At 40.1% G+C, this 143,927-nt stretch overlaps 1 protein-coding gene across 2 annotated transcripts; it reads right to left on the reverse strand.

Moving 5' to 3' along the window:
- Positions 1-6,144: 6,144 nt before the first annotated feature.
- dlc1 (DLC1 Rho GTPase activating protein) lies at positions 6,145-118,940 on the reverse strand. 2 transcript variants are annotated; one of them, XM_031895414.1, is made up of 14 exons: positions 118,669-118,940; positions 34,255-34,326; positions 26,485-26,566; positions 22,689-22,752; positions 19,268-20,688; positions 18,464-18,640; positions 15,139-15,298; positions 14,840-15,038; positions 12,834-13,047; positions 11,848-11,962; positions 11,278-11,496; positions 10,539-10,756; positions 10,152-10,325; positions 6,145-9,131 (listed from the first exon to the last, which is right to left on the reverse strand). In XM_031895414.1, the coding sequence occupies exons 1-14, from the start codon at positions 118,781-118,783 to the stop codon at positions 9,011-9,013; spliced, it is 3,351 nt and encodes a 1,116-aa protein (XP_031751274.1). In that variant the 5' UTR covers positions 118,784-118,940; the 3' UTR covers positions 6,145-9,010. The 2 variants fall into 2 exon arrangements, with proteins under 2 accessions (XP_031751274.1, XP_031751275.1); XM_031895415.1 differs by lacking the exon at positions 118,669-118,940 and adding an exon at positions 48,961-49,467.
- Positions 118,941-143,927: the final 24,987 nt, after the last annotated feature.

Genomic DNA, 143,927 nt, shown 5'->3' on the forward strand with positions numbered 1-143,927 from the left:
AGATTACGGAAGTATTTTTTTAAATGGAATTATGGTCAAGAGACAGGTAAGTAGGTAAGGCTGCAACATAAGGGCTCTGGCACACGAGGGAGTTTAGTCGCCTGTGACAAATCTCCCTTGTTGCGGGCGACTAAACTCCCCGATATGATATCCCACCGGCAAAAATGTAAATCGCCAGTGGGATGGCAAACGCGGCGGCGAGATCTCCTCTCAAGGCAACTTCAGGGATTTCCGCAAAACGCAGCGCCGCGTAAGGTCCAACTAACTCACCACACCAGCCGGCTGTCAGTTCTGTGCTACTTTGTATTGTTAAATGTATTAGTAGAAAAAGGTTAAAAATGGTTAAACTTTTATACCAGAATGAAGTTGAAATGTGGCAGTCTTTTAACATTCTGTGATGAACAGGGAAATGTATGTAACTGTAATGTTGGCATAGGCCTTTACCTCAAAGCTACTACCACATGTGGTGGATTCATGCCAAGAATCTGCCCCTATACGCCTAAAATCTTAAAGGTGTGCCTGTACCTGGAGCCACTGCATTTCGGTCTGGGCTGGGTGTCAAAATAGGCCCTGGCATTCCAAGTACACAGAGACAACAGCCCCCCAGCAGCCCAATAAATAGTGTCTATGGCATCTTACAGCAGCCCCTCTGGCATTTGCCAGGACTCACAGATTGCCAGCCCAGGCCTGATTGCTTCGGTCTGGGTGACTGGGTGTGTGGAACTGCATACTCAAGAAGAAAAAATGTTGCATTATGGGAAACATAAACATGGCGATTGTACTTGTGGATGTTAATGAGCCCTTTGATCTGGAAATTATCTTCAACAGGTATTGTAGACAGTGATTATAACTGATTAGGAAGTGCGACAAGGAGCAGCTCTTTCTGAGACCTGGGTGATGAAATAGGTTGAGTTAGATATTGGGCCTCATGTCAGAAGAAGAAGAACAAAATTACAGCTAAAGGGCAAGCCCTTTGCAGAAGCAGATATAGGAGAGAAATAGAGTGTTGAATGTTTAGGATCTGTGGCCAATGAACATATAAGAACATGAAAACATCTGGCACTAAGTAGAGAAACATCAGAAGAGATAAATGGCACCACATCTGCCATGACATCTTCAAACGGCAGAACAGCATGAGATGATTGGATGTTCGTGCGGTAAAGTCCAGTCTGTTCCACATTCCTTGCTCTGACTTTACTCTGATGCGTCACTTTGCTCAATTTTCTATGGCAGTTTTCTGCTGACTGCACCCTTTTACTGATTTGTAAGTGTCACTGCTGTATCAGTCTGAAAGTCACAGCTTTTCCTGACAAGTGTGGTTCCTGCTATGGAACCAGCTGTTGGGGTTGCTTATATCCTTAAAAAAACAATGGTATTTTCAGTGGCATCAATTCATTCTAGAGGCCCACAAAACTTTGTGAAACATCCTCTCTATGCTTGTCTAAAAGGAATAGTTCTTTTTCTTGAAGTTCCTGCACACAAAGTATATGAAAGTTATCGGAATCCAGCACCCACTGTGGGTGCATGTTGCATTTGTTCTGCATCATCCCACTGTGAATGTGGAAATAATAAAAACAGAGCATGTGTAAGATCCTGGTGTGGAGAAGTGTACATGCCCCATGCACAGGGCTTGGGTGGGGGCAGAATGAAATGGAAGGGTGCTGAAGTCACCCAGTGCTAAAGTTGCGGACACAAGAAATGATTATATATTGGAGAAAGACAATGGACCTGAATGGCCAAGTGAGTTAGTGTGATATATAGTATAGAGCCCTATCATATTGAAATCTGCCGTTTAAACTGAGCATAACCCACATAGAACTCTAAATTTTTGTCTTCATCATGTCGTGGTTTGGTCGGAAATTCAAATAGACGCTGAATAGATGCTGAAGGCCCAGGTTCAATGCCTGAATATAGGTCTTACATTATAAGTTCTAGGGTGCATCTAAATTACTTTTCTGACCTGATCATCTGGTTCCTGACTTCTCTGCTTAATCCTTATTGTGCTGATTGCTGCCTGCCCTGACCTTTTGCCTGAATACCACTTTGAGCCATCTTAACCTTTTGGATACTGCATATTGGACCAGACTATCATTCCATTAAGGGTCATTGGGCCTTAAAACAGGGCCCGTTGCCCTTATCATGATGCGCCTGAATATTCTAACCGTGTGGATCTGGCACTATTTTTAGCATTTGGCTCAAGCCAGGTAATGTAATAAAAGTCTTGTAAATAACAGCAACCAATCAGATATTTGCTTTTAAAGTGATGCTCATTGCAGTGGTTAACTACTTTGCTCTGGCCAACCCCCCCCCCCAATAAAATCTTTTGAGGGGCCCAGTGCAGAGTAGCAAACCCTATCCAGCCCCCTTAACCCTTTCCACTCGCATCACCTACCCCCTTGTTTATAAATCCCCCCCCCAACTCCCCTGCATGCGTGCCAGCGAGAAGCTGCAATTTATATGCAACAATGGTCACGGGGTCTTCTTTCTCTATTGCTATGCCTCTGGCTTACGGGTTGTTGTGGGTTACTAGACCCAATGCAAACTATGCCACATGTATAACAGTAACTCATATCTGGGTGCCATTGCCTCTGCTGTTCTAATTGATATCTGCATCAATTCCTCAATCTTACTATTTCCACAGTTATTTTAAGTGCAACATACAGCATTTTGAAGACTCCTTGGGCCTGATTCACTAAAGTCCGAAATAAGGAGTGCTATTTATAGCATGCGTTAAAAATCTTATCACTTCTTATTTTTCGCTCGATTCACTAAAAGGACACTTGTCATAATTAAGAAGCGATGTTCTTGGCGTTATTTATCTTACGATGACATATTTTAATGAAAAAAACTATGCGATAAGCGTTATAGGGGCCGATTCACTAAAGGTCAATAACGCTTATCGCATAGTTTTTTTCATTAAAAAGCATGCGATAATTAAGTACCGATTCATCAAAGTCATTTCGCATGTGTTAATCCGCATATCGCATGCACAAAAAAAAACTATTGCGTTAATTAGCGAATAGAAATAGTACTAACGCATGATTCACAAACACATATGAAGCGTTTAACGTGCAAAATATCGTGTTAATCTGTGTGAATATTAACCCTACTTGGGGCAGGCGGTACTTAAAGAAAATTGCGGTCGGTGAGCTATTGGCAACACAACATGGAGTTTGCAGTCGTATTTTTTCAAGTATGTGTTGGCCCTAGAGTGATGCAGCCTCCAGTTTTCAGGGAAATGGTGGTTTTCAGAAAGTAATGGTTACGTGCGTAATATATTGCGCTCTGCGTAATATATTGCGCTCTGCATAAAATATCGCGCTGCGTAATATCTTGTGCGCTGCGTAATATATTGCTTGAAAATATGTCATCGTAAGATAAATAACGCCAAGAACATCGCTTCTTAATTATGACAAGTGTCCTTTTAGTGAATCGAGTGAAAAATAAGAAGTGATAAGATTTTTAACGCATGCTATAAATAGCACTCCTTATTTCGGACTTTAGTGAATCGGGCCCCATGTGTTTTACAAATGTAATAGTTCCAGAAAGCAGCCTAGGCAGTTAGGGTCACACGTCTTTCCCCTCAGCGCAGAGCCCAATTAGAGTCCGGATGGGGACCCTGCTTTATTTAAGGACTCTCGTGTCTCTTGTGACACAGCCCCTAGCTTAAAAGCCCAGTAATAAACATTTAGTAACTTTAAGCTCTTGTAGGAAACTTCTTCAAAGACAAAAAAGTTACTGTGGTATTTAGAACAGACCAAACTTCAATAGTTTCCAGATTCTAAAATGAGCAATAAAACTGAATGTGAATGCAGTAGTCACAGAGCTTCCCTGAAGCCCCTGGGAATGTGTCTGGCTGGGAGCTGACAAAGCTCACACTGGTAACAGAGGATCTTCAGTCACTTTATTCCCTCTTGAATATAAAAATCTCTTCTGCAACTTTCATTGATTTCTTAGTTTATAAAGTGGGATAAAATGATATGAGGGGCAATATAACGTTACTGTTATATGCATATTAGAAGGCAGCCAGGAGTTCCATGACTTTATAGTACATGTATGAGTTAAGCAAAGTTAGTATACAAAGTGGTATGTGATATGTAAAACTGTACAAAGCAACACAAGTGAATGGTAGCCTTTGGGTCTCAGAATGCTTCTATCATGTTCTTAACATGTTCTCCATCATATATATTTTTTGGCGGCCTATGTCAATTTTTGTATTTTGATAATGTGCATTAAAATGTTTTTTTACTTGAATTGAGTTACTTTACATTGACATTTATTGACCTGTTTATTATTGCCCAAAATGCTGACCTTCACCTTTATGTGTGATAATGTCAAGTACAGAACTGATGCTTCCCCCTGATGACAGCAACAAGTGGGCTTATCAAGCAGTGGATGTTATTCTATATTTTAGGAATCACCAAAAGGGCCTGGGTACGGAAGGCTTATCAATACATCCCTACAGAGAGCACTCATCCTGCCTAGCTGTCCATATGTGCTTAGTAAATAGGCAGAGCTTACTAATATTATAGTTGAATGGCACCTAGAATAAATTGATTAGGAAAGGCAAAATGTAACTAAACACATGGGGCTACTGCCTGTTTACACAGCTCAAATACATTGCTAAAGGTGCACATTTCTATGATTTTTTACCTGTCATCATGGCAGTTACATTAGTGTGCTGATGTTTATCAACGGCATAGGAAACCAATGGTCCTCTTTTGTTGAACTACATTTTCCCAGAAGCCCCTGACATGGCCTAGTTGCAGTTCATTGTCCAGCAGCTAATCAACTGGAGGATGGTGAATCCTTTAACCATATCTGAACACCTAACATGAGCAAACTTTAAAGAGCCTTTACTACTTCACTATTTAGAGCTATGTAGTTTAGGCAATTTTTTATATAGGATCTATTAGCCACTGCTACCCAATCATCACAGGCTTGTATGTGAGAGTTGATCTTGCACGTGACTTTGCTTTGGATAACTGTCTTTTTGACTACAAATGTTGCCAGCATAGTTCTTAAGTGCAAGCAACATGGGGGAGGCATACCTCTTAGTTGTACCCATTTAGGCATAATATTCCCAACTGACAGCCCCCAAAAAGATGGATGGATTGCCAAAAATTTAGACAGGGTTACAGGTGAACTGGACACATGTCTGGCTGTGACTTGTCATGGTCAGGATGGAAAGGAGGCATAGCCTAGAGCAGTTCAGTCCACCTTATTACATGTAGTGGGTCAAGTATCTCTTATATAGCAAAGTTGAGGGCTGGGTTAAATTAAAATGTTGTCATACAGTGAAGTCTATGGAGCTTTTGACCAGGCTGGGGGCTATAAAATTCTGTAAAGGTCCACATTCAGCCCATGGGCCTCCATTTCAACAGTGCTAGTTCACATTCAAGAACGTATGTGGTATGGGGTGATGATGGAAATAATATTAAAGGATTGATGCTGTCATGGATTCTGCTGAGAATATAGAAGGAACATTGTTTCCACATTTGATTTGATGATTTTCATTGACCCCTAAACATAGTTTCTCAGTAGCAGCCCACAGCACACTGAGCATGTGCAGTGTCACTGACACCCAAAAGATGGTCTAAAAGATTTAACATGAGGTGATGTGGACAGCATTGTATGCATTGGTCATTACTGTTATAGGGCTTCTCTCTGGGCTGGAACACAGGGTCTGAAATAGGATTAGGCAACTGCAGTTGGCGAAGGACCCGGGTAGGGAAGGGGGATGGGGTTGCATTTTAAAGCTTGGTGGCAGCAGTGGCAAAAAAAAAAAAACCCGGCAGCGGACATCTGGGGACTAAGTTTGCTTAGGGTCACATTGAGCACCCAAATCTCTCTGCCTCGCTTTGCTTGAACAGGAAGATCACTATGTAAAGCAACTATGTATTTCTAGCCATATACTTTTATAACTTTTAGTTATCCTTTATAAAAACAATGGAGGTGATACTACAGTGGGTTTCACTTCAGCAAGATGTAGAGAACAATCCAGTTCATGATAGGTCATTAAGTCATCTTATTTGATTATAGGAGTCCTCCAACCTTCACTTACAGGCTCCTTACAAGTCAGTTGGCCACAAATAAACGCCCCACAAATGCATATAAACCAAAGAACAATAAAGCCAGAGTGAGTAATTTCATTTGACACATTTAATAGTGCACTTGACTATACTTTGTAGACATATACAGACGTTATAAATCTATGTACTATGCTCTTTTTAATGAATATAACATGTAGCATATTAAAAAAAAAAATTATGAGGGAATGCATCCAGATATAAAAAAAATATCTGAGGTATAAATACATGTATATTTTAAATAATGACTTTTGACATGCTTTCTCTATGTAGAACAATACACATAATAAGTTTACATTAAAGTGGTATATACAGAAAAGCATTTGTACAGTCGAGGAATAAACTGAATATACAATGATAATATATATATATATATATATATTTAACAATATATATGGAAACACTGATAATGAAACACTATATTTTTACTTATTACAAAAGAAAAATCTTCATGAAAATGCATTTCAAATAATACTGACAACGGTAACATAAAAATAACTTTTATAAACTCTCATTCACAAATGATTCGCTTGCAGTCTGCATACAGTTAATTTACTTACAGAAAGCCCCATACTTGCCCTTTGCTTGAGCCAAAAGTACTCTACACCTAAAATAACTGCTTAGTTTTTCCTGCACTTTAATGGTTTCTGAATGGCAGCTCCCAGAATTCCCAAGGGCCAAAGCTTAATAAGGGTCTGGAATGCTGCAGGCTGGGCCTTTATGTTGCTGCAGCCTTTGGACTAGATTGGGACACAGCTATAAAGTACACTCTCCCTCAGCATGGCCTCCTCCCTTTGCACCTATCATGTATAGTAGAAAACAAATGGACAGGGAAAGACTAGCCTGGCAGGATAACGGAGGATCTCCTGATTGGCCCCAGACAAGATTTCCCATCAGAACTTTTTTATTTTTACCATAGGTCTGTATGACGCCTATTTAATTTAGAACTGCAAGAGTCCGGTTATATGGTTGCCCCTAGAGGGCTAGGCATGACAAGTGGACACATACTAGCTGATAATACATGGGGTATATGCTCTACACCTGAAGCCTTTTTTGCCACTATAATGGAAACTGCCTCTCACAAGCAGTCTCTACCAATAACAGGCGATTTCCAGTAAAACCAATCACAGGTGGTAATGGCACCTTTGGATGGATTTTCCCAAATTCACCCATCAGCCTAAGGTCATAATCCAAAATGCTCTACAAAAAGACTATGAACTATTTTTCATTGAATGATGCCAGTATAGATCTCAGCATTGGCTTTAGCTTAAATACATGATTGTCAGTAGCTAGGCTTAACTTGACTAAGCTAGGCTCAGCTTGAGAAGCAGGAAAAGCTGCTTTTTAAACCAGTTGTTAACAATGTAAACACTTATTTATTAACGTTGCCTCTTGAGGCACCTTGTCCCCCCTGTGAGTTTCCCAGCCCTATACTATATTAACACTACGGTAAATATTTATGTTCGGCTAATGAATAGGTATCGGATTGTCATTCAATGGATACTATCCTCGCATAAATGTACTATTGTTTTGTTTATCCTATTTAAAATTGTATCTAGGATTAAATACAGTTCCATGTAGTTTCTTTTACAGAGAATTTAAAAAAAATAAACTAAAGTTATATAATTTCAGCATGCTCTGGGTTTGCTGGCTCTGCTTTTGTGGCTTCAACCAGCCCTTTTATGCAAGTGTTCACCTATCCATATAACACTGCAGCGAATAAAAGCATTCCTCTGCTGTCAGGCTGTTGAGTTTGCTGTGTCTCAGGCTGGAATCTCAGTCATAAAACATGACCAGGCTGCTGGTTTTATGGACAGGAAGGAAGTAGATAAAGCTAAATACCAAGAAGAGGGTTCTTCTCTGTGTATGCTGTAAAAGGGATCAGAAGAAAACAAATGCAAAAGAAAAATAAAACCAGAAGGGTAAATATGCTTAACGATGCCTACAGAATGATGGCCTCTCCACATAGCCATAATATGAACGTAAGAAGGCATGTGGCCAAGATACAGAAAATGTACATTTGGGGGTCAGAACTGCTGCAGGAATAAATGCTCAGGGAACTGAGGATATATTTAATGGAGACGGGGGAGGATCAATGTGCTATTTTTCTCCTTCTGGGCAATGGGTGCTGAGCTCCGCACAGTGCAGTTAGGCAAGTACACACAGTACTGGTGTCACAGGTGACAAATGTTTACATGAACATTTTGCATTTGGTGACAATTTAGCAGCATTTGGATCCGACAGTCACCTGTTCTAATTCAACTGAAGGCCACCCAGATACTGTTGGACTAATACTTTCCTAGATAGAAAGTTGTACTTCCGCAGCATTTGGAGGACAGCAGTTGCCCACGGCTGTAGCCAATTCAGCCTTTCTCCTCAGCAAAGATGGACCCATTAGCAAAGTCTGACAAATTAACAACATGAACCTGAGATTAAAACCAGTACAGCTGTCTATCAGTGTACCAGACACTGAGACTGACTTCATTCATTAGAACAACACACATTCACACATTTTCTCTGTGCAAATCTTTCTTTTCGGCATAAAAACAAATAACAACAATAAGTAGAAGTACCAATTATTCCAGTGGATACACCAGTCCCGTGATATAATGGCATGCAAAAAGGGAAGGTGATGGTATTGTACGGTTTGCACAACGGAGGTTTCTGACAGTCAGTTTGCTTCTCAGAAGCAGCGCGAATCCGTATGCAAGAAACATACAGCTTGTTGTGCACGGACAGGTCCTGGGGAATAGAACAGGCACAAGAGCCAGGAAGCAGCTTTATATAAAGATACAGTCAGCGCCCAAACAACTTGCTAAGTCCAACAACTGGGGGTCCACTGTGTCTCCCAGGACACGTGATGAATGGCCATCAGGATCACTTCCACTTTCTCAGACCTTATTGTACTGCAGGCTGGCACGTCACCTGGACTTTCCATCTTTGCTTTCTGATTGTTGGTTCATAAAAGAGTCTCTGATCCTTACAACTTCAGCTGCGCACACGTGCCCAAAAACCTTATTGTACCACTCTGGCATATGGCCCCTAAAAGAACAGAACAAAAAGACAATATTAAAAATGATCTTTATTTGAGAAAAATGCGCCTGTCTTTAGTCGTTCCAAAACGAAGGTGGAAGTAGGAAGCGCATCACTGCAGGTACCCTGGGCTGGTGCTGTTTTCTCCTAACAGGGGCACCAGCCTGGGGTACAAGGTAAGCGATTAAAGTCACTTGGGGGTGCCTAACATTTTGGCACCCCCAAGTGACTTTGCCTTTCCTTGTCCTTTAATTATTAGAATATAAACATAAAAAATGTTTTTGCTGCTGCTGGCAAAGTTGTGCATGGACTGAGTGGATCTTGAGACCTCAATGTAGCTTTTTGCAGGATTTAAATTCCACAGCTAATAAATTTACATTACATTTACATTTTATCTTCTAGGGCAGTGCTGTCCAACTTATTACATGTAGCGGGCCAATAATATCTCATACAGTATGCTGAGGGGGGGGGGGGCAAATTCATTTGAAATGATGTCATACAGTGAAGTTAATGGAGCCTCTGAGCAGACTGAGGGCCAAAAGAATCCTTTGGAGGGTCACATCCAGCCCACAGGCCTTCAGCTGGACAGCCGTCCTGATTTAGGGTACTGAGGAGACCACTGTTTTCCTTGGATGCCCCATTTTTGTACCCAGCTGGATCAATAAGCCCCAATCAGATATCGTTCAGGGAGCATATCATCACTTGAATTGGCAGCTTGGCCCAAAATTCTTCTCTGCCAGAAATGTATCTGCTCATACACAAGCATGCAGGAGCTCCTTTTGGAGGCTACATCTGGCCTGAAGGCCTTACGCTGGAAAACCATATGTTATGTAATACAAAGAGTTACATTTAAAAAGGAGCAAAAGTTACACCAAGACTAATAATACAATGTGACCATTACAACATGTAGTTATTTATTATTCACCAATTTTAAAGCAAATATTTTATTGGTTGCTATGGGTTCTTAGATCTGGTGCAAAATTTGCACTGAACATACTAAAAGTGTTTTGCTTCTTTCCTGGTTATTACCTCAAATCAGCTCTGCACAGGTATGTGAGCTTGGATTTTCCCGAACTGCCTGGTTCAATGAGGTATCTGGACATGAGAACATTTACTCTGACGCCGAGCTGAGGAGCACGATCGTGATCCACTGAAGTGCACGAAAGAACACAAGCGCCTTTCGCTAAGTTGGTTCTCCATGTTCTGTGGGGAAATAGAGTTTTAAGGTTGAAGCACTGAAAAGAAGAATTTTGCAAGTAGTAAAGATAAAATTTTAAAAAAAAGTCTAACAGTGGGGTAGTGAAGAACAACAACAATATTACAAACTGCGTTTACATTAGAAAATATATTGGATTTAACATGGACAACACTTTCTCTACATGTTCTTCCACACTGGTTTGGTTTAGGAATACGCACCTTAATACAACAAAGTCCCTGGCTGGATGGGGCGCCATGTAATTTTGCACATATTGATAAATATCAGTCTGGTCATCCAAACTCTCAATAACTTTGGAATCCAGGAGATCTTCATCCCACAGGTGCTGCTCTCTCAGCAAGCGGTGAAGAACATCTTCTGGCTGAGCAGGGATGTCAACGGTGGCTTTCCACAATCGAAGAGGAGGGCCTTCGCACACCTGGAATATAATATATGGTTGGCAATGAGAATTCATTTTTTCTTCCAGCAACCTAATGCCCCATGTAGCTTAGTAAGAGCATTAGAAGGTTCTTAAATGCAAAGCTTCCTCTGTGCCTGCCAAGGGCCTTATCAGTGTTATTGGGCCCCAAAAAAGCTAGGTGATCCAGTCAAAGCACAATACATTTTTTTTCTAGCTTCTGAAGTGCAATATGCTGTGAGATTAAAGAGCCATAAAAGGATGGATGATTACCCAGCCTGCTGTCTCATTTGGTCTTAATGCATATTTACTTGGGGTTAAAAAGTAACAAGAGAAAAGGACTTATTTATACAACAATCCGGATAAATTCATCTACATCAGAGATGTCCAACTTGCAGACCCCAAGCTGCAATGGGATGGGGGAGAATGGGAACTCATTGTGACAGGTTTACAACAGTCTGAGGACTGCAATTTCATTCTACATTGCCATGGTTTCCCCTGTCATGTAACTACAGCCCTGTGGCTTCCAAACATCAATTCACCTTTTTGTAAGAGAGATCTGCTTGCTCTGATGTCGAACAGTTGACCCAGCCTTTGAATTTGTCTTTAGCATCCTTGAGCAAGACGTCAATGTTCTCTTGAAGGTACGACTGATAGTCACACAGCCCCTCTGCATTGCCATTAACAAGCTCCTCCAGGCACACGGGTCTCAGGTCGTGCTCCATGTATGAATTACGGCACTTGCTCATTTCTTCAGGAATCTAGGGAATGAAAAAAAGAGCAAAATGTGAGATTTCAGATGAACAATAAACCAGTTGTTTTAGCGATTTACTGTATTTATAGCAAAGAATGGGTATTAACCGTTATGCGACATTGTTATTATTAGCAGTAAATCCAAATTAATTGACCGTGTCAATGCTGGGGAAATATGCAACATATGCTAGAACGAGCCTAATCCTGGAGGTTTAAACCATTACATAACTGGTGCTGGTACCATGAAAGGACTAAGACTTACAAGAAGTAATAAAATACGGAATAGCCCAGAGGCTGAGATCTAGGAAACATCGCAAAGCGCTTACACAAATGAGTGAACCACGTTAACACAATCTGACCTTGAAAAGTTTCTTGCACTCGGCAATCATGTGAGCCAAACCCTGAGTGGCAGCAAGGTTTTCATTCAGGTCCTTCTGATCAGGCTTTCCTAGACTCTGCTTTCTGTGCATAACCCTGGAGTAAAATGAGAACATAAGCAAAGGTTACACCGTGCAGGCCATGGCAGGTCTTATTCCTCGAACAAGCCAAATGCTACTTGGAAGTTATTCTATGGTAGGTGGGAGGTTCTTAAATGGCAGTTCATTTTGGGATTAACTTTTAGCCAATCTGGAAATGTTTGTATTTGTTCTTTTTTAAATGGTTGCTGGATCAGCTTAACGAGATCCAAATGTGATATCTTAAACTGAAATACTTTCTTATGGAAAGAGAATGAAAATATTGGATGAGGCATATGTCACTGCCACTCTCTGTTGAGTAGGATGGTCAACACCGTTTTATATGGATAACAGACTGCTTAAAGTGTTGGGTTTAACAGCTTTGAATCTGGATCTGGATAACAGACAAATATTCATTTATATTCCATGAGCTTCTTATGCTCCTTATTAGGGAGTATTTCAATGGCCTATGGAGTGCATAGTAGGGATGCACCGAATTAGGATTCGGTTTGGGTTTTGGCCTTTTTTAGCAGGATTCGGTCGAACCCATGCCCTTGACTGAACCTAATCCTTAAAATCATGTGACTTTTTGTTATATCACAGAAGTTGACATTTTTTCACCGCACGGCAAGTGTACGGTTCTCTTTAACCCTTCCTTTTTCTAATGTGCATAAGCAAATTAAGATTTGGATTTGGTTCTGTATTTGGCTGAATATTTCACAAAGGATTCAGGGTTTGTCTGGATCCTAAAATAGTGAATTCAGTGCACCCTAGTTCTGAACATGTAGAATATGGTAAATCAGACTACAGCAGATTGAACACTGACCAGCATTGATCTTTATTTACTGTTCTACAGTTCAAGCTCAGCATGCTACAACATGTCTAAGTACCTGGGAGAGGAGTTCTCTCTTTTCAAGGTGTTAAGGTGGAACAAGGAAGGAGCCAAGCAGACAGCGAGGTTGGTGGGGGTCATCTGGTTCTCATCTACAGCTGCTGCAACATCACTCAGGAAGTATAAAAGGGTTTGCAGGACTTCCCTGTTTTCATCAGGCAACAGCATAATGGCCGCCTTGATTGCCTGCAGGCGCTGCTCCTTGGGGACATCTGCGCAGAACAACAGACACCAGTCAGGAAACAAAAAAAATTAACAGTATAAAGTGTACACCAGTTCTCAGTGCAGGAATACCAAATTCTAAGATTTTTACTGTTGTGAATTCTTTGAGCCAGCCGAGGATGGTGAGAGTTTCACAGGTGGAAGACCACAGGCTTGATGTCCCCACTGGCCCTAATAAGTGCTTGTTGTGCCATACTACCTTGTCTACAGGGGCTGAGCTGCTCCTACTGTTTTAGTGTGTAAAAAAGTTTTTTTTTGATTCTTATCAAGAACCAAGTTTGTCATAATAAAGACCGATTGGGGGCCCAGGGCTATAGAAGATCCAAAAATGTTTTTAAGGGTTGCAAACCCTTCTACTTTGATCCGGAGAAGAAACGGAGAGGTAGGTATCGTACAAAAAATGCTTAAAGGGGTAGTTCACCTTAAATTAACTTTTATAATGATGTAGACGTTGATATTCGGAGGCAATTTGCAATTGGTCTTCATTTTTTATTTCTGATGGTTTTTCAGTTATTTAGCTTTTTGTTCAGCAGCTCTCCATTTGGTATTTTAGCAGCTATCTGGGTGCTAGGGTCTTATTTAACCTAGCACCCAGGCAGTGGTTTAAACAAGTGATGGGAATATGAATAGTAAAGGGCCTGCATAGAAAGATAAGTAATGCAAAGTAACAATAATAATAAAGTTGTAGAGCCCCATTTGCAAGCTGGGAAGAGGCAGAAGAGAAAGGCAAATAATTTAAAAACTATAAAAAAAATAAAATAATGAAAATCAATTGCAAAGTTGCTGGATGTCGGGCATTCTATACCATACTAGAAATTAACTTAAAAGGCAAACCACCCCTTTACTGTAAGTGGCTCATTAAAAATGATAGAATAAGCTCTTTACATTGCCCATACTGTTCAAATAGAGGTACAGTACCCCATTTAACATATACAAATAGAAGGGAACCATGGGAAGACAGATGGAAAAAAGTAAGAGAGGAAAGATCTTTGGCATTAAGGCCATCAGTCACAGGAGCTAAAGAGATTAACTGGAGAGCAAAGGAGAAAGCTCTGCTTCCCATACTTCACGTCTGTAAAGTAACTAATAGGCTTACTAATGCAAATACGTTCTTCTCTAAAGCATGAATAAGAATAAAATCATGGAAAAACGCCGGCCTCTGACAAATGCACGTGGAAACCTGAATCACTAGCTCTATGGTTACAGAGCACAACAGACACCTCTGGTTTCCATAAGCCTCAACATGGACATTGACCAGAACACTTCTGTTTTCAATAAGGGCTTTCAAGCCAATACTTTCAGGCCAAACAGCTTTAACAATAAACACTCTGTATCAATCAATAGCCAAAAATGTTTCAAGCACAAATTACATGATCCAGTGAAGCGCAATGACAAAAATAAGCACAGAGGGGAAAAAAAAAAAAAAAAAAAATAGATGGAGTACCAAGAGAGTTGAGAAGTATACTGTCAAACCAGTAATCCTGGACTTGAATGGCCCCCAATTAATGGAAGGCTGCAATACTACAGATCACCAGCTGTCTCGGCGACCATCACTTTCACAGGGCTGGTGATACCAATGATCTGGAACACTAACACCTTGTCTGTGGTAAATCATTTCCAGGCAAAATCTAACTGGGCTTTAGTCTCCTTATAAAAAACAGAATCTTAAGCATGTAGTTTAGCTAGTCTAAGCAAGGGGCTTAGGGGGGACAGAGCAGCTCTTCTGCATTCCTCTTACAAATCCCGGCTCTCTAAACCCTTTAAAGGAGAATATGAACTTACACTGGTAGATTTGCAGGAAAGTTTCGGAAAGCTTGCTGGTTAAAAGTGGCTCTGGCAGGTCTCTGAAATACTGCTTTAACATGTCCGCCACATCATATGCAGACTGTCCCTCGTAGGTCAAGCTGTCGTTGTTATTTTCACTTATCTCCCGCAAAGCCAGGATTCTGGACTTGACGCCTGATTTTCTGAAAAGCCCCACCTTTATAATGCGAGAGGAAAGTAAAAAAATAAAAAGTTAAGTACGGAGTGCAACACACGCAGAAAGATAAGTGTGCGGCACTGCGAGTGAGAATACCAACCTGATCCAAGCACTGACTACGTAGGTAACGCATGGCCAGCTGGATGCTTTGTGGCAATGGCTGACCAGTGCGCTGTACATTTATTGCAAGAGGAACGCCAAACACGTTTCGGTCCTTGTAGTCTGGAACTTTCACGCGTTTCATAAATTTTGGCACGGCCCTATTCGAATAAAAAACATGAAAAATAATCAATAATTAGTGTAATATAAAATATTAAATAGGAATTGTAACAAATAAGCCTTAAGCTGGCCATACACGCACCAATACTATCGTACGAAACCTCATTTCGTACGATATTCGGTGCGTGTATGGCATGTCGGCGAGTCGACGGATATCGCAGGAAGCTGCTGATATCGGACGACTCGCCGATCGGCCAGGTTAGAAAATTTTGATCGGGCGCCATAGAAGGCGCCTGACCAAAATCTGCCGTCAGGGCTGAATCGGCAGAAGGAGGTAGAAATCCTATTGTTTCTACCTCCTTATCTGCTGTTTCAGCCCTGACTGTGTGTGGCGGATCTGACGATGTTTCGTGCGACCGATGGTCGCACGAAACATCGTCAGATCGCCACGTGTATGGCCAGCTTTACGGTTCCACCACTAGAATCCCCTTGAGAGTGAGAGACTACTGTAAGCTCCTCCGATTCCTTAAATAGATATAGAATACAAGAGTCATCTCCATAGGAATCAATAGAACAGCAAACCTAGTGGCCAAAATAGTGGAATAAATTATAATTTTTAGAGAAGAAATGCGATACCCCCATATGTAATAAAAGTTTACCTAGGTACAGCAACCAATAAGATGTTTGTATTTAAACAGGTGAACTGTAAGTGCTTCCTGCTGATTGGTTGCTATGGGTTACTACACCTGGGCTAATGCAATTTAACCCCTAAGTGTACAATCAGCTTTGCCCTGATAGGTTGCTGTTTTTGTTTTGTTTTTGTTAAGGGAAAATAAATTGTTACAATGGTGGTGTATTTCCCATTGACTCTCAGAATGTTTTATATATACTGTACAGGGACTTGTGCCAACAAAATAAACAGAACCCAATATTGGCCTATTAACAAATTTACTGAGCGGAATAATTAAGCCTTTGCCAGAACAGAAAAGAAAGTCAATAAATTGTGTAGGTGGTGACCCCCTAATAGTGTGACTTTTTACCCTGTTCTCTTTATCTAGAATAAAGTAGCTGGGATTACAAAGGAGGTTTTGTGCAGGGAGATGTGTTGCTAACAAAGGGCCAAAGGAAGATCTGCCAGCCAGCAGTATGCGCACCAGCAGGGATCTCATGTAAAGCACTGAATGCCGCCGGCCAGAAACACCACATCTACAAATGACTGATTTAAAAGTGAAAGGCAGATGGAAGCGAGTGAGGAAACAAAATCCACAAAGGAACAATTCTGTAGAACTGACTTCTAAACAAGGAGAAAAGTCACATATTCATCTAAAGGATTCAGAATTGGGCAAATACAAAATCTCAACTTAATAGGAAAGGATATTTTTTACCCACATCAGCCAACTATCACACTGCAGAACTGCATATACCAACCAGTGCTTAGGCATTGTATCCACTCAAACCCAGATATTCTACTGGCTCTTTCTAGGTAAGAATACAATGCATGAAATCTCAAATCTATAAACAAGCAAACAGCTAATGTTATAGTGAGACAGCTTGATTAGCTCTACGGGGCAGGGACCTTCATCCTCTTGTGTCTTTGACTCTTATCTTATTGTAACTATATCTTTTATTTATTTGTGTTTATTGTAATACTTTGTATTTTTCTATTATCTTAATAACCCCCTGTTTGTTTAGTGTATTCTACTGTACAGCGCTGCGTACATAAGTAGCGCTTTATAAATAAATATATACATACATACACCCAGAAATCCACTTCTGTTGCTACAAACACAGAAATACATTGAAATAAACAGCATCAGGAGGGATCAGGCTGCTTACCCCTAATATTGTTTTCATGCTGGTGCTGGGGGAAAGTAGGCGATAGGTATTTGTCACGTTGAAAGCTGTGTGTTACAACACTGAACCCCTACTATAAATACTATAGTAATATAAGGATATAAGAAGTCATGTGGAAGATCCATGTCCTTTGCAAAGGCACTAAGCCAGCAGCTCTGTGCCCTTATACATTTATAGATCTCTTTATGACTTTTAATATCCTTATATTATAAAGTAGGGGCTCAGTTTATCTGTATATATTATATGGGCGCTGCGACAAATGTGTGAACATTTGAACTCTCTTTATTGGACATCACAGTCAAGTATGAAAGACATACATGGATTGGGCGCATACCAAGTATGATGTGTGGCCTTCCATCTGTCACTAACTACAGCTCACTGCACTTTAAGACTGTCATTGGTTGACAAACCATGCTGAAAGTTGTAGTTCACCAAAAGTGAAGGGACAAATGTTTAACACAGCTTTAGAAGATGAAATATGGACTCTTTACAGATATAAGTCCATCTGAACTATGGTCATGCACAGGGAGAAGCAAGAGCAGAAAATGATGACAAAATCCATAGAGAATGTGAAGCATTCAGGCGTGATCAGTCAGCACCCGTTCCAGTGTTTACAACAAACAACATACACATTTTCCAGAACAGAGATAATAGCTGCTTTGAATTGGGAGGCTTTGATGCTGTGTGTTCGGGGATTCTTGTGGTGAGGATGAATATGGAGATGATATATACTTGTAATGTGCATTGTTTATGTACATCTGAGCAAACTATAGCAGCTGGCAACAAAACAAATCTGCAATTATGTGCATGAACGACTATGCAAGTCTTGTTGGTTATATTTACAGATCAGCCCAAAGCAAAGCTATGAATAATATACAACCAGTCTACACAGCTTGTATTAGAACTATATCTTTCCTCCAATCAAAGCTATGCAAATTCAATAAACATTTCTTTCTTTTATAAAGTTTCTGGTAGCCGCCCTCAGTTCAGTTATATTTATCAGAGCATTTATATATACATATTTGCCCCTGGTTCATAGAGCTTACATTCTAAGTGTTATTATGTGTGTGTTTATCTGTTCTGATGTTTGTAGACAATTTTTTAATCTTTTGCCTAAAATAAGCATATATTATCAGTAGTAATTTATAAATCAAGGGCACAAAAGCAGTATAGTCTGGGATTGGCCTACTTTTGGAGTGCAGTACTTGCTGATTATCTCCAACCAGCCCTCAAACTGGGACATCAAAAAGGGTTACAAATACTAGTATGAAAATAAAAAACAGCACCATTTATAGAGTCTAACAAGCTCTACACCAGGAAGTTGACCCAAATATAGATTTCTGGTGACTTACCAGCTGAACCCGTGCTTGTTGGAAGGGGTATATTTTTCCAGGAGAGCCGTTAGCTTTAAGAGGGAATACTTCTGAAGCAAGTTGATCTGAGTCACGGACTGGCAGTTCATCTGCAATGAAGCAGAACTTAAACTGGGACGGTGGGAGCTCTGGAAGCTGTGCCATCTGAACCGGTGTCTGTGTATAATAGAAAGAAAAATGCTCACCAACTGCACACAAATAAATGTGTTAAACTCTACCTCCCCTTCAATGGAGGCAACTTCTCTACAAGACATAATACAATTAACCAATGTATTAATTATATCATTGTACAGCACTTTTCCTCCTTACTTACTCAATGACCAAACTGCTCAAGCATATGCATAAGGTTACAAGGCAATAATTAAAACCAAATTAATATATATTTTGAGTAAAATGAATGGGTGTGGCTACAAGACACGTGTATAAGGGAGTGAGCTCTTCCAGGGAAGCAGAAGAGTCTTGGGTGCAACTACAAGACACATCTTTAACAGAAAGTGAGCTTTTCTAGTCAAGCACAAAAAATGATGTGGGTGGGGCTGATAAGACACATACTCAGCAGGAAGTGAGCTCTTCCAAGCAAGTTGAAACCACATTTCTCTGACAATTTTACCATCATTACCTCACCAAAAGTAACAGTTGCTACCATATCAATTCTCAGTGGTTTATTGAAAGTTAAAGCAGACAGTATATGGTACCATGTTATTCAGCTAATGCAGATATGTGGTCATATCTGTGCTAAATTACTGATCCAAAGCAAAAGGACTAAAAAATAAAAGTACAGACCTGTTAGTTCGCGTCAGAGAAGCGCCAACTCCGGAGTCTCTCCTCGCCTGGATTACGGTTGCTTCTTCACAATCATTAAATGAATTTCCTGTGCTATCGAGATCACTAAGAGCATTGCAGTCGTTGTCAATATCCAAGTGTATCTGCTTGGGGGAGGAAGGGCAGGGAGATACAGAATCTAAAGCAGAATCAGAATCTCCCTCATCATAAAATTTCTCTGACCACTGATTCACAATCCTTTGCATCCCCTTCACATGGTATAATATATCATCAAGTTCTGGAAAGATGTCTTCGTTTTCCAGATCAGCTAGGTCGCTGTTACTGGAATACAGAAGAGTTCCTGGTACATTGTCATAAATACTTAAGCGGCTTCCTTCAGAACAACAAGAATTCCGTCTCTGGCTGCTAACCGAACTTTTGCAGCTGCTGATGCTGTTTTCCCTTCTAAAGCTAAGGTTGTCATGTCCATGGAAACTCCCAGTTCTCCAGGTGACAGAGGGGCTACTGTCAGAAGGAGACAAATTGCCATTTGAAAGTGCCTTGGGAAAGGTGCCAGGTTTGTGGTCTTCAGGAATAAAAAACACAGCATCCTCACCAAAAGTCCTCTGGTTTTTATAGTTCTGTTCGAGGACATCACTAAATGTTGACTGATTGAAAGGGTCAAAGCCCTCTAAATACATACCTACTCTTTTATGGCAGGCACTTAAACTCCTTGTCCTTGTTACAGGACTGGGAGTGCTTACGGCACTGCTAGTGTCTGATTGGCTACTACTGCTACTTGTTTGAGTTGAGTTTGATGTGCTCCTTTTCCGCACCTTGGGTGCGTTGATATGGTTGCCATTAAGGGAGGAAATTTCTACGCAGTTAAGTTGCTTTAGCTTATCATCATCCACCGCTTCTTGGAGGATAGGTTCACTAATAATCAGACCCAGTTTGGAATGTGACTTCTTTTTACTGTTAGAGCTTTTGATTTTCAGACTTTCCATCCTCTTAAGGAGGCTCTTTGTTCTAGACTTTGAGTTCTTTTGGTTAGCCTTTGAGGTGAAATTGAAAGTGGAAAGCTCTGTTGGCGATGGAAGGCTCCCAAATGAGTCATCGTTTGCAATAAAATTTCCAGATGAACAAATGCTGGTGACAGAATTTGTTCTTGTAGTGCTGGCATCACTGGGAAGGTGTGCTCTGGGACTTTCGCTGCTGGTACTGGTAATTGATACTACATCTTGGTGCTCACTAAGGTCAGTAAGAATACTGTCCTGGCTGATTGCATTTCCCAGCTGGTGTGCGTCTGACAGTAGAGCTTTTGGTCCTTGAGTAAGAGGAAAGACTTCAAATTCTTCCAGTCGAGACCACCTCTTGCTGTCCCTTTGAAATGTCCATTTACCACTGATTGCACATGGTTCATCTTCATCAGACTCTTCACTCTACAGATTACAGAATATATACATTGAAAACAATATTTGGACACAACCAATATAGTTTTTTTTTTAATTTCTTGGTATTGTGGTATACAAGCTACTTAAAGGAAAATACCACTAACAGTGGATACTCAAACCTGCTAATAAACATTAAGGTGGCCATACACATCGTGAGGTCGCCAAAAGAGCGGATCTTCACCGATATGCCCATCTTGAGGTGGGCAATACTGGTTTGATCCGATTGTTTAGCCCGAGGGCTAAATGATCGAATCATGTTTACCGGATACAGGCCCTTGGGACATAAGGTCCCCATACACGGTGAGATTCGCTCGCTTGGCGAGATCTCCAAGCGAGCGGATCTTCACCCGATATTCCCACCTATCGGTGGGCGATATCGGGGAGCGTGTAGGTAAAAAAAAATAATAATTCAATTCGATTCCCTTGGACCGATTCGGCAGCTTATCGGCCCATGTAGGGGCAGAAACGAGGGGCCTGGCCGAGCAATATCTGGCTTGAAATTGGCCAGATATCAATTGGCCAGATATCAATTGGCCAGGTTAGAAAATCCAGTCGGATCGGGGACCGCATTAGCTCGATATTGGCAGCTACAATCGGCCTGTGTATGGGGACCTATACACTGCGGACTTAGCCGTTTTTATCAGCCTGTGTATGGCCACTTTCTGATAAAAACAAAAAACTGAAGAATTTGCCATTAAAGCTGGATGAACTTCTATATGGCACGTGCCATATGTGATGTCAACATTTAAGCTATTTTAATTTTTACATTTTTTTTTTTTTAAAACACAGTTGTAAAAAGTAGTTGAAAATGTGATTTTTGTTGCAAACTTGTTTTTTCCACTAATTCACCCAACTGAGTTTTCCTGTAAACAGGCAAGCTTTGGAGAAATAAATGTAATAGTTTTAAATGTTGGGGGTTTTTATGCAATCAAATTTCGGAAAACCTGATACAAAAATTGATCAGTTGAATCAGTTTCCCTGTATTATTTATACCAAGTAAGTTAATTAAAGCCAATAAAACCGTAGTTAAGCTTCCTATTTTAATATTATAATTAGTTATAATTTAATTATAAGGGATTAAAAAAAAAACAAAAGAACACACAAAACTTTAAAAGACACAATGAACAGAGAATTGGATTAATGGCCATGCATTGGTGTTTGCAAACTATTTCCCCTTAAGGGATACTGGATTTGAAAACAATGCTTAACCACAACTTTTACCCCCCATCCCCCCCATTTACTAAGTCAAATCATTAACTATAAAAGCACCAGGGGTACAAGAGATTTGCAGTGTTTAGCTATGCACAGCTACGCAATGCTTTTACAAATACACATGAAAAATACAAATGTTACTGAACTCTAGCCATTAAGCGATTCCAAACACTATCTGAAACTTTCATTTAACTATATGTCAAGATTAAAACATTTATATTGCCTTTCTTTTAAGTAATTGTAACTAATTTCTTCTGTGTAATTAGACTTTCTTTGTTTGACCCCTCATTCCTAAATAATAACACACATTACCTTATCTATATAGGAGCTCATTAAGATTCTTAGGGAAATCATGGAATGCAGTTTAGAACGGGTCAAATAATTTAGTGCACATTTCATATAAATTCAATAACTTTTTTTCCAAACCATTATATTTAATGGAAAGAATATCATATTATATCTAATAAGGGAAAGGTAGAACTAAACACAAGTTCATATCACAAAGATGTAATTGCCATTAGGGGGAAAAACTAGTAAGGAGTTTAGCTCTGAGAAAAAAAGGACATGATATTTTCTCTCTAGATGATATATTACCCCGCGCTCCCTTCCATTTCTTGGGTTAATTAGTTAGCCCCCATGCAGCTGTATGGAATCCATTTACAAAAGTAAAGCCAGGCCACTCCAACTCTGCCTAACATAAATCTAACCTATTAAATAAGACTCATTATTTATTAGGCCACAGTCAAGAAATTTAAGAAGCAGTCAAATACACTTACCCTTTTCCTATTTGGGCTAATTTCTAATTTCATCACAGCACACTTGTTTAAAGTATTCAGTCGCCTACAGGAGAAAAAGAAATGTATGTTGAATCACAAGAATATGATTGTGGCACCAGTTCCGGCAGCTGTAGTGTTAGGAACCTTATCTACATATAAAAGGACACAAACACATGAGTTAGCACTTGGATGTCAATGAAAGACCTCTATGGACAAGGTCGGCCGACTTTAGCAGATCATTACATACGTCTTTCGGGTTCTGCGTCATTTCTTATCAAGAAATTAAACATGAACTACATGGTCATGAACTACAGTTCAACACAATATAGAAGCACCGTTGTTCAGAACATAGGCAATGTATGCTAGTTATTCTATGCCTAACAAATTCTCTCTTGGTGTAACTAAAATGTAATTTTTTTGGAAATGTAATATAGGGTTTGTAAAAAGTATAACTGCAACAAAACTTGCGCGACTTTTCTTCTCGAATGCTAGCTTATTTAAAAGAGAAAGAAAGGTATAATCACTGGAGGTACCAAAATGTTAGGCACCCCCAGTGATTGTAGTCACTTACCTGATACCACGGGTCAGTGCCCCTTTTAGCAGAAAACTGCACCAGCCCGGGGTACCTGTGAGCGAATGATCCTCTTCCTTTTTCTGTCTTAGCACAACTTGTCAATGCACAATACAATTAAAAGCCAAACTTTTACAAAAAAAGTGGACTTTTTCACAGTACTTTGCATGCATGGGCCCCAGGATCATCAAGAAAGAAGACAGGAGGAAGAGGATCAATGGCACTTAGGTACCCCAAGCTGGAGCAATTTTCTGCTGACAGGAGCACTGGCCTATGGTATCTGGTAAGGGATTACAATCACTGGGGGGAGCCTTACCTTTTGGCACCAAACCCCACCCCCAGTGATTATACCTTCCCTTCTCCTTTAAAGAAAGATATGAGTCAGAATATTACCATGTGCGTTTTGTCTCAGAAAAAAGTTGCATGCTGGCAAGAATCACATTATTCCATTCATTTTCAATGAGGCACATTTTTTATTAACAGGAAAATAAAGTTGTTAGAGACAATTCTCATTGACTTTTATTGAACCACGCCAGCTTTTACTTGCAGAGTTTATTCTGTCAACTTTTCAAGAATTGTTGTTTTATTACATACGTTGTGGTTCTCAATAATATTCTCGAGTATATTTGCATCCGTGAATATATATTTTTATAAATCGCCCCCTAAATGTCCAAATAAGAACATGCTTCTAACCACTAAAAACAAAATGACTGTATTCCATTCATTTTCCTTCAAATACTTTCCTCTGTAGTCAAAGCCTATGCTGGTAAGGTTGTTTGTGTAACATGGCAGTCTGGAAAGTCCCAGTTAAATGAGCCCTGTCTGTATTTAAGGGAGAACCCCCCCTCACCAAGTCAAACTTAGTACAGTTCAGCGCAGAAAAATGCTATGAACTCTCATGCCAGTAATATAGATTAGCACTTTATAAATAATGGCACAACATTACTGGTGTATGGGCCATACTATTCATAGCAATATTGTAGGTGTTCCTTCCTAATGGAAACATTGGAAGCTCTGAAGATGTAAGGCTCTCCCGTATCCAGACATTCCAAAGCATGTTTGTACAGCCAAAGACCAATCTCCAGCCTCAAGAAACTGCATAGTAGATAATGAACAGCTCTAAACTAGGCCGTTCTATTTAACACTATTGAACAGCACCAAGGCATTTGTTTTTTTACAAACAGCGTTGAACAAACAGATGGGTCAAACAGTAAGCAAACGTCTGTCCTCTTTGTATATGCAAAACATTACTCCAGGGTAAGGGTGTCACCTTTTGCTCCACAAATGGATTCTGATCAGCACACGCCTTCTGGGTTGGTTATAGATTATAGGGTTTCTACAGACATTAAGCATTCTGAAGCAAGATGTGACATTCCTACGCAGGATTAACACTTTACATGATAATTTTGATGTGACAATCAAGACCAAGATGTAATTGTTATCAAGATGTGAGCTGTAACAATTATATAGCTTGAGAACACCTCTATATTAAGGATACAAATATTCTGATATACAGTAAGCTTTAATGATGTAGCTTTTTCCCAAGAAAAAAATGGCTGATAAACTATTGGGCATCTGTTTTCTGGCTAAGGAAGGGCTGCTAGGCTAGTTTATCAGCTCCCATCCAGTTACAGAAAGCTGCCTTCCCCACCTTGTCTAATGACTCTGATCTGCAAAAAGGATCTTCAGTAGGGTTGTGACCTGTCTGTTTTTGCATGGGGCAGTCCGGATTTGGCAAGTGCTGTCCAGTTTTGGAGAGACTGTCTGGCTTTCAAAAGTCTGAAAACATTTGCCCCTGCAGCTGCAAACAGATACAGAAGAGTCTGCTTTTAGATAGATAAATGTTCACTTTCTATGCTAAATGTTCATAAGTGTTGCCTCAGTAGTCAGTGTCGGTGGGCCAACAACCTCAGCATTTACGTGTACTATTACAGGGCTTATTTATTAAGTATGGACATCCTTTATGATCATCTTCATTCATGTGATTTTGGCCATCCGGATAGCCATTGGATGAGATGTGGATGCTAAAGCTTGCCTAGGAAGCCAAACAAGCAAATTTTTCCCCAATATGGCGCCCTGAGGTGGGCGATACCAGAATAACCCAATCATTTGGCCCTCCGGATACAGGCTGTTGGGACAAGGACAAGGAATTTTTTAACTTGCCTGATCAACATCTGGCGAATTTTCAGCCAGATATGCCCATCTTTGAGCCCCATACACAGGCCAATAAACTGCTGACGTACCATTGGCAGTCTTTATCAGCCTGTGTATGGCCACCTTTAAGCAACAGTTTATCTATAACGGAGGACAGATTTTATTATCTGTGGATTTGCAGCTGTAAATGCAATATTATGGGCAATGGAATCCATGGTGAAGATCTATAGGGAAGAATTGAGACATCTGGTTATCTGCCACAACTATTCCTGGTGCTAACCCAATCAATCAAAAAGGCAGAGGTATTTAATGGTACTTTTAAAAAGCCAGAAGTTGTTGAAAAGTGCCGGTGCTAACCCATCCAGCAAAAGGGAGTGATTATCTGGCACCTCTTGCAGGTATAAATTCCGGCACCTAGATACCTTACTGCAATCATAAATAACCCCCCAACTAAATCCAAAATTCCAACTGCAGATGTGGACACATCAGAATATGAAGTCATCTTTGTTGGTTCACTGATCCCTTATGTGAACCTTCTAATCAAAGTCTTTAGAAGAATGAGCAGCAGGGTTCTGCAGGCTACATCCCTTGTTATCACTTGTGGATGTGCAATGTGCGTAAGCCGGAGTGGTGACCTAGGTGCTATTGCTGTCCCCTTGCACTGGCTTCAAAAGAAGGGCTAAAAGTAAATACTAAGGAATTACAGCTAATGATGGTAATTAATTAGGTAAGAACTAAAGCCAGACACTTCTGTATGCTTCCCTGTGACAGGGGTCAGTGAGTTTCAATATGGGACAACTAAATTCCTATTCAAGCATTCTTGGAAGAGTTTACACACAGAGTACAACTTAAAACACATGACTGAGTTCATTTTTGTAGTCATTAGGCAATGAAAGTGGCCTTTTTTAACCCCTACCTCAAGCTTCCGGTTAAACTAATGCATGCGTGTCACAAACAAAGTGCTTTTTACAACCATCTTTCTTTTTATCATAACACCTTTCAGCCATGTGCAAAATTAGCAAGTAAGAATCCTCCTGGCCCAAAAATTACAGATTTAGATTGGGCACTGACCTGCAGAGCGCCTCGATTGCATCCCTGTCCAAGAAGTCATGGTCCTTCTTTACGGAAGAGATGTCAATAGGAAAAAGAAGATCTGTTTGGATAAACAAAGAAAAATACAGTTAGAGGAGTGGGGGCATATTTACAAATATGTGCAAAATAAAAATTGATGTAAAATAAATGAAGATTTTGAAAGAGAGAGGAATAGATGAATAGAGGAGGCCCTAAATAGAAAGATAAGAAACAAAAAGTAACAATAGCAATAAAATTGTAGCTTTAAAGGGCAATAGGTCTTTGGCTGCTGGGGTCAGTGACCCCCATATGAAAGCTGAAAAGAGTCAAAAGAGGAAGGAAAATAATTCAAAAACTATTAAAAACAATAAATGAATAAAAAAGAAGACTAACTGAAAAGTTGCTAAGAATAGTCCATTCTATAACATACTAAAAGTTAACCTGAAGTTGAACTACCCCTGTAATGGCATTCTAACGCAAAGGCAAAGCCATTAATTCAAATTACAGTACAGTACATTACCTGGTGTGAGGATATTGAATTCAATAGGATAAAATGGGGTAGGGGGACCTACAAACTTATTACTACCTAAGTCCTGTAATAGCAATTACAGGTTCTTGGTCTGAAGGCAGCTCTGAAGAGCAACTGACTGGGAATGCTGAGAGTTTTTAAAGCAAACGGCTAGAGGGCAACAACTTTTACATCCCTGATTAAAGTCTTTGAACTCAGTTGAACATTGTTTAGTTGACAGTTTGGATTGCTCTGAAGTCCTTTTTACCACTTCGGACATGACACTGTGATCCAAATTATATCTTACTCAGAAGTAGTGTTTATAATCCATTCAGCTGAAATTACATTGTATTCTGCGCACAGAGCTTTCTTTCATTACTGTGTGTATATATGTGAGTAGGAAGTACAGCTGTACTGCTACGGAATAGGTATAGGTATGGGACCTATTATCCAAATGCTTAGGACCAGGGGCTTTCTGGATAGTGATGCCTGGGTCAAGAAAACCTTGATCCGCACCCGACCCTAACCTGCCTGCTCCCAACCTGAACCCTACCCGTCCCAGATTCTCCCCTCTATTTATAGACCTGCGCCTTCCCCGCAATGACATCACAAAAGGGGCAGAGTGTGTCAGGCGCACGCCTATAAATCGGAAGTCCAATCCGGCAGTGTTAGGTTGCAGGCAGAGAGGGTGAGTGGAAGAGCTTAACCCGAACCTGCCTGCGACTCACAAGTGATGTGCCAAGGTTGGCCCAAATCTGGCCAACCCGCAGGTCCCGTGGGTATTGGCCATCACTATTTCTGGATAAGGGATCTTTCCATAATTTGGATCTCCATACCTCAAGTCTACTAAAAAAATCATTTAAACCCAATAAGATTGTTTTGCCCAAAAAATAATTCTACTTGATACACTCTCATTAATAAAACAAGGCTTTAACTTGAACTATTTCCAACACATCACAAAGCAAAAATCCTAAAGGACTTTTTCAACAGGAAACAAAAGGGACGATTTCTACTAAGTTCATTTTTGGAAACCAAAGCTTTTGTGAAATTTTCTTCTTCTTCAATGGAGAAGGAGGAGGAGGAGGCAGATGCTAAATGTGTTGGGCTTCTAACAGTTACAGGAACCAGATGTTTCCTTGTCTGTCCTCTGAAAACCAAGCAAAAATCCTCCAAGATAAATTATGCCTGGTGCCATCTCAAATACCACAGTCATGCTTCTTTCACATGCTGGAGCCTCTGCGCGCAGCCTTGATAGTATTCACATGGGACACACGCACAAGAGGTCACATAAGATGGGCAAAGGGAAGATAAAAGCAGAGGCAAAGAGCTAGCAAGTTGAATATAAACCATCTGCAGCAGATCAAAGCTCCAAATAATTTGGAGTATCCTATTTGAAGATAAATATTTGCCCTATCTGGTTCTCCAAGGTTATATAAACATACATATAAAGATTAGCAGAGAGAGTGGCCGCTACATTGCCAATACTGACAACATTTTAGTATTTTTCCAGAAATAAGTGGATATGAAACGTGAGAACCAAAGGAAAGTTACAGCCGAACTCTGATGATGGTGAACGTTAAGGTGGCCATACACAGCACGATTTGCTTGTTTGGCGAGGTGACTCTGTCCCCCCATATGCCCACCTTGGGGTGCTAATGCGATAGTTTGGCCCTAGGGCTACAATACAAAAAGCGAGGACCACATCAATGAGCGCACAAGGAAAATCAAGGCTGCTCAATCTGTACAATTTTTGGGAAGATATCAGACAAGGAGGCCTGTTAGGGCTGTGACACATGGGAAATTAGTCGCTGCGCAACCAATCTCCCTTGTCACAGGCGAATAATCCCTCCAAAATGCCATCCCACAGACTAGAATGTAAATCGCCGGTGAGATGGCATACTCGGCGCCGCGATTTGCCGAATTCACGGACGTTGACTTCGGCAAATTGCGGCGCCGCGTATGCCATCTCACCGGCAATTTGCATTCTAGCTGGTGGGATGGCATTTCGGGGAGACTAATCTCCCCGAGTGTCACAGCCCTTAGGTTTTTGTGTGTTTTTAGGGTGAAGACAAACTGAGCTACTTTTACCACTTAAAGCAACCCCCCCAACAATTAATTGGTCTCCTCCAATAACATCTTCATCAAAATAGAATGGAGTACTCAGCAGCCTTTAATAGAAAAGTACTGCAAAGAACACTGGTGATGGTGTTGCTATTTAATTATATAAGCATGAGATTAAGCTCTCAGGGCACATTACAGTCACGGTATCCCCTATATATTCTGAAATATTTTGTGCTGAATATGGCATTAAAGAATCTGTACATCTGCACATCTGCCATGGGATAATGAGAGGGCCTCATCCTTTTGGTGTGGGTCTTGGCAATAACTGAAGGTTTGAACAGCTGGTTTATGCTTAGCATGTCAGAAGTAAATTTAAGAGGCTAAAATATTTGAAAAAGATCTATCCATAGCAATTCCAATAAAACGCAGCAGAAATTCCAGCCCTTAAAGCTTATCCATATTGCAAATTATTTCAGCACAAGTTTTCCTTCAACAAAATACTTCTTTACTCAAGAAATACAGTCTTGCCGTTGTACAAATGCATTTAGGTCCACTTTTTCCTGAAACTGATGACTCCATCATGGGCAGTTTGTCCAGTGTTTGTTTAACAATTTAAAATGTAGTTTAAAAAAATCAACTAGGGTCCTATGGACTAGTGGTACTTGCTGACCACAGCACAGATGCTCTGTTCAATTAGATTCAGTTTCAACATGGCATTAGGATTCCAAATATATATAATATAATATAATATATATTTCAGGATGTTTATTTCTGTGGTTTTTGTAACATTTTTTTTCAACATATGACCACCTGAATGAGCTAATTTTTTTTAAAAAATGGAGGTATATTTTCCCTTTAAAAGTGTGGAAGAAATGTATGAATTGCTAACTTCATGGTAAAACTTGGGATGCAGTGCAATAGCCATGCAAAGACAAGGCAATTGAAAACACAGCAGGGAACTAAAAGACAAGGTATCACAAGTAAGAAGGCCAAATGAAAATGATTTTCCTTGGAACAGAGCTTTTCTTTCAGATACTCTAGTGCATGTTCTCACAGGAGGGTTCAGTTTGTAATTAGTACCTCTCCTATGCCTGTGCAACTACAAATTTCATACAAGATACCTAACACAAATTACTAATAGGCAATAGGGGATTTGGCTGAAAAAATATGTTTCTTATGAATAGGGTTAACTGGACAAACAAAGGGTGTATTCACTAAACAGATGTAAATCTGACTCTGCGGTAGTAACCCACAACCCACAACTAATCAGAATTTTGTTTAGACTAGTTTTACTACAGCAGACCAACAGAGCCAACAGCTGATTGGATTCTACATCGGTTCTGTGCCCACCCTCCCCCACTCCAAAAGAGTGAACCCTTTGTAGTTGGTAAAGGTAAATTTCAGGAAGGGCAAGACATGGGAATTCTATAGAGATGGCTGCATGTTCTGTCCATACCAGCAATTACTTGGATTTACCTGAAACATACTCCTTTTTGTATAAAGGTTTAAAAGGTCTATACTAAAGAGAATGGGCCAGTAAGACATTTTGAATCTGTTGGTGTATTTCAGCCAGCAAAAAACAGATACCTCTTGGTACCACCTATAATTCAAAAGGCTGGAAATAGTCCATTACAAGTGCTTACAGGTAGTTTTGGGCCTGAAACTCCATGGTTCCTTTTGATTCATGTAAACAGGGCGGCTTAAATATGGAGTGTTCTTGTGCAGGCTGAAATATGCTCTACATGCAACATCAACCTTTGAGGGCTGTCTAGTCTTCTGGTTTGTTATTCCTTTTGAAGTTGACTTCCCGTAATCAATTTCTTTCTAATGTTGTTAGCCCTCTCCCTAATGTTAGTGGAGCAGCACATTCCCAGCATGCTTTGGGACAGCTCTAGGTGCATAAGCTCTTTTGGGCAGGGCCCTCTTCACCTCTTGTATCGGTTATTGATTGCTTTATATGTTACTCTGTATGTCCAATGTATGTAACCCACTTATTGTACAGCGCTGCGGAATATGTTGGCGCTTTATAAATAAATGTTAATGTAATGTAAATACTGAGCATGCTCAAGTGAAGAACACTCAGTGCATACCTGGTAACACCAAGATGGGGACCAACAATGACTCCATAAAGGTTTGTAAATTCCTGGCTGAATTATGCAGATATAAACCTTTGCTGTGAGATGGCTTGTGCAGCCCTATATTAGGCTAGCAGCCCTATGCATAAGTTACATGCTGTTTGTAGCCTAATCATTTGGATGGCTTTCCCTGTGAATATCAATATTTTATCCTGTTGCACCCTTTTAAAATACTCTAATGTCTGTTGGAAAGTAAGTTTGTTGCAAGTCGCCATGATATTTTCTTAAAGCTTCCACTTGCATCTCTTCAGTGTATCTGTAAACAGATGGAGCAGGCACTGTACAATATATTTTTGTTTAAGTGAAAAAGCTTCTGAGTAATCAAGCCCTACACAGTTTGACTCTATTCAGTGTGAACAAGATGCACTAGACACAAGAACTAAATTTACTGAACGGTGTGAAATTTGAGAGGCCACAGTTATATACCAGCACAGCTAAAGCTTAGGTGACCAATATACCCCCTTCCCAGCTTGATATCATGAAAAGGAATTGATTTTCTTTTATAACTGCTGAATAGCAAATGAAAATAACTACTATGGAACCTTTCATAGCAAATGGCATTCAGTGGCCAAAATCTGGAAGAGGAGCCACTCTGTGTGTTGTTTTTGGCACCCTGTAGCCTGCTAAACTCTTCTCAGCATGGAATGTCTCCTGAACATGATTGCAAGCCCCAGTCTTCCTCCTTTCTCAGAAAAGCTCTCTCATTCTTGGGAATCATTCTATATAACTGCATCACAGACACACTTTTTTTTGTAGAAAAATGTAGGAGCAACTTATACAATTTAAACATTATTATTATGCTTTATTAAAATAGTGCTGACACATTTAAATACACATCATTCACATCAGAATCTGTATGCTTATAATCTAAAACCCTATAACAATTATATATATATATATATATATATATATATATATATATATATATATATATACACACTCTGGAATGGATTATCAGGAGCCCATGTGCCTATGTGTTTAGAGTTAGGGAGGAAACCAGAGTACTCGGGAAAAAAGCTTGCTAAGCTCGGGAGAATGTACAAGATCTCCTGGACCTGGCTGGAATGGAGCTGGGGCCCGACTGCAGCACAGTAAAGGTCGCTGTACATGCACCTATAGCATCATATTAAACAAAGTTTCTTGCGATAATCAGTGCGTGTATGGTGAAAGATGAGGCTACAGATATTGATAAAAGCCTTGGATATCAGTTATATCAGTCGGTCAATCGGCCAAGACTGAAAATTTTGATTGGGTGCTTTTGAAGGTGCCCGAACATCGTACTGTTAATGCTGAATCATCAGAGAGGTGTAAAGGATTCCTTTGTTTTTACCTTCATATCTAATGATTTAGCTCTTAATGTTGGTATAGTGGGCAACTGATCTTTCCTACAACCAACAGTCATGGGAAAGATTGTAATTGTAGCGTGTATGGCCAACTTAACTATTGCCTCATTATGCAATCAAAATGGCCGAAGCCATAAAGGCATTTGGAGGTAAAGTAATAAAAATCCCAAAGCTTGCACCAGATAGCAACCAATCAACTGCATGCCTTCAAATAGATGACCAGTAAATATTATTTGCAGATTCTCCAAACCTCTGACTTTTAGATTTTGCACAGTTTGAAATGTTTTTGTTTGGCAAAAACTGATAGGAATCTTGTTTCCGCAATCTACTGAGAAAGAAACCAGGTTCTAGGATTCTCACTCATCCTATCTAAGAAAGAGGAAAACAGTAGCAATGAGAAACGTCTGCCTGGAGACTTGAAAGCAGATAAAAGTTTTATCTATGCTGCCATGTGCAAGCAGTTTCAGAGAGCCAATGGGAATTGTATGGCTTACAACCTAACAACCTGCTTTTGAAGAACAAAAAAAAAAAAAAAATGTTATATATATAAGAGCCCCTTCACAAACTGCACAACCCATGCTAACCAGTATAGCCCTGCTAACCCATACTAAGTAATAAAAAGCCGAGTAAGTGATGTGACCGATGCCCCTAGTTGTGTGGTGGTGATGGCAAACAAGGAGCATGCTTGGGTGAAGCCAATCTGTTTGTGACCAAGGGGCATATTTACTAAAACTCCCTAATTTCTATTTTTTTTTTTCTTATTTTCAAATTTGACTGAATTCGTTTTTCCGAATGTCTGATATTTAGTAAAAAAAAAAAAAAAAAAAAAGGGGGGGGGGGGGGGGCAAAGAAAAATTTGCACCGAGATAAATTGTAAAAAAAAAAAATTGACTTTTTCAAAATTGTCACCGCAAAAATCCTGACTTTACTGAATTGTCACTGTGACAGTTCAAAAAAGACGTGATTTTCTGACACAACCCAGCAAAATTTCCAAAGTTTTGAGACAAAAGAAAGAGCTTCAAGGAAAGGGAAGGGACTTTTGCCATTGGCTTCTACACAAACTCGGCAAGTTTAACCTGGCGAATTGTCGAATACAGATTTTTAGCCGTTTAAAACGCATAAAAAAGTTGTAGTGCTTTTTTCTCTGAGACTTTTTTAAAAAAAATCTAAGTGAGTTTAAAATTTAAATATCGATGGTTAGTAAATGAGCTTCTAAAACTGCGCACGCACTGGACAGCTAAGGGCAGAACGTCAAGGAGCCAGACATGGTGGCTGCCGGCCCCACTGTGCAATTCTGCATTTCATTACCAGCTATGGGGGTGCGGGAGAATAATGTTGAATGGTGCAGTTCAGGAGGGGTGAAGTATTATACAATCCTCTGCAAACAATGCAAGTTATCCATAAAACTAATAGAAGGTAATGCAAATGCAGCCTTGCAAAAAGTTTGCCATTGGGGGTACTGCATAACAAACTGCACGCTTCCATTCTTACAAACAACTACCAATAAATGAACTTCTCTGCACAGAATACATTTGAGGGGGTGGGGGGCTGCAATTAAGGGGAATTAAACCCTACTTTTTGAAGCCATCATGTAATCTAACTTTTTGAAATAAACTATATAACTATGAACAGAAGATTATTTAGCAATTAATAATTTAATCAAAATCTAAAATATCCTCCCCCCCCATACAGAATATTTATTTTTAAAAAAAGTTTGACCTACCTTCGTAGAGCTGCGCATACTGTGGGAATCCCGCTGCCCGTAGCCAGTCACATGCTTCCTTGGCCTCTATTTCTACAAACAAGAAAAGGCAGAGACACCCCGCGGTTAGTGATTTGCAGAGCAAGAAGTTCTCCCCGTCACCATGGAAACAGAATTACCATGTAAATATTCGACATGGGATATGCAGCCTCCCCACTTGTCATTCAGAGCGGTTCCTTTTGAAATAAAGAATTACTTTCTTCCATTTCCTCTTGATTGTTATTTAATCACAATTAATACACATGGCGGAGCCATTACTACATGCATGCTAAGTTGTTCCTGAATGAAGTGCTGAATAATGCGCCACTAACTATGAAAAGGCTTTACTCCAAAGCAGGATTCATTAAAACAAATGCTGTAATCACTTGGCATAAGTGCCCTCTGCAGAGTAAATGGCTGGGAAGGATCCGATTACCCTAGGGCTGCACTTTGTGCCTATGGCCCACTATACACTGACTTAATACAAGGAGCAACCAATTTCCAATACCGTAAATATTTAATTCTGAAACAACTCCCTTTGATGTGCCATTTTTTTTCCAGAAAAAAATGCTTATTAAGCAAAAATGTGCTTTTACTACTAGGCCCCTAAATGTATCACCAATATGTTTACCTAATTTATTTTGACAGTTTACACCACTCATCTATTCCTCTGAAAGAGCGTTTATATGTGGAAATGGGACACGAGAGGACTTCAGAAAAGGAGCACTGATCCCCCTGCCTATACATGCTACTTATGGAACTCCCTCTTTTTTCCTCAGATATATTCTTTACATCCCACTGAAACATTTCCTGCTCACTCGGAGGAAGCACCAGAGTCGATGCACGTTCACTAAAGAGAACAATATATAATGTTAAATGGCCGCTGAGCAGAAATAAGTACAGGATGCATTCCTATGCCAGAATTTACATCCAAACGGAAGAGGCCCCAAGGAAGCAGGATTCAGGGATGGCTGAGCTGGATTCCTGTTTTAGCTACCTCAGATAGTAGGTATTTCCTGTTCCTTAAAAAAATGAAAATTAGATTGCAAGCTCCATGGCCACACCGTGCTTAAAAATGTTCAGCACTACATATAACTACTGGGGCTCATTTATAAAGACTAGGCAAATCTGCAACGATTGCACCAACCAGTGGTTAGATTTTTCCAGCCAGCTGCAGGTTAAACTCTGACTGGTCGCCATAAGTTACTGTACAGGAGCAAATTTGCCCAGTCTTTTTAAAATTACCCGTTTTTGAACTGTATTGATGGGAAAAAGTAAACACAAACATGTGGCACAGGCTTGGAGGAAAGCTCTCTTCTGAAAGTAGCTGGCTCAGTTGCACCATGACCTTTTGGTCATGAGGGGGGGATTAAAAATATCCTTCCTAGTGTCCAACTTTCAACATTTACTTATTTGCATCACCTACCAATACAACTCAACTCATAGCCCTTATGCCCTTGTCAGCAGCGTGAATATGTACTATAATATCTCACTGGGCCAAACAACAATGCAGCAATGTAGTCTAAAGCCGATTAAATACCCAATTGTAGAATTCACATTGGGTATTGTAAAAAGGCCAACATTTGCACGGGTGTAGGAACCCACAACCAAATGGATTTGGTTTTTAATAGCTGACCAGTAAGAAACTGTTGTGCAAGAGTTGTCCTGGTGTAGTTACCCATGGCACTTTTATTAAATTACACCTATTAAGTTGCATACACCAGTAATTCATGTTTCAAAGGTGATTGCGTCTAACCTGAACAAAATGGTCCAGGTAGAGTTGGGCAAGATGGCAACAGTAACAGCTATAGACTGTTGTGGGTAATTGGTAGTTGTACTTTAACAACAGCTGTAGGGCTACTGGCTGGCTGTATACTCCTACTTCATATGAATAATGGGGACCCAGCAGCCACAATTAGAAACACTTCAGTCTCCCAGTCTGGGCAAAAGAAATTGAAACTACTTCTAATGCATGTAAAAGGAAGAAAACAAGGCCAGTATAAATGGTGTATTATCTCCATAGTAATCATTGTGCCACTGAGTGTCCGAGTACGTAGGATTAGTGTAAGCAATTGAGAAGGCCCACTCTGATATCTCTAGAGAAAGGCAAGGCTTTGCTATTCACTAAAATGCACTCTATTAAAGGAAACGCTCCCTGACTCTTTCAGATTTTGCTTAATCGAGCAGACAGGTGGTGAGCAATCAAATTCTCAATGTTTATCCAGCCTTGACTGCATTCAACCTTCTTGATGGGCCAGAACAAAAAGGCTTCATTAGGCACAATTGACTGGACAATTTTACCACCTACCCAGACTAGATACTATTGCTACCCACTTTACTAGGCCCAGTCATGTATTCTTTGAGCTAGCAAGTTAGAGCACACAGGCCCTCTAACATCTGACCCTGTGAATTGAACTCTTAGAATATTTAATAAAGGCTGGGTCAAGGGCGCCCAACTTGCATGTCTTTAGAATCCTACAAAAGGTCCTAATCTGGAATGTTGACACTCTTAACCCCACAAGTCTAATTAGTGAAATCTTGCAGGATGGAAAAATGTTAAAATTTTACAGTGCCTTTCGCAAGCGCTCGGCATTAATCTCGCCGACTGTGGCATCAATAATTTACACGTTGATAATGTAATTGGGAAAACAAGGGGGGAGTGTGTGTGTGAAAGACCCCATTGAATGACAAGTGTTTATAGAATAGGCCCTCTGGTGTTTACTCCTCCTAAGGTCATAGTGCCACATGGAAACCAGCACGTAGGACATGCAAAATACTCCTTGGAAAAGTAATGGCCCTATTCTATATTCTAATGAAACACAAAAATACCAGACTCTGGAATTTAATTTAGGCCATTTCCAGTGCACATGAAAAGACCCATTAAAACAAAAATCACAACACAACAGGAAAGATAAGTCTAAAGAATGGCTTTGTGGAGTGCGGCCAAAGGCCTAGAGAAAGAAAGCCTCTCCGGTTACTTCTGAACAAATAGGGAAATGCCGCTCACATTTTAACTAGTACCGTCTGCTAGAGAAAACAGCATTTTAATAAAGTCCGAGCTATACAGCTACATGAGAAATTTCCCATACAGATTAGGAGCTTTTATATTTGATACAGTTTCCAATTTTCTTTTCATCCAGGTCTGGAAAATCAATTAAAAAACGAAATCCATATCACGTTCTGCTGTGATTCCGACTCAATATTATGCCCTGGGGCAGGAAGTGAAAAAAACGGCTTCTTCCAGCCTGTTGATTATCAACCTATAATGAACTATTTCTCTCATTCTAGAGCATCACAATTACTGAACCCAAGTTACACAAATCTATAAGTTCAGTGTGAGGTTATTTCACAAGAATAACAATGGCATTTGCCTCTAGCCACGTGGCTAACAACCTTAAAAGACCAACACCGCTCACTAGCAATCATTAGCCATATCAAACTAAGACCAGTCTTTAAGGGCTCCTACCCACAAGTGTTTCTTTCTGCGCTTCCCTGTGGTGGCGTTCTCCTGCGCTCCACCTGCGTTTGGCACCTGTGTTAATACAGCCCTTGAAAAAGCATGGAATGCGTTTCTTCCAGCGCTCCCCTGTGGTGGAAGGAAGGAGAACACCACTTCAGGGCTGCGCAGGAAGAAACGCTCGTCAGTACGAGCCCTAACAATGGCAACATATAAATAGACAACCAAAATATATACTAAATACCCAACAATAGACCCTGTGAATATTGACACCACTGGTACCTTTCACAACCTGCACCATCATAAAGGAATTTCAAATTATATACATTGTGGGTTTATATATTATTACCATGTATTTATAAAACGTCAACATATTAAAAAGCGCAACAATTGGTTACATACGTCAAACATACAGATTTACAGACAAAGAAACCAATAACCGATACAAGAAGGTAAAGACGCAAAAAGAAAATCTAACCCAAGCCCAACAGAACACAATTCCAAAAAAGAAAAGTTCCATTTGTCTATGCCTGTATTCAGCCAGAGCAACAAGAGCCAACACACCATCAAGCAGATGGCCTCCCACCTTTCAGATCTCAGACACCCTCATAGTCATCTTGGCTCCTTGTAACAGCAGGGGCAGCTCTGCTTATCAGTCTCGCTGGCTCAGGCCAGGATGCTTGCTTTGCCAGCTGCTTTGAAGATGAACAGAACCACTGCTGTTTAATATCAACTAAGCTCCCCAGGTGCTTGAACTCTACTGCTAAAACTCTCACCAGAAGAATACACCAGCCTCTCACATCAACTGAAGAATAATGAAAGCAGCAATTAAGTCCCCATTAGGTAGCCCTGCAGTAGGAACAGATACTGGGGCACATATTACAATCAATGGGGAAACGTACAAGATATCATAGTGCATGTCCCTGCCCCGGTGGAGCTTACAATCTAAGGTCCCTATCACATTCTCACACACTAGGGCCAAGTTTATCAGGAGCCAGAATGTTTTTGGAGTGAGGTGGATATTTCCTATTTTCTGTTGATTTAAGGATGCTAACTACAAATTATAAAGGAATTATCTGTGACTTTTTCCAAAGTCACGCTGCATGAATTTTAGAATGAAGCTGCTGTACAGTGGATTTGCATATGGCAGTCATCATTTAGTAAATGATCTCCAGTCTTTAATAAAATATCCCCCTTGGGCATGACTGGCTGACAGATGCTACTTTCTCCTAGTGCAGGTGGCTCTCTCTCTATCAAGGATCAGGCTACCGCACTGGTGCCTAGGGCACATTTTACAGTTTGGTAAACAATTGATGCAGTGTGTTTCAGTGTTCGTATTTGGTGGCTAGACTAAGACCAGAGTTCCAAATATTATTCATGGAAACCTTATTTCAAGTATCTTGGCTGAAGTTCAAGTAGAAAAAAGGGGCTTCCTACGGGACAAGGGCAAGGTGGTCAAACACATACAGATATGGTCATCAAATATGAGTTTTTACACAACAATCTGCACATTGCATTGTATCAGTTGTTAGGATGACAGTATCTCTACCTACATGGCCAGCCTTGTGATAATATGAGTCGCCATCCTTGCGTGCATGCCTTGTTTAACAGTTCCTAATGCTTTGTCTTCACTTTAAAGGGAAAGTGTACCTTTTAATGACATTCTAGTATGATGCAGAAACATTCCCAACTGTTTTTGTTTTTTGCATTTTTTTTTTTTTACACGACTATCTGCTTGCTAGGGTCCACTCCAACTTACCCAAGGCAGTGGTTATGTATGGGAGATCCAGTGTGCTTCTACAGGTTATGGAGTACCTCTGAGATCACTACTATATGGCAAATACAGGGATACAGTACATAATATGGATATTAGAAGAGCGGGCCATAATGAGAAACACAAATATAAGCAGAATGCCACATTGCAGGTAATGCTCAGTGTCAGGAGGAAAGCGTTTCCATGCTATTCCGGTTGGACATGTCAGCCACAGCTCAAGACAATGAAGAAGAAGAGCCCTAGAAGGACAAAGCATGCGGTTTTACCCTAGCTCCATGACAGCTGAGAAATAACTTCATGTGCATCACTGACTCCAGCTATACACCAAACCGACATTCCCAGATTTACACAGGCATGTCAAGCTCTCCAGCAAGACTCTACGTGTAGAGTGGAAACTAAAGGCAGCGTCATGCTACATACCTACAGACCTCTGGAAATTCACATACCATACGCTAGAACAGCAGTTTTGCTCAATGAACAGTGACAGATACATCTTAAAGCAGGGGTCCCCAACCCTTTTTATCTGTGAGCCACATTCAAATATAAACAGAAAGAGTGGGGGAGCAACACAAACATGAAAAAAAAATCCTGAGTGCCAAATAAGGGTTATGATTGGTTATTTGGAAACCCTTATGTTGGACTGGCATTTTATGCAACCAAAATTCGACTCCAAGCCAGGAAGTCAAAAATAAGCACTTGCTTTGAGAGATTGATGAGCAATACAAACCACTGGTTGGGGATTACTGTCATAAAGCAACATTAGGTCCCATTTCTACTATATAAACTTGCCGAGATATGTTTAAAGCTTAACTAAACTACAGTTAGGGAGTGGAGCTGGATAGGGTTGGGAGCAATTAGAGAAGTAATTGCATGGGATATATGTTGAATAATTAGCAGGTTTCTGATGGAACTGGCTATTATGAATATGAGCATATGGTTTCTGCAACTTTTCCCATGGAACAGTTAGAGAAGTCCCTGTGTTTTGGTACACACAGGTGATTACTTTCTCACAACAGGACATAGGAATTTTTAAGAACTAATCAGCTACATGTGTCATTGCTGTGCCAATTCTCATAGGATAGACAGGGTTGTATAAATAATGGATAATAAACCAGCAAGTCTATTGCAGTGGGGAGACACATGGCTGTGGTATGTATTACATTCATTTATACTACCATCCTGTTTTGACTTATTCATTGTCTAGGCTTGTTATAACCCCATCAAGCAATATACAATGTATTAACCACTGCCACTACAACCCTGACCTCTGCCAAATTGCCCACCAATGAGTCACAGTTTTCAGCTGTCTTTCCATGATCTAAGTAGGTAGATGACGTGCAACCCTTTTTATAAAGAAATCTAGGATACTGCTATTTATTTACATGTGGAAGCATAAAAAAGAAGCCAGTAAAACAGTAAACATCAGGCAGTGTTTGTATTACACACCAATGAAAAGCCAGCGTATGAACAGTATAACAAGGCTGCATTCATCAAACAACTCTTTTGTTGGTGAAAGCTGGAAGTCATTCATTTGTAACGTAGATGTCTGTGCCGGCTATGAATGATACGAGTGTGAGGTACATAAATATAATTATTCAGCCATAATCTGCCTTCAGTCCCACATGGTCTGTCCCTGTTGATGCTAAGTGACTGCCCAGACAGAGAGGAGCCAGGTGTTAGGGCCCCTGTGCTTCCTGATGGGGGACCAGCGCTTCCAGCTAATGACTAAACTTGAATTAATGACTGAGATAAGCAGCAGAAGTCATATAGTTAATGAGTGCCTGGACTGTGTGAATTCAAGTCTATAATAAATCTTTTCTTAAATCTTAAACGCGAACATTCCACAAATATCACCAAACTATTCTTTATGAAAAGGAATATTTACACCAAAAAACATTTACTTGTAATCTCTGTTAAAACACTGCCATGCATAACTGCAGTACAGTTTAAAGGGGTTGTTCACTCCCCTTTAGCTTTATGTCCAGCAACAATGCAGTTTGGAATTTCAGCAGAGTTCTCATTGTTAGGGTCCAAATTACCCTAGCAACCAGGCAGCAGTTTCAATTAGAAACTGGAATATGAATTGGAGAGGCCTGGATAGAAAGCTAAGTAATAACAAGTAACAGTAGCCATAATATTTGAGCCTCAGAGCAATAGTTTATTGGCTACTGGGGTCATTCTACTTTTACAGGAGTCATAGGTATTTACATTATTAATACAAGTGGGAGCTGCCACGTAACTTGCTCTGCAGGTAAAAATAGATACCTTCTGTAATGCCAACCACCCCATAGGCTAAATAAATAAGAACTAGGTGAAATTCTTCTTTGGGTCTGTTCAGTAACAGCTATGGTAGGAAACATTTTCCAGAGACTCTTTACTGTACTTAGCAAGGAATGCCATATACAAATATGTTTTTGTCATTGGCAGTAAAAACTAAACTGTTTTCCTTGCAAATGCAAAACAGACCCCCTTTTTAACTACTGGGGTGTGTAACGGCATGTATCTGCCAAGGTAAACGCCCAATAATAAACATAATTTAAATACAGAAAGGGAATGTTCTGTATATAGTAAGCCTTGCTTATTAATAAGGTGTATCTGCCCATTAATGTCATAGAAGAAAAAACCCTTGAGCTATAGAAAAAAAACTGAACAGAAACAAGGTATTTTGTTATGGGTGAATGCACGCATGAAGGAAAACATGGCTCCCTACCAAAGGACATCAGTCAAGTTGCTTACTCACGTAGAGTCCATTGAAAATCTCTGACTTAACATTCTTCCACATACGTCAAGCCAGTGGTCAAACATAATAAACAGAAAGACAGGACAATCCCAACATCCTGCACCCCACACACAGTTATTTACACTCCAGCCATGCTCTCAGCCTGCTCATGTTTAAGAACAAGTCAGAAATGTTTGGAATGGTTAGCTACCAGGATTATTTAGGTAGAAATCCCAACACCCCCCCAACACACACACAGAGTTCATAGTGATGCATTTTGGGTAGTTATAGCATGTGGGGGACAGTGCTAAAAGTTCTTATACTGTTTCCTATGTTTTACCACTTTTGAGGACTAAAGGCTGCCCCAATAGGCAATTACCTACCAAACTGGCCTGATTTTGATCTCATATTTCAGTGGCAGGACTGTAAATATAGATTGCTTGTGCGATTTGGGTCCAATACGGATGTCTGGATCTGGCCCTTTGCAGTGGTAAGCCAAATAGGCCAACATTCTACATATTAATCTACTGGGTTGAATGGTTGGGTGTTACTATTTGTAGCAGAACACACTGGGTTTCTATAACTGACTTCTGAATACATGGAAATGAACACAGTGGAACTGTGCGTTCCATATAGCAAGCCAGAAAGTACTTCATATAAGGCAGTGGGGGCTCAGCCTGAAGGCCAGTTAGGGTAAGATTTGGGGACATTGGCCTATGAGCTTAGCGTGACAGTTAGATGAAGTGGAAATAACAGGCCTCTCTTGCTAGGACTATGGCTGACTAGATATAGGGGTGGCCATTTATCAACACTGGGCAAATTTGCCCATGGGCAGTAACCAACAGCAGCCAATTGTATTCAATGTTCTACCTGCAGCTGGCAGAAAAAGCCAATCACTGATTGGTTGTTATAGGTTACTTCCCATGGGCAAATTCGCCCAGCGTTGATAAATGAGCCCCAAAGTTTTCTTATATCTGTAGCCTTGTTATGAGCTAAGGGGAACCCTAACCAAAACTTCAACTTCCAAGGGTGCTCAAATTGTTCTTTTACTTTTAGGAATCTTTCCCAATTTACTGATTCTGTTAAGTCATACAACGCATTTACATATCCTGACTAGCAAGGGGACAGATATTCCTTAGATAAGGGCTCTGGTACACGGGGAGATTAGTCGCCCGCGAGCAGGGAGTTTTGCCGCGGGCGACTAATCTCCCCGTGTACCAGAGCCCTAAAGCAATGTAGAACTGGCAACCTTAAGCCTACAGGGCTACAACCAATAAGTGTGTAACATTTAGAGGTGCAGTGCTTAAAAGCAAATTGGTTGCTATAGTTTAGAAAACCTAGACATTTTCCTACCTGCTATTACATTCTGCCCATTAACCTTTAAAATTAGGCTTATACTGCAATGTGATCCCCTGAGGCAAACACTTGTTCTCATGCTCGGGACCAGCATAGTATCAGGAAGAAGGAAATGAGGCAATGAGCTGGGCTCCTGAAGGCTGCAGACAATGCAAGGCCCACCCAAACATGCAACCTATATGACAAAAGAAATTCTAAACATAATTCAGATGCTTCCTCTTCGTACTGCTGTACAGCAACATGAAATAAATTTATCTTTGCTCTGCACAAAACCATTGTGGAAAAAAAATACAGTTTTTTCAGGTTTCTATTTGGCCTTTAGTATTTATCAGTATTAAATATAAGTAGTAACCCTCCTTTGGGGGTAAGAAAAAAAGCTCAACTATGGAAATTTATTAAACACGGAAAGTGTTACATGTCGCTCGTGATACTTGGGCAAGGCACACAAAGCAATGCCAGTTTGCTACCTGTAAATGCCTAGGAAGAAGAGACACTTGCTGGGAAGTGACAGTATCCACTCTCTGCCAATACTCACACTATACTGATCAGCTGGCTGTCATACTCCCTACCGCGGCCAACTGCCTTCAGCCTGCCCGTAACTCTAGCAGTCACATACTAGGGGAATGGCTGCTATCCACACTCCTTTAAACAGTAACTGAAGCTATTTCACATCACTATGGCTTCACCTACATTTTTCATGACTACATTTCCCAGCACACTCCACCATATTAAAACAGACTGAAATTAGGCTGAGACCTGTAGTCGAGAAACATCAAGACAGTATTATTACAGGGACAAAGCTTGATGCAGGAATATTCCTCCTGTTTCCTCTAACTCCTTGTTCTTTGTTTATTATCCCCAGGGTATTTAAGATATTACTTGTGACCCACACACCTTCATATCCACTATCCACTCTTCCAATGCTTTGTTATAGCATAATAGCGGCAAGCAAAGACTGCATGGCAATAGAAGCAAGATGACTGATGTAGCACCAACATGAAACATGAAACTTCGGGCAACTGCGATACATTGCAGCGACGCGTATGCCATCCCACCGGCGATTTACATTCTAGCTGGTGGGATGGCATCGCGGGGAGATTAGTACCCCTGCCCTAAAGGTGGCCATACATGGGCAGATTTAAGATGCTAATTTAGGTACTTCAGACCAATTCAGCATCTTATCTGCCCGCGTATGGGGCCCTTTAACAGGCCTACCCGACTGATATTTGGCCATAAATTGTCCAGATGTCACTCTGACAGGTTTGATGGCTCATAGTCCTGGCGCTGTAAATTGATCTTTGGCACTAGGGCCAGACAATTGAATTAGCCCGTTATCGCCTAATGTATTTGGGCATATTGGAAGAAAGATCCTCTCATTTAGCGACCTTGCCAAATGAGCGATATTTAAAGCATATGGCCAGCTTTAGTATAGGATGCCTAATCTGGAGAGCCCCTAGGGGACAACAGTTGGGGAACTTTTAGAGAAGGCTTATGTTTCCTTTAAAAACTGGCACAGTCCAACATACTGCATCTCAAAAACTGCTGGGATAAAGGCAAATGTTTAACTCAAAACTGTAGCTCTGGATTAAGAACGATTTTGAGCTTTCACTGTGTACAAAGGCATAGCAATTAATGACCCCTATAGTTTTCAATTACTGCTGTTCCTTTGACAGCAAGCACAACGTACCGTAAAAACTCCACATACCCTGAAATGGCCTTTCAGAAGCAACAGTTGTGATTTGGAAAATGCTAAACTACAACTCAGGTGTACTTCAGATCAACAGCCACAGAGTGATCTTGGAAGGACTCCTTTAGAAACAGACAGTAGCTTCTCAGAAACCAGTGCAGACTGCTAATCAGGCCTGCAGCATGTGGAATTCATACGGTTTCCAGTTTTAAAGGGGTGAGGTGTCAACTCTAGCTTAAGCCAATGATTGATGGATGTAGTTGAAAGAGTTAGCAGAGAGAGGTATACTTTAGTCCAGCAAGCTGAAGAGCACAAAGCAAAGGAAGAGGTTTCCTGGTCTGTCTGCTTCTCATTTTCCACCCATTCCTCCAGCGAGACCTGTCATTGACTCCTTCACAGAAGCAGGCCAGGTGTCATGAAAGATACTGCCACCATCTGCCATAGGGAGGCTGACAGTGAAACGGAACAAAGACGGCAAGCTGAAGACATCACCTAACAGAAATTAGTTACGCCGTGGGCCTGCAGAAGCCTTTGGGCCAGATGGGCGCTAAATTACATAACCTTCCGTGAGCTGCTGACAGATTTAAACTCTGAAGTTGTTCAGCAATCTGCTCTGCTATTATTTTTCCTTTGGTTCAGCTAACTCACTCAGCGAGGATGTGACAAGCTCTACCTCCAGCTCTGTTCCCTATTATGTGAGCGGGGAACATAGAATCCCACACGGATGGATTCCAACACCATTATTGCTTAACCACGCTGCAAAGCTGCCACCTGCCTTCTGTAAGGCGCATTCTATTTTGGGTGCCCAAGGACAATAAATAGATGGTGCAAGATAAGAAGAACAGCCTCTTCTTCCAAGGCCAAGGCTCTCCCTTCAAGGGCTAATTCTAAATAAACACAATGGTCATGCACCAAAGCAAAGAAACAACAATTCTAAACTAATTCCTAAGCAATCACAGCAGGCACTGATATGAAATGACTAGAGAATAAATAAATACCAGTTCATTTTATCACACTGATGCAAAACACCAATTTTATAAAGCTGCCCAAGGTGGGCGATGTACAGCTAATGCTTTCTTTATGTAAACTGCCCAGATTTCAATCCACTGCCCACACACACATACATACATACATATCACTGACTGGCCTGTGGCAGTGACCCCAACCACTGGCTATGAGCAACATGTTTCTAGCCATCCCCTTTTGTTGCTGTCTGTGACCATGTTACCCCACAGGGGCTCTTACAAATACACAACCAAAGTCAGGAAAAGTGCAGGACATATCTTATTCCATATAGTTGGCTGATTATCTAATTTACAGAATGTTCATGGGACAAAATATAGCATCATTTTAATGTCATCTAATAGAATTCATGAGCAGGTAAGGAGACAATGGGATGTCATACCTAGGCCAAGGCTTCCAGTTGGATAACCCACGTCTGCAATCTACTGGCTGTGTACGGCCCATTGGGACAGGAAAAAAACCTTATAGCGGCATATAGGATTTTCGAGGCCCCCAAGTGATTCAACACTTAACCTGAGGGCTGAATTATCCATCAGGTTTATTTGTTCACCACTTGAGATCTGCTTGTCTGGCAGCCTTTACTCTTTCCAAGCATTCTACTACTGGCCATGCATGGCAAGGGTGATTGTATGAGTTACAGACACCCCACAACAATTAAAATGAACAAGCTGCTAAAACTTGCATTCCAAGATGAACTGAAACTTTTTAAAATCAGTTTGAAGCTCTGTAAATCCATTTTAAAATCCAAACAAATCTGACTGGAGAGCTCTTAACTAGACCAAAGTTCTCCTAAAATGATAAGTGCTAAAATACCCTTTCTATTACTAATACATGTGTATTTTAGGTACTTTTCACCCCCAGTCTCTTTCACACTGTACAAGTCCTAGCACAGGAAGAATTGAGCAAGAATTTCCAGGTTAATCCATTCAATTGAATTAGCACAAGCAAACAGAGCGCCTGCAGATGCTTGCCTTGAATATTTTAGCACCAGCAGACCCATATGTTTGGCTTGGAGGGCAGTAAATAGGCACGGCAGTCTGACAACACAGGGTGAATGTGTTTTCTGTTTGTGCAAGATATATATGGGATTTTTACTGCCAGCAGGAGGTGTTGCTTTAAGGGAGGGATCAAAAGCCCCACTTCTGACATCATGGGCACCACAACACAAGAGGGGTCATTTGCTTTCTTAAAAAGCCATCAGACTAATTACAGAGAACTTCAAAAGCCAACATTTTCCTAGGTCACTGCCATCATATCCACTGCTGCCTTATAAATCACCCCCACTCCCCATAAAACTGGATTTTATGCATTCTGAAATACTGTATATAAACATTCCAAGAAGCCTTAAGGAAGTCTGTAAAATATAGAAATATTTTCCACTCACAATTTTAGCAGTGGCGAGAACAAAACCGCTCCTTATCCCAAATGGCGCACTTTGTACACATCTGTCACTAGTTAAACACCTGTAACTGGCACGGGTCCTTAACTCCCAAGCAATACAAAGCAATGTTACAAATGCAGTAGTTACACATATTTAGTACTTTATGCATCTATTATGAGTAATCCCCTTAGTATTTGCAGTACAGTAACCAAGCGACACATCTGTACACATCTGTATTAGCAATGAATGAGACATGTGGGGCTGCGCTGTTATACACAGCATAGGATTGCAATGAGTCAGGCTAAGTATTAGTGACAAAGATGTGAGAGGGAGACTGCAGCCTGAGAAAGTTTACCGATGTACAGCTTGAGTAGCTTGGTGTAAAAAAGTGCCATACAAGCTAAAGCATTGGATTATTTGAATGAAGAATAGGTCAGAATTAGGGGCTAAGTGCTGGGAAGGGCTAAGAACAGTAGAGGCAGAAAAAGTATAGACTAGAATAGGGGGTTATGGGTTCTGATAAGAAAAGGGGAAACAGAAGAAATATAGAGTGGAATTAAGGGTTAAGTACTGTGTAAGGGAAAGAGCAGTGGAGGCAGAAGTATAGTCTAGCAATGGGGGTTAAGTTCTGTGGCAGGGGTAAGAGCAGTAGGGGCAGAAAGGTATAGTTGCCTAGTGAAGCACTTGAAGGAGGCTGCTATTGGGGACAGAGCAGGCTGGCATTGAGGGATACAGGAGGCTGGCATTGGGCATAGAGCAGGCTGGCATTGGGGACAAAGGAGGCTGGCATTGGGGGATACAGGAGGCTGGCATTGGGGGATACAGGAGGCTGGCATTGGGGGATACAGGAGGCTGGCATTGGGGGATACAGGAGGCTGGCATTGGGGGGCACAGGAGGCTGGCATTGGGGGACACAGGAGGCTGGCATTGGGGGACACAGGAGGCTGGCATTGGGGGACACAGGAGGCTGGCATTGGGGGACACAGGAGGCTGGCATTGGGGGACACAAGAGACAGGGTTTCTCAGACCCCCACACCAGGTATTTGCTCCAGTTCCAGGCGCACAGAGCCGGCAGACAATCCCAGAGAGGCTGCCCCAGGCGGATGAAAGGCAGCGACTCTGCTAATGAACTTAGCGCTGCTTATTACATGTGCCTTATTCCCACGCCTGGGAGCCCACAGCCCGGCCCATGGAAGGGAGGGAGCCGGGGTACAAGCGGCTCATTAGTAGGCATAGAGGGCATTAGCACCTAGGTAGCAGGCAGAGCAGCTAAAAGGCAAGTGGTGCTTACGTGTGAGGATCATTCTGTCCAGCTTCTCGTTGCACATAGGCGAATCCAGAGCGGAGACAAAACAAGCGAAATCAGTCAGATCCCCCCGGTGATTCTCTCTCCCCGCAGTGATGGAGCCAAAGATCCGAGCACCCGGGAACCGACCATCGCCAAGTATGAGGGTGTGCAGCCCCAGCTCCCAGGTAAGTATCCAGCGCTTAGCAGCCAGGTAATATCCAAGGAGTCTCCCCCGGGCAGTACGGTGCCATGGTCCCGTCTCCTCCGCTCACTTCCCTTCCCTTTGCCCTGAGCGAACAACGCAACAGCCGGCGGCTCCACATACAGTGATTAGCAGACTGCCGCTCAGCGAGCGATTCAGTGCGATACAGCTCCCAGCCTCTTACTCCCACAGCCCGAGTAATAGATCCTTCCCTCTCCCACCGCTAGGCGTGCCCAACAACTCCCACCCCCCTCTAGCTCCAAGGGACACTGGGACGCCTGCGAACTGATCAGCCGCCTACAGCAGCGCCACCTGCAGGCTGACACACGCATCCGCACTGTGTTATACACTGAAACGCCCGAGAGGTTGGACCTTGGGGCTACATTTTTCTGCAGTCGCCACATTTGAAGGGGATTTTCACTCCAAAACTGACTTTTGTCCAATGACCTTTAAAACATTGTAGCAGAATGCAACAAACTGGCTTCTGCTACTTTGTTTTTTAGAGCCATAACCAGAGAACACAAGAGGGATAGACAAGCACTGCATTTACAAATAACTTGTTGAATGTATTTAATCAATGCGTATTGGAAAGTTGCTTAGAATTACTCTTTCTACTGATTTACTGCTGGGAGGCCTCATTCTAGATCACAATAAGCCTATGGAACATGTGCCTTCTCCCTGCCTTACATGGGAACAACAATATTACTAAAAAGCCAAAACAGAGTATATTATTGGTGATAGATATTTTTAATAGCCACTTTAGCTTCCATTCCTCCAGCCGGCCTTAAACTACATCTCCCAGCATGCTTTACCTGTATAATCCTGCTGCACTCTTATTGCCAGTTACATTTTCCCCCCTATATGTAAAAATGTATTTCTTTGAAGCAAAAGTCTTGATTTTCATTCACTGAATCAGAATCGCACAAATGGCCAACCCTGACCATTGCAACCTGGGGTCTGTCGCATTAGTTACTGCAGCTCCTGAGGGTGGGGGACAGTGACCTGATGGGGTTAGAGTTTCTCAGAGGTGTTTGCCCACGTTAACAAGGAGTCCGCAATCATTTATCCGCTGAGTGCTAATAACCTGCCTGAATGGGTGTTACATGGCCACTGGCTACTCTGTGTATTTGTACTGTTGTTGGTTCAAACATAACATTAGTTCCTTTAGGGCTCTGGCACACGAGGAGATTTGTTGCCTGCGTTTTTTCCCCCTGGCGCTTTTGCGACAAGTCGCCACGACAATACCCACAAAGAGATTTCATGCGAGTTGAGCTCCAGGCGATCTGCTACCCATGGTACACTCAACAGTTAACCCCCCCTCATGTTTACTCAAGTCGCTCAGAAAAGGGTCTGTATGCGATTTGAAACAGCAAGCGTTATGAAGTAGCCTCGTATGTTTTGACGCTGGCGATTTCCATTGATTTAGCATTGGCGTCTTGTCGCTCGTCTTGTTGCCAAATCGCTCTTTTAAAAATCGCCGGCGACAAATCTCCTCGTGTGCTAGAGCCCTTAGAAAACAACCAAGTTTGGGCACTTGGGCCCTCTATCATTAATCTAAGTTACTGGCATATCCAGTCTTTAACAACTGATACAACATCAATTCTACAGTGTTCTTCCCCCTTTAAATTAAATATCCCACTGTGGGAAAGGATCTAATTTGTATTTCTACTGGGAAGGCTCCTCCCTCTCCTTATCATCCAATCAATTTTCATTCTGTACTTTTGCATCCTAAGTGATCTCAACAGTGAAAAGGGCAGAGAAGTCTTTGTGATGCAAAGCAGTCTGGCGGCCAGGATACTCTTGCTTTGTTTTGGGGATTTGAACATTTACAGGAAGCTCTTATTAGAAATTAGCATTTCTTACTTATTAAACACCTTTGTGGCCATGGCCGTGCCTGCTAGTTAGGTGTTTAGGGGTTTTGGCTGTATCACAGCAACATTAGCTATATGATTTTGAATGTAGTGATCAAAGTATAAGGTTTAAAATGCTTTTAGGGTGGGCTAAGACGCCAATTAACCTTGGCCCCATGTATCAATGGGGTCCCTATGGAAAAAAGTAGATAAACAACAGCTATTTTATCTTTATACATCAGGGATGCCCAGCTGCCACCTTATAGGACATTCAACTCCCAGCATCCCACAGCAGTCCTCAGTACCCCCCCCCCCACCCAGATAATGGCCTTAGCCTTCCTGCATTGCTCTTAAATAACTTCTCTTCTGTGTCAGCTCCATGTATAAGTCCAGGCACTGTAATAGTGGCAAGTCTATTGTCCTTAGTCATATAATTTTTATTAAATAATACATTAGTAAATAGCAGCATGTATACTGCTCTCAGCTAAACACATTTATGACCATACTCAGTGATCTTCTAGGTGGCCCCCCAAAAGACTGATATGGCAGAATGACCCCTGGCGCTGTCACAGTTGTACAAAAATTGATTAGATAAACAGGACAGACTGATGGACTATGACAGGTTATTGGTCAGTCCAGAAATGCCTAGGCCCATTCCAAGAGACCTGACCTGTTAACCAGCTGGCCAAGGCATTGAATCTGTGCTATTTGGCCGTTCCTGGTTCATATTGCCCTGATATCCAATAGTTGGTATGAGTGGCTGAATATTCTGCTAATGCACCCATCCACAAGCAGTTTACCATAACCTTAAACTTGCTACTTGGTAACAACTGCTTGGCTGTAGCATTGAGATTCGTAACATAGTAAAGACTTTGTATTGTCCAGCTTGGGTCTGCTTAGCTTTTAGCACAACTGGTTCAAAACATGCATGGAGAAGAATGTGTGATCCATGCGTTACACTTGGAATAATACAAGAAGGAAATGTTGCACAAAAGGAAGACAGACGACTTTGCACTTCCTGCTGGTCCCTATATACAGTAGAAGAAGAATGCCGACTATGCCCTGTCATTATCAGTGTAAGGCTAAGCTTTTGTCATGCAAAGGGATCACTTTGCATCAATGTCGTTATAAAGGTTGATACCGATTGTGCAAGCAACACCTTCACCTATTCAAGTCAGTTGTTACTCAAGGGCACCCTTGTGTCTGTGTACCCTGTACTTTGCACCTTGCATAAAATAATACATCAAGGCAGGCTGAAGTGGCATAGGCCTTACACTCTGGCATTTTTAATTTTTGATTACAGTGATATGTATATTAGAGGTTTCTGTGTTGTGTGGGACTCTTTACCAAATTTACATTTGGAAGCTGAGTTCCCATTTAATCAGGCCCGGATTTGTGGCAAAGGCCCGGGCCTAGGGCAGCACAAACTTAGGGGACCTCTCCCCACTGCTCCGTATGGGAGTTTTAACGTTGGCGCTTGCGAGGGGGGTGGGGCGCAGAATGGGGTAGAAATCCGGCGCTGCATTTAATGTTTCATCTGTGTTCAGCATTTCAGTTAGCTACCATTGATATAGTCCCTATACAGAGAAGAATGGTTCAGTTCACTACTGCATTGCCATGTGGTAAATGCCATGACATAGGAATGCAATTAAAAATCCTCATTTAAGAGCCTTTTTTTGCCACTAAGTGCAAGCTGCAAGGAACATGTATACGTGTAAGCACCTTTATATGAGAAGTGGGGTAATTATTACAGAACAGACTCTAATCATGGGAAGGCAGGGGACAAGGGAGCTAGGGTCCTGTGGTCTGCTCTATGTTAGTCCCCCTGTTCCAACACTTTGTTGCCCTTTCCCTCGCTGTTGTTGGCCCTTGGCAAGCAGCCAGAGGTTGTTGCACTTGCCTTCATAAATGAGACCTTATGAAAATAAGTACATTTTCATTCTTTGGTATAACTGACCCTTTAAAACCTATCAAGTAGTCTCTTCATCTTCAACTACTGGAGCAATTGTTTCTTTTTTTGTGTAACAACTCCCATAGGTCTGTGTGAGATTTCGGATCTATGAGGCATTTGTATGTTTGTCTGTGTACATTACAGTAAATCATATCATTTTCCAAACAAGTCAAGATGAATGATTTACACCCACAAACAAGGGATGGCCTTCCTAGTCGGCCCCAGGGCACAGATACATGGAATCAGAGGGAACTCCGAGTGATTCGGCTCGGCTGTCATGTGCTGAATTTAGCTGCCCTCTCATCAGAGCAAAACAAAATGTGCTGTATTCTCTTGGTGACCTTTAAATGAATTCCAGTGCCTTTAAACTGGAGGACAAGCTCTCACTTATTTCTTCTACAAGGCTGATTTTAGGGCAGGGCAAAGAATGCATTTGTCCAGGCCTTCAACCTCAGAGAAAAGCCTTGACTGGACATTGCCCTTGTTAAAGGGACAAATAACACATAATTGCACTTAATAATAGATTTTGGTTATTTATCATATTTATATCAGCTCCACAGCCATTGTTGAACTACAACTTCCAGCACCCCACTGACAGCCTTTTGAGTCTTCTCAGTGCTGTCCCATCAACCTCTACACTGCCCTGGGTGAGTGCATGTTGGGTAAAGAAATTCTGATCTCTGTACTGTGCATATGCGAGAGCAGAGCATGTGTTGGAGCGCTGGAAGCTTATGACAGTTCCACACTTGAAAAAAGTACCCTTGGTCTGAGTAGGCGATTAGAATTACTAATAACTTGGCACCCCCCAAATAATTCTACCATTATTTGTCCATTAAATGTTGATTAAAAAAAAAAAAAAGTAATCTTATTCCTACAATTTAGGAAGGTCCTAAACACATCAACTCACAACTCTATCAAGAGTCACCCTATCTTAGCCTCCCTCACCCAGGCATTCACAGTATTAGCCCAGTCGCCTGTTCCTCATAATTTGTACTAGTTAACCCCTCAAATTGAAATGTATATGCACAGGCCCAGACTGGGATTCAAAATAGGCCCTGGCATTTCAAGTGCACAGTGGCCCAAACAGCCCCCTACCAGCCCAAACTAATAAATAGTGAGTGTCTATGGCAGGGGTGCCACATTTTTTTATTAATATACTTCGTAAGATTCTCAAGGGTATATTTATCACAATGTGTAAAAAGTGGAGTAAGACATAACCGGTGATGTTGCTCATAGCAGCCAATAGATGCTTTGCTACTGCTGAAATCTGATTACTGATTGGATGCCTTGGGCAACATTACTGGTAATGCTTCACTCCACACAGCATGATAAATATACCCCTTAAGGTGGCCATACACGCACCGATATTATCGTACGAAACCTCGTTTCGTACGATAATCGGTGCGTGTATGGCATGTCGGCGAGTCGACCGATATCGCAGGAAGCTGCCGATATCGGACGACTCGCCGATCGGACAAGTTTGAAAATTTTGATCGGGCGCCATAGAAGGCGCCTGACCAAAATTCTCCCTTCAGAGCTGAATCGGCAGAAGGAGGTAGAAATCCTATTGTTTCTACCTCCTTACCTGCCGATTCAGCCCTGAATGGTGTGTGGCGGATCTTACGATGTTTCGTGCGACCGATGGTCGTACGAAACATCGTTGGATCGCCACGTGTATGGCCACCTTTAGTCTTAGTTACTATGTGAGGAAAATGGAAATTGATCAGGCTGGATGGTCAGACACACTCACCAAGGGCCACATAAAACAGCCAGGGGGCCGGATTTGGCCCCCCTGGCCTTGTGTTTGACATATATGGTCTATGGTATCTTGCAGCAGCCCCTCTGGCATTTGCCAGAATAGACAGATTGCCAGTCCAAGCTTGGAAATGCACTAGCACCCTACTTGTACCAGCCATCTTTATCAAAGATGTCACAAGGGTGAAGTCTTCCATGTGCCTTTATTTATTAAGCACTAGTTCTGCAATTCCATATTTTCTCCCTTTCCATACTACTAAGTTCTGAGCATGACATATCCGCCAAGCTGCATATTCAAGTGGGTAGTGACTTGCTGAGTTTTGGAGAGATCTGTATGAACAAAGTGGGAGAAGGAATTAGGGAGAGAGACCGACAGGCTGAGGCCTAGTAAGAAGCACTATTGAGAAAGATGTTTGACTACAGAAAGAATAGTATGAACAGACTGGGCCCCTTAAGCTTCCAGACCCTCTATGCTTCATCCCTTGCTGTTCTAGTGGATACACTATTGTACCGGATGAAACAATCACAGCACTCAGTGGGCTGCCCTGGTATCCCTAGTCTATAGCATAAGCCTATTTGTTCGTTATATTATTGACCACAAGTGTTTCCCTTTTGTAGGACTTTATATATACTGTATATAGATCTATTCAGCCTGTTTGCAGAAGGATTGCGTTCTTGGTTCTTCCACATTTTCATTGCATATCATATTTTATTTTATTTAAAAAGCACCCACTTGCTCCCTTTGTGTTGTTTACAGAGGCTGCCAGGAAGTACCACTTTATATAAGTGCACTGGGAAAATCTTTGGGGATTTTTGTTTCTTTTTCATTTTTGTTTTCAAGGGACTTCCCAGATACTCCTATAATTTACATATATGACATAACTAGGCATCTTTTTTCCAATTATCCATCATACTGTATTTAGAATTATTGAGACACAGTGGACCCCAACTTTGTTTTCTATTCATGTTTTGGTGCCAGAATATCAGGAAGATTAAAGCTTCCAGTTACAAGTACTTTATAGTACATTATTCATATTAGACCCCGTTATCCACAAAGCTAATAATGGGAAGTCATCTCCCACTGACTCAATTTTAATCAAATTATTTACACTTTTAAAATGATTCCCTTTTTCTCTGTAATATTAAAACAGTAACTTGTTCTTGATCCCAAATAAGATATAATTAATCATTATTGGAGGTGAAATATTAATGTTAAAATTATTTTTTAGTAGACTTGGCGGTATGGAGATCCAAATCCAGAAAACCTCAGGTCCTGAGCATTCTGGATAACAGGTCTGTATATGGTATTTTTCCTTTATAGTAGCATAATAATAGTAGATTTGAATGGCAGAATAAGGGATGAATTATAAAACCCCTATATAGCCTAATAATAATAATAACAATAAGAAAATAGCAATAGTAATTCCTTTTTTCCCTTTTGCCCTTACTGTGGTCCCCAGCTTTCTCAAGGGCTCCACAAAGGTCTTTGTTTTTACATCATGGTTTAAATATAATTAAACTTACAAATATGTAGTAAAAAAATTAGTTATTTTAATTTGTTTGCTCCCTTATTTTTTAGTCTGGAATAATTATCATAGGCTTTAATTAATATTATGGACCCTATTATGTAAAAGAGAGGAGGGTGTTGTAGGGCTATAGGAAAAGGGAAACAAGCTTTTTTGAATGAGGAAGAGGAATAGGAATTATTTGTTATGACGTCCTTCTCAAACTGCATTGGGCTGGGGAAAGGTCATAGAGACCAGATACGTATCTGTATCTATAAACCCCTAAGAAGGGGCCAATACTTAACTGCGGCTGTATTGGAATGTTTGATCCTCTTTCTACCCAAAATGCCAGAGCCGATTTTGAATACCTGGTGGAGGGGGTCTTCCTCAGGGGAGTATAATAAGGCCACCCATATCTGTGACAAGATTATATAATATTGCTTGGCCCAGAGAAAAATCAATCAGCCTTAAAATCTCTCAGTGTCACACTTGGATACCAAAGCCTCAGAACATTTTTACTTTTTTATCACATACAATATATTTCAGGCAAGGTAAATTAAAAGGGACATTTTTAACACCTCACCAAATTGCCAAGTAAATGAAAAATACCATATATTGTAAAAAAATACAGAATGTAATTAAATTGGTCAGACAGATTATGGTCTTCAGTGGATTAGCTGCCCTGTCTCCACTAAATCTTTGAATAAACACAATATAGTTAACTGTAAAGGTCATGCAAACCTGAAAGATCAAAAGCTTTTTTGAAAGATAATCTATTAAGTAAATATGGATTGTATTTTTATAACCCGGCTTTAAGTCTCAGGGGTGCCTTTACCTCATCTGACTTTCTTTCTTGGTTTATAATGAAGGTACCTGATTTGTGCATATGGAAAATAATAGTGTTTTTGTTGGGTACCCTCACTTGATGTTGACATTTAGTTCTTGTTCACGGATGAGGCTCAGAAACCATAAGATAAAGGTGTTAAAGCTAAGCACAGGGCTGTCCTAGTAAGAAGCTTAGCAAGGTCTTAGTGATCACAATCCCTTTAGCAGATTCAGAGTATACCTTGCTAATCACAACCAAAGGGATAGTACATCTTCACCCTGCGGGAAACCAGAGGTGTGGCTCCTGATGGTACAGGTCCTGGACCTAAAGAAACCTATTAGACATAAAAATAACTCTTTTTTGGAAAGAAATGGAAAAATGTGACCAAGCAACCAATCCCACATGTAGGGTTTTAAATTGATCCTGTGTCCACGTTGTAATATATATCTACCTAATGGACACTCATTATGGTAAGGGGGTGTGTGTGACAAGAGCCCTATATGAAACTTTGCTGTAAAGAGTGTAAGCTACATTTAATGTATACCCCCATTTATTGTACAACACTGCAGAATATGTTGGCATTTTAAATATACATGTTAATAGGGATGCATTTGGCAATGTAATTGCTGGTAAATTTGTAATAGCCTATAAATCCCTCCCTTTCCTTATTCTCTCCGCTGCTGGATTTTTTCTTGTAAGGATTGTCCTACCTATGCCCCACCCATTTCCCCACCCACTATGCCTATTTCCCTGCGCCCATGTGACATCACCTCCTATTCCCCCACCCAACGACCAGTATTTAATTACAAAAAGGTGGCAATCCTAGGTAAGGGTTGAAAGTCATCCTAAAGGGGGATTGGGATTTGTACAGGTAAAGGTGGCCATACACCTTCCGAACTGTTCGCTTGTTACCAAGTGAGCGGATCTTCTCCCGATATCCCCCACCTACGGGTGGGTGATATTGGACGAATCCAGGCTAATTTGGTCGTTTGGCCCTGGGGCCAAACGATCGAATTAGAATGACGGGTATAGGAGAAGTCGGATCGGGGCCCGCATCAATGAGCCAATGCGGTCTTCTATCCGACGAATTTTTTAACCTGTCCGATCGATATCTGCCCGGTTTCAGGCCAGATATTGGTCTGGCAGGCCCGTCGTTGTGCCCCTACACGGGCTGATTAGCTGCTGAATCGGTCTAAGGGACCGATATCGGCAGTTAGGATCGCCCCGTGTATGGCCACCTTTACATGGCCTCCTTCTAATCTGTGAAATTAGGTTTGTGCAGAAAAAATACATTTAATTTATTTCTGCTAGTTCTGATAGTGTTAAATCACCTTTTCTACATAATCCCAAGGAAATGAGCTCACGTCAAAAAGTAAAAAACATTTTCATTAATTATTTGCCTTATATGAACACACCATGGCCCAAATTCAAGACATCTTAAACAATGACTAGATATTTTTATACTAACACCAGAACACTTATTTGTAGAATTTTCGATTTCATCATCATTTGGCCCGGGTGAAAGTTCACTTAAGTTTTATTTTAGGTTATTGCTTCTGTCAGCTCTTCTCAGCCACAAGGCTAAAACCACAAAACAATTATGGGCAACGATTAATCATTAATTCTTCTTGCTCAAGTTTCATACAATTCCTTTACTGGCACTAGTTTTTTTCCCATTTTTAAAAATAATGTTTAAATTCTTCATAAATGTTACATCAGTACATTTGCATTTATGTGACAGAATCTCCAGTTTAAATGGGGACATATTTACTAGCTGATATTCATAGAGATGTGCAAAGAAGTTTTAGCTCTTCCTTAAAAATGCCACAGTGTTCTCAACTATATGACACTTGAATCACATACTTGAATTACAATTGGTCTGCAAATGGCAGTAACATTGACCCCACCAATGTTAGGTGGTAATTAGCAGTGTCAGAATGAGGTAGTTTGGCCACCTGGGAACCCAAACTCTAGGGCCCCGACCACCACAGATCCACCATATGACAAAAAACCCCAGCCCCACTGGTGGCTACCAGAACCCATGGACACAGATCACAGGATTACTGGAGAGGGCCTGGGGGGAGAGGCCAGGGTCCAGTAGGACCAGGGCCTTTTGGGATATTTCACAGCATCCTGGTGGGCCAGTTCCACCCTGGGGATTGCATGGGAATACGAAATCCAACATTCCCAAGGATTTCCCCTGACAGATCCAGGGTCTCCCATAGGCAGCGGGTTTCCATTAATTTAAGTGGGAAGCAACAGCAGGCAGAGATGGACCACTGTTGCTCTCCCACACACTGTAGTTATTAAAATACTTGCCCAGTTCCACATAGGAGGGGTCATTTGGTCATCTGGATGCAGATTTCCCAGGGGTGACAAATCTGTTTGATTGCCATTAGCCTTATAGGTGATCATAAGTCAAATTCACTAATTCATGGACATAATGTCTTGGACTTTTGTTGCTTCTGCCTTTATTTACAATATCTTGGTTATTTAATTTGTTTACTTGGAGTGACCCTTTTCCTCACCAAATGCAAATGGCATCAGTTACTCCCCAATGTCATTGCCTTCATACGGTATAAGGTGTTATATTCTGCCAGCAATAGCGTCACCATAGCTAAAAACATCGTGATCAGGCATCAGCAGATTCACCCATGAAAGATCATTGTGCAGTTTGCAAATAAACATTTACTTTAGATTTGCTTGTGCTGTTATTTTTTACAAGAGGCTATTCAATGCAAATGGAATGTTCATTTCTACAAAGGTTTATTGTAATTTCAAAAGTTCCCCAGTAAATGGATAGAAACTAAACCAAAAAAGCTTTAAACACTATACTTCCTTTGCTTAATATTGGCAATGCATAGGCAAAACGTAGTTTTACGTCTCTTTACATGCTAGGATCAAACAAAGGATTTTTTTGTCTGAGTGGCCCTCTCATGCTTTATAAATGTGGTTTTAATTATCTCTATAACACACCATTTGTTAGAAAAGTAATTATGTATCAGCAACACAGGTTTCTGTTGTTTATGTTGCTGTAAAGGCATGAAATGGCAAATGGAGTATTTCAGTTACGTTTGAGGGGAACTGTGATCAGTGAGGTCAGAGTTATGGTGCAATAGCACTATATGCCTAAATTATCTTTCAAGAATGCAGAGAACAATCTCAGGCAATACCAAGTTGCACAATGATATCCTATTCAGCAAAATGGAAAGTTGTTGCCTACTAAGAAGGGAGAAGACCAAGCAGATAAAAACATACAAGGGCTCATTCACTGACACACTGTCATCTGTGGGCACAGATCCGAAAGCTCCAAAATGGGGACCCTAGGATCTACACTGCATAGGCTTATGCGTCTGTTTAAGATATATAGAGTGTGCTGGCTTCCTTTGTGTGTTTTGCAAGCCCATGGGTTGACTGGAAATCATATTCTGATGGCTGGATCTTTCAGATGAAGACGAAGTTCTGCTGAGAAATGAAGCGATAATGGGAGCACGCTAAAACTATATGAATGCAGATAAAAGCTGTGCAATTTTATAATGTTTTCTGCGTCAGTGAACAGATGAGACTGGGGTCAATTAACTACTATATTTCTGTGTTGTGAAATACACCACTGAACCACATTTTCAAAATGTCTTTGTGAAGGGCCCTAAAGAGAATGTAACTCTTTCCAGAAAGGGTATGTTCAGACCAGCATTAAGGTTATAGCATTCGCTGCTAACTGATATTACTGAATTAAGATTTATGCCCAGTGCCCCACCGCCACCATTGCACCATAAACACGTGCCTCTCATACCTCTAGTTACGACCCTGAGTGCAATATAATAAATATTTGTCTCACACTCCAAATCCTAAATATCTGATCTGTGCAGTCTGATTCAAGCACTAAAGCAAAAGTTTCGGCAATCTGACATTCTAATGCTGATTTCATTTGTGGCTACATGAAAACATATATAGGTGTGTGCGCAGGTCTGAAATACAAATAACTACTTGTCTTTTTTTTCTTACAGCAAGCTGGAGCTAGACGTTTACCTTTCCTCCTTCCTGTTTCCTGTCCTACACAGACTCCTGAGGCATAGAACAAGCAGTGCTATAGGCCACCCACAGATATTAGGGGATATATACAAAGAAAGTGGCAAGGGCTGGAGAGTCCATACTAAATATTGCTGATAGTTACACGAGTAAGAAGAATTTGGTATCTGTGAGACCTTTGGTTTAAAAATAATTTATTGGTGAAATACCATACAATCAACATGAGTTACTGTACTGCAAGTGATAATAAATACGTATGAAGTTCCAACATATTCTGAAATGCTGTACAATAGATGGGTGGATCCATCAAACATACAAATTATATACAAAAACTGATACAGAGGTAAATAGGGCCCTGCTCGATAGGGCATAACTTCCTTTGAACACTATTGACATCAATTTGCAGGGTGCAAAGTACTATGTATTTTTCACCCTACCCGCTTGTACCCTACCCTCCATTCTGCCCCACATGTACAGGTCCTTGCAGTCCCCCCATGAATAAGCACTGAGGGGCAGGGCAGTTTTCCATCCTGCACCCTTCCCACCCTTAACTTGCACTGTCTATGGTAGATAGTCAGGACAGGGCTGTGTTATGCCCACTTCACTGCACTTCATGCTAGATTATTTGTATCCCTTAGTGCTCTGATACTTGTTTCTGGGGCTTTTATATGTACATTGTACTTTTATGCTGCCACATTTTATATAATGTCTTCTGACAGTTGAGGGCTTTCAGGGAGGTCTGTAAAACATAGTCAAGCAGAAGTGGCAAAGCTACTCACTAGATTTTTTTTGGGCAAAAAACAGGAATTAACAAGATAAAACTTTCTCTGAAACTAAGGTGGAGTTAAGAAAGCAATATTAAAAGGAAGCAAAAAGGGAAGGAATTGTGCTTTGTACTGAGCATTGTATCTTCCCCTTGCCTGGAAGGTCTGTGGGATTGGTATGCTTTAAAGTGATTTCCTTCAGCGGAAATAGACATTTCAACCACCTGGGCCGGCCGACCAATTGCATAAAAGATTTCTTTAGATTAAGCCCCAAGGTGCCTACACAACAGAGGAAATCTTTTTAAACCAGTTACCTAATAAACCATGATATGTATTCAATGTACTACCTTTAGCTAATTCACTCAGATCCACTCCTTGGAACTCTGATCTATCCCACAGGAGCCAAAGCATACGTTCTTCTCTAGCATATAGACCAGTAACAGATTAGGTACAAATGTACACAAGGTAAATAAGCTGTCAGTATATTACAGTCCTTAGGGCTGTGACAGACGGGGAGATTAGTCGGCGCACAACAAATCTCTCTTGTCGAAGGCGACTAATCTCTCCGCTATATGCTATCCCACCATCAAGAATGTAAATTGCCGGTGGGATGGCATACGCGGCGCCGAAATCACCGAAGTTTTCTCTCAAGGCAACTTTGGCGATTTCGTCAAATCGCTGCACCGAGTATGAAATCCCACCGGCGATTTACATTCTAGCCTGTGGGATGGCATATCGGGGAGATTAGTTGCCCGCAACAAGGGAGATTTGTCGCACAGCGACTAATCTCCCCGTCTGTTGCAGCCCTTATTCTAAGCAACTTTTGAATAAACAAAGACTATAATATAATTTATGTTATAACAATTCAAAAATTACAGTTCTTTGATTTGTTTGGTTGCAGATTCTGTCTTGCATATGAGAGGTCTTGCTCTCCTTTATACCCCTTCTAATCGCGTATCGAACTAAAACCTGTGTGGTCATCCAGTGTTAGGGGTGATATAGAGGGGGAGACGTGCCCTTATACACAAATTATTACAGTACTAGGACCTCAGTAAATTTACACACACATGCAAAATGCTGGGTATGACTCTGGAAAACATTTAAAGAGATGCCATGCATAACACAGGCATGAAATACAGAGAAACCAATGAGCAAACAGGAACTAAAACTGAGACATCTCATTATTCATTGTCCTTTTGAGTTTGGGCTTGAGATTTGCATTTATTTCCTCCTATTTCAAGCTTGTACCTTTCCTCCATTCTACTGCCGTTGCCATATCCCACTTTGTTGAAGGTGCTGCTGAAAATATCAAAGAGCAGAACCTGGTACTATTTCAAATATAATCCCAGCCATTTAAGCCACCGTGTCAAAAAATAAAAGGATTTCTAATTAGTCTTGGCATTCTTTCTAAGATTGCTTTTCCAGTTAAGGCAGCTTTTTTGGGGGACGTTGAATGAAACCCTTTGATTCCCACACACATGTCTGGGGTTCATCTCTGCATTACCTACAAATTCTACAATATTCTAATTACCATGGCAAAATCACTTTGAAATGACTTTAGACAAATGGGAACTGTTTCTGTTTCATACATACAGAAAACAAAAAAATGTGTTTATTTTGGTCATCCGCCAGTTCATTGTTTGGTGTCTTTGGAAAGGAAGGCTCATTGGTTTATTTTTAATCATTTTTTTGCCTTAGCCAACAATGCTATTCTATTTTAATTGTTCCTGTTATGTAAGAAGAAAATTGACACACTCTGAACAATTAATAATTACTTGCTCTGTAGCTGTGTCTGTGCAAGGGCTGCTGCCAATAAAGGAAGGGTGAGGTGAAGTGTATTTGGGGGTGGGGGCACAGAAACACAGACAAAGGTACCTCAAAGGAAGATGCGAGACAGTGCGCCTTTTGTTTTTTGTTCCAAGATGGAAATAACTGTCTCCAGTTCTGATAAGCTGTCCTTTTGATCTCCCTTTCTCATAATTAGTGATATACACTAGGCCATTTTTGCAGCTGTTTTGACTCAACCAACAAGTTCTACCAAGCCAAGCAGTATGCTTATTGTTTGAAAGCATTATTGTTCACAGCTTACTGTCACTGGATTTTGGCAAATAGCTTGGTGTTGTAGCTTTGCTTGCAATGACAGAGATGACTGACCTTTGGTCCTTTCCGATGTTATTGAGCTACAATTTCTATCTTCCCACTGATGGGGGGTATTTGTAGCTCATATATATCTAGAGGCTGCTCATATTTATGCCATTGGCTACAGTATTGACATTTTCTCATGCCATTCCTAGTCAGCTCAGTGCTGTTTGATAGACCAATGGAAAGGCCTTTTACCCTGATCACTACAATTGTGGATCTGTAATTCCAGTGGTGGATATATAGCATGTAGCACTGAGCTCCACCGAGAACCTCAACAAATCTAGCAAATTACCTGAATTTCAGTACCAATACCTTGTTGCCCTCTTCACATCATACTGTCCCCTTGTGTCAGCAAAGTACTGCAGTGGTCAGAGGCTTTCTGCTGTCAGCATCTGCCCCTCTGTAGTTATAAAGGGTGGGTAAGATACAGGTTGAAGATGCTTGTTGTATTGCCAAAGAGCATCACAAATTCCATGCTGATTTCCAAGGTTGTACTCAGTGAAAATATACACTTAAAGTGGCTTCCATATTGGTGGCATTTCTTATACTGTCTTCAGCAGCTTCAAAATAATTTCAAGTAATTGGTAACAAATCTGGGATCCAGATTTTGCCTTGTGTTGTATGCCTCTGCTTACAAGAAAATCACCCCCTAATTAGAGAACGTGTTCATGGCTTCACAGACCCTGAGACACCATTAAAATCCAAATTCTAAGGGGCACATTCATGAAAACGCGAGTTCAAATCCCGAATGGGATAAATTCGGATTGGATACGATAATTTCTTAAGATCGCAAATATCACGAATATGCTTACGAAAAAATCATATTAGTCATGATAATATCGTATTGGCAATCCGAAAGTCACGAAAATTTTTGTATCTGAACGATCGTAAAATGCAGGAAAACCTTTCTGACTTTGATCCTTCTGTGCATGATTTTGGAAGCCTCCCATAGGACTCAATGGCACTCTGCAGCTCCAACCCGGCCCAAGGAAAGTCTCCCATAGGACTCAATGGCACTCTGCAGCTCCAACCCGGCCCAAGGAAAGTCTCCCATAGGGTTCAATGGCACTCTGCAGCTCCAACCCGGCCCAAGGAAAGTCTCCCATAGGGCTCAATGGCACTCTGCAGCTCCAACCCGGCCCAAGGAAAGTCTCCCATAGGGCTCAATGGCACTGTGCAGCTCCAACCTGGCCCAAGGAAAGTCTCCCATAGGGCTCAATGGCACTCTGCAGCTCCAACCTGGCCCAAGGAAAGTCTCCCATAGGGCTCAATGGCACTGTGCAGCTCCAACCTGGCCCAAGGAAAGTCACGATACCGAAGCTTGAATGAATCCGAAACTTCCATACTGGGCGCGACAATACGATTTTGTCGCAAAGTACAAAAAAGTCGAAAGTACACCGATCGAACGCTCGTGGCATTCGTGGATTAGTAAATGTGCCCCTAGGAGTCAATCAGGTGGCAGAGGGGTGACTTTTCAGTTAAACTAAGAATAACATCATTCCACCTGTCATGTGGCACAAAACTCAATTCTACTCACTGTTCTCATTGTGCAATGAAGATTGTAAAGTAGAGAGTAATATTCTGACACAATTTGCAATTGGTCTTCATTTAAAGAGGCTCCAAATTGCACCTATTTAGCTAATACTATAGGTATGCTCAGGGAAGTCATATTCCGAGACCCAGATTAACTGAACCTACGTCAGAAATATTTGAAAGGTGATGCAGGCCCCTGAACTGAGAAGCAAATGCTTTCAGTGTGATGATTGGCAGCGGTACAGATGCAGTTTAAGGCAGAAGCTGTTCTCCTCATGAATGGGCTAAAGAAAAGCACATTTAACATTCACCAGAGTTACCAAATATTTTCCACATATAGCTGGAGCCTGTGCTTATTTTATTTGACTATCCACCTACTGAAAGCATAATAAAGGTTTTTACTTATAATCAGTCTCCACCTCTCTCTTGGTATTTAAAAACATGTAAAATTTATTGCACATTTATTTAAAATCAGGTTTAGACATCGGCATTGAGCTGTGGTTTTGGGGCTGCATTTCTGTGGAACCTCCAAATGTTTCTTTGGAAAAGTGAAGTTTTATGTGATCCTGACACTATTTTAATCAAATTTATGAGCAAATCCAAGGAATCTGAGCTGGACTGTAGATTTGCTATGACTGATCCCTCCCTTTTCTATAGCAACTGATTATTCAGGGTTCACTAGGAATTCAAAATTTATTTAAAGATGAAAAGGAATAATATGCCAATTTATAATTAAGATTTAGTTCTACTTTATGCACACACACACTGTTGTTTTTTGAAGGCAGAGCCCAGTGTCAGACCCCATCATATTTAAGGAACACATTACATTAAATGTGCAAAATACTGAACTTGTGGTGAATAAGCCTCATCTCCCTCCACTTATGAATCCCATGTTATGTTATAAATCTCATGTTGTCTCATGTTTGCTATAGATGATTTCATACTAAATGCAGCATCTAGAATCTTGGAAAGGCTTGGTCTATGCCAGAAAAAATATTAATGTCCCGAATAGACCCAAAAGGCCCATTAGTCAAGAAATAGTGAGTGTTTGCCTAGCTCCCCCTGTTTAAACATACATATAAGAAGAGTGAGTATGGGCCCCTGGATACACACCGCTGAGGGAAGCAGCTTTTTATGTAACCATGTCCCTGTCAGTGACCTGTCAATCATTGCACTGGCTGGGTGGCATGGGTGCTGCTGAAGGTGTTAAAGTACAGGTATTGGACCCCTTATCCGGAAACCCATTATCCAGAAAGTTCCGAATTACAGAAAGGCCATCTCCCATAGACTCCATTGTAATCAAATAATTCACATTTTTAAAAATGGTTTCCTTCTTCTCTGTAATATTAAAACTGTACATTGTACTTGATCCCAACTAAGATATAATTAACCCTTATTGGAGACAAAATGATCCTATTGGGTTTAAATAATTTTTTTTAGTAGACTTAAGGTAGGAGATTCAAATTACAGAAAGATCCCTTATCCGGAAAACACCAGGTCCCGAGCATTCTGAATAACGGGTCCCATACCTGTACTGCTCTGGGCTCAAAGATGCTGCACTGTCTGACCACAACCCAGCATAGTGCCATGACAGCTGGGGCAGGGTTACCTGAGCAGGATATTTCTGATTGGACAGGATTCATGCATTTTAAAATCTTTTTATTTTTTTACTAAGCAAAATACTTATTTAAAAATAGCAAGAGGGCATTATGCATATTTATTTAGAGTACTTAGGTCCCCTTTAAAATTACTGCCCCTGTCTAGCATCTTCAGTGCATGCAGTGCCAGAAATAATATTTAACCCTATGGAACCTAGATGCCAATGGAACCTAGGAGCTTATTTACTGTATATACACGTTATTATGAATATAAAGATTTATTATACTGATTTATGAACAAAGGTACTAAACTGCAGTGCACAAGTGCAGTTACAGATTAGCAATTAATTTCATACAATCAGCAACAAGTTGTTTATATGAAGAGAAGGGATAGTGCATTATATAATACAGATGCATATAAAAACCTTTCATTCCTTGGTGTTGTTTGCCCATTGAAAGTGAAAATAAGTGTAGCCCATAAACAGGGAGACATTTTTACATGCAAAGTAAAAGGTTGCTTTGTGTACAGATAATAAACAAGTAATATATTTTGTTTATGTTTTACGGTTGCTCTTTTATAGCATGCATACCTTTAGCCATGAGAACAACAGTTTAAAATGAGGATGTCTCAATAATTGCAAGATATACATTTTGCTGCTTGAGGCGGGATATTAGCTTAGCTTTATGGCAGGACCACCCTTGCACTTACTGAAAAACACCCTCATTTATCAGCCAATTTTCTTTCCCTAAACAATGACATCATAGAGTATGTGCAGGGCTGTCATGCTAGGCTGCGCCTGTGACTTCTACAGGGCTCTTGCTACTTCAGCTGGGTTTTTTCTCAGATTTTTGTTTTGGGTCCAGTTCTCCTCAGCCAACTCCCTCCCCCATCCTGTGCGTTGTACATGTTTCAGTTCAGTTTGATCCATGCATGAAGTAACTTCCCATCCAAACTCAGTAGATCCCTAATCTACTTTTCAGAAAAATATAAGCAAATCTTATTCAGAAAACAGTTTTATTTCTCCAACATACTTCCATAAAAAATAGTTGGTCAATAAGACTGAGAATCTGGCTGGCTAGTGACTGGCACTAAATGTGGTCATTGGTTGAGCTGAAGTGGCGCCTGTACCATTCCTCCCCAGCACCCGTCCCTTTCAATATAGTGGTTTAGTCCAGGCAGAATGAACTGATAATTGCAACTGCACTACGCCAGCTACAAATCTCACCAAACTGCACATGAGCAGACTGCAAGCTAATTTATCAAAACGTTAGTTTAAAGCTTAATACATAAAAACTCACCCACATTCTATTTATTCCTATGGAATTTTTAGAATTTATCAGTGGGTGAAAGTTAGAAGTCACCATTTGATAAATGCACTTCTAAAAATCCCATAGCAATAACCAGAACATGAGTGAGCTTTTAAGTATTAAGCTCTAAACTTACATTTTGATAAATCTGCCCCTTAGCCTTGTTTGAGGCACTGTTCCTTTTCTGGCAGGGTGGTGGCAAGTTCCAAGAACCTCTCATATTCATTATATTGTGTTACAATACTATTCGACCCACACTAAGCACAATTCTGCAGGACTCATTTCAAATTTAGCTTAGTGCTAGGTTACTTACCACGTTGTGGGAAAAATCTAGATCAAGCTAAAAAATCTAAATGCAGCTAAAAAGACTTAACTGACTGCTTTTAACTCATTTTCCAAATGATCTGAAAACCTTACAGTAGTTGTTCTTTAATGTGGAATTTCTTTCCTGGACACCCAGTGCTACTTTGACCCTAAAAACCCATATAAACATGTAGCATGTATAACGGGGGTGTGATGCATCAGATTATTATCAAGCACTGTACAATGCACTCCACCAGTGGATTTTGCAGAATGTTCTTTTTTTCTACATAGCCATCTGTCTGCTGCCCCCTGAAGTTGCTACCATAGGGATTGGCTTCAAAAGCTTTACTGAAAATATGACCCTGCTAGTGTTTCAGCAACAATTGGGGTTTGCATGTAGGACTATTCAAAGCACATATTAAATAGATACTGTCATCAGTACTTTGCATGGAAACAATGTAATATTAGTGTAATATTACACTAAGGGGCTGATTTACTTACCCACGAACGGGTCGAATGGAGTCCGATTGCGTTTTTTTTGTAATGATCGGTATTTTGCGATTTTTTCATATGTTTTGCGATTTTTTCGGATTCTTTACGAATTTTTCGTTACCAATACGATTTTTGCGTAAAAACGCGAGTTTTCCTATCCATTACGAAAGTTGCGTAAAAAGTTGCGCATTTTTCGTAGCGTTAAAACTTACGCGAAAAGTTGCGCATTTTTCGCGTAAGTTTTAACGCTACGAAAAATGCGCAACTTTTTACGCAACTTTCGTAATGGATACGAAAAACTCGCGTTTTTACGCCAAAATTGTATTGGTAACGCAAAATTCGTACAGAATCCGAAAAAATCGCAAAACATACGAAAAAGTCGCAAAATGTTCGTTTTCAAGTCGGAACTTTTCCAATTCGGGTCGGATTCGTGGGTTAGTAAATCAGCCCCTAATAGTAATGTAAATTGTAATACAGGAAAAATGTTTTACTTTACTGCTTGGAAATTAAAATGTTTGTTTTTTTCACCATGAATGGTGAAATCCATTTTCTATAACTATGTGACTCTTTCTTACCCCTTTTGGCATTTACAGAAGTCTTGTCATGCTTTATGGCAGGGACTCCCAATATACCCTTAAGCTGGCCATACACTATAAAATCCACTCTTTTGTTAAGGTTGCAAAATGAACAGCTTTTATCCACAATATACCCATCTACGGTGGACTATATTAGGCTATTTCCTTCTTTTAGTCCTATGGCCAAATGGTTGATTACAATCACATAAATATGAGCTGTCAGAGTTGGACTGTATCAATGAGCCATTGCAGTCCATAATCCTACAGAAAAATCAAACCTGCTTGACCAAAATATTTTGGCAAGATATCAATCAAGTAAGCCTCTCGGAGGGCCCCATAAACAGGCAGATAAGCTGCTGAATTGTTCTGAAGGGCCCAAATCAGCAGCTTAAATATGCCCATGTAAAGCCACCATCAGTTTCAGAGGTAGTGTCACAGAAGACAGAGTATTAACAATACTCCTTTATTGATACATTGATGCATACATGGTTGCTGTGGGGGAGCTCAGGGGACAGGGGGGCAGAGATCTCAGTTTAAAAACATGGAGCTCCTAATTTAATTCTAGATTTCCACATTGAGTTTAATTAAGTTTTCAGTTGAAAGTAGAAAGTGATTAACATTTGTAGGTCCAAGGCACCATGTGATGGTGGGGCCGCTAGTATCCTTACTCCCCTACACTAAATATGGCCTAGGCTGAGTGTGAGGCAGAGTAACAGAAATCCACATGACAGATATTAGGCAGTGAAAGTCACACAGTGTGACAGCTGGACAAGTGATATGTTGATTTAAAGTTCTGGTAATGAGTTGTAATCCACAGTAAAATGGCTAAGGTGTAGGCACTGGTATGTGCAGGGATAATTGCCTGCATGCAACTAGAGGATCCCACATATTTTTCTTACTGACACATCGCGAAAAAAGCTGTTTGCAAAATAGTGTAATCTAATAACGTCAGATGCCTTCATTTTATAGGCCTACAAGTTACCACAGGAGACGCTGAGAACAGTTTTGTTGTGTTTCAGAATCTCTGCCGCCCGGCTCACATCTGGAGAAGGGCGTTAGCCTGGGCCGGCAATGATGTCACCGAGACTCGTGTTTGGAGAGCTGGACTATTTCTCCTTCTTTTACCTTGGGGAGATTCATTCTTTCCCTCAACATTTTCCTCTGGATTTAATATTTACCCCCCAACTTTGGTAGGACTTTAATTTCCAGGTGGCAGTGGTGTATGTTTCACAGTGTGTCCTTTCCTGAATGTGTGTTTAAAATTAAAAGTCATGTTCACCTTAAAATAAAGTTGAAGTGACTGTTATTGGGTTGCTAGGATCCAAATTATCCCAGCAAGCGGGCAGCTGTTAGAATGACAGACTGGAAAATGAATTCTACAGGGCTACATAGAAATTTACATAAAGAATAAAAATAGCAATAATAAAACTGGCAAGCACGTAGCATTTTACATTTTAGGTCACAGGGCGAAATGCGTTGTTATATTTTTCTTATATTAAATAAGGAAAGAAATCTATAGTGAAACCTAAAACATTGATATATATATATATATATATACTATAAATAAAAACCAGGTAAAACTAATTCTGGGTGCTGAAGGAATACTCTCTTTCTATCCAATTATACAGAAGGTAACTAATACTAAGGGGGCCCCATTTATTAACACATATCTTTTTCATTTTTTTTTTTTTTTTTTCATTTTTAGCGCTAAAATTGTGGATTTTACTAATTACATGAAGACTCGGAAAATTCATGGTTTATTAAGTAAAAAAAAAAATCATAGACTTAAGTCCTCCATCTAAAAGCTGTCAATGTCATGTAGAAGTCAGTGGTCCCAGGCATATTGTAACAAGCTTTATTTAATTTGTGGTGTTACAGGTTTTTGGGCTTTTTTGTTTGGAAGTGCACAAAAATTCTTATAAAAATGAAAGATTTGAGGTTTTCGTGTTCATTTCATTTTCATTCCGCATTTTAATTAGTGCGTGCTTTTTTATGTATGTATGTATAACTTTATTTATAAAGCGCCACAAGGGTATGCAGCACTGTACAATCTTACAATATACACAATTACACACAAGGAGGACAAGTGTTATAATAAATAAATACAATAAATATACAGTATATAAATGCACAGGAAATAAGTGCCATGTGGTATGAGACACAGTAGGGAGGAAGTCCCTGCCCCATAGAGCTTACAATCTAAGTGGTTAGGTAACATACCCAACCACTTATATTCGGATCTTTTAATAAATGAGTGGAAAATTGTGCTTTTAGTGGAATTGAGTTTATTGATGGTTTCTTAAAACTCTTAAATCGCAATGTTAATAAATGTGCCACTAAATCTACACTCATGTTTATGGAGGTTGCTAAATGAGCAGCTCTTAACCTGATTTAGCCATTAATATGCAGTGTCCAATGGGTACTAACCTACAGAGACCCACTGGGAGAGGACTTGTCTATAAGACAACTTTTGCCAACTCTCCTTCAGTCTCTTCCTCAGCCCCTATCTCCCCAGCCACCACTGCTGCCCCTCCATTCCCTGACTGGCAACTAAGTGCAATGCTGGAGTTGGGGGCAACAGAGGTATGTGCCTAGGGTCCCAGCTCCCTCTCCCCCCGCCATCGTACTGTAGATACATGCCTCTTCTACCCATAGTTCCGGCCCTGCTAAAAGGTATCTGACCAATTTTTAGTCAGGCAGTTGTAAGGGCTCTATACGTGGGCCCACATCTTAACGCCTATGTTTAACTGGGCGTTGTTGTAACTACTATATTCTTCTGTTTCTGCTGCAGAAAAATGGACTTCCCAGCATGCAATCACTTCCCCCAAAAATAAATAGGTAAACTGAAGTGTATAGTAGAAGCAGGTACTTTCAGGCAGAAGTTGCTAGAGATGCAAATGGTCTGCAGTAGACAGTGGCAGCATCTGGATAAGGCAGCGTGTTTCCTATTCATATAAAGGCTGAGATGGATATTGGATATTGGACCATTGCATTCTCTCTGGAAAGACCACAGTGATCACAATGCTTAGACTTGGTTAGCATCACCAAGATTCTATTTATTAGAAGCATGTAATCATAGGCATCTTCTTCATACACAACCATCACCTTTACAATAATTTTACATTTACAATGTAACAGAATTAGTTCTCCTCCGTGTCTGTTAATTAGCTGGCTACTTCTACACTGTTTCAGGAGTCAGAACTAGGAGAGAAGAGAATATAAACAACCAGTCAGATGCTGCTTTTAGTGGCAGTTACATTTACAAATATCTTTCAAACTATTGAAAATATGTAATGAATTTATACTGGAAAGTTGACATTTTGTTTCATTACACAAAGAAAAGTTTAGAATGCCCTTTATGGTATGCAACCATGAAAATGTGTCTTATGTAGTAATGCAGTTCTAACTTTCCTGCTTTCTGACCTGCCAGGCAGTAGTGTAACTAGAACTTACTGGGACCCACAGCAATATCATTTATGGTTCCCTAAACTTTGGGAATAAGACATTTTTTTCCTACTGGTCCCCCCAGAGGTCACAGGATCTCCTTACACTATAAGCCCCTACTGCCAGCAGTGATGTACCGGTAGATATTCTTGTCTGTCTTTAGAATGTCTATATGTCTGTGTGTAGCAGGTCAATAATAATTTTGGGCACTGTCAAAAGCCATAACTGTGAATGTTATTAGTCTGTTTCTCTGAAGTTCCCCTGAACTCTAGCAATAGTAATAACAAAAATGACATAAGCATTTTAGCCTCATAAAGTGGAATGAAACTGTTATTATCTGAGAAACACCAGATTATTACATAGCTTTCAGCACATCTTGTTAAAACCTGGTCTCAGTCAGGCTATAGGGATACAGTCTGTCTATGAACCAGTCATAATATTAATGTGTTGCAGACACTTGATAATCCAACAATCACTGATTTGGAGATTATACAGATAATGAGCTTTTATGGTGTTTTACTATCCTGCCAGTGCCTGAGCAATCCTAATCACTGCTACTGTCAGTATGAAACGCTCTTCAGAAAGTCGGTATTGTTTATGAATCACGTATTAATGCCTTTTGCTATTAATCTTCAAAGAGAAACTGTCCTTCACTGAAAGTAATATTCTTTCACATTCTTTCTTGTGTACTTTATGAGCCGCAATAGTAATCTATATATTGTGGAGTGTTGCAAAATGCACAAACATTCCCTTTTGGATTTTGGATCTCCAGCCTTTGGTAAGGAACTAAAATTAGTTAAAAGCATCAAAGTGCACCCATACCCTCCCCATCTCCATCAGGGCATACATGGTAGCCATATGCAGCTGGGCTACAGTTGCCAAACTGGAAGAAGGTGTAAATAAATGATTTGATTTAACAAATGTCCTTGGTGAGGGCTCTTGGAACCACTATATTACCTTTAGGTGGGATTAACACTAAACTACACCATGGCCAAAAGTGGCATGAATATATAGTTACAAGAATAAAATCAGGAAAAGATGTCTGTAATTTATGTGTTATAAAATAACTGAGCTTTCCTTTCAAATCCGGGGGAGAAAATATTTATTTATTTAACAGTTCAAGACTCAGGAAAGCTAGAAATATATTTAATCTAGAGATACCAAAACCTGGCTTTTACATTCTCATTTCCCATTGCCCAGGAACCATTCACTGTTTTAAAAATTCTAATATTTTCTATATTCTACTGAAGGCCTGACATGAAATTTCCAAGCACAAATGATGCATGGCCATCCCAGTACAATATCAGTTAAGTGGATCAGTGTTGTGTTAGTAGCTGATTAGTATTGATTCTATCAAAAGAAAGATCATACAGGTGAATCTGTGCAGGTCTTGGACAGGCTGTTGACCATTAACATCTCTTGTAGAACCACATTCATCCCCTGAGTCTCCAGTTGGACAGCCCCACATTGGATATTAGAGAATCACCATTATTCTGTGGTTTGTAACACACATGTGCAAATGACATCTCTATATTTCAGTGAAATTATTCATGAGTTCAGGAAAATATTTTCTGACTTTTCCATGACCTATCTTCTGACACGCTCATCCTGTTCTTAAACTTATTAATGCTTTCCATTTGCCTTTATGGGGCCATGGGGTAGTCATTTTATGACCACAGAAAGCATGAAAACATTTTTGTTTTGGGATGTAGTTCAGGCTGTGGGAAAGAGGATCATTATGCTGGGTAGATATTTCTGTGCTTGACATTCACTATACAATGCTTCTTTTCATAGCATTAAAGATAAGTACATGCTAACTTTGTAGAGGAAAATGTACGTCCCAAACAAGCAAAGGACATTTTAATAGCATCAGCTTAGGGACAGTAAAATGACCAATACTCTTTGGAAGAAATCTCTGTTTGTTGTGTTGTCAAAAGGGCCTTGTAATTCCTTCCCAAGGCAGCAATAGGAACACATTCCAAGCAGCGTTTTGAAACTGCGGAAGGGAAAATATGTGTGTTTCACTGAGGGATTCTTTTAAGGAACCTCTGTTGTGCTGTAGATGGACTCATACATGATGTGTAATTACTCAGTTATGTGTCTGCAACATTCTATAAAATGTTGACGACTACAGAGCTATTTTATTGCACACATTAATCCGAAAGAACAACCTATAAAACCAAGATAAAGAAGTCAAAATCTTTTAAGTAACACTTTAGGCAGGGGTGTCATATGTAAAACCAGAGACTGGATATAACGTGAAGAGTGAAATCATCCAGCTTGTGTGGTGGGTGTGGAAGCACTGGCAGTATTCTGTTTAATTTACCTTTTCAGAGCCTCAAAACTGAAACTCTGTGTGAAATCAAATGCATGTATAACAGCACTAACTGGATTGCTCTCAGCGCTCTGTATGTTCCCCATGGTTGTGTTTCCTCTGGGATCTCAAGATTCCTCCCATACCCCTAAGACATACTCCCAAGTGACCATAGCATGCGTGTGAATATGCTGACCCTATAGAAATAAAGGAGCTGTATTGGTGCTGCACCACTTTTTAATCGTTTATTTGGATCTAACTACTCCCAACCTGATTACCCCCTCGACTGATTACCCCATCCAGCAAAGGGGGTCCAAAAAAACCCTGAACACATTATGATCCCCCATTTTAAAGACTGGAGACAACTGGCAATAAGGCAAAGGAACCCTATAACCTGTAAAGGGAAACAGCCCCTTCCTTCCAATTATGAACAGGCTCAACAATTGGCTGGCTTAACCATTCTAGGGATTACTTAAAGTGAAAGTTAGACAAAAGAATTACCCTTCTACAGTAATAACAATCATGATTATCTAGTAACCTAAACTAGTTGTGGTGTAAGCCAAATTGCCTTGGTTCTTGTCCAAGTTCTTGTCTTGTACAGAGGTTCTGTCCATCTGCCTGGCCCAGCTTTTCATTTATGGCAGCGATTCTTTTGGTGAAACGCCTCATGGGACGCCACCATGGTCTCCTAAAAAACTTTAATAAATCTTGTATATTTTCCGTAAATTATTTTGTACTGAATTAATCTATTTAATGAAAAACAAGTGTGTGATTCATATAGTCCAATTCACGTGTCAATGAAATCACCAATTTACTGGCCAGAAGTTTAGAAGATTTACCAAGATTCCTAAACCAGATTGGGATTCCAGGGGCCAACCAGAAAACCCTTGATCATAGGCTCAATCTCCAAACTATTCATCCTGTTTCTACACATAAATTATATATTGGTTAATTTTATTTCAGAACGTATATTTCTCTTTTAATGCTGGAACCTATCTGGCTGCTAACAACAAACCCATCAATGCCCATTATCACATCACATTTCTGCACAGCAGCGAGAAGTGATTGCGCATGAAACAGTTTTATTGCCAAGCTTGTATTTTTATCTCACAATAAATCTATAAGATTTTGCTGAAGATATAATCCTACATACTGTATATATGTCAGCATTCCAATGTGAGCCTCTAACACAAATCACATGTTGCAGCCTTCAAGCCAAAGGATAGAAACTGAACACTTTCTGTGTCTGGTCTTAATGTGCTGAAAATATGGCAGCTGGCCCTGAGAAGCATTGCTAATGTGTTTCTTTTATTTAAGCAAATCATCTAGTAACTCTAACACTCAGATTTGGGATCATAAAGTGTAAAACTTCCCCTTGCTAAGGATGAAAGATTTTCTTTTATTTTTAAATCTGATTTGAAACTTAAAAACTAAACAAAAGCTCCAATTTATGTGAAAAAGCTGCAGGTTTGATGTATACATTTTGTTTTCTGGCACAAAGAGTCCTGGCTCTATAAACAATACTGTATAAATTTTGTTGCCTGAAGCACAAGGAGATTTGAGGTGACTTTCCCAAGGTTATACAAGGTGAAACAACAATGAAACTAATGGCTGTGAGATTCCAGTATTATTTACCCTGAGCCACATTTTAGATGTGTGGTTTTGGAATAACTGTATTTCTGCCTGGCGCCGCCCATTGCACCTCTAACTGCCCTCCCACCCCTGTTAGCTTACTGCACCAATCACAAGAGAAAGAAGATTCCTCCCATTCCCCTACTGCCAGATTTTGCTACATGTGTCTGGTGATGGCTGGGAGGAATTTTTTTTAAAGCATTTTTAATTATATATCTGTAGAATCACCTAAGGGCCACCCCCCTAAAGATGCCACCCTAGACACAGGCCCACTTCCACAAAACATACATTTTTGCACCACAATCTGCTCTTTGTGTGGGTTGATCCCATGCCATATTAGTGCTGACTTTTTTTCTCTGCCATATTAATAACCCATGATGCCAAACAATCACCCCTTCCATGATGGCAATGAACAAACCATTTATCCCCTTCCCATTACAGCGTGATCTACAGTAACTCACCTTATAGTCTAGGGTTTGGCACCTTGTACAGAAGAACAGGAACAGCACCTCTTGTCTTTGATAAAAGGTCTTATGTGACCTGAAACGTTGCTGCTGTTGTTGTTTGCCCCAAAAAACTTTGCAATAAAGGCATTTTAATCTACAAAGACAAGAGGTGCTGTTCCTGTTCTTCTGTACCTGGATGTGCCGATGGAAAGTGGCCATTGGGGAACCTGCACTACTTCTAACTAATCACAAGGCTTGGTGCTGACTACTACTCTCCAAATAGGGTTTGGCACCTTGCAATAGAGTCCCTAAGGGCTATGATCTACTTGTTTTATTATACGTTAAATACATAATAACCATCACTGCATCTCAAGTGTTACTACATCTTACTGGTTGCAAAGTACCACATGGTCTGCAGAAATGCCTATTACAGGTAATAACCAAAAAATGCCCAAGTGGGTTCAAAGTTAAGAAAGACTAAGATATATTTACTCCCAACAAACTTGTACATCCTACACAAATAAAACATTAAATCAGAAGCTAAGAAAAGTCAAAGAATGGCAGCAGGGCTGGGGTAAAGCTGGCTATATATGGAGAGATTTGCTTGTTTGGCAAAGTCATATGTTGCTGTAAGATGCTGAGAGCTGTAGTCCAACACAGCTGAATGACCACAGGTTAGGCATCCGTAAGATTAAATTGAAGCCAACAGGTCTGAAACAAATCAACATCAAAACCAGCCTGTGTGGCCAGCTTCAGATTAAATTTTTTCATTAACTTTAAAAATAGAAAATACAAAAATAAAGAAAAGTCAAAATAAAAACCAAATGCAAAGCTGCTTTTCTCTCTCTGACTTTCCTCCGTAACATGCTGAAGTTAAGGTAAAGCTGACCTTCCCCCTAAGGCCTGATGTGGAGCTGTGCAGAAATAGAGAAATCATCCATGTGAGCAATGGAAATTGCTGAAGCTTTCAGGGTAGAAGATAACTTCATACAACTGGCAGGTTAGCTGCAGGAAAATGTTACGGACTGCCTGGAATTAGTTTAGAGGAAGAAGCACAGATCCCATTATAGATAGAACAGGCGGCACAACTGGGTCAGGTCTTAATCATGAGTGCTTTTATTACCCACAAATGGGACGGTGCATTTGAACTGCCAACACATCAAAGGGACATTTCTGCTTTTGCTACATGAGCATTTCCTGTCTCTATAAAAGAAGCTGCAGCCAGAATTAAATGTAATATGAGAGCTTGTGAACTCAGGGGCACCCTGAAAGAACGAACCATAACATAATCAGATTTTATGTAAATTAAACAAAGCACTGCATTTTTGAAAAAATAACTTTATTGCAATACATAGAATGGACTGACTCCTTCAAAAAACTGTTATTTAAGGCCGAGTCTCTCACTGGACTAAACAGGTGGCCGCAGGGTTCTGTATATTTGCAGCATTTTTTATTTTGATGCAATTTTGTGCACAATGTTCGACCAATCTATAAACCATAGCAATCAATGATAAGTCTGTTTTTGGACAGTTTAACATTAATGTTACACGTTGAGGATGCTATGGATAACTAGACTAAACATTGCACCTTTTATTACATTAGCCCCCAGATGAGAGTTAAATATATCTTTGAAGCAGTAAATATCGGCATATGGGGATATTGGAATTTTGTCCACAGTAATTGTGGTGCAAGTCAGGCACTGAGGCAGAAGGTAGAACTTAGGAGCAGATTTATCAAAATGGGAAATTACAACCCACTACAGGAAAAAACTCACCCACTTTCTTTTCATTCCTATGCCTATTCCAATGTTTAGAGGCGTATTTATCAATGGGTAAAATGGGTGAGCTTTATACACTTTAATACCCTTAGGAACAAATTTATCAAATATTCAGTTGGGGAATCCCCATTTATCAAAACCTTTTCAATGAATTCACACATATATCAAAGATGAGTCAATTAATCAGAAATGGTTCAACTGTTTTGACCAAATGAACATCCTACTTTTTCATGGCATGTTATTAAGGGGGTGCTGCAGCCTTACTATTAACCTTTGAACAGTTAAAGATTTTGAAGAGGCTGTTCATGGAAAACATTTTTTTGTGTAGAGGGTTTACAAGTCCTTTAAACTGAAGCAAAATGTTGGGGTCAAGGCAATTACAGATGCTGTTTCCCTGAATTCAGTTTCCAGGTCCATCTATATTATTCCTACATTGACCATCTGCACTATATCTTCTTTTTGCATATGGGATTTTCAGTTGTCCTGCCAAGATAATGCAGTCATTGTTTTCCTGTCTCATTTCCCTTTGCAGGGCTTTAATGTCTCATTTCCAGCTAATATTATGTTTTTGCAGTTAGTATTGCTCTTGCTAGAATAGCTTTACTTTCAAACTTAGGCTTCCCTCACCGAGCCTATTCTCTGCAGGTCGGAGGAGGAGGTAAAAGCAAAGAACCTGTATACCCTAACCTGGGAATACAGTCTGTCACTTGTTTTAATAGTGAAGAATATTCCCTATGTGCCATGATGAGCCAAAAAGCTGAAGGCAGTTACATTCTCTCCTCAAACTATGGCACTTCAGGAGAGAGTGAGTGTATTAGGAGACACATACCAGACATATTAAGGTATGGGGTTTAGCTCACAAGTCACAGACCAAAACATTTTTCATCTAAAAACGCACCTTTTATAAAAGATCTGTATTACTATACAGGATGTGTTCAGGTTTCAGTTTCAAGCGCTATTGCAAACATGATCAAAACAGATTACTATAACATGTGCGACTGTAAAAACTAAAATACAGTAATAATCTTTTCCTTGTTACTGTTAAACTCCTCTTTACATGTGCAGCCTTTTATGGAAAAGGGCTCAGCATTTTTCAGTATCTCCTGCAGCTCAGCCTAAACACACTGGCTTCAAGCCACTTTGAATGATATAATTTTATGGAGAAGAGTAAAAGTCTTAGCTGGGAGAATATTAGAAAGCCAAACAGTTACCCTGTCTTGCTCAGACAGTTGCCTGGATTGTATTTATTTTATATATTGGAGATTAGATTAAAAGACAACTTAGAAAAAAAGCATATTTCTTTTGTTTCACATGAACTACGATTAAAATATGCCATCATTTATATCATGTGTTTGGACGAGAGCAGAAAAATGCATCTGGATTTGTTTTATTCATTCCTTTCTTTCATGAAGACAATTGAATGATGTGTCCTGCAGTGGTTATGGGACAGACAGAGACCTTAATTGCTCGGGTCACTGTGAGACACAGCGGCCCAGGTGGCCAGAGAATGTCTGAAAGGATGTCCAGATGCAGGGGTGTTCCGGGTCATTCTACCCTCAGGTTACAGAGCCTGATATCTTCATGCTGCCCCAGTGTCCTAGGGTTTCATATTTATCCAGACACTCTCTTCCATCTTATCCAGATTTTAATTGGCTGAGGATCAAGAAGGGGAATGGTATTGCAATTGAGGAGCATTCGAAATAGGAGATTTGATTCTTTAATGTGTTTTTTATTGGCTGTGAAGGAATGTCCCATGAGAAGAGGTCATCATTTTCCCTTAAGAATGACTATGTTGGTGGGATTATTATCATCATCCATTGTATAGTGCAAACATATTGTGCATGGGTTTACATAAGTTGTCAATCATCCTTACTCTCTCTATCCCCACTGGGCTTGCTGTCTAATTTTCCTATTACACTTGCACAGCACTCACACAGACACCGAGGCTATATTTATTAGGGCACAATTAACATGTCTAAAGTTAAAGGATGCTGAGGTTTGTGACATTTTTGTTATATCAAGCTTATGGCTTTAGGCTTTCTTCATTCACCAAAATGCCCTTTCCCTCTGCCTACAGCTCTGAATGAATTCCGATTTCTGGAATAATATCACTGAAAATCTAGCTATAAGTGTCCAACTAATTATATGATATATATGGAAGATCTATGAGGTTTCTCATAGAATATTTATGAATTATTTTTATAGAATAATATAATTATTTTTAAATTTAAGATGGAATAACAGATGCAGTAACATATACAGGTATTATTCAGAAACCCATTATCAATTACATTAGGGGAGGTTCACCTTTACAAGACACCCTGTTAAACAATAAATTGCTTCATTTAAAACATGTTTACAATTAATTGTCATTAAAAAATATGCATAGTTGTTATGCTAGATACCTCGTTACATTGCATTTTTACAAACCCACAGAAGCCTGCACTCTGCACCCTGGCTAATTCAGCGATTCTGCTTCCTGTGCATTACGTATAACGCTGAAGAGGCTGCTGCCCAATCCTGCAGTGTTGTGCATGACCCTTTCTCTTCATGTTCATTTGCATGTCCTTGATCTGCTTGGCTGCTGACATTAGACACAAATTAGCCAATCAAATGTCTATGAAGAGAAATTGCATGCGGACTTTTGTTAAATTGCAATTTTAAGAATTTAGGAGAAAGTATTACGACCAGTAGGGCTACGATTCACTAGGTAGCTAGCTCCTTCCTCCCTTCCTTCCTTCTTCCCTCCCTTCCTATCTTGAATTTCCTAACTTTTAATTACTGAATGGCTGCTACTGATAACTGCACTATAGCTTTTCCCATTTTTTTTTCTTTCCTCAACTTCTCAGTTCTGCCTTTCTTTTCTATTTCCTCATTTCTACTATTTTCTCTTGCAGGGGAACTAACCAGAATACAGGAAAAGAAAGAGTAAAATCATTCTTGGGTGATTAACGTTAGGTCCAGACATAATGTCCCATATAAGACCCATATTACTTAGCATACACACAGTTCCTACCACATACAGCACAATTATTTTTAAACCATATGGTGGTTGCAGAATTAAGTGAATTATACACTAATCAGTTTGTTTAGTAGTTAATTATCTCATGAGCCTTATTATTCAAACAAATCAATCAGCCCTTGGGCCAGTGGGACCAATTTCCAGGTTAACTGGACATTTTAAGTAATTCAGAAAGATCTATATTTGTTTTTACTATCAACTTCCCTTCCATTGAGTATTAATTTTCCTGTGCTTTTGGAACGCAATTTAGATTGTAAGCTCTATGGAGTCAAAGATGATCAAAGATCACCATGTGTAAAAAGGTCTCTGTGCCGTGTAGAACAGTAGCGGTACAGTATTATTATTTCCATCGCTGCTTATATAAGGTATCACTCCAAGCTGAGTTTAATTAATCATTCATAGCAAATATTGGTACAATTCTAATGTCATTATTGTTTAAGGTAAAAAGTAAAACCTTTTGTGAACAAAGTGTGTAACCTCCCAACAGGAAGGTGAGTGTCCTGATGTGTGTCCCCTACCCAAGGCTCTTCTGCAAATTATTTTAACCACAGACCAAAGCAACAGGCACCAGTTTGCTTTTCCAGAAGCTGCTGGTAAATAGTGCCCTATAGACATAACAGAGAGTGGTCAAAGGGAGAGGCAATGGCACAAGGCTTTGAAGGTGCTGGGGAAATAGAATGACGGTTAAAACAAACAGATGTACAAGCACCACAGTCCTTGGGGAAAGCCTTTGATCCCTCCCTTGTTATCAGCTACTTGTTGGCCACTGGTAACTTTGTTGCCTTTGCTAATGAAGCTGTTAAAGGCCTTCTGCCCACTGATTCATATACAGGGCTAAATGAGTTAAAATACTGCTTACTTAGGACTCCCTTTGATCACTAATGCTTATTGATGTATTTTCTGACTCTGGTAAAGCAGAGGTTATAAGGCAGGCTATGATGTGTCCTATATACTGTTTTCTATAACAGGTAAAGAGACTAAAAACTATTATTGTTTTATTTATCCTTTATTTATCAAGCACTGACCTATTCCACAGTTCTGTATAACAGATAAGCAGACTCCTAACTCAACAAATAAAACTACTTACAAGCTGACTGATCAGTTTCATTAAGCAACATGGTGGCACACAAATATTACAAAGATCCTGGGGCAGATTGCTTTTATCACTGTGGGGGACTTGTCAAGCCAAGCTGGTCCGACGGGTAATGTCACCCACAAGCACCTCGCACTAGGCTGGAGGCTTAACCTGGAGATGGGACAGGAAGCACAGCAGTGGAGAGAGGCTGGAAGGCCGAACAGCGAAGTACCAGAGGAGTAAACAGAAGGGTAGTCAAACGGATCCGGGTCAAGGGCAGGCTGCAGAGGTTCAAGACGAGGTAACAGGCGTAAGGTCAAATTCACAGAAAAGTTCAGAAGTAACAACGCTAGGCACACCGAAATGATAACCGAGCACTGATGGGCTGTTGCAAGGGCTATTTAAGGGGTCCCGCGACGTGACGCGGCGTCATGACGCCGGCGCGCGCGCGTAGCGACGCGGGCGTCAAATCGCGCGCACGTTGCGTTAGTCGCGCGCGCGTAATGACGCGGGCGTCAAACCGCGCGCGCTCCGCGCACGCCGCTTGCGTGAGTGCGTCAAACACGGCGCCGTTGCGCGCCGGGACGCAAGGCGGCTCGTGCGCTCCCGCCGTACGCTAGAACCCGGGACTCGGCGCTGGTGAGTAACCTTACATGGCCCCCCTCCTAGGAGCGGTCTCCGGACGCGAACTCTAGCTTTAGGAACATCTTTCCGGTGAAACTCTTTTAAGAGTTTAGGTGCATGGATGTTACAAGCTGGCTCCCAGGAATTTTCTTCTGGACCGTAACCTCTCCATTTGACTAAATACTGGCGTTGTTTCCCTCTTAGTCTGTGGTCAAGGATTCTCTCGACTTCAAATTCCTCCTGGCCGTCAACCTGGATGGGTGAGGGTGGAATCGGAACTCGCCCAACAAAAGGGTTAACAGTCACAGGTTTCAATAAGGCAGAGTGAAAAACTGAATGAATTCGCCAGGAGTCAGGGAGTCTTAACTGGAAAGCTACAGGATTTACCTGTTTGGTAATTTCAAAAGGCCCAAGGAAGCGATGACCAAGCTTTCGTGTAGGACAAGACAATTTAAGGTTTGCTGATGAAAGCCACACCTTGTCACCCACCTTGAACTCGGGATCTTTACGTCTCCTTTTATCCGCATACGTCTTGAAGTTCTGCTGAGCTTTCTTAATAGATTCTTCAAGAAACTTATAATTCTCCTTTAAAAACAATAAACGATCCTTCACAGCAGGAACAGAAATTTCTTTGAGAGAAGAAGGAAAAATAGCAGGATGCATCCCGTAGTTGGCAAAAAAAGGAGATTGCTGGATGGAGTTGTGAAAATTATTGTTATAGGCAAACTCTGCAAGAGGTAATAAGGAAACCCAATCATCTTGTCGATAAGAGGTAAAGCATCTTAGATATTGCTCCAGGGTTTGATTGGTCCTCTCAGTCTGTCCGTTAGATTGAGGATGAAAAGCGGAGGAGAGAGACACCTTGATTTGTAATGCTCTGCATAACGATCTCCAGAACTGTGAAGTAAATTGGGTTCCTCTATCAGAAACAACATCGTCAGGAACCCCGTGTAATCTCACGACCTCTTTTATAAAGTATTCAGCGGTGGAAGCGGCAGAAGGGAGTTTAGGAAGTGGTATGAAGTGGGCCATCTTAGTTAGTCGATCCACTATAACAAAAATGGCAGTTTGTCCGGAAGACGGAGGTAGGTCTGAAATGAAATCCATAGAGATGGAACCCCATGGTCTAGAGGGAACTGGAAGCGGAAGAAGGAAGCCTAAAGGCTTGGTACGGGAGTCCTTGGACCTAGCACAGACATCACAGGACCTGGTATAATTGACACAATCAGTAGTCATTTTCGGCCACCAAAAAAGTCTTTTGGCTAATATAATTGTCTTTTTAATGCCAGGGTGGCCAGCTAACTTAGAGTCATGTATGGTACGAAGGACTTCCAGGCGCAGGCTTTCGGGTACGAAGATCTTGTCTTTAAAAAAGAAAAGTCCATCTCTAGACGTTAGCTCCCAACCAGAGGGAGTGGAAACTGAAGCTTGTTTAATTTGGTCCATCAAGGAGCACTGGATGGACAAAAAATTTTGTGGCAAAAGAACAGTCTCTGGTAAGGTAGGAGTGACTTCTTGAGGAGAGTGGATCCTGGATAGTGCGTCTGCTTTAACATTCTTAGAGCCGGGACGGTAGGTTAGATGAAAGTTAAATCTCATAAAGAAAAGCGCCCAACGAGCTTGACGAGGTTTAAGTCTCTTAGCGACACGAAGGTATTCTAAGTTTTTATGATCAGTATAGATCAGGATAGGGTTAGAACCTCCTTCCAAGAGGTATCGCCACTCTTCTAAAGCAAGTTTGATGGCTAGGAGTTCTCTATCTGCCACGTCATAATTCTGTTCAGATTTGTTCATCTTTCGGGAAAAATAGGCCACTGGATGGAGAGCGCCAGATGTGGAAATCCTCTGGGAAAGTACAGCTCCAACTGCAGATTCGGAGGCATCCACTTCTAAAATAAAAGGTTTTGTAGGGTCAGGGTGTTGAAGAATAGGCGCTGTGGTAAAAAGAGTTTTTAAAGTTTCAAAAGCTGTCTGAGCTTGGGAAGTCCAAATGAACTTGGAATTTAAACTGGTTAGCTGAGTGAGGGGAAGAATGATCTGTGAAAATCCCTTAATAAATTTCCTGTAGAAATTTGCGAAACCGATGAAACGTTGGACATCTTTTCTGGAGACAGGGACTGGCCAGTTCAGGATGGCTGAGACCTTACTTTGGTCCATTTGGACTCCATTGGCAGAGATAATAAAGCCTAAAAATTCAATAGAGGTTTTATCGAACTCACATTTTTCAAATTTGACGAATAGTTGGTGTGAACGGAGTCGAGAAAATATTTTCTTCATATGGAGCCGGTGTTCAGCCAGGGATTTGGAAAAAATTAGGATGTCGTCTAAGTAAATAATAACGAAAATGTCCAAATAATCTCTGAAGACATCATTGACAAAATGTTGAAAAGTTGCAGGTGCGTTACATAGGCCGAAAGGCATGACCAGGTATTCGAAATGTCCATATCTGGTACGAAACGCAGTCTTCCATTCATCCCCCTCCCTTATTCTGACCAAATTGTAGGCCCCCCTAAGGTCGAGCTTTGAGAAGATTGTCGCCTCTCTAAGTCGTTGAAAAAGTTCTGGGATTAAGGGCAAAGGATACCGGTTTTTAACAGTTATATTATTCAGATTGCGGTAATCAATGCAAGGTCTTAGAGTGTGATCCTTTTTTCCACAAAGAAAATCCCTGCTCCGGCTGGGGAAGTTGAAGTACGAATGAAGCCTTTGGTTAGGTTCTCTTCCAGATAGTCACGTAGCACCTTCAGTTCAGGTTCCGCTAGTGGGTAGATGCGCCCGAAAGGTATTTGTGATCCCGGAAGAAGGTCAATAGGGCAATCGTACTTCCGATGTGGAGGCAATGAATCGGCTCCTTTCTTATCAAATACGTCGAGGAAGTCGTAATACTCAGAGGGTAAACCAGGAAATCTTTCAAACGGTTTTTCAAAAGCTACACAGCACAATTTCTGACAAGCAGAAGGGGGAGACGAAAGGCAATTGGTACGGCAAAAATGAGACGAAAATGTAACCTTGCCTCTTTCCCATTCCACTATAGGGTTGTGTTTGCGTAGCCAGGGTAGGCCGATAATAATAGGCGACAGAGGAGAAGCCACCACATCAAAACTTAGCATTTCAGAGTGGATTTTATTCATACACACACGTAGGGGAATGGACTCTTTTAGAATGGGACCAGAACTAATTGGTGAACCATCAGCAACTCTGATAAGGAGAGGAAGTGACTTGGTCAGTAGGGGAATCTTGTGACAGTCCGCAACTTTAGAGTCCAAAAAACAACCGCTAGCTCCGGAGTCCAGGATGGCCGGAAGCACCAGGACCTTGTCTTCCCACTGTAGAGAGAGAGAAAAAGTGAGCAGTGGGGAAAAATGAAGCTTGGGTACGGTGGTACTTAGTGAAGGGACCTTACGAGGAGGAGAGGGACGAGTTGGGCACGTGCTGAGTAGGTGACCAGATAGTCCACAGTAAAGGCACAGGTTGAGTCTCCTACGCCGAATACGTTCCTCGGAGGACAGTGAAGGTCGAAGTGAGCCCAACTGCATGGGTTCCGGCTCAGGGGAAGTGGTGACTTCAGGATCAACCCGAATCGGAGGGGAAGCTTTAGGCAGTACCCAGGAAGCGGGGAATGAGCTAGCTTTCTCCAGCCTTCTCTCTCTAAGGCGTTGATCAATTTGAATGGATAACTGGATGAGCTCCTCCAAGGAGTCAGGCACTCCTACCCTTGCCAGTTCGTCCTTAAGAGTAGCGGAAAGACCAAGGCGGAATTGATGTTTGAGAGCCGCTTGGTTCCAGTCTGTATCTGCCGCAAATTTTCGAAAGTTCATAGTGAAGTCCTCTACAGGACGGGTACCCTGTCGAAGATTTCTCAAGGCAGCTTCGGCTGTAGCTACACGATGAGGATCATCATACAGCACCGCCATGGCTTGAAAGAACGCGTCCACTGTGAGGAGGCATGCATTTTGTTGCTCCATCAACCGGAAAGCCCACGACTGCGGTTGTCCCCGTAAGAGAGACATGACCACTCCCACCTTAACTTGTTCAGTAGAGTAGGTCTGTGGTTGGAGCATAAACAAAAGTTTGCAGGCATTCACAAAGGTTCTAAAGGTGCTGCGATCTCCAGAAAACTTGTCAGGGAGTGGGATCTTGGGCTCAGGAGCCGGTAAACTGGCTGTGGCACCCACCAAAGGTGGAGGTGAGGCCATAGAAGCAGGAGGCGGGGCAGGATACTGGATAGCCTGTAGCTGTTCCTGTACTTCATTGTAGTCCGCTCGGAGTTCTCTCACAGCATGAGCGAGGGCTGCAATCTGTTGCGTGAGGGCCGTAAGAGGAGATGCATCTTCCTCTTGATCCATGGCTCGGTTATACTGTCAAGCCAAGCTGGTCCGACGGGTAATGTCACCCACAAGCACCTCGCACTAGGCTGGAGGCTTAACCTGGAGATGGGACAGGAAGCACAGCAGTGGAGAGAGGCTGGAAGGCCGAACAGCGAAGTACCAGAGGAGTAAACAGAAGGGTAGTCAAACGGATCCGGGTCAAGGGCAGGCTGCAGAGGTTCAAGACGAGGTAACAGGCGTAAGGTCAAATTCACAGAAAAGTTCAGAAGTAACAACGCTAGGCACACCGAAATGATAACCGAGCACTGATGGGCTGTTGCAAGGGCTATTTAAGGCGTCCCGCGACGTGACGCGGCGTCATGACGCCGGCGCGCGCGCGTAGCGACGCGGGCGTCAAATCGCGCGCACGTTGCGTTAGTCGCGCGCGCGTAATGACGCGGGCGTCAAACCGCGCGCGCGTCGCGCACGCGCTCCGCGCACGCCGCTTGCGTGAGTGCGTCAAACACGGCGCCGTTGCGCGCCGGGACGCAAGGCGGCTCGTGCGCTCCCGCCGTACGCTAGAACCCGGGACTCGGCGCTGGTGAGTAACCTTACAGGGACTGCTGTATTAAATAGACAATTATGCTTCCAGCTTGGGCACACAAAGGCGTATTACCAGAAAGTAAAATGCAGTAGCTGGCCCTATTCCAGTCTGGGTTGAGGTATTACTGATGGCCGTATGGTGATATTAATGGAGAACTAAACCCTAAAAATAAAAATGGCTAAAATGCCATATTTTATATACTGTACTTACTGCATCAGCACCTCTGCTGTATTAAATAGACAATTATGCCTTCAGCTTGGGCACACAAAGGCGTATTACCAGAAAGTAAAATGCAGTAGCTGGCCCTATTCCAGTCTGGGTTGAGTTATAACTGATGGCTGTATGGTGATATTAAAGGAAAACTAAACCCTAAAAACAAAAATGGCTAAAATGCCATATTTTATATACTGTACTTACTGCATCAGCACCTCTATAGCACCAATGATCCAGGACTTTAGATAGATAGAAATATAGACAGGAAGATAGAAGATAGAGATAGATGTTAGATAGGTAGATAGATATATTATAAATTGATAGATAGATAGATAGATAGATAGATAGATGGATAGATAGATAGATATTAGATAGATGATAGATAGAAATTGTTTTATTATATAGCCCACCAGTTCTGGGACAGTGAACTGCATGTACAATGTTGAGTATATATATTGGTGATATAAACTGGTTTCACGTATATAGTTATTATACTAAGCACTTTTTAAAAAATAATATGTATATTTTCTACATTAAGGATGGTTGAGAAATATTGTTGTGTGGCATGCATACATTCTGTAGCAATTTTGACATATGTTTGGGGATATTATTTAGGTAGTGATACCTGCCAATAGTGATGGATGAATTTGTCCTGTTTCACTTCACTGAAAAGTTCACGAAACTCATTAAAGTCAATGGGTGTTTTTTTTTGCTGCAACTTTTTCAGAGCCGCAAAACTTTTTTTTACACTGCATTGGAGTCTATGGTCATTTTTTAATAGTGAAATCTGGTGAAAAACTAAAGGCAACTAACCTTTGCCTGGTCAGCCAACCGCCAGTTAAAAACATTATATACAATACACCTGCTGAAAATTAAAAATGCATCTTAAATATACATTCAGCTCAATTTGTTTGAATTTGATATATAAATTATTGCATAAATATTTATATTATGTAAGAGAGGATCAGCACTGTCCTTAGGGAAGGTATTGAGGGCTAAGGGCTCTGGCACACGGGGAGACTAGTCGCCCGCGACAAATCTCCCTTGTCGCGGGCGACTAATCTCCCTGAAATGCCATCCCACTGGCAAGAATGTAAATCCCGGTGGGATGGCATACACGGCAACGCAATTTCCCTGAAATCGCGGAAGTTGCCTTGAGAGGAAAAAATTGCGTTGCCGCGTATGCCATCCCATCGGCGATTTACATTCTCTCCAGTGGGATGGCATTTCAGGGAGATTAGTCGCCCGCGACAAGGGAGATGACGACTAGTCTCCCCGTGTGCCAGAGCCCTAAAAGATGTTGCTGGAAAACCCTTTGACTCATGGAGCAAAATGTCGGTTCTGTGAAATGTATATATTGTGACTTCTTGTGGTTATTAAGGGCTCTGTCACACGTGGAGATTAGTCGCCTGCAACAAATCTCCCTTGTTGTGGGCAACTAATCTCCCCGAAATGCCATCCCACCAGCGAAAATGTAAATTGGGGAAGTTTCCTCTCAAGGCAAGGATTTTGGGGAAATCCCCCTTGTCGCTGGCGACTAATCTCCCCGTGTGCCAGAACCCTAAAGGTTACAGATGATTTTTAAGTGGTATTTACACTAATATCAGCATTTTTTTTAACAGTAACAGTGAAAACATTTTCATGACAAAAGTGTTCAGTTTTTGGGTTTGATCCCCTTTAAGATTGCAGTACAAATATTAAAACTCCAAGGATTGCTCTGTCACTTGAGTAATACAGCAGTATGAACTTGCAAAATAAATAACAGTAAGTAAAAGCCATTTTAATTTGTGTATTTTCAGGTTCAATTGAAGCAGAATAAATACCCCAAAATAAGAAAAAGATTGTGAAGCAACGTGAGGTAGGTTAGTGCTTGGGAACTGTTATGTCTGGCAGCTTGGAGAGCATCTGCTGGAACATGTGTTGATGTTATTAGATTATATCACTTAACGGACAAATTATGGTACATACTTTAAACACAGTTTAGAAACAGCCCGCTGGATCTGTTCCACATTGGGAGGGAGGTAATATTACTGGCAGGATGAGCCCTTGTTAGAATTGATTAGGCACATTGCCAGCTGTGAAAGTCAATCCAGGAACCAAAATCATGTTTTTTAGAAATATTTAGTATCGTTAAAGATATAGATTCAATCAAGGAAAATGATATCCTAATTAGAAGACAGAGACCTTTTGGGGAGGTTTGGTTTGTTTTGTGTATGGGAAAACCCAAGCACATGAAAGGCATGTATAGCAACAGATGCAAGTGAGCTTAGACACATCAGTCTTAATGAATAAACACCCAGAAGTACCAGTGTTGGCAGTGACATCTGTAATCTGGCAGCAAGGACAGTCACACCACATAAATTATCTGATAAAAGACACTGATGGATCAAGTTGAATCTTCCTTTGTTAATCCTGAAGAAAGCATAGAAATTCTATTACCCAAAACTGTCAATAAAATGCTACTTTAGTCTAAGTCCCCACTTTTTCAGCTCTTAAAGTTACCAGGAGCAGCTCTTTACTTCTCCACCTAACCTTCTCATAGCTGGAGCACCCCTGACCACCAGGCCTAGACTGGCAATCTGTAAATTCTGGCAAATGCCACAGGGGGTGCTGTAAGATGCCATAGGCAGTCACTATATATTGGGCTGCTGGGGGGGCTGTTTGGGCCTCTGTGTATTTGAAATGCCAGGGCCTATTTTAAATCCCATTTTAGATCTTAAAGTGCAATTTCACCTTCATTAGCAAAACTGTAATAACATAAACAAGACCCCAAAACCCCCAGAAATGTGTTCAAACTTTACACAACCTGCCAAATTTTGTAAAATGGGAGTGGTATTTACTGTAGGTGTTTGGTCTCAAAAGTGACCTTGTTCAAAAATGCTACACGCTGCATTTCTTTTGGTCCCTCTTTGCATTTTTCAAATGTTGGGACTTATGAGTGTGTTTACTCCTATGAAGTAAGGTTCACCAGTCTATAATTTCCTGGCTGTGATCTTGGCCCCCTTATCATTCCAAAATAAATATTATCTATGTCTGCGAACGAGATAACAAGTAACTGGATTCTTTTAAGGGCTCTGGCACACGGGGGAGATTAGTCGCCCGCGAACAGGGAGTTAAATCGCGGGCGACTAATCTCCCCCGTGTGCCAGAGCCCTTAGGCTAAATGGTAAAGTGCCCTATCAGTAAAACAGGCACTAGGGCACATGGTGCAATATTTTGCATCTTGCCACCTTAGTGTTTTACAGTCTGACAGACAGCCAACCAAATGCTTGAAATCACTCTCCATTCATTCCTCTGGGAATATCCTGTGCCCCCATGCTAATGCATTTTGGAGTGATAATCTCATGACCTGACGCGTGGGTTCTTTCCCCTAATAATGAACTGGGGGAGGGGGTTAAAACTAAATTGTGTTGCAAATTCATGGGGCTCATTGGAGCATAACAGCTGCTGAACTTTCACCCATGATGGCTGCACGGTTACTTACTTACCCACTTGAGGCAAAGGTGGTACAGAGCTGTGTCACATGCTACTTTTCATAATAAATAGATAGATAGATAGATAGATAGATAGATGATAGATATATAGATAGATGATAGATAGATAGATAGATAGATAGATAGATAGATAGATAGATTTATATGAGTAGGGTTATCAAATCCATGCCAGTTGAGCAGAACTATAACTCTCACAAAATTTTTGCTAGCCTGCTTACTGGGTAAGTAGGTTTTTCCCATGTACCTGGGTTATAAAATTATATTTACTGTGTATGGCATGCCTGCCAGTTTATGGTAAAACACCCTGTCCTCATTATCATTTGGAGATCAGAACTTACAGATCCAAGAGCTTTACACTCTCAAGAGCTTTACACTTACACGGTCAGACAGAGGGTCATACGACTTAAAAATGGTCTTTTAAACAGCGCAGTATCTACTGACAAAGCCTGTGTGTTGCACAATATGCAGTTCAGTAACCAGAGCATCACTCTTTATTGCACTGTGTGGATATTTACTCTCATATGAAACCATAAATCTGTCCATTTATGAGCAAGTTCAAATTATTGTGATTACATATATGCAAATATTAAGCTGATTTAGGATTGTGTATGGTAAAGTGCCTTCTTACAGGATCATTCTTGCTTGTATCTAGTTCCAACAAATTAATCATGGTGCAACAGACACAATTTGCCGAAATCTTCAGCAACGCTGGCCACAGACATGGAACACATAGCATCCAGCAGAGCAAATGTTCTATTCATTCCTATTGGATTTTTAAAAGCATATTTATCAATGGGTGAAAGCTATGAGAGTGTTTGGGCACTACTTCTATAACAATGAATGATATTGCAGATCGATACAGATCTGCGCAGCCACGTGCCCATTGATAATGCACTTAATCAGGAATGTCCAGCCTGTGCCTTTTAGCTTTGTGGTTGTCCTATGACTGCTGGGATATTCTTCTTTTTAGCCACAAGTGCTAGAAATTTATTCATGCCTACCAACAGATGCTTTGTTCTACCATTTATAAATATAATTTAGTCACTGTAGTTTCAGTTTCTATGGTGAAACTATGGACTAACACCTGTGGCGCTCCTATAAATAAATAAACAAATATGTGTATAAAAACAAAGACAGCATGTTTACTAATGGTGTATATTTTTCCACTTAGCATGGAATAGATTAGACTCTTTGCGTCATTTTTCAAAGACAGGTATATACTGCACGTAAATGAGACTACGTAATGGGGTATATCAGCTAATGACACATTTAATGACATGTTTAATTGAAAGTCAAGAGAAATGTGTGAAGCTCAAGTATTCTGCTCCTTCCCTGTAGGTCTTAGAAATCACTCATTTATATGTTTAAGTGGAAAGCAGGATTAAAGTCGCTAATCCTTAGAAGCTTGCTGTCACCATGATTGCTGCATGCTTGTTTGGGTGGGTGTTATTTCAGGAACTTACTGTAATTTGGAGAACATGAGACATATGTTAGAATAATATGATCACAGGTTGGAATCTAGGGTTGGACTGGGCCGGCGGGACACTGGGAAAAAACCTGGGCCAGACCTGATCACAGAGCTCCCAATGGCTGCTGTTCTCCCTCCCCCAGTGCTCCCAAAAGTAACTATATTATAAAGGCGCTCGGGGGTGGTCAGCAATGGGGCTCCCTTGGGGGGTGCGGGGGCAGGGCCCTGCACCCCTCAGTCCAAACCTGGCTAAAACCAGTCAGAAACTCATAATTTAGCCATAGCAACACAGCCTCATCAGCCGATATTCACAATCGGAACCATACAATAACTCCTGCTAGAACATTTACTGTGCACATGTAGGGCATGAGGCTTAAGGTGGCTATATACGGACAGATTGAAAATGATGATTCAAGTCCTGCAGACCCATTCAGAAATAGAGATGTAGCGAACTGTTCGCCGGCGAACATCGGGTGTTCGCAAGTCCGCAAATTCGTGAACTTTTGGCGATGTTCGCCATTTTGGGTTCGCCGCGGTTTTTTTTGCACCGCGGTTTTTTGCCTCGGTTTTTTCCGCCGCGTTTTTTCGCCTTTGCGTATACATAGGAATAGCTTGCGGGTTTTTTTGGCGTTTTTTTTACAAAGTATTTTTCAGAGAAATTTTTGCCCCTGATCCCCCTCCTGCATGCCACTGTCCAGGTCGTGGCACCCTTTAAACAACTTTAAAATCAGTTTTCTGGCCAGAAATGGCTTTTCTAGATTTTAAAGTTCGCCTTCCCATTGAAGTCTATGGGGTTCGCAAAGTTTGCGAATATTCGCAAGTTTTGGTGAAAGTCCGCGAACGGGTTCGCAAACATTTTTGGCGATGTTCGCTACATCCCTATTCAGAAACTTATCTGCCTGTGAATGGGGCCCGCTGACGGCCCTGCTGGACTGATATCTGGCAAAAAATCGGTCAGGTGTCAATTTGGGCAGGTTTCATTTTTTTTAGTCAGACCAGGGACCTCATTGGCTCATTAATGCGGTCCTCACTCCTATCTTCATCATTGTAATTCGATTGTTTGGCCCACCTTAAGGTGGCCATACACTCACCGATATTATCGTACGAAACCTCGTTTCGTACGATAATCGGTGCGTGTATGGCATGTCAGCGAGCCGACCGATATCGCAGGAAGCTGCTGAAATCGGTCGGCTCGCCGATCGGCCAAGTTAGAAAATTTTGATCGGGCGCCATAGAAGGCGCCTGACCAAAATTCTCCCTTCAGAGCTGAATCGGCAGAAGGAGGTAGAAATCCTATTGTTTCTACCTCCTTACCTGCCGATTCAGCCCTGAATGGTGTGTGGCGGATCTGACGATGTTTCGTGCGACCGACGGTCGTACGAAACATCGTGAGATCGCCACGTGTATGGCCAGCTTTAGTTAGGCATATAGTGAAAAGATTTGCAATCTCATCAAATTAGTGAATCTTATAATGTATGGCCAACTTATTACAATACAAAAATGTGAAGCGGTTATTAAATCATACAAAAATGTAGTTGTTCCTAGTAATAATGACTTAAGCCACAGGCAGGTACATTACATAAACTAACTTTTACCCCCATATGTAATAAAAGGCACTAAGTTAACCCAGGACCAGTGACCCATAGAAACTAACAAGATGTTTGACCAATAAATGCTACCTGTTGCTTGGTTGCTATGGGTTACTGCTCCTGGGCAAACTCCATTAATCTTTAAGTCATGCTATCAGAATTGGCTTCCCTATTACTACACATTTTGTGGCCCATCACAGACTGAGCATTGCCAGGTCGTAGGGACAAAGACCACTAATGGTGACAGCATAGCTCTGTGCTGGACTAGGCAGTAAAGCATCAAGGCCAGGGCTACTGCATTATTATCTATGCAATTTATAGCTGCAACAGCAGGAAATACTGCAATAAATGACTGCTCTTTCTGTGCTAGAAACATAGTTGCTGATACTTCTTTGTTTCACGCAAATGCGAATTTGTTCACACAGAGACATACATTTTCGCATTGTGAATATTTTTTTCCATTACAGACTTTTATTACATTCCCCACTAAGTGTTTAGTAACAGCCCCAAACACACCAGGCTATTGGGAAATAAGACCATCTGGACTTTTGCTGCTGATATGGCTTTGATAAAGGCTCCCTATTGTGATGTTATGGTTAAGAAACCTGGGGGAAAGTGCAGCTATTTTGTGTCAGTGCAATACAGACTTTTAGTAGCCCATACAAACAGAGCATTCCCTTTTTCTCCATGACATAAAAAGGTATGTTAATATCCTGATTTTTAAAGGGGAACACCGGCTTCCAAACCAAAATTTAAGAGCCCCACACAGCACAGAAACCCTCATATACCTATCACTGCAATCTCTTCCTTCAAAAAGTATGAATAAATACAATTTTTATATGCTGAAATCCAGCTGCAAAACAATTCCTCTCTTTCTGCATCATTTGAAATCCTGGCAGGGGGGGAGGGAATAAAACATTAATGATACAAGTTTCCACAGCTTACAGACAGCGTGCAGGAACTACATAACCCACAATGCATTGCACTGTGATGTTCTTTTCCTTATTGACATCCCGTGTGCAGGGAATTGTGGGATTTGGAGGGTGACAATGAAATTTTGCAAAATGAAGAAGATTATGTAGCAAAATTTTAAAGACAGTTAGGAAATAGATAACGATATCTATGACTTGAGGTGATCCAACAGACAAAATAAACATAAATCAAGTGATTAAAAATAAAGAATATGAATTTATGTTTGTAAAAAAGGTTTTCAACATTCTATAAACTCCCTAAGGTATACAAGTGTCTTAAGTCCCCCCTGGGCAGGCCGATTGCATCAGGGATTGGGAGCGTGTCAGAAAGGGTAAGTCATTACGTTGTCTCTGTCCCTTTCTGGACACACTTCCTTCCTATGTAAAAGACACAAATGATGTGGTAAAACAAAAGCAGTTTGTTAGAGACTTAAATGTGAGAAATATAAAATTGACATACAGATGGAGTACTAGTAAAGTCTCTATCTTTAATCTCTAATATTCCGGTGGGGCAGCACAGGAACTGCTCAACGGATGATTGATTTGGGACACAATCACAAGATCTATCAAAAAGATTTGTAGAATGTGGGTATAACTCTAGGATAGTCAAGAAAGGATATGTAAGGGTTTTGTCTACATCTAGAGAAAATGTTCAGTATAATAGAAGGATTAAGTCGCCTCAGAGAGAGATTCGGTTTATCTCCCAGTACAGTACAGTCAACAATGGCAGGCAAAGGTAATATCCTTATCAAAACTAATAGGTTCCCATGGACATGAAAAATATATATATATTTTTTACCACATATGAAGAATAAATTTAATATGAAGGGGGCACACATAGAATGTAAAGGCCCTGAGTCACATTTTGAATTTAAGGCTGATGGTTATAAACCAATATCATTAGCCTACATATGGTTCTGGCCACAAAGGGTTTAGATTTTTCAAAGTGCTATGAGCTATAGAAACACAGGAACTGTAGTTCTTTAGGAGAATCAAAACCAGAATACACTACCAGCCGTGTAATTCAATGGTCGCTTCTAGCCGTATTGAATAGACAGAAGAATAAAGTACTTTTGGACTATTTGCACTTTTTGGTACGTTTGATAATGTGTGATAAATCACTCAGAAATACAAAATAAAACGTGGCCTAAACACATGGATTAGAGCTCAGAAACGCAGGATAATGAAATTTAAGAACAACAGAGCCATGTTTAGGGAAGGCAATTAGCAATTTTAAGCCATCTGCTTTCCAAACTCACATTACAGCATCAATTTTCCTGCCAGCTGGCCTAAGTCCATTAGTGGGAAATGAAAAAACAAGATATTTTGAAGCATTTTAGCTGTAACTGTATCTCTGGATGTCTGCATCTCTGTATCCCTCTCACTCTCCCCCACATGCACTTGAACAGATAAGGAATAGAGCACATTAAATGCAACAGATTTAAATGGTAATTAAATGGGTCAAACCCCCCTAAAAATAAGAATAGATAGAGTTTCCTCCAAGCACTTTTGCAACATACTGTACATATATATATATATATTATTGTAAAAGGTACTGTTTTATTATTACAGAGAAAAAGGAAAAAAGGAAATAATTAAAAACAAACAACTGTTTACTAAAAATAGATGCTGAAGGGAGCTAAAAGGATACCATACCTGTACCAGGCTTTCAGTTCAACAAATCTTTTGATGGTCAGAGTGTCACCAACCCCAAGGGGCAGATTCATTCATTCTAGTATTTGCATTTTGGCATTCATGTAATAGAATTTGTATCACAAACATGTTTTGTATTTAATTGTCTTTTTTTCCTTTGCTGAATATTTTTTTGTCATTGAGATTTAAAAAAAATATGTATCTTGGCAGTTTTTTAATTTTTTAATGTTTACATAAATTTATTTTTTGTGATTAGATCTTAATAGATAGATTATTAGATCTATGATATAATGATGCAATCATTGGACAACACTTATGGCGGCCACACACTGGAATATACACTTGTTTGGTGAAGTCGCCAAGCAAGCAGATCTGCTCCCAATATGCTCACCTAAAGATGGGTTGGGCTAATTCAGTCATTTGGCAGGCATAGGCTGTTGTCAGCACCTGTGGATGCAGGTTCTTGTGCTCCAGAATTGAGTGAAGAGATTTTTCCTTACCCAATGAATACAGCACAGCCAGTAATCAGCTGCACCTAGGCATTCCCTAGTTCACTCCCTACCTGAGCCCTAGCTTGTACAAGTTAGGGAGAGCCAACATGTACATGGTGCATCTTTATTCTGAGACAAGCTGCAGAGCTCATGTAGACCTCAGCAGGGCCACCACTGGAAACTTTGGGGCACTGCACAAGTTATTTATATGCCTCCCCCACCCAAGAACACAAGTACATAGTACCAAGATTTTTGTCCATGCACCTTGTATGTGCTAATGATCAACAAGCAGGTAGGCAGGTTTTGCTAGGACAAAAGGATGAGTTTTTTTTATTCACAGCTACAATGGTACAAACTCACCAGTTATTTTACTGAAAAGCAGGGATTTAACTATAAAGGTAACAGGCCCTGCAACTGCTTGGGGGCCCTGGAAATATAAAGGGCCGTGTGGGACTGATAAGCAGCTGCAATATATTTTCATAGAAAATGTTTTTTATACAAAGTTTAGGGGCCCAATGATGTTCCTGTACAGCCCAATAACCAGTCATTCCATCACTGGACAATTCATGTGGGAAACACTCATATCATTCAGCAAATAGATCTTAATGTAAACAGCTGATGTTTCTCTGTAATAAATAAATATTTCATTTAATTAATGTGCTGAATATGTTATTTAGTTCATTGGGTCCCCTGTCACACTGTTCTGTGCTGTTTATTGATTGATATGTAAGTTACTCGCTATGGGTCCCGACAACTAGTAAGTAGTAGTCCATATAAATAGTAAAATTAATTAATGTGCTAATAGTTCAGTCTCAGTTTATTGTGTGTTGGTGTAATTTACCTCACGTTATTTAATTGATTGGGTCAGTAGAGTTTGCCTTGCCATCACTTGATATGTAAGTTATGTGAGTTTTTGCACAAGTTATATAAATTGCATAAGGTTAGGGCCCAATGATGTAGCTGTGGAGACCAATCACCAGTCATTCCACTGCTGGACAGTTAAATAGTTAAAAAAATTAAGTACTGTGCTAATAAGTCAGTCAGTTGATTGGGGGAAGTGGAATTTACCTTAGGTCTTTTAATTCATTGGGGGTTAGTGGAATTTTCCCCCTACCCCTGCCAAGTGTCTCTGCACTGTCCCTGCTTGGTGGTATGTTGCATGAGTTTCTATATTAGGACAGATACAGAAATTGAGAATGTTTTGGCATAACTTTCGCAACGTGACTAGATCCCCTTTTGGATAAACATTTTGCACAACTGTATCCCCCCCAGATGCAAGTTCTTTTGCACCCCTAAGTGCTCTCTAGCTCTGTTCCACTGCGCCCTCTAGTTTTGCTATAGAAGTTGCTGAAAAATGTAATTATACATACAAGAAAAATTACTAGTGACAATTGTACTGACCAAAAACCTAATTTTAAGCGCAAGAGATGTGTGCGATGAGAATGCTGAATTCTGAGAATTCCTGTTATATTACATATAGAGATAATAATGTTATTTATTTAATTCATTGCAAGATAGTGGAATCAGACATGGGAATAAAGGACAGACTTATTCAGTGATAGGAAACTGGACTTAATGATACCAACTCCAATTGCAGGAACAAAGAAAATGGAGCCAGATTTACACACATCAGTTGGGATTCTCATTGGAGGATTTTTTGCATTTTAAAGGAAAAGTAACACTAAAAATTTTTAACTAAAAAATCTATTCTACCCTCCCCCAATAATTGCCCTAACCTGAAAACCATTTGTTATTTTGAATGCTTTAGAAGAAAATACCTGTTAAACTTGGCGATCGATTGATCGAGCCTAGCCTTCCTTCTGTAGGAAGGAGTCAGTCACAGTCACTGGCTGTGGAGATTTGGGGAAAAGTTTTGGAAAACTTTTTATTGTGCAATATGTTTTTAAGAATACAACCCTGATATTGCTGGATTATAACTCCCAGCATGCCTCAACCTTCACTATATGTTACATTATTCTGGGATTTGTACTCCAGGAACAACTGATTAAAGTTTGGTTGAGCAGTGCAGTGTAGCAGGGTTAGTACCCCTTTAATAAATGTGGCCCTGTGTGAAAGAAAGGGAGTAAATGGAGTCAAAACAATGTGCAAAAGAAGGCAAATCTATGGGGGGACAAGAAGAGATGCAGAAAGGAGCTGTAATGTTCTGGCACACATATGAAGCCAACAAAAGGACATATGGGAGGGGCTGGAACAGAGGTTTCTGGTTTTCAGATCAAAGTCATTCTCGCACGACACTCAGTGCTGTCAGGTTTTATCTAGTTCTGAGAGATGAAATATGAAAATGGAAAACAGTTTGATCAGGATTTCTATATCCCTACCCCATTAAACTGAATGTAATTCCTAGAAAACCAAACTGTAACAACTTGACTGAAAAACCAGCAAAGCATAAAATCCTTTCTTTCATTCTATAAATATGGACTTGGAGTAAATTGGGTTTAGCCTAGAATAGAATAAGCTGCTGAAAGAACTGGCACAGTAAAATAAATATGCTATATAACTAAAAACTATTTTTGCTGTTGTTTAGAAATAAGTCATAGTAAATAAAACATAAGTCTAACATGTACTGAACCCTGGGCCCTGTTCTATTAGATACTCTGGATTATACAGTATGTCAGATACAATATATTGGTGAGAGGCACCAGTATAACAACTCATTTTGCAACACTCATATACAGAAATAAGGCTATCTTTGCAAAACATTCTACTGAACCTTGCCACATACTGCACATATCTTTCTGTTTGATATAGCAGAGTTGACTTCTTAGTAACCTTTTATTTCACCGACTGTTTATTTACATTTAATAATTTGCCAAAGTTAAAGTGTTTTTGGGTAATCTGATGAACCTACTCCAGAGTGAGTGACCTGTGTGACACTGTGATCTTTGGAACCTCAAGGTTGTTCTTTTAACAAGTGCCGTTCTACCTGCCCATTGTGAAGTTGGTATAGCAGAAATGTCTGCACAGAGCCATTTATTCAGCTCGCAATTAGACAACCAATGTATTTTGGCGCTGCCAACCTTATATTAATATTATAAGTAAGAAAGTGCTGCCACTTTCAGTTTTAGGTCTGTTAGTGTCCCCCCATCCAAGCACACATGCCAATGGGAGAGCAGAGTTTTCAAGTTAAACAAGTCAATATATGCTTATATATGTAGCTATTGTTGGTAGCAGGACCAAACTACCAGCTCTCTAAACGCTTGTTTGCTAATTAATTGCTAGAGTCCTGTTTATATAAATGAATTATATATGGATACAATAAGGATCAGCAAAGACAATGACATATAAACTCTATAGTGGAAGTCATTAGTATGAGGTGTGGAGCCTTATTTACTCTGTGAATCACCTCCTGGAATACAGTTTGGAAGTATTAGGGATCATTCTGCCATAGGTGCTCCACAGCAGTAAAGGGGGCCTACACGGGTAGATTTCAGCTGCCGATTCGAGTCCTTCAGACCAATTTGGTAACCAGTCTGCCTGTGTATGGGCATCCCTAACAGGCCGACCCAATCGGGGAGGTTTGATTTTCTGTCGGATCAGGGACTGCATCGGCTCATTGACTGATGATTGATGTCTTCAGCCTGACGGTGCCTATGCCCGCTGGTGTAATTTGATCATTTGAATTGTGTGCATATCGGCAGAAGATCCACTCATTTGATCCACTTACAGTGTATGGCTACATTAAGGGGCGTATTTATTATGCTGTGTAAAACTAATTCGCCGAAAAAACAGAGTTAAAAGCTGTGTAAAATAAATGGAAAAGATCGCCATCTGAACGCCGGATATTACGCCGTTATTTTCCATAAGTTCCGGTGGAAGAAAAAAACGCGTAAAACAATTACGCCGTTTTTATGCCATTTTTACACGCCGAAGCCTGGCAATGTGTGGCGAATTTTCTCGCCGTTTTTTACACAGCATAATAAATATGCCCCTAAGACTCTGCTCGCCTCCTGTTCTTGGTATTACATGTTCAGCCTTTAGGCTAAGGCCCCATGAGGCGGATTGTCAGCCTGGGCATAAGTCTACTCTTGAAAAATCTTCTAATTGCACTGGAAGCATTGAATCGATCCGGTGCAGGCAAACACAACCGATATCTGCAACTAAAGCAAGACTTGCCATTTGTTGGTGGATATTGGCTGCAGACTCAGTGTATGGGCGGATTGTCAGCCTGCGCTTATCCACAGGCTGACAATCCACCTTGCGGGGCCTTACCCTTAGACCAACTCCTCCAACAGGGAGAAATATTTAAATACATTATTAATTTCAGTGTTAATGTGTTAAATAGCACTACCAAGTTAAGCAAACCTTTCCTTGCCACACTGTATGGAACTGGCAATAGCTGACATCACTCAGGAGGTTAAATCCCAACCATAATTCCCTTAATTAAAAGCACAGTGATATAGTACATCTGCCTTGTCAAACACATTATAAAAGGAATTTGACCCAAGGTAGCATGAAATGCTAGCCTACAACAAAATTTGTCATATCCTTATGGAACAGACTACAGCACGACTTAAACTAATTGGCATGAAAAACAATATGCCCGCAGGGTCTTACGGTGTGTCAGTAGCCAGATGTATACTGTAAAAGCAAATCATTACCATACAGAAAATGCCACAGAATTATAATGAGCAAAATAAATCAAGTAATTCCAGAGGAGTGATAGGATTCTGTACAAACACAAGTGGCTGGTACTCTCTCAAGGACAGTCCTTCTCTTCATTCCAAGGAAAGGAAGATTACATTGTTCCGTCTGGAGGGAAATGAAATAAGAGCTTATCTTCCTTTCACTGACTTATTTATACTCAGAAAAACCCATCTCTAATCTTTATAAATCACGAAAGGAACAGCGTGTTCAAGTTTTTCACTATGGCTAAAACATGGTTGGATCAGAAATGTTAAACCTAGACTGGAAGACTGAGCATAAGCTGAACGTTTGTCAAGCAGATCATGATAAGGGCGTTGTGGCCAAAGGCTACGTTTGATATGACATCCTGTTACTGCAGTGACTGGGTTGTTGGTACAGCTGCCAAGTGCAAAGCCCTCCATTTAAGTCCTCAGTTCCACTTGCCTGGTTGCACTTAGTCTCTTTTCTTCTTTTCTCCTGTATATTTTCTAGGGCATTTTTAAAACTTGAACCTTAAGAACACACTTTTGTTTTTTTTGTGTTTTTTCTTATTTTTTTAACTGGACATTTTTAAAAGCTGACTCCCTGGATGCAAATGTGAGAGCACTAAGGGGGAAAAACTACTTTTCTATTTAAAAGGGACTTCAATCTTGGGTCTGTATCAGCTTCAGACTGGCCTTAGCATTTCAAGTACACAAAGGCCCACACAGCCCCCCAGCAGCCCAATAAATAGTGACTGTCTATGGCATCTTACGGCAGCCCCTCTGGCATTTGCCAGAACCCACAGATTTCCAGTCCAGGCCTTGTCTGTATCTCACAGAGCACAGCTACAGCAGGTACAAATCATCCCTGTGTGACCTCGCCTGCACACTATTGGACTGTGGTACCCAGGGCCCACTGGGTACCCCACACAAGGGCCCACCACCCCAACCACCGCTGATCTCTGCTCTTAGTGGCAACTGTTCCCGCTCTGCTAATTACCTTGCTGTTAAAAGATGGCCGTTCCACTGTGAAATACACAGCCATCTTTAATTTTTAACTGCAAAGTAAGTACTGCAGCGCAGGGGAACAGTGGTGGCTGGGGGCATGCAGACATGGATTTATGTAAAAATTCCATTGGTGGATTTTTTCACTAAATGGGCGCCGGTGCAAAAATTTTCTGCGTGACAAAAAAAAAGGCGCACGTGGAAAAAAAATTATGTGCATGGAAAAATTTTTTTTGATGCCTGTCATTTTTCACAGTTTCGCAAATTTTTTCACAGTTTCGCAAATTTTTCAGCGAAGCCCAATGGGACAGATTTGCTCATCACTACTGCCAAACACAGAAAGAGCAGTATTCATAGGACAATCACAGGTCTTTGTGCTAAGAAACAGTGTGCACAGATTGTGGCATTTCTTATAACTGCAGGGCAGGGTGCAATTTTGCATTTTGTACCCTGACCTGCAGGTGGTACATGACCACTACCTTCTTTTAGCTACATCCATATATAAAGGAAAAGATTTTGTTAAAAAAGTTAATTTAAACTCTATAATGACTTGATTTCTAATTTTTTTACTGTTAAACTGGTGCAACATGTACTGGCTAATTCCCATGGAAAACCAGAAATAGCAAAGTCACGTGTTTATTTTTACTTGCAACAAAGTCCTGCTTCATAGCTTTTAGCCCTACTTAGGTTCTAGCACCAGCCTTTAGATATGCAAAGTAAAATTTGGTAATGGTCATGTGCCTCACATCACTGGGATTAATATGTACATCTCCTCCTCCTTAACTGGAAACTGAAATCAAGTGACTGGTGGTATTCACGTGACCTAAAGGCTGTCTGTGCCAATAAACATTTTTAGGGCGTAAAGTAGTAACAGGAAAAAGTTCACTCCAGGTCAAATAACAGCTAATCAGATGTTTGCTGCTAGCTGCAGACCAATAAATGATAGCTGTTAATGTTCTCTATAGGTAACTGGAATTATAGTACCTGCCATTATAGTAAACACTTTTGGGGTCCTGAAAACTTTTTTCTTAAGTTCAACAAAGGGTAATGTAATAATGTGCAAAGGAAGTTTGCTTCAGCAGTCAGAGCAGAATTTTCTATATAGGTGCCAAAGGTGCCCCTTGGTGCACACCTAACTTTGGACTTTAACATAGGCCAGATATCTCTAATTTAATGTCGTCAAACCACAAAACGTATTCCCACAATGCACCTGGGTCACTGTCATGTTGTGTTTTGAGGCAAACCTGTAAAAGCCGGTGTTACAGAGAGCTGGTGATATGGTTCATGGCAGTACCATAATGATGTTTGGCCCTTTTCATAAGTGTGGGGTAAGTATTATCTTAAAAGAGAAGGAAGAATGCTGCCAAATACAAAGGCAAAGATCCTACACACAAGGCCTAATTAGCCACGAAAAGTCTCAAGAACAAAAAGGTGAATGTCCTAAAATGGCCAGCTCAAAGCACTGATATTTTTCTAATTGGAAATCTCTGACAAAATTGAATCTTTTGACCAGTCTGATCAATCTGCAACATATCTGAAAAGTGTGCAAAACCGATCCATACTTACACCAAAAACCTTAAAGGTAGTAGACTGAATTAAAGAAGAACTAATGGTATAACCCCTGGGGGTGTAAAAATGTTAGGCACCCCAAAGTGATTATAATTGCTCACCTGATATCACTGCCTGGTGCTCCTGTTTCTGTAAAAACTACACCGGCCTGGGAGTATTTCTTCTTTCCATTCAGGTCCGGCCAGGCACATGAGCAGTAGAGTAAAAACTGAACTTAGAACTTATTATACTTTGTATTTATCTATTATTTTATTAACACCCTGTTTGTATTAATGTATTCTACTGTACAGCGCTGCGTACATAAGTAGCGCTTTGTAAATAAAGATATACATACATACATACAGGTCCCGAGAAGAAGATCACAGTGAATGAGCTTCTACAGGAATACCCCAGCCCAGTGCAGTTCTCAGCCAACAGCCCAGTGATTGTATCTTTAATTTCCATTTAAAGACCTCAAAAACCATTATAAATAATGGTTCATTTACAGGAGGGCTAGGCACAAGTGGTAGAGCCCTAAGGGCCATAACGGTGAGGCAATATTCAATTAGTAGTATAGTAACACAAACCAAATACAGAAGATCATTACCTATTACCGATAGGAATTTGTAAAGTATGGGTATTAGCCTTAGCTGCAGCCCCAGCTACTGCTTGTATGCCAGTGACTTTTAACAGGCTCTGACCAGGGTCAACATATGGCAATTCTGAGTGACTGACTAGAAGCACACTTTGTTTGAGTGAAAGAAAATTTGTGTATTTCCTAGATTTGAAAGGTGTTTGTTGATTTGACAGAATATTACAGACATTTTGAAATTCCACAATCAGGAAAGATGCAACATTAATTCTAAATTAAGATCACTATAGTAACCAAAAGAGTGAGAGATGGTTTCCACTGCTGAAACTTTTTATTGACACACAAATAATGGTTATTTATAAAATGTGATGTATAAAAATGTGTCTCTCTGCTGCCATTTTGCCATTGCAAAAGAAAAAAAAATAAAAGCTGCAGGCAAGTAATTCACTTCAGTGGCAAAATAGCTGGAACATCTGCTGCATCATGTAGCATGTTATACACACAGAGAACTCATTGCCATATGTTTTCACACAGTTACCAAATACAAAAATGGCACCATTCCCACAACAACATATGTTCTTAGAAATCTGGCCAGTGAAATCATTTCCAAGTATTCTTGTATATGTTAGTATTGTCAGAGGACTTAACATTTTCAGGTTTTTCATTAGGTTTACAAGGAAACTTTCTCATGACTAGATGATCCCGCTGTGGCTGCAGACAGATGAGTTGGTGTGAGACTTCCCATTGGACATTCACTTACTTACTGCTTATGCCATGGAGCCAAGTCCATTCCTGTGCTATGACCATTAGATGGCCAATACATGGACAAGAATAATGTCTTTTTATTTTCTTTAGCTACTCTGGCAGGTTGAACAAAACCCTGCTTATCATCTTCCATAGACCTCTTATTGTGTTAGAGCAACGACACGCTAGACGATTAGTCGCTCCTCAATAGATCTCCTCTACCACGGGTGACCAACCTTCTGCATGTTTCCCCACCGGCAATAATGCAAATTACTGGTGGGGAAACATACAAGGTATTTGTTGTTTTGGATTTAAGAAGTAGGCCAAAGTTCTCTCTTAATGATAATTTGGACTTCTTTCCCCACCAGCGATTAGTCACCCGCTGTAGAGATCTATCATGGGGAAACTAATTGTCCTGTGTGTTATTGCCCTTAGAATTACATTACAAAAAGTCAGTAATAGCCATTAGGGGTCATTTACAACTACAAGTGCTGTTGTGCTCCTGTATGCTTTTCCACGGTGAATTTCATGAATTGCATGCTAAACACCATTTATTAGGTTTATTTGCATCAAAATGCAGTGTACTCGCACCCATAGAATCCGGCACAGGCGTCATTGGCACACGGAACACAAAACTATGCCAGGTGGAATTCAGATAAATTGCACCTGATTTGTCATGAAATATGTGCACAGTTGTGTTCATTCAATGGGAAGTAATTGTGTCAAGTGCAGTGCACTTTTGTCAGGCGCATCACCCCCTAGGGACCACAATGACAAGTAAATTCTGGGAAAAAATTGCTGTTGTGGTTATATAAGTAGAACTTCCCCAGCAAGGTATAATTAGAGCTACCCCAGCAGGGTATAACTAGAGTTTCCCCAGCAGGGTATAAATAGAACTACCCCAGCAGGGTATAACTAGAATTACCCCAGCAGAGTATAACTAGAATTACCCCAGCAGGGTATAACTAGAGCTACCCCAGCAGGGTATAACTAGAGCTACCCCAGCAGAGTATAACTAGAATTACCCCAGCAGGGTATAACTAGAGCTACCCCAGCAGGGTATAACTAGAACGACCCCAGCAGGGTATAACTAGAGCTACCCCAGCAGGGTATAACTAGAACGACCCCAGCAGGGTATAACTATAGCTACCCCAGCAGGGTATAACTAGAACGACCCCAGCAGGGTATAACTAGAGTTACCCCAGCAGGGTATAAATAGAACTACCCCAGCAGGGTATAAATAGAACTACCCCAGCAGGGTATAACTAGAGCTACCCCAGCAGGGTATAGTGGCTATAAGAAAACCAGTGCCAATAAGGATTGCAGTGGAAGTTTTTTTCTGAAATGCATTTTCTGATTGCACACAATGATACTGTACATGCAAACTAAAATAAAAACACAACAAAACTTTCAGCAGTTTAACACATGAACATTTTCAGTGCAAACTATAAACTAGTCTGCATCTAAAGAAACTCTTAATAGGTCACAACATCTGGAATTCATCATGACAAACCCAATGTAATGAAGTCTTCCAGATGGTAGAAGAATTATTACCATTCTAATCTGTTGCTGAAAAACTTTCAAAATGATCAGATTTAGAAGGCAGGACGAGAGTTAACAGGATTCCTCTCCCTTTTATACATATACATCGCTATTGAGATAACCTGCATTTTGGGAAGGGCCAAAAATATTCTATCGTTGGTCAGACACAGGCAAGATGTTCTATAAGGGGCTGTTTTTACTGACTTTTAGCCAGACCACAAAGTTGACTGCTGAAGGTTCAGAATGTCTAATCTCCCCCAGCTGTTCTTAGTTACATGGGTTTTGCAGAAAAATGGCTTCAATTGATTGTATATATACATGTATGTGTGTGTGTATAATACACAAGAGCCATGAACTTCCTGTAAAACTGGGCCTTAGTGATGCCATCTGTTATAACTGGCATTTAGTGACGTCATTTGTTTCATATGACTCACTAAAACTTGTATTTCAAATTATAATGTACCCCCCACCCCTGGTTGTAAAATATAAGCGATATAAGAAGTCACCTCAGAGTTCTATGACCATTATAAAAAAAATACTCAGCCTTCAGCTTTATGGTTTTATTTTATCATGAAACTCCCTGGTAACTTATAATATTATTATATTTTCTAATATTGCCACATTATTCTCTATATTGTGTATGCTACTTACCATTGCATTGTTTTAGAGCATAAATACAAATACTCTGGTGATGCAAGAAAAATAGTTTGGCACTTGAAACTTTCAAATCATGGTTCTTGGTTTGATCTTTAGAATAAGGTGGCTGGGGGTGGCAGTTATAATGGGAAGTGATAACCAACCAGACACAACACATCATTTCACATCCAGTTAGACAGAGAGAGAGAGAGGTAGAGAGATGAGGGGGGGGGGGGGTCATGGCTGAACACCTGAGCTGTCTGTATCTTATGTCATTCATATGTAAGACCGGATGTTTGTCAGGTCTGACTAGGTACCAGTGTAACTTGTGCCCCCAGCATCTGGTTGCACACAATGAAACCATAATATACATCAAAGCTAGTTGAGTGAACAACAATGGTTATTTTCCTGAATTTGATACATACATGGGTTTCTTGAGAAGTATTCATGTCAGACATTGTTTCATAGTACTATAGGAATGCAACATGAAATCTGAGGTCCTGCTCCCAAAAAGCTTCCGACACAAGAAGGTTTAACAACGGGAGTACCTGGTCACAGATAATTATGGCCATATGAATGATGATTGTGGCCAGATGAATATGGCCATAGCAATTAGGGAACAAATGGAAATGTAGCCTTTATTTTTCTATTTAATAACAATATAACCTCAAGCAGAATACCATTATGTATAACATGTGGAAAGAACCTAACCAAGTCAGGGTGGAAGTGTAACATATCCATGTTCAGTTTACAGATTCATTAAAAACAGCATTTTTCTGTAGAAATTACATTCCAAAAAATGGTCCTGTGTCCTCATTGCAACTGTTGGGTCAGCAAAATAAAAACATCAGCTGAAAGATGTAGCAATGAATTTCTGCCATTTAGAACATTTTGTGGCAAAACGGGACACATTCACCCATCATTTCTGCTATGGTAAAGGCTACGGCTACAGGAAGGTCCGTTGAAGTCTGGAACACAGAGAACACTACCAATGGCTAATGGCCCCAAAATGTTGTCTTCCATTGGTCATCTTATTATTACACCTTTTATTCTTTATGATTTTCCATTTTGCCCCTTAGTAAATAAGCCTCAGAAACAACATTGATCATTCTTTATCTTCTACTGCTAGGGTGCTGAAAGTTAAACATTCCACGAGTAAAGATAAACAGCTGAAGAACAATATCCCAAAGCCAGAAGTCCATCCCTGATCTCCTCCACATTTTTCCTTCCAGGGTGGCAAAAGAAGTTCTAAAACCCAGCAAACATTCCAGGAAGATTTAATAGAAGCCAGCTTTAAACAGAGAGCATTTAATGAATAGTTTTCTGAGATATTTCCCAGCATGCATGAGCATCCCTGATAACAGTAAATGAGGAAGATTTATAGAGATTCTGACACAGGTGGTTTTTAGCAAGGTTAAGTTAAACATGTTAATATACTTGTCTTGATTAATTATCTGCATTCTCGGGGCCAAGACTCTGTGTTTTTAACAATTTATTTTTTTGTATGTATTGTATGTTAATTAATATTTTCTTGATGTAGTATAACAAGGGAAAATATACACATTTTAAGTTGGTGGTCTATACATTTTTAATGTGCTGTCCTTTAATATGATACCGACGCATACAAGAAATTCCCTGAATCTATTGCTTTATTAAAAAGAGACTGCAAATAGTTTGATAAATGATAGCTCATTCAAACTAATATTATTATTAAGATGTATTTATAAAGCGCCAACATATTCCGCAGCGCTGTACAATAAGTGAATTTATACACTGGACATACAGAGTAACATATAAAGCAACCAATTCCTGATACAAGAGGTGAAGAGAGCTCTGCCCAAAGGAGCTTACAATCTATAGGAAACTCGCTTAAAGCAGAATGTGCCTGACAGTGTTCTAAATCTGCCCAGAGGTCTACCGCCCCCCATAGGGACTGCTTTGTCTGGCTATTGCAGGGATTATCATGTGTATATCTTTCTTCCATACTGGGAATCATGTGACCTGTAGCGCTCACATGGTCTAAAGGCTGCCTGTGCCAATAATGATCCATTTTCTTTCAAACCAGTGACCATTGCCCTACTTTATTATTATTATTATTAAGATTTATTTATAAAGCGCCAACATATTCCGCAGCGCTGTACAATAAGTGAATTTTATACATTGGACATACAGCGTAACATATAAAAGCAACCAATAACCGATACAAGGGGTGAAGAGAGCCCTGCCCTAAAGAGCTTACAATCTACAAAGAGCTTACTTTGGAGCTTTACAGTTATCAGGCCTCCAGCTGTTGTTGAAATATAATCTCACAAACCATCCCTGAAAAATACACAATTTTTTTTTTTGTTGGTTAAGTTCCTAACAGCAAAGAAAACAAATAATATAATTATTATCGTTCAATAAAGCATGGGTAAGGTCGTTTCCCCCGCTGGTGACATTACTGCCTATATAATAACCCTCTTCAGTGATGTCACCAGACATATTCCACCTCTAACTGATGACATCTCCGCTGTCCATGTATGACATTACAGGAGGGGGTGGGTGGGGTACAGGTATTTTAAAAAAAAATTCAACATCGGGCCAGGTTGGGAATGAGCCAGGAGAAATTTAGCTGCATCACTTTACCTACAGTAAAGTCTATTGAGCCTTTGAGCAGACTGGGGACAATAAAACAACATCTTGGGGGCAACATCCAGCCTCCAGACCTCAAGAAGGACAGGCCTGCCCTATGCCCAAATTCTTTGCTGCCCTGCCCCCCAACACCCCTGAATGTAAAACCCTCTTAATATTGTAATGTTATCAATTCAAAACAGGAATCTCCCGATGATCCACTTGCTGCATGCTCTCTCCCACCCTCATTCTAACTGCTTGTCTTTTGCATTGACCATTGTGCTGCTCCACATCTATCCAACCAATGGGGAAGGCAAATAAAACACGATGCAGTGGCATGCATGTGATATGTAAACCAAACAAACAGTGAAATACGCACCACCTGGGGTAACACATAAAAAAATACTGAAAGGTTTAATGCTTAATAAAGAGAAACCTAACTTAGTATACTGTGTGCAGAATAGATATTGCATGAACCCTAATACAGTGGGCAAAAGTGCAGGTGGGTAGTCAATCGGCATCAAATCAGTCAACACCAAAACTCAATCTGACAAATTCATTTGGAGCTTCAAATTGTTTGCTCTTAGATTGCACTTAGAACAATATGCCCAGATGGTTACAGTAATGTATCAGGCAGCTCCCATGTTGGGAAAAAAATTCCTTAAAAAGTCCGCTCTGAATGAGGTCTTTAGCAAGACAATGAATGTGTGGAAAGGAGACAAAGTAAATGGTAGCACAGTTGCGTACAACACATGGGAAGGATAATAGGGCAATTTCTGAAAGATAAATACTCCCTAATTAGATTTCCTACTGACCAAACACACACCGCACAAGTAGTGAGAAAAACAGAAAACAGAATAGAAATCTGTCAATTCTGGAAGGTTCCAAGCAATGGCAGATACCGCACTCTAACTAGATTACTAGTTAATCTAGTGACTGTCACTAATCTAGTGACTGGAACCGTACACTAGGGCTTAGAATTGGTTGAACAGGAATTGGCTTTATTCGTGCAGACAACTACATTATCTCTCATTTAAACCCATTTGTGTTTAAACCAGCCTTTCAATATAAAGATAGAAAAAAGGGGACACTAGGTGATGCAGTAATTGGGGCCCCCTATATGAGGATGGGAATATTATGTACAATCGTGAATGTGCAATCTGTAACAATACACCTGTACTGTACAACCCTGACCACCATAATAACCTTACTTTTTTATAGGCATTAAGCATTAATGTAAAAGTTAAAGATCTCACATTATATTCATAAAACTTGAAAAACTTGAAACTGCCTTTAAATAGGGCTTATAAAGATTTTGTATTTTTATATTTTTGTATGGTGAAAATCATCAATATCTCCAGCACTCAGAATTTAATTTAAAATGACCAACATTAACAAAAACAGCAAATAAATGATCAGAGCCTTTCAGTCAAAATGGACATTTTAGTTTACACTCAGGAACATTTTCAACATTCCGAAACAAAGGAAAATAAGGAGTTTTTAGGCCACGCTAAACCCTACACATATTTGGCTAAGCCCTGCCATCTTTCTGGTGCTCGGACTGGGACTGTCCTGTCACAGTAGGGATAATTAGAAGATACTTTTTACACAAATCATATAGATTGTAAGCTCTACGGGGCAGGGACCTCCATCCTCTTGTGTTTGTGACTCTTATCTTTTTTTTATTTGTCTTTATTGTAATACTTTGTATTTATCTATTATCTTAATAACCCCCTGTTTGTATTAATGTATTCTACTGTACAGCGATGTGTACATAAGTAGCACTTTATAAATAAAGATATACATACATACATACAAATTCCACAACAATGTCCTCTAAAAAGGGTTCACTGCGTTTCCACTAATCAGTATGAAATATATTGAGTAAGAGACAGTGGCATCCCTAGACCTCAGCGCACAATTTGGTGTTCTTCCCTCTTAACTACCTCCCAAGATACCCAGCACCATGGCTCCAATTTCTTTTCTAAGTCATTATGTATTCCCCTGTTCAAACCCATTTATTGTAATTTAGTGTGTACATGTGGGATTATGCAATGGGTCCAACTTTTTCAAGGCTCTTTCTATGGCCCTGGTATGGCTATATGCTATGATATTTTGTGAGACCCTCCAACAATTTGTTAAAGTAACTCTGGGCCATTCTGTCCTTGAACTTACAAATACTTTTTCTTGTTTTTTGGGGTAAAAGCTCATCTGAAAACCAGTTATCATTCTTTGATCCAATGTTAATTTTTTTTTTCATTTAAAAGTATTTGCTTATTTGCTCTCATAGTTGAAGGCCTTTAATGTGTTTTATACATGTCAAGCCCTTTGTTTTTGGTGGACCTTTAGATAACACACATGTCTTACTTGGGCCATGGTGTTTAGTTTTTTTTAGTTTTAAAATAAAAGATATATGATGTGTTACTAGATCTTTAATATGTCTCAAACCCTATTTCACTTTTAGTAGCAAATGCACATAGGCAATATTTGCCATATTTATCCTCCAAATAACTCCTAAGATCTATGATCCATGAAAAAATATGTGCAAAGGGAAATTTTTTGCATGGACATTTTTCTTGTAGTTTTGATTTCAGGAACAGATCAGTCTGACCCAGACTGGATTTAACATTACATTTCTTCATGGGGATAAAGGAATCTTGATTCATGGTAGAATGCCAATTTAATTTAACTCCATTATTAGAGATATAAGGGCTTGTGTATTATTAAAAACAGGTATTTATAAAGTGCCACCATATGCATTATATATTAAATGGGTATATATATTGAACATATAAATTACATGCAAATATACAACTGATAGCCAATACAAGAAGGGTGTGCCCATTTATTTTGTTATTGCTATGGGTTACTGCCCAGGCTCCACTGTATCTGGAGGGGAAGGCCAATAAACTGACTTACCATAGTCAATAAGTGACATGATGAGAGAGTGAATCAGAATTTTGGTGACATAATTGGTGATAAATAATTGGATTTTGGGAAAAGGGACATGAAAGGAACATGATGTAGTTAATGATTGTATATGAGGATAGAAAGACAGGACAAAATCAAGGATAACCTCAAGGCCTGGGGAAGTGAGACTATAGTGGAGTGTAGTTAGGTAATAATGGATGCAAGGATACAATACTTTTTATTCACATTGCACCTCAAGGTACTTGCTCTTGCATTCGGTGAATAACGTGTAAAAGAGGGTCATTCAAGTGGGTGTCCATGTTCTGCCCTCATATCAACCCTTACATAGTCATGCTATTAACTTCCTGTGCATTTTGCAGTCTGACCTAGTGTGTTTGTTTAGAGATAAATCAGTAATGAGACTGGGTTAGAACGTGAATGAGAGGTTATATATGAAATGTTTTGGAGTTTATATTTATAAATATATATTTTCCCTTATATAGTACTTATCTAGGTGCTGCCACCTTCCAAAAATGATCCTTTTCCCTCATGGGCCATAGAAAATATCCTATGCTCCATGTCATTGTGTTCTCGCCTTCCTACTAGCCCCCCATACGATCTGAGTTCAATCTCTTGCAGTTCACTGGACACAGGGCAGTTTTCATGACAAAGCATGGGTCACTGTCAGAATGTGCTCTATAAATCTGCAGTACTTGCTATTAAGGCTTGAGAGTGATCACTATTCTGTAACATAATACAAAAACAAGGAGTAAAAACACACAAATTAGTTTCTTTATAGCTGTCTTGGAAAAGAGCCAGGGATAATTGGTGTAAATTACAGAAAACCTCACACTGGAAACAGCTGAGAATTGCAAGTATGTATGAATAATGTTTGAAACTATATTTTCAGGCTCCATGAATCAAAAGTCAAGCTGTAACCTTGCTGTAGCAGTCTGGGTCATAAAACCAAATGAGGTAATCCAATAAGTAATGCCACAAGCTCACCTGCGTGAGAACTGCCATATCGTATAACACTGTGCCTGTACTATTTCATTATGCTTAATCTGTACATGGAGAAAATAATGGGCATGAAAAGAGAAATGATAGCTTATTTACCTGAAGCATTTAACTACCGCCAGTCTTTTGACTATGGAGACAGTACACCATCATTAAACAGAATGGGCTTATTTAAAGATGTTAACGCCAAACTACTCATCACTAGGGTGAGAGACTGTGCGTGTTTAATCAATGTTGTGGGATTATAGATACCTTGGAATTTCCAACCAAACATAAGTAAGCCTAGCAGTAATTATATCCTGACGCTGCCAAAAGCAAGAGGAATTCTGTAAGATGATTTATGCAGATGCCTAAAACAACAATAACCTTCAAATACAAATAACAATGGATGACATTTAAAAATGTATAGGCGTGGCCATATGAAATACAATCATTGTTATCCCGCTTCATACTGAATGTAGGAAGTTAAGTATGCATGTATAGTGATGAGATAGAAACTAAATTTACCATCTTTTAAAAAGCAGAAAAAGAAACCTCGGTTATGAATAGGTGTAGCTGCACTGATGAGAGGAATATTGTCATGGGAAAAATTAGTAAATAAAGCTTCTCCAGCAGAATCCTGCATTGAAATCCATTTTTCACAAGCAGATTTTTTTTATACATAATTTTAAAATTTCACATGGGGCTAGCCATATTCTTCATTTGCCAGGGTGCCACAGCCATATGATCTGTGCTCTGATAAACTTCAATCGGATCAGCAGAACAATGGGAAGGGAGTAAGATAGCAGCTCCCAGTAGATATCAGAATAGCACTCAATAGTAAGAAATCCAAGTCCGGCTTGGGACTCCTCCAGTTACATGGGAGTAGGAGAAACAATAGGTTACCTGAAAGCAGTTCTAATGTGTAGCGCTGGCTCCTTCTGAAAGCTCAGACTCAGGCACAATGCACTGAGATGGCTGCCCACACATCAATAAAAAAATACAATTGTTGGTTGAAGAATAAAATTTAAAATGGTAGAGTGAATTATTTCCTATGTAAACAGTAAGTTTAGAAATTATCAAACCATAAAAATCATGACAGTATCCAATTAAGCAGATATTATATGGAAGAACTCAGGGTTGACCCTTGAAATACTCATTAAGTGGAATTATCTTTAGATATTTTCCCTTAACTAGTCACATAGCAATAAGCATATATCTTCCTTTGTACACAGTGTTGAATATTGCCAAATATATGAGAAAGAGCTACCTCATTGCTACAATTAGATGTGGATTTTTTCCTAAACACTAAACAATATTGGCCCTGCTGACCACAAATAAATACTGTTTATTATTTCAGTGAATAATGCCTCCACTGAGATAAAGCATACAGAAATCCCATTAATATGTGTTAATAAAAATATGGAAATCAGGAATATAAACACTCACTATATACCCTGCCAGTCTTTTTAGACTTCTTGGCTACAAGCCTACCCTTTGTGTATCATATTTTGATCAGGCCCGAACTTAGCTTACAATGACTTCTAAAATATATAAAAATGTAATCAGTATAATTTCCCTGTATCTAAAACGGCATCTAAGCATTCTTCTCAGTTCTTGCTGTGATTGACCTTCGGTCTGGGTTCCCCTAGCCACTGCTTTGGGCCCCCAAAAGCATGCAGCTCTGCAGATATGCAGCCTATGCTCTGTGTTTTCAGGCTTTCCTGTCAATGTAAGGCAAATAGATTAAAACACATTTATTGCTAGGGATAAGTCTCCCTTGAGGAAACTTGGTCACAGGAGACTGACACTGGAGTGTAATGGCAAAACCCCTGATTAGTATACATTTACAGAGAGAGGTCTTTAGCTTAGATACAACGCCACAATGTTTTTGTCCATTACAAACCAAGTGAGAGAATAATTATTTTGTATCTGGCATATTCTTCTACTCGCGGAATATACCAAGGTTATTTACTCCAATATGAACAAACTCTCTGAATTCAGCAGAAGTCGAGATCTTGTATGCTGAAGATGAACTACATTTCCCAGCATCCCCATACATTCTCCCCCCACAGTCTGAAGATACATGACCTAGGAATTTAAGATAAATGAGCAGTGGAAAGAGGAAATACTGGCATTCTCACCCTGCATAGCTCAGAGACACAGTTCTGAGTAATAAAGAGGGTGGGGTAAGGGTCCTTCTAAGTCATTAATCACAGTAGAGTTGTGCCCAGTTTGACAGCCTGCAGAGATACTCAGAATATGACATAGATAAGAGTATCCAAGTATGCACAACCCATCTTTGGCACACAGTGTCCCTAATAAAAAATGTGCTGTGTCAGCGGCCAAAAAGAGGCACTAAAACCTATTATAAACGCTATTATTGATGCTGCAGCTGCTGTTGGACTACGAATACCAGTAACATTTCTACTGCAGCTGGTGGGCCAGTGGTTACCCCCTGTTTCTATAATAAGCACACATGAAAATGCCAAAGAAGCACTGTTTATATTCACTATTACTATTGTTATCTGCGTATAACCTCTCACCTGCCAGACGTTTTTCTCTTGCATTTTTCCAGATCACATCCAAAGCTCGGGCAGTGGAATTTCTGATGTGATCACTGAATGATCTCCTTAGTGGGGTTCTTAGTGGCTTCTCCATTTTGGGGGTGCCATCCAGTTCCACCAGACAACACCACTTCAGACCCCCTGCACTGGCTGCTGTCTCTTTGGGCACATATTAAACCAAATCAAGCCTGTATTTCTCCAATTTCTGCTGCCTTCATTCAGAGCCATGGCTTTACCCTTCAGCAGGCAGGCATTGCAGTCCTCACTGCAGACAGGATAGCTCATACTGCAGGCAAGAAGTTGAACAGCTGCCAGATTCAGTAGTAGAAGTACATCTGGAACACACTAGTTCAGTTATGCTGTGCAATTCTCTATGCTCTAATACTGCAAAGATACCAGCTAGAGCCATAAAATAACCAAATCCATGCTTTTTCACAACACTTTCAACTTAATATACGCATTGAATGCTCAGCATGTAAACTATAAAATGTTTATATCTTATATTAGCACAAATGTATATTTAAGGGAACAGCTTTGCTCCTGCAGAGCTCTAATACAGTGCAGAGGTGGATTGCAGAGGGGGATAGGAATGTTTCTTTAAGATAGAATTATCCAGAAAGACAGATTTCTGGGTTGTTTGAAAAGTACATCAAGTATATATTCCTTCTGCATACAGAGCATATTGCATCATTCCGTCCTACAGAGGTATATAAAGGCTTCCATATGCTACTACAATGCATAAGAAGGTTTCCATATGTTAGCAGAATTAAAGGAAAACTTTTAACCTAGTATTACAGGAACTGATAGATTGATCCTAATAGGCTGTTGTAAACCATCATGACCAAGAGAGTTATGAAAGACTAAACCAAAGTTGAGTAGTAAATATGATGTGTTTCCAAAAGAATCACTGAGTAATGCCTTGCAACTTGGAGTTTGTTCCTAATGGCTATTTATTTGCTATTCACACACTATTGGTTTATTTCTCATGGCCACAAACTACAAGGAACAATTTACGTCAGGAATCCCCAACCTTTCTTAATTGTGATCCACAGTCAAATGTAAATGTGTTGGGGAGCAACAAAAAAGTTCATGGAGGTGCCAAATAACGGCTGTGATTGGCTATTGGTAGCCTCTATGCACACTATCAGCTTACATGAGGCTTTGTTGGGTAGCACATATTATTTTTATGTAAAAAAATAAGCACCTGTGTTGGAGAGCAACATATTGCTCGCGAGCCACTGCTTAGGGATCACTAGTGGATCGCAAGTAGAAAGGCATACGCAACTCTTCATTTTCCAAAGTCACGCAAAGTTTCTTGCAGGAGGAATACTGAATGCTTTGGAAGTGGTTACAATGATACTAGTATCTGAACAATGACAGGCTAAAAGTCTACTTACATTATAGTTGTATCAAACCCACCCTCAAACAGCACTCTTACCAGTGCTTGAGCTTATGCAGCAACGTGCGGAAATCTTGACCTGGTTAATAACCCAAACCAATCAGGTATTTGCTTTCATAACTGTAGCGGATTTACAGTTGTTGGCTAATTATTGTGGGGCTAATAGACCTGGGCAAACTGTGTCAAATGCTATTAGACATGCTCCCAATCAGGAAAGTAGACTGCAGTGAACATATGAAAGAAAACCACTGAAGCTTCTTTTAGTTCTTAGGTAACTGGCACATAGTGGAGTTCATTTACTAGTGCCGCCTAAATTTATACAAGTGCAGTAAACCATATCCCTCAATTAACAATGAATTCTACTAAAGGCAAATGAATAAGAGTAAAATATTTGTGAATATATTCCACCTTTGCTATTGTTGTTGTGCCTGTAAAAACCTTTTACTCACAACACATGGAACCACTTTCAGCTTCTTCCTATTCAGTACAATGTGAAAACATTCTGCCCAAGGCACGCTGTTAGCCCAGTAAGACAAAAATCACCAGACAGTGTTTACCCAAAGTCACTAAGAAATCACATTTGCAGAATTTTTTCTATTCAACTAAAGGGAAAGCAATGTTAATTTTAAAAATCCAATTAAAGTATTTTTCATCTGACTCTCTCTACCTGAATCTCTATTTTTAAAATCTACTCCAAAACTGAAGTTATAAGTCATAATACAATGACATATGGAGAGGTTATCCCCCCAAAAATAAACTTTTCTGGGCAATAATCTCTTGTGCAGCTCATCTCAGTGGCTATCACTGCTGTCATTAGGAAGCAGCCCATGGAAAGTAGATATGCCACAAACCTTAGCTTTAGTAATATAACCCACTCTGTGTTTGTACATAACTATGCTTTTTAAGAATCCTCACTATGACACTAAAACAGTTATTATATCTGAGAAGAACTCTTCACCAGTAGGATAAACCTCATGCAAGCTAAGCTTGTCTGTCATTGTTTGCAATGTGTATGTGCTATTTTGAAGGACTTGCAGAGTAAACAAAAGACATCTGTCTTGATAAAGGTTTGGGCAGAAGAACATTAACTCTGTGTTAGCCTTCACCAGCCTTGAAGTAGAAGTGCCAGTGCAATCATTCTGCTTTTACTCTACTTGCCTAGTTTGTGTTTTAGAACTAACTTTAGCTTTGCTTTGTGCTTTTCAACAAGCCCCTTACAAGATGCAACAATGTGCCGCGTTCCACGTGATGCCCATGAGCACAGCTATTTCAGACACATCATCAAAAAGGAAAGGAGCGCCATAGGGTGCTCCTTACAGCAATAAAGAATGCCTTCAAAAACAACAGATAACATAAAATGTGTCAAATATATATTAAAACTAATAAAATAGCAAATAGATAATGACACAGAATGTTGGATCTTTTGCCTGTTGCTGAGATGAGACAGAAGGGCCATGCAGACCTGTTGGGACAGTGTCATATTCACCAACCAGTGTTGTTCTTGCGTGATGGGATTTTCCAGTCAATAGGCTGCTGCTGTAATCAAGAATGATGGTGTCACCAGGCATTAGCCATGTTTGGCCATCTCTACTGTGCCTTATACCAAAATCATGTGCCTATCAGGTAATGATCTGTTTTGCACTTCCTGAAACAAAGACCAGTGCTGATTAACCATACAGCAAGGATCGTGAGTTGATCAACTGCAGTAAACTCGTTTTTACTCTTTGATGAATATGCTCCTATGAGACAGCAGCCACTAGGGCTGTTTGATTGTATCTACTTCAATGTAGCCTGGTGTTATTTGAGGCCAAGTATCTTCATTTTTTTTAAGAGGGTAGAGTTTGAGATTCAGGAGATTTATTTGTAGAACACTTTAAAAAGTTACTTTGCTGAAACAACAACCCCATAGCAACAGCTTAAATAAGTAGCCCCCTTTCCCTTGTTCCTTTTATTATCACTAATTGGGAGGCTTTCTGCCTAACATATTTCTTTTGTGAGGTATGTTTCCTGGGATGAGTGCTTTGTGCCCATTTACAAGAGCTACTTGAGAGTTAATTTAATCTTCCTGTGAGTTGCACAGACTGCATTCAGAGAACATCACATGTCTAGAACTGCCTTTCACTTACACCCCCATTCCCTCTAAAATCAGTGCCCCTGGATTTAGTTGATTCTTTCAAGAGGGGGAAAAAACTCTTTAACATCTTGTGAAGTATCAAGTTCTCATTCCTTAGAGTTTTAACTGCATTTGACCATAACCAAATAATTTTAGCAACAATAAATGTCTGTATTTTGGACAGCTAAAATGGCATATGTCTGTCTCCTCAAGAGCTTCGATGGTGCTCACCGGGTCACTTTTAAAACAATCTCCTGCACTTACAGATTTAGTGTCTGTTAAAATGATCATTCCAAATCATTCCATTTTGCTAGCTGGAAAGTTCATTTTCAGTAAGTGGCTGGAGCAGGTAATCACATGCCACTCTAGCTATTCACTTTCATAACATCTATGATCTCACTGTAGAAAACAGTCATGGAACTAATTCATAAATGTGCTTCAGAGAATGTCATTGTAAGTACAAACAATAAAAATTGGTATATTCTGTAATTGCCTTTCACTTACATTCCCATTCCTTCTAAAATCATTGCCTTTGGATGTAGTCAATTCTTTCAAGAGTAGTGTTGGGGGGGCAAAAGGGGAACAAATGGGGGCAAAAGTTGGGGTGTAAAGCTAACTTTTAAGTTTATATGTGCTTTTACCAACAATAAAATTGGGATAAAAACACTTAACTGTAATAATAAACATTTCTAAAAAGGCTTGAACACTTAGAAAACATGCCACAGAATGACATATAGATGAAATCATGACAAATGAAATAGCTTGTATAGATATTTATTAATCAGTTTAATCTACTAACAATTTATATCATGTAAATCCTGCATATAAAATTATGAGTGGATATAAAGCTGAGAGTGGCAACCCACTGTAGTAGGCATTGCCCCATCTGGGCCAGAGACTGGGACTTCTCTAAAAAAAAACAACACTGATCCACTTACCACTTTGTGTACAAAGCAATGTGCTGTAGCACCCTGGCAGATACAACATCTATCTGTGCATAAGTATTATATGTTTTTTTTGCCATCATTGTACAGGAAGCAATCATAGAAACAGGTTACAGAGCAGATATGTGTATATGATCAGTAATGGAGCTCACATGGCTAAACTATAAAAAGCAGTATATTATATACAATATAATATAAACATGCCGGTATGGTGATACTTGCTTTAGAGGCCCAGATGATTATTAGACTAGGGTTGCTGGGGAGCATAGACTTCAGAGTACACCCAGATGAAACCAGGTGGGGGACACTGGGGATTAGTACTGGAGGTCTAAGATGGCCACATAGGCATGACACCTGGCTGGATATCATTATAGTAACCCATGAATCATAGAAATGGGGAGGATCATTGTAATCTTTCCATCTAATAAGACTAAACATACACATACCCATTGACATAAGGTAATACATATTTATACCAGTAAAGAGCTAGAAAATGTTTAATGCTGTTCCCTGATCCTCTGTTTGCAGCCCTATATCTACTGTATATTATTAGTAATGGCAGTGCCCAAGGCTACATCATCTACCTTTATATTAGATATCCTACCATTAGTATATATATATATATATAATAACTATATAACTTTGAGAAAGGCTGCAGGAGTAGCCGAAACGTCAGTTCTTCATTTTCACTTAATAAACTATTTAAAATCGTGATAAGACCTGTGTGAAGCGGCCCCTGTTTTGATGGATCATCTACGCTTGTTAGGACTGCACCCAGGCTTCCATTATTGATTTATCATGAGTGCCGACCTACTCGATATTTGATATACTGTATATATATATATATATATTACTGAAATACAGATGCATTTGGGTCTCTCATACACACAAACATTATTTAAACAAATGATTTTCTGTACAGATTGTCATTTTGGATAAATATAGGCCACATATTTAGGTAGCATACATAATAATAATAATGTCCAAGGCACTACAACATGATGTATTAAATATTTAGCTTTAAATAGTGTAACAAAATAATGCAAGGGATTTTCTTACCACAGTCTACTGACTAAATGTGGCCAGGCAACCTGTTTGACTTGGCCCGCCCCAAGCAACCCCCCTTTCCCACACAATGCGCACACAAACACAGGGCGGTGGGGTTGCCGGGGCCACTACAATGGGGGAAAGGGTCCAAAACTAGAGGTAGGTAAAAGAAGAGGTACCAGCCTGGTGCCCTAGGTAGGTACCTCTTCTGCCTACCATTAGTTCCCGCCCTGATGTCCGATAAAAGCTGCTGACAGTCTGAAGCTTATTGGACAGGCTTGCCCAATCAACATCTGGCTGAAAAATGTCTAGATCTTGATTAGGAGATTTAAAAATCCTGTTGGAGCGAGGCGCACAATGACCAGTTGATACGGTCTTCATCCCAACAACCCGCATCATGAAAAAAAATAAAAAATTTGTGAGCATCAAAAAATGCCCTGTGTGTCAAAAAAATGACACACATCAAAAAAAATTTTTAATTTTTTTGATGCGTGTCATTTTCTGCGTTTCTTAAATTTTTCGCCATTTTGCGAATCTTTTCCAAGTTTCTCAAATTTTTTCGCCAAAGCTTAACAGGACAGATTTGCTCATCACTAGTGCTAAAGTCCATTGTAGCATGTTCAGCCTGTATTTTTGAGCATTAGTTTTTATTCAATTTGGCCAGGTTCACATTAATGAAAGTATTTTGCATCCATCCCTCAATTCCCTGAAGTGGTGTAAATGCTATTTGTATGAGGCTTTTAAGAAACAACTTTGCACATATTCCTGCTAAAAGACAGCTTGAGAAATAAAGCTGTGGAAGTCCTGCATTTTATATTTCAACTAAGTAGCAGTCTATTGAGTAGGTCAGCATTATTTTTCTATAAAGGGACTGATGGAAGCACGCTGAGTAATGTTTGGAGGCTGATTATTTTTCAACCAAATAAAACAAAAAGCATCGCAAATAAAATGTACTTTTCTCACAAGTAATTTAGATAAGCAGCAGAAGCGGATATCTGTCTACCTTTTATTTACAGCCTACAAGTCAACATTTTGACAAATCCACAAATTCCACATCTGGAACGTCTTTATTACTTGTTTGTTAGAATTTCATGCTGAATCCTTAGAGTTCCCATGACTTTGTTTTACCTTTGTCCTGTTTTCGTTAAAGAGAAAGGCATTTTTTTCCCTTTCCAAGTGAACTCCAGTTCAGCTAAAAATAGGACTATTGTAATCCAGTTTCCATTGCACCAGAAACCTTATCCTTCCTGAATATGTAAAAATATTTAGTTCTTAAAACAGGACTCCAGACACTTTCATTGAAAATTTTCTCTTGTAAGCTCTGTGTATTTACTAAGGTGGAAAGTTCAAATTTGATATTTTTCACCAAGATCAATACATTCCCGGAACATTGGCAATTTGCTCAAATGTGGGCCCAGCTTGCTTTTGCATCTTTTTGCCAAGTGTAATTCAGCCACTGCAAATACCAATTTTTTAAGAGCAACATAACAAATTTATGGCAACAATAATTTCTGCAGGTTCAGGCTGGCAGACTACCATTAAAAGCCACTTTTGCATCATTATCTACATCTTATCCTCCATATGTCAATCATTTTCCAGCATATTTTTACCATTACAGTTTTATGGGCAAAATACACTGGAGTAGTTACACAAAGTTTTACTGCAGCAAAATGTGGGCACATTATTCTTGCAAAGTCATAATTATGATCTTAGATAAATATGCAATGTCATGTGAAAATATACCTGACATATTGATTCAATGTTCGGCAGAGTTAGATTAAGAGAAAATTTGTACCCCAGTAAATATGCTCCAATATATTAGTTATTTGTAGATATGATTGTGGTAAAGAGCAATTTATAAGCAATTTTATATAGGTATAGGGGAGGAATTTGTAGATTTATGATGGGAGGGGAAATGACACGACAGCTGCAAAAGGGTCAGGGCAATGATGTCAAAGGAGCAGTGCAGGACAGACTGGGCTTTGTAGACAGTAGAGGCTTGACCTGCGAGCAGAAATTGGGGGTGGGCAGGGGATGGATGAACAGGTGATTAGAAATTTACCAGCAAATACTTTTGGGTACATTTGTAAAGCAGCCCCGGGTAGATTGGTAAAATACTGGCCAGGTGGCAACTCTAGTCACAGTACTGTGTCCCAGTTCTAAAGTGATAAGAAACTGCTGACTGTTGAATTTTAGCATATACAGGTATGGGACCTGGGGTTTTTCTGGTTAATTTGGCTAAAAATCATGTAAATGTTACATAAACCCAATAGGATTGTTTTGCCTCCAAAAAAGATTAATTATATCATGTACAATGTACTGTTTTATTATTACAAAGAAAAAAGAAATCTGAATTATTTGATTAAAATGGAGTCTATAAGAGATGGCCTTTCCATAATTCAGAGCTTTCTGGATAACAGGTTTCCAGATAAAGGATACCATACGTGTACTGTAATATAGTAATGACTGTCCTTGATATCAGACATATATATAGTTACATAGTTACATAGAGTTGAAAAAAGACCAGAGTCCATCAAGTTCAACCCTTCCAAGTAAACCCAGCACACAAAACCTATACTTACCAATCTATACACTCACATACATAAACTATAAATACAACCACTAATACTAACTGTAGATATTAGTATCACAATAGCCTTGGATATTCTGATTGATCAAGAACTCATCCAGGCCCCTCTTATAGGCATTAACAGAATCTGCCATTACCACATCACTAGGAAGGGCATTCCATAACCTCACTGCCCTCACCGTGAAAAACCACCTACGCTGCTTCAAATGGAAGCTCCGTTCCCTCTAATCTAAAGGGGTGACCTCTGGTGCGTTGATTGTTTTTATGGGAAAAAAGAACATCCCCCATCTGCCTATAATCCCCTCTAATGTACTTGTACAGAGTAATCATGTCCCCTCGCAAGCGCCTCTTTTCCAGAGAAAACAACCCCAACCTCGACAGTCTAACCTCATAGTTTAATCTTCCATCCCCTTAACCAGTTTAGTTGCAGTCTCTGCACTCTCTCCAGCTCATTAATATCCTTCTTAAAGGAGAAGGAAAGGCAAAGTCACTTGGGGTGCCAAAATGTTAGGCACCCCAAGTGACTTAAATCGCCTTCCTTTTACACTGGGCTGGTGCCCCTATTCGGAGAGAATAGCACCAGCCCGGGGTACCTGTAGCGATTCCTCTTTCCTGTCTCGCCGTGTGCACATGCGAGAGAGTAGAGTGAATAGTGGAACTTTAACAGAGAAGTCGGCTTTTCACTCTACTGCGCAAGCACCTGTCGTGGGGTCCTGGCAAAACGAAGCTGGAAGGAGGAAGCGCATCGCTCCAGGTACCCCGGGCTGGTGCTGTTTTCTCCTAACAGGGGCACCAGCCCGGGGTACAAGGTAAGCGATTAAAGTCACTTGGGGGTGCCTAACATTTTGGTACCCCCAAGCGACTTAGTTTTTCCTTTAAGGACTGGAGCCCAAAACTGCACTGCATACTCAAGGTGAGGCCTTACCAGGGACCTATAAAGGGGCAAAATTATGTTTTCATCCCTTGAGTCAATGCCCTTTTTTATACAAGACAGCACTTTATTTGCTTTAGTAGCCACAGAATAGATGAATATGGATTTTTATGAGCTGAATCTGTGCAATTAATTTTATTTACTGGAGTCTCTTGGTGCTCATACATTGGCAGACACAGACTGTTAACTTGGCATAGTTGGTAGCCCATTTTCTCTTTATCAGGGCCTGTTCTGTTTAGATATCAGTTGGGCGGGGTGGAAACATTGGCTGGGGTCAGCAAATGGTTCATGTCCTATCGATCTCCATGGCCCCCTCCCCACACGTTATCTTGTTTTTGGCCTTATCACCAAGTGATAAGATAAAAACTGTTTGGCCCACAGCTTTGGAGATCAGATCAGGCAAAGATCTACTTTACTATGAATTGTGCATTTGGATTTTTTTAAGAATAATCAGCTTTATGTGTGACATTAAACTACATTTTCAATTATGAAGATTTTTTTCTTATGGCTACAGTTTCTGTAATGCCCATGTGTTGATCCACAGAGAGGCAAAGTGTGACTAAGGGGCAGCCCTTGGTACTGCAAAGCTATACAACCTATGGGTCATTTGGTCAAGTCCATGCAATCTGACCATTCATTAGGGATGTAGCGAACCCGCGCAAAAATGTTCGCGAACCCGTTCGCGGACTTTCACCAAAACTCGCGAATATTCGCGAACTTTGCGAACCCCATAGACTTCAATGGGAAGGCGAACTTTAAAACCTAGAAAAGCCATTTCTGGCCAGAAAACTGATTTTAAAGTTGTTTAAAGGGTGCCACCACCTGGACAGTGGCATGCAGGAGGGGGATCAAGGGCAAAAACTTCTCTGAAAAATACTTGTAAAAAAAACGCCAAAAAAAGCGCCAAAAAAAAAACGCAAAAAAATAACGCAAAAAAAATAACGCCAAAAAAAACCCCGCAAGCTATTCCTATGTATATGCATAGGCGATAAAACGAAGCGAAAAAACGCAGCGGAAAAACCAAGGCGAAAAAACGCGGCGCCAAAAAAAAACGCGGCGAACCCAAAGTGGCGAACATCAGCAAAAGTCCGCGAATTTGCGCGAACGTGAACACCCGATGTTCGCGCGAATTAGTTCGCCGGCAAACAGTTCGCTACATCTCTACCATTCATGTATAACACAATAGACAGAAAAAATGCACACCTACCATCAAATTAGTATGTGCTTTGCCAAATATCATACACAAGCCTAACAATCGGCAGCTTTTCTAGACACTGTAGAAAAACAAATGTTTGATCTTCAGCAGGGTCTTTACTACACACAAAGCCTCTTTTGACAACAGGGAATATATAAGGCATTGGCTTCTTGTTCCTTATATAGGCCACATAACTACAAAACGATTTCCCAAACCAGACATGCCCACCAGTCGTATGCACAAGAAAGTATGGCAGTGTTACACTTAGGCATGCATACAATAAACACGTTAGGCATCTTTGCATTTGGATATGGGCTATTTCTTACAAACATGTAACATCCAGTCTCTTCCCACAAAGAAAAGACATGAAACTTGAGATAGGTGAGAAAAACTCAATTTTCAAAAAGAGTCACAAGAATACCGGTTACCTCTATATAGAAGGGGAATCTACAAAATACTTTTGTAAGAGAAACTTGTTAAAAGGAGAATATTGTTAAATCAGAACATTCCCTGTGGTGAAAATGTATGAATTGGGGAAGGTTTAACCAACCTAAAGGATATATTTTTACTTTGCACAATACTCTTCCTTCCATTTTCCGACCGATACAACATGATCATTATCAAACTCAATGAAATACCAGGGTCAGTGGGACACTGGGGAAAAAACCTGGTGGGGCCCAGTCTTCATGGGCCCCATCAATCCAGGCCCACTCACCTACCGGATTGTCCTTTCTGCCTCGATCACAGCCACAATGTTAAAGAGGGAGGAACCAAAAGGTGCATGCATTGTCTTGGAGGGGGTATGCCAGGAGGAGGGCTCTTGATTTTGCAGGGGGGGCACTTGAAGTCACAGCCTTAAGATGGCCATACACGCACCGATAATATCGTACGAAACCTCATTTCATACAATATTCGGTGCGTGTATGGCATGTCGGCGAGTCGACCGATATCGCAGGAAGCTGCTGATATCGGTCGACTCGCCGATCGGACTGGTTAAAAAATTTTGATAGGGCACCATAGAAGGCGCCTGACCAAAATCTGCCGTCAGGGCTGAATCGGCAGAAGGAGGTAGAAATCCTATTGTTTCTACCTCCTTATCTGCTGTTTCAGCCCTGAACGGTGTGTGGCTGATCTGACGATGTTTCGTGCGACCGATGGTCGCACGAAAGATCGTCAGATCACCACGTGTGTGGCCACCTTTAGTGAGCCTGGATGCTCCAGTCCGACCTTGTTAAATACTGTGGTAGCAATGTTTGCTGCTACACAAAAAGTGCAATCTACATGTTTCTTTCTTCAAAAGTGTTGATGTCTTGGCTGCAAGCATCTTAGGGTCTTCACATGAGAGGTGTTACATCCTCTGATTTTTTATTTTTAGTACTTTATCCTACAATTTCAGACTGAATGTTAGTTTTAGACCGTTGCATTTAAATGTATGATAATTCATAAATGTAACGATAATTCATCAGAAGAAGACTAAAATCTGAACGTGTATGGCCAGCTTTAGTGCTTACATGTGCTTCTTACTTCTGCTGGCCCATATTACTGCGAAGGAAAGCTATATGGCAGCACCAAATCAAATAAGTAAGTGCAGGTTACAATAAATATATTGTGTAATTAATTAAATCTAAACTCTAGTAAAAATGGTATTTTCCCATTCAAAATGCAAGCGAGCGTATTGCAATCAGTTGAGATTAGATAAACATATAAGAGACATGCACATGCTGAAGGAATTACAAACTATGCAAACCGTGTCAAGACAGAAAACAAGAAAGCCGAAGAGAAAGTGCATTTCCAGGTATATACATGTTGTAACGAGGAGCTCACTTGGTGTCTGTCAATAAGGCCTATGAATGGGCTAGAGGAATGTAAATAGGCATGAAACTTCAAGCAAACATCAAAGTCAGCTCTTTTCCCCTGTTGAAGAATTCACTGAAAGAGATTTAGAGATTCACAAAAGGAACTTTGAAGGTACAGTCAGATATTAAGTCAAGCAGACCTACCGGAATCCGCCAAACCAATTTCAGCTTCATTTGAATTTCATTACATAAATAATCTGGGTTTTGTTTAAGGAGACTAACACACAAATACATTTTTTAACAAAATGAAAACAGGAACTTTTAGGGCTCCACTGGGCCCCCTACAAGCATTCCAGTACTATGTGTATATCCAGGGCTGCCCTGTGCATGGCTCTCTGTTCAACCCCTACCCAATCAGGATATTCACAGAACAAAGGACAGGGGAACCAAAACTCTCCCCAACACACCCTAGCCTTGCCATGAAGGGCATTGCCCTAAATGTTACATGTGTTGCATTTAATAAACTACCAGGGATTATCCCACTGAAGCAGTCCTGTTGTGCCAGTATGTTTGTGCTTTTTAAAAGACAGGGGAACCCACTCTCCCTTATAGCAAATGTCCAGTGGCAGACTGAAGGGGGTTCCACTTATATTGCCTGGAAATGTAAGCTTGTTCAACGTAGAGAAGAAGTTACCTGTGTACCAGCTATTAATATTATTGTTTTTATTGTTCAGATCTAATCTACTACCGTATATATGTAGATAGATATAAAACGTTTCATATAAAAAGAGACTTGTGGTTGTGTATAAAAATGGGTACACTTTGCCCTGCAGTTTGAAAAACGGTGTATTCTCCCCATTATTATAGTGCTACTATAGTGCAGGGCTGAATAATGAGGGTGGACAGGGGGAGACACATAGGCATTCAGCCTCACAACCCTCGCTGCCCTCTAATTTGGTGTCATTCAAAAGTGAAGGTGCAGGCTGCCTGCCATAGAGCAAATAGTAAGTACAGTGCTACCTTACACCTGCCCATGCTCTGCTCTGCAGAGGGGATTTATTTGCAACTATAGAGGAACTATAGAGACAGCGGCTTATTGTCACTTCTTATTCTATCTAACACCTTTTTTATGCCAGAATTTTATTTCAACATGGTTTTAAAACACAATAATAAACTTGCCCCTGTTTTGTTCTTATAATGTAGGAGGATCAGATGGATAAATGACTGAGGGAACAATAAATAGTCCCTGGGCATACTAATAGAAGCAAAGACACATTTGTACAGTATATGGTATAATATGCCTATGTGTATGGTATAATATGCCTATTGCATCAATGCAGCTACTATACTAATCTCCTGTAGTTCTTTATACATAAAGACTATTCAGCACAGCAAGGATTGTGAACAAAGAAAAAATAGGAAGGTGAATAAAAAGATAACACAAAGCCAAAGAGAGTGAAAAAAATAAAGAAGCATAATGAAATGAAAAATACTAAAAACAAGATGAGCAGTTGGAATGATTCATAGGACAACCACTTCTACTACAAGAATAAGAGAAAATCCGCAAAACCAACATGGGGACAGAACAGATGTCAGAAAGGGAGGGTGAAAATAAAGCAGAAAATAACAAAAGAGACATGCTCCAAACTTGCTCCAAACTCAGTAGTCCAATATTGCTAGTCTGGGCAACATCGTTCTGTATGTTACCTGGGCTATACCCACAATTGTACAAGAAACCTGCTGATCAACCTGCTGACAATATCTGTCAGCTTGGCAAATGGACTGATTGGTTAAACAACCCGAAAAATGCTTGGCTGGCTTTTCTGTAGTTTCAGATGGGTGATATTCCTATCACTCCAAACTGCAGCTCTGTTTGATGTATGCTTTTAGTATCTTTCTAATAAAATAATTAATTAAGCAATAAACATGATGGGAAAATATACTATTCTTAAAGGTTTATATCTGCACCAAAACTCTCCATTCATCACACACAGAGTAATACGTGGATGAGTTATATGTTACAAAGAAACAGGAAATTCCATCAGTTGGGAATCTCAGGTTTGAGCTATGATTTCCTTTGCGCTTTCAAAAAAATGTATTATAGGAGATATTAACCTTAAAGAATGCAGCACATATGTTTCCTCCATCTGCTTTACAGAAATAACTTGTAAATTTTAGTCAAAATATTATTTCCAACCTCATACAATATATACACCGGCCAAAGTCTTACATAATCATGCCAAACCGAATGGCCAGGCCGTACTCACATGCTTCAAGGCAAAGCAAGAGCTTGTTGGCTTTATCCAAAAGATTAAACATTGTTAGAGAAATAGAAATACCTTCTTTGCATCTCTTTTTAAATGTTAAAGCAGATATGAAACTAAATTGAACTTTTTATTCAAATTAAACTGCTTAATTATCAATTTTCGAGTTTGTGAATTTGAGTTTGTTTTTCTAAATTGAATAAACTCGCATATCCAATGCTTGACTTTACCTAGCACAACTTCCATTGACTTCTATAGAAACTCCCAAGCTTTTAGATGGCAAAGTTTTACATTCAAGTTCTCAGGTTTTTTTGCACTTAATAAATATCAGACATTTGAGTCTTTAAACCATAACTCGAATTTGAATTTTTTTTAGCGCAAAAAAACTCGAATTGTGAAAAAAATCAAACTCGACCATTGATAAATCTTCCCCCTTAAAGTTACTTTTTAAATTAAGGTATAGATTGTGGTACTCACTGAAGTTGGTCTTTTTTTTCTGAATAATTTAACTTTTTTGCTGCTAACCAGCTTGGCTTTTAAACTAATCCATTGCAACCGTGCTGTGGTTTAAATGAAGAAAAAACTATTTTTATGTAGTGTCGACTATAGAGTATAGCTCACCAGTCTTAACGTGGGGTCTGGGGGCAAAGCTCCAGACCAGCAGCTTGCGGAGAAATCTAAGTATGTGGTCCAGACCTCTCAAATGCTGAAATAATTCATCCATAAACGCATTCTAGATATTACTTGGAATAAGGGCACAAACAAGTCCATGCATTTTAATGGATCTTTAACAGACAGCTGCTAGGATTTTATTTGGACTTTGATGTCTTTTCCTATTATGAATGATATGCCATATAAAGCCTAGTATTAACAATCATGTGCTAATTAATGTTGCTATATCTGTATACAATTCTTTTTTTTTCAGTAGTTTTAATCATCCCCCACCTTTGTCCCATTGGGTACTGCATTTAATGAATTAATTTCATGTTAGTTCCCCAGGCCACACTCACCAAGGTGTAAAGCAGGGATCCCCAACCTTTTATACCTGTGAGCCGCATTCAAATGGAAAAAGTGTTGGGGAGCAACACAAGCATGGAAAAGGTTCCTGGGGGTGCCAATAAGAGCTATAATTGGCTACTTAATAGCCCCTATGTAGACTGGCAGCCTACAGAAGGCTCTGTTTGGCATTATACTTGGTTTTTATGCAATCAAGACTTTCCTCCTAACCAGAAATTCAAAAATAAACACCTGCTTTGAGGTCACTGGGAGCAACATCCAAAGGGCTTAGTGAGCAACATGTTGCTCCCGAGCCACTGGTTGGGGAACACTGGTGTAAAGACTGAAGTTGGAAGGGCGCAGGGAAGTCTTCAGGGCAGATTTATTATGCCATCTAAACAAACAGCAACAAATTATACATTGCCAGCCTTTGCTGTGTAAAAATGTTATAATTGGGCACATTTATTATAGTGTGTAAGGCAACATTGCCGGTGATGTTGCCCATAGCAACCAATCAGATCTTTGCTTTTGTATTCTAACTTGTAGGTGACTTTTCAAATCTAATTGCTGATTGGTTGCTGTGGGCAACATCACAGGTGATGTTGACCTACACACTATAATAAATATGCAATATGCAGCAATTTCAGCTGCAAAATTTGCAAAGTCTAAGAAGTTGCTAGGCTTTGGCATGAGAACACTTTTAGAGCAAAGCTATGGAAATCACTGAACTGAAACTGAACTGAAAATCACTAGATTGCTGAGAGTGCAAGGTGGTAACAGCAATGAAGTTACTGCTGATTTACTAAATCAAAAAAGTGAATCTTCAATTTATGATGCTCCTCCACTCAATACAAAACTTCTGGAGAAACTGTCAAATGAGAGGTAGCAGTTCTCACATTGCCCAGGTCTCCAATACTTGTATAGTCATATTCTGGGCGGATGCTAGCAAACTTTCATTATGGTCAGGATTTTTGACTGCTTTCTCTAAATAAGCATGATGGATTGTGTTCATCATGAAACAATATCCTGTGTTTAGCAGAGATCGTGTGACCCCCTTGGGATAAGGAAGTAGGTATCACACTGACATCTCCAGGACTACTCACACACATAAAGCAGAAAAGGAAATATACAAGATTTATCAAATGCCAGAAGAAGAGCTTAAGTAGACCAAGAGAAAGCCTTCCTTCTATGGGTTTCTGAAAACACTTTCTCTAAACTAGTGAAGCTCTGGTTGACCTTTGATAATAACTCCTACTATTGGAATTCATGAACTTGCTTGTGTTTCCACTAAAAAAAAGGCAGTAATTCATTTTACATGTATAATGTAGCATGAAACCCACACCGACCCACTGTATCACTAACTGTTCATGGCTTATTTAAGTAGCACATTACATTTGTTGCTTGAACCCCTGAGGGAGCCCATACTACACCAATTTCTATACACAGGAATATGAAGCATGTGTGTATCCACTAACATAAACATGCATGCTTATTTATTCCTTTAAAGAATGCAAGATCAAGGTTGGTTGACACAATGTCTAGGGCTGCCACATCATTGGCAGAGTAAATCCAATATAAAAAATGCTAAAAGACAAGCTACATGTTAGCCCTACTTGTGTCATTTGGTTATTGTATGGTGTTTGACAAACACACACACAAACACACACACACATATATATATACACACACAATACATATATATATATACAGTAGTTTTGTGGTTTTACATTATGTCAGTTTGTACTGGAACTTTCCTTTTTCTCTTGTTGAAGTTTCTCTTGTTGTGCAGCCTTGGAATCATCAAAATACCATAGGGCTCATTCAGTTAGTTGCGCATAAAACACTATATAAATTCCAGTGAAGTGAAGTGTGACTCCAAGTGGACAACAGTATGAGATCTGTTATACAGAATGCATTTATTGACCAAATAAGGTTTTCCAGATACGATCTTTCCATAATGTGGAGCACCATGCCATGCTATAAAGCAATACTGATGCATACGCTTTATCATTTTGCCAAACAAGTTCTTCCTGATGCTTTTACATTACCTAACAGACCCCCCCCATGTTGCTCTATGAGGGGGCAGCCATATTTCTGCAGCAGCAGTCCGTTAGCATTGAATGCTGTTACTGACAGGTTGAGACGAGGCAGTCAGGTTGGCCAAACAGTCAGGTTTAGGAACTTCAAGTCACAATTACATACAGAAGCAGTTAAATCAGTGAAAATCAATCATTATAGCCTATAGGTAGCTTTCTACGTACATTAATATTTTGAAAAGTATTTTTTCGTATCAGTATACGGCTAATTTCATCATTTAAAAAAAAAAATCCAATAAGAATGCTTTGCCCTTAACATGGATCAATTGAAACTTGGTTATCATCAAGTCGAATATACAGTACAGAAGCCATTATTGTGTGTTTCAGATTTATTAAATGGCAAATGGCATTACTACATTTCTGAGTTGTATGGATAATAGGTTGTATATCTGTAGTGTAGCTAAATAAAACCCAAGGTATTCAGATCAAGAAAAAAAATCTCTTTATTAGTTCTTTACTTACAGTACAGAAGTTGAATATAGAGTAGCCAAGCACTAAATAAGCAGCAACTTTTATTGCCTCCTAGTGGCTGTAAGCGAAGCCACCAAAAAACTGAAGACCTTTTTCATTCTTCTTCAAAATAAAAATATGTTTTATCCCCTCATACATTGCTCCATGAGGTAAAAAAATGCTGATTTATTCCAGTATCTGCTCTATAGAAGTCACTCATACCATAGGTTTAAACATTAAATCACAAACATCTGACAGATTACAAAGGAATACAAGAATTGCAGGAATCAATTCCACGTTAAGGAAATAAAACATTCTTTTAGCTTCTGGTTTAGCTTTCTTTTATTCTGGTTTGAGTGAACATTCCGAATGTTGCTTTATATCTGACATGTCTTACTGAGAATAAGGAATTCATCCAGACACCGGGGTAGTATTGCTCTGCTGGAGCCCTGTGTTCTAATGTGCAGATTAAATCTGAATTCCAATTTAAAAGAATTAATGGGACTTCATTTTAATTAATTTCTGTGGTGGTCCTTTCATGAGTCTTGTTGGCAGAAATAAGAGACTTAGGAGGTGAGTGGACGTCACAGACTTTAAAGGCCTTCATGCTGTGATGCCTTCTGACTGTGTTGTTGTCACCAGAAAGAGAATTTATGTGGTGAAAAACAAGTCATCCTGTGAGCAGCACGACCCTTCCTCAGACACAGGAATCACACGGGAAGGTGTCCAGCAGCCCAATGGCCTTTTATCATTTCCACATTAAAGCCCTTCTGGATCACTAGCGACAACAGAATGTAAAACGAACAGACACAAAGTCTCAGGTTTTCACTGTCTGTTTACGGGAAGTCAGAAACAATAAATTGCGTCTTTTCCAGGAGACTTGTTATCTTTTTATTTAGCCTTCGACAAAGAAATCAGAATGAGCGAATATTCTGCAGGATTAAAGGAAATAGTTCCTGCAAATAAAATCGGGTCATTGATATTATTCTCTCTACAAGGTTTTCACTGATTTCAGCTGGTTAATTTTATAGTGAACTTCACAGGACAATTATGTTTTTTAGTCAGTCGAACCTATTTGCTAAGGCTTGTTCAGTACTTGGAGAGGAAACATTTCAATGAAGAAGATAGTCATTGTGTGTCTGATTTTAGAACATATTTAAAGCCAGTATTTTACAGAGAGAGCCGGTTCACCAAGACAGAAGTCAGAAAATCTGCCTATTTTCCAGTTGAGTTCTGCTTGATAATGTTCTGGGCTAATTATTAAGAGTAGTTCTCAAGCATGGATTTTGCTTCACATCAGTCCACTTGGAATGTTTTCTTAGTGAATGAATATACATTAATAAATATACATGCATTTAAGAAGTGTGTATATACCTTAATCACTTCATGTGAAGTGCTGATTTGTCAATAAAGGAAAAACACAATTTAAAGATGACTTTTTTTTACAATAAGGTACTTTATAGGTCTATTAAGTACCTCTATCTAGGTATATTGTACAGATGCCCATACCTAGTGCACGCTTACCTTCCAATTTGTGCCTGTATGTTACCCAACCGCTTAGATTGTAAGCTCTACGGGACAGGGACCTCCCTCCTACTGTGTCTCATACCACATGGCACTTAATCTCTGTGCATTTATACTTATTTATTGTATTTATTATAATACTTCTCCTCCCTGTGTGTAATTGTGTATATTGAAAGATTGTACAGTGTTGCGTATCCTTGTAGCGCTTTATAAATAAAATTATATGTACATACATAACCATTCAATGTTCTCTTTCCACCTCGGAGAGGAAATGTATCTGCTCTGCTTAATACTATAGACAAACTCGTATTTTCTCTGAACCTTTTCTATTAGTTGGATTACTCAGTTCAGGTTGTAATAATTCAGCCTCTAAGTGAAAGAACCATGAAGCTGTTTTGCCTTCTCAAATATGTAAAAGAGAAGAAATACCCAACACATATCTGAAGGACCCATATCGAATATAGTACTGGCTTTCTAACCAACAGTTGAGATCTATTACTTGGTCACTGCAGGAGAAGGTGATGTACTGTTCTAGCCAGTCAAAATGTTTACAGGGTAACCCTTTTGAAATAAAAAATAACAAAAGTGGTATAAAGGTTATACCGCTTGAAAAAGGAACTAAAATGTTCTGAAAGCTTGCTATGATTATCTTAGTTAGCCAATAAAGGTATCACCTTTATACCACTTTTGTTATTTTTTATTTCAAAAGGGTTACCTTGGTTACTGCAGAAATAAAGTGACAGCAAATTCCAAGATAAATAAGAAATATACTAGTTCATCTGGGTCTTTTGTTAGTGACCCTAGATACCATATCACAAACAAATATAATGCATATTAGTAACTGTTTCCTATATAAAAATATATACAATACTCATTGTAAAATGTGCATGTGTGTTTCTTTTACATTTTCCAAACTGTGCCAGTTGCCCAGAAGTTGGGCAATTGGCTAAAGGCCTGTTAGATTGGAATATGGGAAGAATGCCTGTCTGCTCTTCTAGATACTCTTGAAAAAATTCAATTAAGGTGACATTTGCCATGCTAAATATTCTTAAAGCTGTGGCTAAATGGCTAATACACCAATATATCCTGTATATAACCTTGCTACCTTGTTTCTGACGAACTGCTGGATGTCAAAATGGGCCTTGAACCACTGAAAGTATAAAAGTTAGCTGTACATAGCTCCTTTATATCGGCAATATGATCCAATATAAGCAGGCCTTCAATTAACCTTGGGTGACCTCTGAAATTAGCGCTCTCAGTAATCCTTTTAGAATTTTAGAACAGGAATCTTCTTACTGATGAATAACTCAGCTACCTTCTTTTTAACTCACATCAAATGATTTGCCAATACATAAAGCCTAAAAAGGCTGTTTTCACTTTTCATGGCCTTGCTTTGCTCCTGTCAAATGATATGGTGTGAGTGTTAACTTGCAATATAATAATACTATCACACTGTATGTACTGTGGGTGGGTTTGGAATGCAGGATGAAAGCAAAGAGATCGACAGGGCAGCACCTTTTATTATATTGTGTGGACAAGCTGTGTAATATTAGCGGACGTTTATTAAGAGACAGCATTATTCGGCAGACTGTATTTTACCTGGTATTTAGCATTTAATGATGTGTTTCAGACACGCAGTCATAAACTGTAAGGAGATGCTGTGGTGACATTACAAACAGAGTAGACATTACACAAGACATTTCAATATCTTTTACAATTGTGAAGTCTATGTGAAGTCTGGTCTATATTTTTCTAAGTACTCCATTTCTAGATGCCTAAGTGTGACTTTACTTGTAGCAGCTAACCTTTGTCCCTTTCAGTGGGATTTATATGGCCTTATGGAGAAATGTTGATATGATAGTGGCAGAGACAGTCTTCTTTCTGACTCAGTGCACTTTACGTCTCTCCTATAAATGTTGCCAGTAATTAGCCTTTTGTTCTAGCTCTGCCATTTCTGGCTGATTTACTGGCTGTAAAGAGGAAACCTTTTTATAGAGTCTGGCCCATTTGTGCGGGAGAAAGAGAAAGCAAAATAATGTAATGTTAGCTTGCTTTTCTATTGTTTCTATGAACCTAGGGCATTTTATTTTACTTCCCTACCCCCATCAACCCACTGCTGCTGTCCCATTATTGCACTTGCATGGAAAAGGGACCTACCAAGTTGCAATCCATTCAGCTCATATCCTAGACTGACTCTCCTACCTGCTGTGTTTTTAAAGAAAATATACCAATATACATAGCTGTCTTTTCTATTAATAAAATACTAAATATTTGTGCACTGTTTTATTTAATATCCATTTTTTTCCATTTCATTTTCCCACTTTATTATTTAAATGTTGTTTTTCTTGAACCAGAATGATACTTAATAAGAATACAGCACAACATAAAAACAACTCCAGTTTCTTTTGTGTATCCTAGATTGCATTATATAATGGGTATAAGGGGCATTTGCATGAGAGCCCACCACTGGGTGCAATAATGTTTGAATAAAGCACCCTCCAGATATAACAGACACTGCACAGCACCATTTTTTAAGCACACAGAAGCTGCAGGAGCACTAGAATTAAGTACTGTTAGGCCTAATATTTATATTTTATATTTACAGTACCAACTGTACCAGTGAAACTTAATTAGGGTCATTTACTCAGCACAGGGTAGGGGTCACAATGCCCTGTCCTTCTGTGACTTTCCGAAGGTCTCTGCATACCAAAATTTCAGACAGAGATCTCCTTCCCCCAGATGAATATAGCACTGCCACTGTTCAGTATTGCTGTATTCACAAGGGGCTAGTGGGGGAGGTACGTATGAATCTCCCCTCTTTCCTCCCACTCAACCCTTGTTATTCAGCCGCACAATGGAGAGCTGGTAGTAGCCTGTAAGGAGAGGGCTGCCTTGTACCTGCTGGTACATATAGAGGAAGCTGACCCTTGGGGGGCCTGACTGCAGGGCCAGCTTCCTCTACAGTGGGAGAGACATACCCACTCCTGGCTGCTCTCCTACCTGATGTTGAGCAGGCGGGGAGAAGGGGGTGTAAACAGGCGGTGGGTTTTTGTGTTGCGTTGCCCCACTGAAGATTTTTTTGTGGGATGGGCCCGGCACCATATAGTTATGACACTGGCTTTGCTCTTATCTGCAGAGTATGATCATACCCCAGAGGCAAGTGCTTCTTAATCTAAGGGGCCAGATTTTGTACCACACTTGCATATGTGGTCAAAGTAAATAGTTCCTAAAATCTAATTTAAGCCCATATACACTATTATGTCTATTATATCAAAAGTCATTTTAGCTACCAATATGTTGGTGGTGTGAGGGAGGGAACTGGAGCATCTGGTGGGCTCACACAAAGCACCACACTGCAAGTCCCTGGGCTTAATCAGCCAATACACCCCGTGCTGTTCGGAAACAATGCAAAACTACTGGCAGCATTAACATGTAGCATCTCGGAGATAGTAGGAAGATGCCTGTTGCTTTCATTCCTTGCATTAAGTTATTCCTTCAAATTCTGTTAAGCTATGTAACTTTGTGCAGGTATGTGTGGATCACTAACAATGACCAGAAACAAACAACAATGGGGCTCGGGTCCATAGTTACCTCTGCAGTGAGGGGTTGAACATCCTATAGGATAGTTATTGTACTTCTGCAGATTTAGCCAGGTTGCTCGATGTCAGGTCTGTGAGATACTGTTTAAACCACACACATGCATGGCCAAGTTGCAAGGATCAAACCATTCCACATACATCCTACTGATCTCATTACTATAGACGGTAACAAAAAACATGGTTATGCTATGAACCATCCATTCTGGTGCTAATGCAACTGAGGTCATTTAATCAAAGTGATCCATTTAAAGCCCCAAACCTGGCCACACAGTCGTCCAGATTCATCACAAATAAGACCACATGTATCCAGAGTTGCCTAAAATACAACCCACAGAACATTATGCATATATGTTTGCTCTGAGCTGAGAGTCTGTGCCCACATCACGACATACTCAGTCATGTAAAGACATTTAGTTTAGCTATCTCATTCACTAATATTTATATCCAAGTGTTAAAACACATGGAAATATGTCAGCTCTCCCCTGTTTGTTTGCTCCTTATTTGGTGTATGCTATTTTGTTCTGCGTGCCTCTGATGGTGATAAAGAGAATTCACTGGATGCTTGTAAAGGACGGTGCTGAGGGATGAAGAATCATTTCCTCCGTGCAATGTGTATACCATAGAGGAGCTGTCAGTTTTACCAATTACACAATTATAGTTCTAGGAATTTTGCAGTCCTTGCTCTATGAAGGTTTATGGACATCCTGACACCGAGCAGCTGGCTTTGCTATGGCCTCGCACATATAAACCTTGCACATTAGGAAAAGGCATACCAGCGTGGTACCGCAATTAAAAACATGTTCTTAATATCAGATTGTTGTGTAACAGCAGGTATGGGACCCATTATCCAGAATGCTCGGGACCTGGGGTTTTCCGGATAAGGGATCTTTCCGTAATTTGGATCCCCTACCTTAATTCTACTAAAAAAATTATTTAAACAGTAATTAAACCCAATAGGATTGTTTTGGCTCCAATAAGGATTAATTATATCTTAGTTGGGATCAAGTACCCTTTTTATTATTACAGAGAAAAAGGAAAATGTTAATTATTTGATTAAAATGAAGTCCATGGGAGATGGCCTTTCCGTAACTTTCTGGATAATGGGTTTCCAGATAAGGGGACTGATACCTGTATTACATTTATAGAACATACACAAAATATCCATCAGTAAACAAACCAACAAACCAATACATACCACCCAGCAAAAGGCAAAAAGAGATAAAGGCAGATACTCTGGATAAGAGAATGCCCCAAAGTTTCAGCTCAAATGCCTTTGTCAATGGAACTCTAGTGAACATAGTACAATCCACGGGTTTTATACCTCGTATGGCGCCAAAAAACTTTACAAAAACTGTACAAGCGCGCGCTCTCCTCTTCCCGGGTACCATGGAAACCTTAGCACCTAAATTTATTTTTTACGTGTGGAAATCATTTTAAAGAGCAAGTAAATCTTAACCTGGAGTGCCCTCCATTACTCTAGTTATTGCTATGGCCTTCTTCTTTGCACCCTGAAATAAACTCCAGCATTTCTGTAGACGCTTCTTAAGAATCTCATTTTCACGTAGTCTGTATTATTCAAATCCCTTTATTTTATATAAGCAAGAAATCATGCGAACCCAAACGTGATTCCACTCACAGAATCTGGTAGCGTTTACCTAGAGATTCCTAGAGACTCCAGAATGTATGGGTGGAGCAAAATGTTATTGTTGGCCGGCACTTCTCCATATGTCTGTTCTACCGAAATTAATAATGAGTAAGAAAAATGGGGAAATTAAGTGTGTTCACTACCCCCATGAAAAGATATGGGGATAAAAATGTAGTGATATCCTTATTTAGCTCTATAGTTTATAGGGCCCCATGTTACAGTAATAATAAAAATATGTGCTTAACCTCAGAAGATATACTTGTGTGTCAATTCAGAAGCAATAAACAAGCAATTAATATCACATAATGGTATGTAACAGCTGTATGCTCTAAAACAGACACACGCAAGAAAGGACAACTTTCATATGAAATTGTTTGGCATCTTGGGATGGGCAATATTTTTTGGCAGGAATGGATTTGCGGCAAAATTCTCTGTTTCACCGTCAGTGAACTCTTTCTGCTATACTACAGCAAAATTTCACCGCATAATTTTTTGCAATGAAAACACTTGGGAAATTTGTTCCACAATTTTGGAGGGAGGTGGTTTTCCTGCCTTCACCCTGAAGATGTGGCTTCTACAGTATGTAACCAGAAAACAACAGAGCTACATCCATAATCTCAGAAAAAAGATTTTATACTATAAATATACA

The sequence above is a fragment of the Xenopus tropicalis genome, chromosome 1 (genome assembly GCF_000004195.4).
Source record: "Xenopus tropicalis strain Nigerian chromosome 1, UCB_Xtro_10.0, whole genome shotgun sequence".
Classification (NCBI taxonomy): Eukaryota; Metazoa; Chordata; class Amphibia; order Anura; family Pipidae; genus Xenopus; species Xenopus tropicalis.

Coding starts and splice junctions, on each gene's coding strand:
- dlc1 (XM_031895414.1), bottom strand. CDS start 118,783: ATGGAGAAGCCACTAAGAACCCCACTAAGGAGATCATTCAGTGATCAC. Junction 22,753..26,484: donor GCAATCGAGGCGCTCTGCAG/GTCAGTGCCCAA, acceptor TTTCTCCTGTAG/GCGACTGAATACTTTAAACA. Junction 20,689..22,688: donor TTAGCCCAAATAGGAAAAGG/GTAAGTGTATTT, acceptor TGTAATCTGTAG/AGTGAAGAGTCTGATGAAGA.